This window comes from Hemitrygon akajei, chromosome 7 (genome assembly GCF_048418815.1).
Source record: "Hemitrygon akajei chromosome 7, sHemAka1.3, whole genome shotgun sequence".
Lineage (NCBI taxonomy): Eukaryota > Metazoa > Chordata > Chondrichthyes > Myliobatiformes > Dasyatidae > Hemitrygon > Hemitrygon akajei.
In genome coordinates, this window is record NC_133130.1 from 8,408,000 (window position 1) to 8,552,178 (window position 144,179).

A 144,179-nucleotide genomic window follows, 5' to 3' on the forward strand; every position below is an offset into this window, starting at 1 on the left:
CACCCCCACCCCTGGCAGTGAAATCCAGACTCTCCCCCCTCTCTGTTTCAGAAACTTGCCCTTCATATCTGCTTTGAAATTACCCTCTTTCATTTCCAATGCCTACCCTCTGGGACAAGACATTTCACCGGTGGGGAAAAGACACTGGTATCTATCTGTGCCCCACATGATATTTAATATATTAATATATTTGGGCACCACGGTTGGGTAGTGGTTAGCCTGATGCTATTTCAGCTCGGGAGATTGGAGTTCAGAGTTCAATCCCAGCATTCTCTCTGAGGATATTGTACGTCCACCCTGTGGAACATGTGGGTTTTCCCTGGGTGCCTCGGTTTTCTCCCACAGTTCAAAGACGTATCAGACAGGCTGATTGGTCATTGGAAATTGTTCTGTGATTGGGTTCAGGTTAAATCAGGGTTGTTGGGGGTTGCTGGTCGGCATGGGTCAATGGGTCAGATGGGCTGACTCCACACTGTATCTGTAAACAAACAAACAAACCTCCAACAGTTCTCCCCTCAGCCTTCACCACTCCAGAGGAAACAACCCTCATCTGTCCAACATCTTCCTACAGAACGTGGCCTCTAATCCAGGCAGTGTCCTGGTGAAACTCTTCTTCACCCTCTCCAAAGCCTCCACACCCTTCCTCTAACGGGGCAACCAGAACTCAGTGCAATACCCCAAATGGGACCTAACCTGAGTTTTATATGAATATAACCCACATGAATTTCTGACTCTTGAACTCAAACCCTTGACTAATAAAGGTAAGCATGTCATTTGACAATCTAAAAGCCAAATGGTATGGACTATCTAAAAGTCTCTTAAACTCCACCAAACTGCCTGCTTCCACAAGCACCTCTCCTAAACCCTGTCCACATACCTACTGTATATTACACTGTATATAAATAAATACATTGCCCTTCCCAACACATTATGGTTCTGGAAATGTAACTTCCCTCTCCAAGCAGGGAGGGAGGCAGAATCAAGGGAATTCTAGGCCAATTACTCTGATTTCGGTGGTTGGGAAGATGTTGGAGTTGATTGTTCAGGATGTGGTTTTGGGCTACTTTGGGGTATATGATAAAATAGGCCACAGTCTGCATGGTTTCATTGAGAAAATCTTGCCTGACAATCTGTTGGTATTATTTGAATAAATAACAAACAGGATTCAGAAAGAGGAATTGGCTAATGTTGTGCATTAAGTCTGTGGTGAATGTGATGTTAGCTTTGATTTCTAGAATGTAAAAGCAACAATGTGATGTTGAGGCTCTATAAAACACTGGTGAGACCTCACTTGGAGTATTCTGAGCAATTTTGGGCCCCTTATTGAAGAAAGGGTGTGCTGACATTGGAAAGTTTCAAAGGAGGTTCACGGAAATCATTCCAGGTTTAAACCACTTGTAATATGAAGTGCGTTTCATGGCTCTGGGTCTGATTTTAGAAGAATGAGAGTAGACCTAATTAATACTTATTGTGACGAGCATTCTGTCCATGATGACAGATGAGAAGAGCTCGTTTATCTCAAATGCTGGTTTTTATTGTGACAAGCACGCCAACACTCAGTTAGAAGCCACTCAGTCACAGAGACTGGGGAAGTGATTATCACAGACCCCGGTTACAGTCAGGGTGACCCGCTAACACGCATGAGCTAAAATGTAACCATGAATGAACTTGAACTTCCCACCATAATCCAACAAACGCATTTTAAAACAAGGATAATAGGTTGTGCTGGTCATCAGATACATCACAACAGGCTGTGAGATGTGTCTATTGTGTGAGAACAAATCGGCAAGGATTATGCTGAGCAGCCCGAAGTGTCACCACACAAACGTTAGCATGCCAATGGTTTTCTAACACTAACCCGTACATCCTTTTCGGGATGTGGGAGGAAACTGGAACACTCGGGGAGACCCACACGGACACGGGTAGAACGTACAAACTCCTTACAGACAGCAGCAGGATTGAATCCCAATCTTACAGTGACACTGTAAAGCATTACACTAAAGGATACACTGACTGATATAATCCAACACTCTAGGGGGTATAACACAAATTTGTCCCATCTTTTGTCAGGCTGATGTGGTCACACAAAGACCAGTGGGAGTGTGGACCACTCCCCGACAGTGGATGGTCCTTGCTTCGTAAACCACAGTATGGTTCTCCTTTCATGTGGTTCATCAGACATAAGACTGGTGTGAGGACGACAACCTGTGATCCTTGCACACCTCCTGGCCATGAGGCTGTGCTTTATTAACCTCCTGGTCCCAGGCTGTGGTGGTCTCTCCAAGGTGGGCTATTCATTGCTGTTGGTTGGACTCACCCTCCCCAGCCCACCCATCTCTGGATCTGCACTCCGATTGCCCATTCCACTCCTAACCCGTCTCCACAACACTCCCATTCATAAAGTGTTCAGGACAAGTGACATCACAGGGAAGCTGGCTGCTGATTGGCTCACACAACACCCACTGACGAGAGGAGGAAAAGTTGGAGTATCTGCTGGATTGTGGCTTTCTGATGTAAGATGAGAATTTAAAGATAATAAAATCTTTCGAGACTGTGGAATAATTGCATAAAGACCCTCACTTTCATTTTCTCTGCTTGATTATATTACATTGACTGCTTAAACCATTCAACTGCTGTACAGTAAAAATCGGGAACTTCTAACAAGGTTGCAGCTTAACCTGTGAGGGCAAGTGTGGAAGATCAGGAGAGGGCTGCTGGAGGCAGCAAATTCTTCAAAAGCGATCTGAAACAGACACAGAATCTGTCTCGGCCCCGGGTCATCGGTAGAGTATTCTGAGAGCTGTGAGTATTTTTGTAGTTGGGTTTTCATATTCTGCCTTTTATTCATTATAATTATCTGCATTGCGTTTTGGATTTTTATGGGTTAATTTTAGGTTTTCTCTGCTTAACATTGACATTGCAATTGTGATTGAATATTTCCAGTTAATTCTCTGAGACTCCGCAGGTGTCCAATTACGTATGCTTGGACTTTTGTCTCTTATTAGAATGGTCACTTAAAAACTTGTTATTCGTCTGGGCAGACATTCTTCCATGCCCTAGAGTGTATTTAAAGGGACAATGTTAACCTCTCATTGGCTTCGTTGTTCTGATCCTTGCCGAGTGAAGTTGTGGCTGAGTTATCCAAGACTTTGTAAGTTCTACTGTTCATCTTGTCTCTTTTGTTAATAAAATTCCTAGATTTGTTTAACCGTTCCGAGACTCTTTGTGATCCTGTGCTTGTGTCCGAATGTGCAGCCTGCCAGGAAGCGATGGAGGATTTCAGCTGAGATCCATTGCCTGAGGTTCCATGCTGGGTGGGAATGCCGGGAGGTGATGTTTGTCTCTCTGAAAGACCAGGATTTGGAACATACCTCTCTCAAGCCAGGACACGGCTGTAGAGGAGCGACTGTAGTTCACACCAAGATTCTGGTTCAAGGACACAGGAATGCAGTGGCCCTCAGGGATCCCACGGTGAGGAAGACAGGCATTCCTGGAGTCTGCAGAGTGTCTGCACCCTACGTGTCACTGTGGTGTGTACCTGATCAAATGTCAGGCATTCCTGGAGTCTGCAGAGTGTCTGCACCCTACGTGTCACTGTGGTGTGTACCTGATCAAATGTCAGGCATTCCTGGAGTCTGCAGAGTGTCTGCACCCTACGTGTCACTGTGGTGTGTACCTGATCAAATGTCAGGCATTCCTGGAGTCTGCAGAGTGTCTGCACCCTACGTGTCACTGTGGTGTGTACCTGATCAAATGTCAGGCATTCCTGGAGTCTGCAGAGTGTCTGCACCCTACGTGTCACTGTGGTGTGTACCTGATCAAATGTCAGGCATTCCTGGAGTCTGCAGAGTGTCTGCACCCTACGTGTCACTGTGGTGTGTACCTGATCAAATGTCAGGCATTCCTGGAGTCTGCAGAGTGTCTGCACCCTACGTGTCACTGTGGTGTGTACCTGATCAAATGTCAGGCATTCCTGGAGTCTGCAGAGTGTCTGCACCCTACGTGTCACTGTGGTGTGTACCTGATCAAATGTCAGGCATTCCTGGAGTCTGCAGAGTGTCTGCACCCTACGTGTCACTGTGGTGTGTACCTGATCAAATGTCAGGCGTTCCTGGAGTCTGCAGAGTGTCTGCACCCTACGTGTCACTGTGGTGTGTACCTGATCAAATGTCAGGCATTCCTGGAGTCTGCAGAGTGTCTGCACCCTACGTGTCACTGTGGTGTGTACCTGATCAAATGTCAGGCATTCCTGGAGTCTGCAGAGTGTCTGCACCCTACGTGTCACTGTGGTGTGTACCTGATCAAATGTCAGGCATGCCTGGAGTCTGCAGAGTGTCTGAGACCCACATGTCATATCAGAAATGGAGTTGCTGTTGAAAAATGAGAACGGGGGCAGAACGTTAATTAAACCTCCAACAGCAGGGGTGTGTATTCAGGTGGCAACAGATGTGGTTATAAACATGGATACAGAAAATGTCCAGCCTTTGGTAAGACATGCAAATTATGCAGAAAGAACAATCACTTTGCAAAGATGTGCAAATCGCAGGAGCAAGCAAGGAAAATGCATGCTGTGGAACAGAGTGAGGGCACCAGTGACATGTTCATTGGAACAATTGAAGTGGAACAGGAGGTCAGTGCTCCACTTCGAAAGCTACTGGATGGCATTGGGAAGATGAAGAAAAGTTTTGACACATTGAAGCAGTTGGTTACCAATGCACCAGCACTCAAGTTCTATGATGTCAATAAACCGGTGACAATGTCTGTGGATGCCAGTTCGGAAGGAATAGGAGCTGTTATACTGCAGGATGGGAGGCCTGTGGCGTACGGATCACGAGCACTTACAGACTGTCAACGCCGATATGCTCAAATCGAGAAGGAATTACTCGCCATAGTTTATGGGTGTGAGAAGTTCCACCAGTATGTATATGGCAAAGAAATCCAGGTTGAGAGTGATCACAAACCACTTGAGAGCATCTTCAAAAAGCCACTTCACCAAGCTCCTATGAGGCTGCAAAGGATGCTTCTCAGGCTACAGAGGTACTCTCACAGTCACCTATAAGCCAGGAAAAGAACTGCACCTCGCTGATGCCTTGAGCCGTGCTTACCTCAAAGAGCAAAAGGAAGAGTTGCTAGGAAGAGAGCTGGAGGTCAACTGGGTTACACCTCAGCTACCTATTTCTGAGGAGAAGTTGAACATGTTCAGGAAAGCGACTGCAGAAGATCCTGAAATGCAAATGCTAAGAGACATTACAATGAATGGATGGCCAACAGAAAGAAAAGATGTTCCAAAAGAAATACAGAAATACTGGACATTTAAAGAGGAAATTAGCTATGCATCAGGACTAATGTTCAAAGCGGCAAAACTCATCGTACCAAATCAAATGAGACAGGAAATGCTCAGCAGAATTCATGAGTCACACCTGGGGATAGTGAAATGTAAAGAAAGAGCAAGGGACATTCTCTATTGGCCAGGTATGTCAACTCAGATAGAGGACATTATGTCTCAGTGTGCTGTCTGTAATGAAAACAAAAACAGCAATCCAAGAGAGCCTTTGCTTCCCCACTCACTACCAGGAAGACCATGGGAGAAGCTTGGCACAGATCTCTTTCACTACAATGGTGCATAATATCTGCTTTGTGTGGACTACTATTCAAAATATCCGGAGATCACCAAGTTAAGTGACATGTCCAGTCAAGGTGTCATTACCGCAATGAAGTCGACATTTGCAAGACATGGTATTCCAGAAACTGTCGTCAGTGACAATGGTCCACAATATGCCAGAGGTTAGTTTAGAGAGTTTTCAGAAAGCTGGGAATTTCAACATGTTACTTCCAGTCCTGGGCACGCTCAGTCTAATGGACAAGCAGAGAGAACTGTACAAACTGTGAAGAACATGCTCAAGAAGACACCCAGCAGCAACAGTGACCCGTACATTGCTCTGCTTGAATACCGCAACACACCGATTGAGGGTGTGGGGTTCTCTCCTGCACAGCTGTTGATGGGACGTCGTCTGAAGTCCAAGCTGCCAACATCCACAGCTCTACTGACTCCTGAAGGTAATGCTCAAGTATATGACAAGCAAATAAAGCAAAAGAGCTACTATGACAGACATACAAGACAGTTACCAGATCTGCATATAGGTGAAAATGTCAGAATACAGAGAGGAGACACTTGGCAGCCAGCTGTGGTTGTGAACAGGCATCAGCAACCAAGATCCTTCATAGTTCGCACGCCGGATGAAAGAGTCTACAGGAGGAACAGGAAGCATCTGCTGAAGACAGGTGAGTGGGTGTTTCCACGTACAGATACACAGGACATTTCCACAGATACAGACATGGAAACAAACGACACCAAGAGTGAGGGGCGTGACGAAACCCCACGACACAATAACGGTGAAAGTTCGGCGCAGACAGACCGAGGTGGAAATGCAGACACAGAGGTTACTCGAGAGACTGACTCTGAAGGACAAGCACAGTCACAGTTCTATCGCACAAGGTCTGGGAGACAAGTCAAACTTCCAGCTAGATACAGAGACTAGATCTACCTACAGTCTCGCACAGTTTGAGACAAAATCACACATGTTATAAGTTCCAAGGTGTGAAATAAAAGGTTTATTAGTCTATGTCAGTAAAAGAAAATATACTGCTGTTAGTATTGTAAGATACAATGTAGAATACAGAATAAGAAGTTAAGATTTTTATTAGTTTATGTCATGGCTGTTGTAATGTTATAAAGTCATACCTAGAGGCATTGTTTTGGTAATTCACAGTATTGTAAAAAAAAACTTGAGAAGGGGGATGTAATGTATTATGTGAGCATTCGTAGGTCAGAGTGCGTATGACGTCAGAACGCGGGTGTAAAATGGAAGTCTGGTGAATAAACGTGTGTGTTTAATACTGCGATGTCCGAGTCACATTAACGCTACAAGGTAGACAAGGTGTTGAAGAAGGCTTTTGACCCACCGACCCAGTGCAATCTGCTCAAAGTAGAGAAGGAATATTAATGGCGGCACTGAGAGCTGTGAGTCTGTTCACGAGGAGCACACACCACGTATCTGTGTTGAAGGAGTGACCCCACTTCATAAACTACCCATCCACATCAGCATGAAGCACCTCCTACCACAGCTGTGGCAGAGTCTGCACATCATTCCCCTCGGAACGCAAAGCTGGAGTGAAGACAAGTTATCCTCGAGCTTGGGCCATTCCTGAGAAAAGGCAGGTTCCGTCTCGGCTTGTTCCAACTTGTAACAACTAGTTTGAGTTTCACTCCTGACTCTGATTCTGAGCTGATGTGCTGTTTGAACACGTTCCCTTCTGTTCGGGTAACGTGTAGGACCCAGTGTCAGTCCAGGTTGTGCATTAGACTGTGGGAGAATGGGGATAGGCCATTCAGCCCCTCAGACTGTCCCACTCCTCAGTATGACCACGGATGGTCTACCCCAGGCCTTATCTCCCCTTTTATCCACAGCTCTCAATTCTCTGATCTTTCATCAATCTGATTACTTTCTCTTTAACTACTCAGTGATTCAGCATTGAGAAGAACAGCTTTGTTTGTACCTGTGGCTGTTAAATCCCACCTCAGGCCAATGTTAATCAGGCTTTAGATGATCTGAGCAATGAGATCAACGTGCACGAAACGGCACACCCTAATGCCTTCACCATTGTTTTGGGAGATGTTAACCAGGCCCGTCTGGAAAAATCACAAAGTAACTACCATCAACAGATCACTTGCAATACCAAAGGAAACAACGCACTGGACTATTGCTACACCAACATGAAGAATGCCTACCCTACTATTCCCCACGCCCTCACTTCAGGAAGCCTGATCACTTGGCTGTACTTCTGCTCCCTGAGTATAGGCAGAGGCTGAAGCCTGTAGTGAGGGCCAAGAAGGTTTGGACAAGGGAAGCACAGGAGCACTTACAGGACAGCTTTGAATCGGCGGACTGGACTGTATTCAGGGATTCATCTTCAAACCTGGATGAGTATGTTGCAGTTGTTACCGACTTCATTAAAACCTGTGTGGATGAGTGTGTGCCTACAAAGACTTACTGTACATTCCCAAACCAAAAGCTGTGGATGAACCAGGAGGTACGTCATCTGCTGAAGGCTAGATCTGTGGCATTCAAGTTAGAATGAAGTAGTGATTAGGATTAAAGTGGTTGCCCACCAGGGTTTCCACCATGCAAAGTAGCCTTTCCACATCTACTCTGTCTAGGCCTTTTAACATCTGAAAGATTTCAATGAGATTCGCCGCTCATCCTTCTAAAGTCCAGCAAGTACAGACCCAGAGCCATCACCGTTCCTCGTACGATAACCCTTTCATTCCCGGAATTATCTTTGTGAACCTTGTCTGAACCCCTGCCAAGATTAGCACGTCTTTTCAGAGATGAGGGACCCAAAACTGTTCACAATACTCAAGGTGAGGCTTCACCAGCGTCTTATAAAGCCTCAGCATCACCACCCTGCTCTTGTATTCTAGATCACTTGAAATGCATTGTGTTGCCCTTAAGGCATTTGTTTAGTTTATTGTATTTTCGCTTTAGTAATTTGTTTGTAATTATTTTCTAGTTAAAGTTAAGGTTGTTGAAAGTAAATTTGTTGTCTGTGATGTATCGCGGCATGCTATGACGTCACACCCGGTTTCGCTGCGTCTTGCGGGAAAAAGACCAGTTTGGAGAAACGGGAAGGAGGGGGCTTGTGTGTGCAGGATCAGCACGAGAAAAGTTTCTTTCCACGCACTAGAAACATCATAGAAGCAACACCATAAATTCATAAGATAATCGATATGTTGAAGTAAAAATGTTAACGCTGATTCTGTTAAAAGTAATGACAGTTGATAAAGTTTATGTTCTTTGTTATTTAAAGAGTTGCCGATAGTTTGTGTTGAAGTATTTAAAGCAGTTGATGGCGTAGGTAGATTCTGACTGTATGTCGTATTTTAATGTAATATAGTTTGTTGTAGTTTTATTTTTCCAAGTATTTATGATGTAAATGTGATGCCAAGAAGGAAACAAATACTGTATATATTTTGTATTGTTTTATCAACAGTTTTTACCATACGTTAATGTGGAAGAGTGAACAGTAAACGGTTAATCTTACTGGGATCGCACCTCATTGACTCCGGTTTATACTGAGTGTTTAGTTCAGAGTTTCTACACCTGTGCGAGAACACCACATGCATATTAACATTGCATTTGCCTTCTTCACCACTGACTCCAACTGCAAGTTAACCTCCCACCTCTAGAATAAGAGGGTCCAGCTTCAGATAGAGGGGCATGTATTTAAAACAGAGTTGCAGAGAAATTTCTTTAGCCACAGGGAGGTACATTTGTGGAATTTATTACCACAGGCAGCTCTGGAGGGCAGGTCATTGTATGCATTTAACTTGATCAGATCTTGTTATGTGGCATCAAATGTTATGAGGAGAAGGCTGGGGAGTTTGAGAAAAGGATCAAATATGACTGAATGGCAGAGCAGACTCAATGGGCCAAATGGCCTAATTCTGTCCTATGGCTTATGGTCTTATGGTCCTGACACTTCAGACTGCAGATATCGCCCATGACAGAGTGAGATACAACCAGTTTACCATAGTTCCATACATTGCACGGTTCCATATTCAAAGTACTTTTAGAATCTTTTCGTTGCATCTTCCTCTCAAACCATGTTTGTGAACGTTGTGTAGGTCGGGGGATTTGTTTAGTTGGCTATTTGATTACTAATTTATTTGGTTCAGCACAACATTAAGGGCCGAAGAGCCTGTTCCTGTACTATGTTTTATGTTCCATTCTCCCATTCAGACTCTCCATTAATATTGTATTCTCTATTCTCACACCGTGAACTGCCCATATATTGAAACCAATCTGCTCTGTGAGGAAAGATCTCGACCTGAAACGTCGTCTGTCCATTTCCCTCCCCCGATGCTGCCTGACCCGCTGAGTTCCTGCAGCACTTTGTGTGTGGCTGTGGTGAAGGGAAGTGTTTGTCATGTAGCATCACAACCACCAGAGGTCGCTGCTGGTCCATCATCCCACTGAAACTGGGCGGGAGGATGCATTTCTGCCCCGACAATGGTGGGACCCCTAGACACACTGACCCACAGAAAGCCTCAACAGACCAATAGGACAAAGCAGCAGGATCAGAATCTGCTTTAACATCACTGGCTTAGGTTGGGAAACCTGTTGTTATGTGGCAAGCCATAATAATAAAAGTTGTGATTTATAGTTAAATAAGTAGTGTAAGAAGTCAAAAATAGTGAGGTAGTGTTTATGGGTTCCATGTCCATTCAGAAATCTGAAGACCGAGGGGAAGAATCTGTTCTTGAATAATTGAGTCGGTGCCTTCAGGCTCCTGGTAGCAACGTGAAGATGGCACGTCCTGGGTGAGGGTTCTCTTAATAATGTACACCATCTTTTTGAGGCATCGCTCCTTGACGATATCCTGGATGCTGGGGAGGCTAGTGAACATGATGGATATTGCTGACATTACAACTTTCTGCAGCTTATTTTGACCCTGTTCATCCAGGATCAATAAATCAGTTATTGAGTAGAAGAGATGGGATGTTATGTTGAAGTTGTACAAGATGTTGTGAGGCCTAATTTGTAATATTGTGTGCAGTTTTGGTCAGCCATCTACAGGAAAGATGTAAACGAGTTTGAAGGAGTACAGAGAAAATTTACAAGTCTGTTGCCAGGTCTGGAGGTCCTGAGTTACAAGGAAAGACTGGATGGGTTTGGACTGTATTCTTTAGAACGTGGAAGACTGAGAGGAGATTTGATAGATGTATACAGTTATAAGCGTTGTAAGTAGGGTAAATGCAAGCAGGCTTTTTCACTGAGGTTGAGTGGAATTACAATTAGAGGTCATGGGTTAAGGCTGAAAGGTGAAAAGTTTAAGGGGAACACGAGGGTAACCTTCTTCACTCAGAGGGTTCTGAAAGTGTGGAATGAGCTGCCAGCACAAGCATTGTATGGGAGCTGAATTTTAACATTTAAGAGAAGTTTGGATATCTTCTCGGACAGTAGGGGTATGGATGGGCAGAGCTCAATGGACTCAGCAATTTTGATTGGTTGGCCCAACGAACCTGTTTCCAGGATGCTGTTTTGTGACTCAATGATAGCTCAATGGCTACCAGTGGGGTTTTCCAACAGTCCAGTGTTTGTATGGTTACCAACTCTTATACCAGCTTTTACATTTAAACCCAACTCTTTAAGAAAGGAGGAAGGCAGCAGAAAGGAAATTATGGACCAGTTAGCCTGACCTCAGTGGTTGGGAAGATATTGGAGTCAGTTAATGAGGATGAGGTTATGGAGCACTTGGTGACACAGGACAAGATAGTACCATGTCAGCATGGTTTACTTAAGGGAAAATCTTGCCTGACGAACCTGTTGGAATTCTTTGAAGAGATTACCAGCAGGATAGATAAAGGGGATACAGCAGATGAACTGAATAAGTATTTTGCATCATTCTCCATTGTGGAAGACACTAGCTGTATGGTGGAAGCGTCAGATGTCAAGGGGTACGAAGTGTGTGAAGTTACCATTACCAGGGAGAAAGTTCTTAAGGAAACTGAAAGGTCTGAAGGTAGATAAGTCACCTGGACCAGATGGTCTACACCCAGGGTTCTAGAGGAGGTGGCTGGAGACATTGTGAAGGCATTAGAAATGATTTCAAGAAACAATTGCAAATGTCACTCCATTCTTCAAAGAGGGAGATAGGCAGCAGAAAGGAAATTATAGGCCAGTTAGTCTGACCTCAGTGGTTCAGAAGATGTTGGAGTCAGTTATTAAAAATGAGGTCTCAGGGTACTTGGAGGCACGTGATAAAATATCCTGCAGTTAGCATGGTTTCCTGAAGGGAAAATCTTGCCAGACAAATCTGTTGAAGAAATAACAAGCAGGATAGACAAAGAAGAATTGGTTGATGTTGTGTGCTTGACATTTCAGATGGCGTGTGACAAGTTGTCACACATGAGGCTGCCCATGGTATTGCTGGAAAGTTACTAACATGGTTAGAGCATTGGCTGATTGGTAGGAGGAACGATTGAGAATAAAAAGATCTTTTTTTGGTTGGTGGCCAGTGACTGTTGGTGTTCCACAGGGGTCAGTGTTGGAACCACTTCTTTTAGTGCTGTATATAAATGATTTAGATGTTGGAATAGATGACTTTGTTGCCAAATTTGCAGATGATGTGAAGAATGGTGCAGGGGCAGGTAGTGTTGAGGAAACAGGTAGGATCAGACAGATTAGGAGAATGGGCAAGAAAGTGGCAAATGAAATACAGTGTTAGAAAATGCATGGTCATGCACTTTGATAGTAGAAATAAATGTGCAGAATATTTTCTAAACAGAGAGAAAATCCAAAAATCTGAGATGCAGAGGGACTTGGGAGTCATTGTGCACAACACCCTAGAAGTTAACTTGCAGGAAGAGTCGGTGGTGAGGAAGGCAATTGCCATGTTAGCATTCATTTCAAGAGGTCTAGAATACAAGAGCAAGGATGTGATGCTGAGGCTTTATAGGGCATTGGTGAGGCCTCACCTTGAGTATTGTGAACATTTTTGGATTCCTCATCTGAGAAAAGATGTGCTTGCTTAGGAGAGGGTCCAGAGGAGGTTCACAAGGCTGATTCCGAAATGAAAGGTATCATATGAGGAATGTTTAATAGCTCTGGATCTGTAATCACTGGAATTTAGAAGAATGAGGGGGGGATCTCACTTGAAACCTGAAAGGCCTAGACAGAGTAGATGTGAAAAGAGTATTTCCCATAGTGGGTAAGTCTAGAAGAGGGCAAAGCCTCGGGATAGAGGGACATCCATTTAAAACAGAGATACGGAGAAATTTCTTTAATCAGAGGGTGGTAAATTGGTGGAATTTATTACCACAGGCAGATGTGGAGACCAGGTCATTGGGTGTATTTAAGGCAGAGATTGATAGGTGTTTAGTTGGACATGGCATCAAAGGTTATGGGGAGAAGGCCGGGTACTGTAGCTGAGGAGGAGAAAAAAAGGATCAACCATGAACGAATGGTGGAGCAGACTAGATGGGCCAAATGGCCTAATTCTGCTCCTATGTCCATGGTCTTATGGCCTTAAAACACTGAGAACTACAGTGAAATACTTTGTTTGTATTAATAATCACCGTGCGAGGATGTGCTGGGTCACTGTGCTTCCCAGTATATCATGTACACAACTCACCAAACCTCAGTTCTTGGAACTGTGGGAGGAAACCAGAACATCCGAAGGAAACCCAAACGGTCACGGACAGAATTGACAAACTCCTCACAGGCAGTGGCTAGAAGTAGCTGCAGGATTTTCCGGGAGATCATAATTCCCATGTTCCTGGAAATGGACCAGCTCTCTGGATACCAGTCCAGTGACAACCACAATGGTACTGCAGCTGGAAGTGGTGCAGAATAAGGCTGAATGAGGACAGAGATAAGGGTAATTACTGTGGAGGGAGATTCTCCAGGAGACTGTGGGAGTGAGAGGAACCTACTGGGACAGTGTGAGACCAGATAACCACATTCTCCAGCAGACAGGGTGAGTGTACTGTGGACAGTAGCAGTCTGGTCCAGGACACTGAGTACGGTGATGTCCTGACATCAGTGTAAATGGCCCCTGACCATTCTCCATTCAACAGAACTTCTCAATTTTGGTTTAGGGGAACTGCAGGCTGTAGACTGCAAGAACTTGCCTTGAGGAAGGAAGAGAGTGGTTGGTAAAAGTGTGCAGATATTGCACACTGGAGGAGCAGAAGGGAGTTTGTCAGATTGTAAATGCAGAGATGTGGTCAAGCAAGAGGAAAGCAAATGAGAACATAGTGACTCCACATGTTGGTTTGCGGTAAAATTGGGAAATAGAAGGAAAGGCAAGAGAGCTTTGCAGATATACAGTAAGGAACATACTGATGGCCTTCTGTGTGAGTCATGGACTCACAGTAAAGCACAGTGTTACAGAACTGGCCCTTCAGCCCATCTTGTACATCCTGGCCACGATGCCAATCTACACCAATCACATTTCCATTCACTGGCTCCCTATCCCTCAGCACCTTTCCTGTCCAAGCTCCTGTCCAAATGTCTTAAATGTTGTAATTGTACCTGACCCAACCACCTCCGGTAGTGGCTCATTCAAGGTCAAGTTTATTGTCATCTGACTGTACGTATATACAACCAAATGAAACAACGTGCCTCCGGACCACGGTGCACCCGGAATACATATATCACACAGCACATAAACCAAATTATTACCATCAATACATGAATAAAATATCATTGAGAATGCATGTGGAGTACAGCACAGGTAAACAATAAACAGCTCATTGTCTTGGTGACGAGACCTCAGTGGTGTCAGGGTATTAATTAGTCTCACAGCCTGAGGGAAGAAGCTATTACCCAGTCTGACAGTCCCAGTCCTGATGCTCCTGTACCTCCATCCTGATGGTGGTGGGTCAGAGAGATTGTGGGAGGGGTGGTGGGTCAGAGAGATTGTGGGATGGGTGGTGGGTCAGAGAGATTGTGGGATGGGTGGTGGGGATCCTCAACGATGTTTCAGGCCCTTCATTTGCAACACTCCCGGTAAATGTCACAAATAGAGGAGATGGAAACCTCAATGATCCTCATCACTCTGTGTGGGAAGCCTCAGATCTTCTTCAAATCTCCCCACTCTGGGGCAACCTGTACATGTAGCAGACATTTAGGAAGGCAAATGACATGTTGGCCTTTATTGCAAGCAATCTGAGATCGAGATACCTTCCCACGATACACAGCCGTGGTGTGATCAGACCTGTGGGGTCCTTACCTAACAAAGGAGATAGTTGCTATGGAAACGGTGCAGTGACGTTTCACAGAACTGGTTCCCCGATGGCGGCTCTGTGAGGAGAGGAGGAGGTGAACATTCTGATTAAAATTATTCACTATATTTGTCACATGTTAATAGAAACACACAGTGCAAGGGCGTACAGAAGTGAGATACACCAGTTAGTTGAGTGGTGGCCTAGCAACATCCTGGCAGTAAAATCAAAGAGCTTATGTAGACTTCAGAAAGGGTAAGATGACGGAATATACTCCAGTCCTCATAAGGGGTCAGAAGTGGAGAGAGTTAGCAATTTCAAATTCCTGGGTGTTAATATATCTAAGGACCCAAACTGGTTGCAACATATTGTTGATGTTATAAAGAAAGAAAAGCAGTGATTATACTTCATTAGGAGTCTGAGGAGATTTGCTTTGTCACCTAAAACATTCAAACTTCTACATATGTACAGTGGAGAGCATTCTGACTAGCTGCCTCACCGTCTGGCAAGGCGAGAGGCTACATCATAAGATGAAAGTAAGTTCAGAAACTTGTAAAATTAATCCCGGGCATTAGCCTCCATAGCATCCAAGACACCTCAAGGAGCAGCGCCTCAGGAAGGTGGCATCACCAATAAAGATTTCCCCACCCAGGACATGCCCTCTTCTCATTGTTACGCTTGGGAGGGAGGTACAGAAACCTGAAGACACACTCAGTAATTCAGGAACAGGTTCTTCCTGTCTGACATCCAATTTCTGAAAGGACATTGAACCCATGGACACTACCTCACTACTTTTTTGCACTTCTGTTGTTTTGCTCTACTGATTTTAATTTAACATTTAATAGACAAATTCAATATCATGCCATATTATACAGATTTATTAATACATGCCTACTGTCATTTGTTTCTTCTCCATGTATTGCATTGTACTGCTGCTGTGAAGTGAATCTCACTCTCTAAAGTCACTAAACACCCTCCACATTTCACATGTGGACTTGCCCAAAAACAGCTATTCCCAATGAACTCTCCCTTGCTCCTGAGGAATGCTCTTGTAATTTGCCCTTCTGCAGTTTACTACTTTCCCACAAGGTCCGTGCTAGCACTTAAACCTGCTCACCCACCACCTGGCCAGACCCATTACCCAACACCAGGTCCTGTACAGCCCCTCCTCTTGATGGATTTTCTACACCCTCTTGCAGACAGCTAATAAATTCTTCCCCATGTAAAACCTCTTGCAGAAAGGAGCTCCCAGTCCAAATTGGGGAATCTGAAGTCTCCCAAGGCAACAACCATGTTGTTTTTAAACATTTCTCTAATCTGTCTGTACACTTGTTCCTTCGTGTCTGTTGGGGATGTGGGTGTGTAATATGATCCTATCACAGTGATTGGATTTTTCACATTTTTCACTCCTACACATACAGACTCAGTGGGTGAACTCTCCATTCTGCCCCCTGGGAGTGTAGTTGTGATTTTGTTACTACTGAGCCAGTAGTACAGGCAGGTCCTGGGCCTCTCTGAAGCAGGCAGTCTGACAAGGTAGTTACAATAAATGTTATTAACAAAAAGAAGCTTAGTTTAAAAATACTGATAGAGATAGTTACCTGCCATACGTAATTCTGGCCTACAGGGAGCTTCGAGACCCACCACACTCTCAGGATGTCTCCTCTCTGTTGCTCTCTGGCTCAGTAGCAACCCGCTCAGGAGCAAGATCCTCTGGTTGCCCCTTGTCCTTAACCCCAGGGCCGCATGGTCGAAGTTCAGGGCGGTGGAGTTTTCTAGGGGTCCGTAAGGAATCCACTGGTACGACTGTATACACTGGCTTACCAGTGTTCAACTGTGTATTTACACAGCGGGGAATGGAATGCCAGAGATTCTGAATCTTATGGCAGCCTGTGTGTTGCCAATTCCACACTAACACTAACTGTCATGGGTGCAGCTCTACATCGGTGTGGGCTGCCCGGAGCACTGACAACGCAACTCTGCTGCCTTTTCCAGCTGCTGGGCCTCCGTCCAAACAGCGGAAAATATGGAGAATACCCAGTGCTTTGATGTTCCATGGTGTTACAGGAAAAGACAACCTCAGACACGTACTCCACCCCTTTCTTCTTCTTCTGAGGGGAAAGGGTGTGAATGATGTCGTGAAGTGTCTTGTTAAACTGTTCAAATTGCCCGTTGCCCTGGGGGTGATATGGAGTGTTAATGATGTTGTGAAGTGTCCCGTTAAACCGTTCACATTGCCCGTTGCCCTGCGGGTGATATGGAGTTGTTCTCTCCAGCCACTATAGAGTTTACACAGGGACTGTTCCAGCTCAGTTTTGAAACACCTCCCTCGGTCCGAGTGTATCTGAGCTGGCTCCCCATGTGGCTGAGTCCAGGGCCTCACCAAGCAGGCAGCTACAGTGGCAGCCCGCTGGTCACGTGTTGGCACAGTGACAGGAAACTTGGAGAATGCATCTGTAAAAACCAGCACATTCTCCTGCCCTTCAAGCACTGTGAAGTCCATTGCCATCACGTCCAATGGCCTGGATGCCAATGAACCGCCCATTGCTGTTACTACTTTGGGTTGCAGGGCTTTAGACACAGTGCATCTCTCACAGGACCAGCAGAACTCCTCAACATCACGATTCGTGTCCGACCAGTAACATCTCCCACTCACCGACTTCAATGTCCTCTTCATCTCCTGGTGTACATGGTACCCGTGCCTTTGGGTCCTCACTTGTTCCCGTAGGGAGGCTGAAACGATGAGTTGGCTCTGGCTGCACTCTCTTTTGGCCTCTCGTTGACGATACAAAACCCGTTCAGAGTGCACCACCCGATGCCACGGCCTCAGTAGGTCCAGCGTTCACGGCCCCTCCACCAGCCGCTCCTGCTGGCCCAGCGTATCCAGAGATACCGGCCATGTGACAGATGCACTGCCACCTGGCTGGTCGGAGGACACACCACATGCCAATCAACACTTGGTGCACTGCCACCTGGCTGGTCCGAGGACACACCACATGCCAATCAACACTTGGTGCACTGCCACCTGGCTGGTCGGAGGACACACCACATGCCAATCAACACTTGGTGCACTGCCACCTGGCTGGTCCGAGGACACACCACATGCCAATCAACACTTGGTGCACTGCCACCTGGCTGGTCGGAGGACACACCACATGCCAATCAACACTTGGTGCACTGCCACCTGGCTGGTCGGAGGACACACCACATGCCAATCAACACTTGGTGCACTGCCACCTGGCTGGTCGGAGGACACACCACATGCCAATCAACATTTGGTCCCTCCCAACTGATCAATGCACACCTAAATTATTGGTCACCTTAATTGGATTATCTCACCCTGCCCCATGTTATAAAAGGTGAGACTTGTCCCTGGCTCGGTCTCTCTTACAGACCACCTCATTGGAGGTAAGTGCATTGATTTATGTTTGGGAAGGTCTATCGTTTGTCTATAGTTATACATGCTCTATAGTTAGGGTGTCAGACATGCGATTCTGTGGATGCAGGAAAGAAACACAGATGGTAGTTTGCCTCCCAGGTGCCAGGGTTTGGGATGTTTCTGATCGCATACATGATATCCTGAAGTGGGAGGGAGAACAGCCAGAGGTCATGGTACATATTGGTACCAACAACATAGGCAGGAATAGGGAGGGGTCCTGAAAGCAGACTACAGGGAGTTAGGAGGGCAGTTGAGAAGCAGGACCACAAAGGTAGTAATCTCAGGATTACTGCCTGTGCTATGTTACAGTGAGTATAGGAATGGAGTGTGTCTAAGGGATTGGAGCAGGGGGCAGGGATTCAGATTTCTGGATCATTGGGACCTCTTTTAGGGCAGGTGTGACCTGTACAAAAAGGACCAATATCCTGGCAGAGAGGTTTGCAACGGCTACTGGGGAGAGTTTAAACTAGAATTGCTGGGGAGTGGGAACCAAACTGAAGAGACGGATGAAGAAATGGATGGCTCACAAATATTGAAAGCTGGGAGACCGTGCGAGAGGGAGGATAGGCAGGTGATCGAGAAGGGACATGCTCAGAGCGATGGTTTGAAGTGTGTTTATTTTAATGCAAGGAGTATTATTAACCAAGTGGGTGAGGTTAGAGTGCAGATCAGTACTTGGAGCTTTGATGTTGTGGCCATTACAGAGACTTGGATGGCTCAGGGGCAGAAATGGTTACTTCGAATGCCAGGCTTTAGATATTTCAGAGGAGGGAGGGAGGGAGGCAAAGGAGGTGGGTGTGTGACACTGTTGATCAGAGATATTGGCACAGCAGCAGAAAAGGAGGAAGACATGGGGGGATTGTCTACTGAGTCTCTGTGGGTGGAAGTTAAGACCAGGAAGGGGTCAAGAGCTCTACTGGGTGTTTCTTATAGACCACCCAATAGAAACCGGGACATCGAGGAGCAGATAGTGAGACAGATTCTGGAAAGGTGTAATAATAACAAGGTTGTCGTGGTGGGAGATTTTAATTTCCCAAATATCGATTGGCATGTCCCTAGAGAAAGGGGTTTAGATGTGGTGGAGTTTGTTAGGTGTGTTCAGGAAGGTTTCCTGACAAAATATGTAGATAAGCCTAGAAGAAGACAGTCTGCACTTGATCTTGTATTGGGAAATGAAGCTGGTCAGGTATCAGATCGATCAGTGGGAAAGTGGTTTTGGACAGGATCTTTCCTATGGTGGGGTCGCTAAGACCAGAGGACATGCCTCAGAATAGAGCGGCGTCCTTTTAGAACAGAGGTGAGGAGGAATTTCTCTAGCCAGAGAGAGGCGATTCAGTGGAATTCTTTTCCACAGGCAGCTTTGGAGGCCAAGAAATTGTGTATATTTAAGAGAGAGCACAATAGATTCTTGATTAGTCAGGGCATGAAGGGATATCGGGTGAAGGGAGGAGATTGAGGATGAGGGGACCCATGGCTCAGCCTATATCCGCTGCTGAACTTTGAGCAGGTTTTTACCTGAGCAATCAATGCACTCATTCCCCTCAACACTTCTATGTGCAGGGTCCCTTAAGAAACAAACAGATAAACCAATACTTTGTACATGAGATAATGTCTGATGAGTTTCCGATAGTAAATCTGACCTACTGCTGGAATGACCTGTTTTAATTCTATCAAAACTAAAAAGGATTCTGAACAAATTATAGCTTTACATGCACCAATTTCTCGAGCTACTGTAAGCCCAAAATGATGGCAGCCAATCCTGTTGTATATATTCTGATAAATGGTTAGAAGATCATTCCTTTATCGTTACCTATAATGCAGGCACAAAAACAGCCAAAGCAACATTCCCAGTTAAATTATCTTTTAATCCATCTGTAAAAATGGTTAACATATCATTATAAATTTCCTTAATATATTGATGAACCAACAGACTTTCAGGCAAAAACGGAATCCTTTGACTTTATTAAATTGTGTACGTCACGGTGCCGATCATTAATTCTCCATTTTCTCCTCATTTCCTTTGATTGTGCCATGATTCTGACCGTTAATTTCTCATTTGCTCCTACTTCTCTATTGATGACGGCACAACTCATTTCCATCAAGAATTCCAGCATAAGTACCTCGGCATTACAACCACTTGTTGCCAGATCGTTGGTTTTACCTGTGTGGAAATTAACGTTTTCTGGCCGCTTAGGATCATGTGTTCTAAGTTTTGCTCCAGTTTCGAGGTTTACCTGTGAAAATCCGCTTCTCCGTGTCAAGATCTCTCCTGTTTGCTGTTCAATATTCACACCCGCGTAAGCATCCTAACTCAATTTCTTTGCCTGTGTCCTGTGTTTGGGTTCGCCCCGTTCCATAGCAACAGCGTAACCTAAAATCAACTAAAGTCATTGTGGAAAAAGCCTTCTTGTGAAGCTACAGGAGGACATGATGTGTAATCCCCACTTTGCTGTCAGTGGATGGCACCAGGGTGAAGCCACTGATTGGTCACGTGTGCAATGGGTGGGGCTGGCATTTGGGTGTGTGGAGTGGGGCTTCATTTTAAATACCGTCCCGAAGCTTCACACTGATAGTACTGGGTGACTTAGAGGGGGGCAAAATCAATAAGTAGACACAGGTCTGTCAGGGGGCAGGTATGGTATTCACGGTGTTTCATTGGTCAGAATGGTGCCCTGGGCCCAGTCAGCGATGGTAGGTGAGAGTAAGTGTTCGGCACGGGCTAGAATGGCCGAGATGAGGTTCAACCCAGATAAGTGTGAGGTGGTTCATTCTGGTTGGTCAAATTTGATGGCAGAATATAGTATTACTGGTAAGACTCTTGGCAGTGTGGATGATCAGAGGGATCTTGGGGTCCGAGTCCATAGGAAACTCAACTCTGCTACACAGGTTGACTCTGTGGTTAAGAAGGCATACTGTACATTAGCCTTCATCAATCATGGGATTGAGTTTAAGAGCCGAGAGGGATTTTGCAACTATATAGGATCCTGGTCAGACCCCACTTGGAGTACTGTGCTCAATTTTGGTCGCCTCACTACAGGAAGGATGTAGAAACCATAGAGAGGTTTCAAAGGAGATTTACAAAGATGTTGCCTGGATTGGAGAGCATGTCTTATGAGAACAGGTTGAGCGAACTTGGCCTTTTTTCCTTGGAGCAACGGAGGATGAGAGGTGACCTGATAGAGGTGTATAAGGTAATGAGAGGCATTGATCATGTGGAGGCTTTACCCCAGGGCTGAAATGGTTAGCACGAGAGGGCATAGTTTTAAGGTGCTTGAAGAAGGTATAGAGGAGATGTCAGGGTTAAGTTTTTTATGCAGAGAGTGGTGTGTGCATGGAATGGGCTGCTGGTGGCGGTGGTGGAGGCGGAAATGATAGGGTCTTTTGAAAGTCTCCTGGATGGCTACATGGAGCTTAGAAAAATAGAGGGCTAGGGGTAAAGCTTAGGTTGTTCTAAGGTAGGGACATATTTGGCACAGCTTTGTGGAACAAAGGGCCTGTATTATGCTGTAGGGTTTCTATGTTCTATGATTATGTTTGATGGCTATCTGGAGAAGACGGATTTCAGAGTTGTATACGGATACATGCTTTGATAATAAGTGAATATCTGAACCTTTGTATTTTCCATTGCTGACCATTCCTTCATGTAAAAGCTGGCTGTGAAACCTTGTATCAGTATGATTCCTTTAAGTTTACTCTGGTATTCAACCCCAGTTGTTCTCTGAGCCATCAGGATGACTGCAGAAACACAAGAGTTCTAGTCACCACCACCTTTTCACAGACAATTGAACACTGATGAACACAGCACAGGGACAAGCCATGCTGATCACTGTGATACCAAATTGAACAACTCTCATTCTGCTGAACTGCTTCTCAACCCTTTCCAAACCTCCACCTCCTTCCCGTAATGTGGTCTCCAGAAATCCAACTGGCCATCAGCAGGGGAATGGAGGGTCACTGAGCCTGGGCAGAACAGCAGTTCATCATGGACTAGATGGGCCAAAGGGCCAGAATGCTCTACGACTCCCTGGGGTCCTGCTATTGACTGTAAATGGCAGAGTTGCACAACTGAGCATTCCAGTATCAAAATCCCATTGTTTAATTCATAAATACACACAGAACTTTATTTCATTAAGGTAAGACACTGACAGTAATATCAATATTTGCAGGCAATTTGTACACAGCTTTTCTTGCCAAAATTAATACGTTGCATTTTTATGGAATATAAATTGGGGGAGTAAACTCGTTATCTAAGAGCAGAATACATGCCTCATATTACAGCACTAACTGAGCTGATGAAGTCTCACCCACGTTCTTGTAGCATTGACAAGGTTTTACATCAAAGGAAATTGCAATATGTTCTGTCTTCTGTGAATGCAACTTCCCAACTGCCCGTACCCCCAAAATATGGGGTTTGTCTGTAATTAATTAACAAAATGTTCTGCAAAATTTGAAAATGATATCCATTTTCCTAGGTTCCTTTAAGGTTGTCACAGCCGCCTTGGTGGGGGTGGCAGTGTGGATAAGATCCCACTAGCAATTAAATTCTCACAATGTCATACATTTCAAATAGCCTTTGATAACCAAGTCCAGCTTCTCATCTTCACCTGTGGCTTAGCTACTGAGCTCAGTGAAACCATTTCTACTGATAGGAGAAGGGGAAAGGGCAGTTTACTGCCTCCTTAACACCAATTGCTTCAGGAAGATGTCAGTGAGAAGGAAGACTCTGATCTCAAATCTCTGCTGGCTCATGGGGAAGGCATCGGGTGTAACCCTGATGAAAATCCAGAGCTGGGGTCCCTAAGGCCACTATATTGAGCTCAACATGGGAAGTGAAACTAGGTTAAATGGGAATCTTGGTCAGCATGGATTGGATAGGCCGAATAATCTCTTTCCTTGCTGTTTGACTGTGAATTTGTGAAGGGGTTTAATCTCCTGCAGCTGCAGGGGAAAGCCCCTGGGGATGGGAAGAAATGGGTGGGGAGAGATGGACAGACCAGGAAGTTGTAGACCCTGTGGAAAGCAGAAAGGGGTGGTGAGGGGAGGACGTGGTGATTGTAGGATCACATTGTAGTTGGTGGAAGTAGAGAGGTGTGGCGTTCCGGAGTCCCGTGTGCTGATTTTTACCAGCAAGAAGCACGCACTTATTTAATGACCTGCTGCTGAAGAATTATTTTTAGTCACTGGGCGCGTTTGATGACGGCATATTCGGTTGCTTCCTCGGTGACTTGTATTCTTGGAGCTGTCTTCTGCCGTTGGAACTGAATATCAGCATAAAACATCTCTGATTGCTCTGACTGGAACAGAAGAACACAGACGTTTACAGTACTGAAACAAACCACTCACCCCCTGGTTTATATCTGACCCATCCCCACAGGACATCGCTACATTTGGCTACTAAAGACACGGTCTCTGTTGTAACCTCAGGGATCTTAGACACCAGAGATACTGACGATGCAATTAGTTTGAAGCAACACACAGAAAATGCAGACAAAGTTGAGGATCCCTACCACCATCCCATAATCACTATATCCCACTATCATCAGGAAGGAGGATATTTTATTCATGTATTGTTGATAATATTTGGTTTTATGTGATAGATGTATTGTGGGTGTACCGTGGTCTGTTGGAACACTGTTTTGTCTGTTGTATCCATGTACAGTCAGATGACCATAAACTTGAACTTGAACTGAGTTCTGTTGAACGTTGTGGGCTGGTCAGGTTGGTGCCGAATATGTTGTGACACTTGCAGGCTGCCCCAGCACATCCTTGGGTGTGTTGGATGTTAATGTATGTTTTGATATACATTGATAAATAAATCTGAATGACATTTGCTAAATGTTTCCCTGCAAGGTTATGCCTCAGAATCGTTTGGCTCAGAACAGTTTACATGTGGAGTTTTTACAAAATTGAAATACAGTGCAGAATAGGCCCCTCGACCGTGACACTCAGCAACCCACCTACTTAACTCCAGCCTATCACAGGACAGGAGGAAATCAGAGTACCCAGAGGAAACCCACAAGGTCACAGGCAGAACATTCAGACTCCTGAAGTGGTAGGAATTGAACCCATGTTTCTTGTACTGTAAGACATTTTGTTAACCACAGAAAGAGATGGACTCTTGATAAGCAAAGGGAAGAAAAGTTATGGGAGGAGATGGGATCATGGAGTTGCAGTTACAATTGAACCACCGTGACCTTAATAAACAACAGGGCAGGTCTGAGGGTAAATTGTTAAACTGGTTTATCATTGCCACATGTACTGAGGTAGAGTGAAGAACATACACATTGTCCACACAGATCAAATCATTACCATAGTGCACTGAGGTAGGACAAAATAAACCAATAACAGAGTGCAGAATAAAGTGTGACGGTCACAGAGAGAGTGCAGTGCAGACAGACAATAGGGTAGAAGGTCATAACGAGGTAGATTGTGAGTCAAGGGTCTTATCCTACAGGGGATCCTTTCAAGATTCAAAATTGTTCAACATCATATGATAAAGTAGTGGTTGGGAGTGTGGAGGGGTGGGTTAGTGGGTGAACGATCAGTCTTTCTGCTTGGGGAAAGTAACTGTTTTTGAGTCTAGTGGTCCTGGTGTGGATGCTACAGGAACAAACAGTCCATAAACAGGGTGGGTGGGATCTTTCATGATGTCCCTGGCCCTGTTCCAGCACTTTTCTGTGTCTATGCCCTTGATGGAGGGTAGATGATGCTGGTGATGTGTTGGACAGTTTGGACTGCCTGTTGTAGATCTTTCCTGTCCACAGCAGTGCAGTTTCTGTACCGTGCAGTGATGCAGTTTGTTAGGATGCCCCCTACTGTACATCTGTAGAATGACATGAGTATGGATGTGCAAAGTCCAGCTCTCTTCAGCCTCCTCAGAAAGTAGAGGCGAAATAGACGAGTAGAGGAGAGTAGAAATAGTCTTATAACAGCGGGGCAGAAGGGCCTGTTCCTACTGCTAATTCATATTAGTGTCTAAATAAAAGGTTAAAGAGGAAGTAATGGTGTTTATTTAACAGACTTTCACTACTTGATTTATTAGGAAGTAAAAGTGTTCTTGGAAAACGTTTGTCAATGTTATATTGAAGTATGTTACTTACCACAGTAACATTTGTGGCTGCCTGGGTATTCACCTCGGTTTCAGCTGAAATAAAATGAGAATTTGTTTGAGAGTTATGACACATGAGTGATAATTGAACTGAAATCACATTGTGATGAAAAATCTTCTATTCACCCTTATCAAGAGCATTCACTGTGATTCAACGTTGTGAAACAATAAAGCATGAAAACTTCCGGGGGGGGGGGGTGAATACTTTTTATAGACACTGTAATAGAGCAAAAATTAGTGGGAAGTTGGAGGATTGGGAAGCTTTTAAATACCAGCAGAAGGCAACTAAAACAATCAGTAAGAAGGTAAAGATGGAATATGAAAATAAGCTAGCCAATAATATTAAAGAGGATACTAAAAGTTTGTTTAGACACATAAAGTGTAAAAATAAAGATGTTTAAGTGGATGTCTGATGCTGGAAATGATGCTGCAGAGGTGGTAATGGGGGACAAGGAAATGACAGATGAACTGAATAAATATGTAATGCCCTTGGAAGGGGTTCACTGCGAATGTAAAGTTTGTTCTGCGGCAGCAGTGTTTGAGTTGTGACGAGAGATAACGGGGGCATTGGAATGTGCGCCGTTCAATGAAGCGAGTGTTTCTCTCATTGTGTGCCTAAGAGCAAGTGATTCGAGATCTTTTGTTCGGCAGAAGATGAAGAGGGAAGATGCCTGAAAGGGGTGGACGGAGTGGGGCTGGGATTCGACGAAATCCGGGGGAAATCAATGAAGGGCCACCGGAAGGGAAGCTGTGAGTTCCAATGTGCACACTAGACTGTTTCACTAAAATGGGCCCTTTTTTGTTTATCTTTACTAACTCTCTGGTCAGATGAAGAATTATAAAGCTAAATTGTTTAATTACATATAGTGTACTGTCTGTTATTTCTTGGTACTGATTTGTAACAGGATAACACATCACACAGCATCCACACAAACAAGAGGTTTTACACCTCAGACTTCACACGTTTGGCGGGGCCAGAGACTGTCTTCCCTAGATTCCCGTTATCTTCAGTCATAACCCAAACACTGCTGCTACAGAACAACCATTACGTTAGCAGTGAAACCTTTCCCAGTGCATTACAAGTATTTTGCATCAGCCTTCACTGTGGAAGGCACCAGCAGTATGGTGGGTGTTCCAGGTGTCAGGAGGCATTAAGTGTCAGAAGTTAACAGAACTAGAAGGAATGTTCTTGGGAAATTGAACGGTCTGAAGGTAGATAAGTCACCTGGACCTGATAGTCTACACCCTTGCGTTCTGAAAAATGTGGCTGAAAAGATCATGGAGGCATCAGTGATATTCTTTCAAGAATCATTTAATTCTGGAATGGTTCCAGGAGACTGGAAAATTGAAAAAGTCACTCCAATCTTCACGAAGAGAGAAATGTAGAAGAAAGGGAGCTATAGGCCAATTAGTCTGACATCAGTGGTTGTAAAGGATTGTTGAAGATGTGGTTTTGGTGTACTTGGAGGCAGATGATAAAAATAGGCCATAGTCAAGTCAGGTGAAGTGAAGTTTATTGTCATTTCGACCATAAACTGCTGGTACAGTACACAGTAAAAATGAAACAATGTTCCTCCAGGACCATGGTGCTACATGAAACAGCACAAAAACTACACTAGACTATATGAAACAGCACAAGGCTACACTAGACTACATAAAATAACATAAAAACTGCACTAGACTACAGACATGCTTAGGACTACATAAAGTGCACAAAACAGTGCAGGGCAGTACAATAATTAATAAACAAGACAATAGGCACAGTAGAGGACAAATTACAATATAATAAATGATGTAGATGTCAGTCTAGACTCTGGGTATTGAGGAGTCTGATGGCTTCGGGGAAGAAAGTGTAGCATAGTCTGGTCGTGAGAGCCTAAATACTTCAGTACCTTTTGCCAGATGGCAGGAGGGAAAAGAGTTTGTGTGAGGGGTACGTGGGGTCCTTCACAAGACTGTTAGCTTTGCGGGTGCAGCGTGTGGTATAAATGACTGAAATAGCAGGAAGAGAGACACACATGGTTTCCTCAAGGGAAAATCTTACCTGACAAATCTGTTGAAATACTTTGAAGAAATAGCAAGTAGGATAGAAAAATATGTGGTAAATGCTGTGTACTTTGATTTTCAGAAGGCCTTTGACAAAGTGCCACAAATGAGGGAGCTTAACAAGCTGTGAGCCCATGGAATTACAGAAAAGGTTCTTGCATGGATAAAACAGTGGCTGATTAGCAGAGGTAAAGAGTGGGAATAAAGGGAGCCTTTTCTGGTTGGCTGCTGATAACTCATGGTGTTCCACACAGGTCTGTGTTGGGACCGATTCTTTTTATGTTACATATCAATGATTTGGATGATGGAATTGATGGCTTCTTTGCAACATTAGCAGTTGAAACAATGATAGGTGGAAAGGTAGGTTGTTTTGAGGAAGTAGAGAGAATACAGTAGGACTTTGACAGATTGGGAAAATGGGCAAAGAAATGGCAGATGGAATAAAGTGCTGGGAGTGTATGGTCATGCACTTTGGTAGAAGGAATTAAAGGGTTGAGTAGTTTCTAAATGGAGAGAAAATACAAAAATCTGAGGTGTAAAAGGATTTGGGAGTCCTTGTGCAGGATTCCCTAAAGGTTAATTTGTCTGTGGTGAGGAAGGCAAATGTGATGTTAGCATTCATTTCAAAAAGAGTAGAATATAAAAGTAAGGATGCAGAGTTGAAACTTTATAAAACACTTGAGAGTATTGTGAGCAGGTTTGGGCACGTCGTCTTAGAAAGAATGTTCTGAAACTGGAAAGGGTTCAAAGGTGATTCACAAAAATGATTCCAGGATTAAACAGCTTGTTATATGAAGACTGTTTGATGGTTTTAGGCCTGTATTCACTGGAATTCAGAAGAGTGAGGGGTAACTTAAATGAAACCAATTGAATTGCGAAAGGCCTTGATAGAGTGGATGTAGAGAGGATATTTCCTATGGTAGGAATGTCTAAGACAAGAGGGCACAGCCTCAGAATAACAGAGAGGAGGAGGAATTTCTTCAGCTCGAGAGTTTTTAATCTGTGGAATTCATTGCCACAGGCAGTTGTAGAGGCCAAATCTTTATGTATGTTTGAGGCAGAGGATGATAAATTCTTGATTGGCCAGGGTGTCAAGGGACACCTGGAGAAGGTAGGAGATTGGGGTTGAGAGGAAAAATGAATCAGCCGTGATGAAATGATGGAGCAAACTAAATGGACCAAATGGCCTAATTCTTTTCCAATGTCTTAGAGTCTTTTGTTCTTATGGACTCTTTTCTTGTTTAGCTTGTGTGCAGCATCTTCTAGGCTAATGCTTCAGTACAAAGCTGCTTTCAGTTGGTTTTTCCATAAGCTTTTCAATTGGGAGTAAAGGATTAATCAAAGAACTAAATGTATGTCCTTTAGTTTGCCATGATTACAGGTGTGAGTTCAACCGAGGTGAAATTGATGAGAATTTGAAAATCTTTACTCATGCATCCTTTTAGATTGGAGATGAGGAGATATTTCTTTAGCCAGAGAGTGGTGAATCCGTGGAATTTGTTGCTACACATGGCTGTGGATGCCAAGTTTTATGTATATTTATGGCAGAGATTGATAAGTTCTTGATTATTCAGTATATGCCAAAGAGTGCTGAATGGGTGGAATTTTTTTGCCACATGCTATGATGGAGGCCAAGTCAGGAGACTAGGGCTGAGAGGAAAATTAGATCAGCTATGATGAAGTGGCAGAGCAGACAGGACAGTGAATGGACAAGTAATCTTGTTCTATGTCCATTGGGCGCCTGAGACACCAAAACCACAAACTGTTCCAGCTGCTACCATCTGGGAAATAACACTGCAGAATAAAAGCCAGGACCAACAGGCTCTGGGACAGTTTTTCCTGCCAGGCCATCAGACTGATTAATTCATGCTGATACAACTGTATTTCTATGCTATATTGACTGTCCTGTTGTACATACTATTTATTACAAATGGCTATAAATTGCACATTGCACATTTAGACGGAGACGTAACATAAGATTTTTACTTCTCACGTATATGAAAGATGGAAGAAATAAAATCAAATCATTAATAATGTAACTGACAGTAAAAAAGCTAACAGTATTGTAAAGGACCCCACGCACCCCTCATGCAAACTCTTCTACCTCCTGCCATCTGGCAAAAGGTACCGAAGCATTTGGGCTCTCATGACCAGACAGTCCCGACTGTGCAACAGTTTCTTCCCACAAGCTATCAGACTCCTCAATACTCAGAGTCTAGACTGACATCTACATCATTTATTATTATATTGTAATTTGTTCTCTACTGTGTCTATTGTCTTGTTTATTAATTATTGTACTGTCCTGCACTGTTTTGTGCACTTTATGTGGTCCTGTGCAGGTCTGCAGTCTAGTGCAGTTTTTTATGTTGTTTTTACATAGTCTAGTGTAATTTTGTGTTATTTTATGTAGCACCAGGGTCCTGGAGGAAAGTTGTTTCATTTTTACTGTGTACTGTACCAGCAGTTTATGGTCGAAATGACAATAAACTTGACTAATCTTGTTTCAACTAATTTTAATCTATTTTTCTCTCACTATCATAGAGGGATGTCCCTTTAGAACAGAGATGAGGAGGTGTTTCTCAAATCAGAGAGTGGTGAATCTGTGAAATTCTTTGCCACAGGCAGCTGTGGAAGCCAAGTCTTTACTACACTTAAGGAAAAGGTTAATAGATTCTTGATTAGTCAAGGCATGTCTGCTCCTGTATCTTATGATCTTATGTTGTTAGTCTTGGTAAAATTCTGCTGTTAATTTTGCACTAACGTTAACCAACTTTAGAGAATGTGCATGAATGAGATTTTTTAAAGTTAGCTCAAGACTGATGTTATGCCAGTCAGTGTCAGTGCCCTGTAGCAAGCTGTCCTCTGATTTGATGCAGATATTGATTGCTTACATTTGGATTGTTTGGATACAGAATCTGAGTGGAATTGAGACCCTAACAGAGTAGAGATTTTCACTCCATTTCTATCTCTTGGTATGGTCTGCGTGCATGGGTATCAGTAATTTAGGACAAAGTTATGCTGAAATTTCTTTAATCTGGCTTGTGAATCTTTATCCTTCTCTATTTCAGAGGATGAGGAATGCTTATTTGTCTGCATATATTAAAGAGAAGTGAAAAGGCAGGACTGGAGTTGCCGTTGAGGATGATGAAACAATTGACTACTCCCTTGTCCTGAATTGGGAAAAATTGTTGAACATAACTATCACGTGAAGTAATTCCCGATATGAGCACTGAAATGAACTTTTTACCTGTAACTGTTTCATACACTGTGTCCCCATCTTCAGTAGAGCATCTGGAGAAATGGAGAAGATAATGTTAGTGAATTAGTTATATGATAGATATTAATGTCTTAAAAACAATTTAACAACGATGAGAAATTAAAGTAGTCAGATTATCTTTTCCGGTATAATGAAGTTTTGTGAAGGTAACAGTTGACTGTTTCATATCGGTTTCAGTACTCCTGATGGAATTGGATTAATTTCATCCTCAATACATGACACAGCAGGGTTGCTAGGATTAAGATAGGAAAGGACTAGATGATTTCAATAACACAGAATACTGCAGATGCTGGAAATCCAAGGTAATGCACACAATGCTGGAGGAACTCAGAAGGTCAGGAAGCATCCATGGAGAGGAATAAACCATTGACATTTCAGGATGAGACTCTTCATCAGGACTGGAAAGGAAGGAGGAAGATGCCAGAATAAGAAGGTGGAGAGCGGGGAAGGAGGACAAAGCAGAAAGTGGTTTCCATGCCCAGTTTCACTTTTGCAGATGAAAGTATCCTGGATCTGCTAATGTATAAACAGATGGCTTCCATCAATAAGGACCCTCACCACTCAAATATCTCTCTGCTTGTTCCAGCTTCCAGGGAGAATCAGACTTGGGTATAACAGCACTGGCATATGTCATGAAATTTGATGTTTCATGGCAGCAGCACATTACAATACATAATAATAAACTATAAATTTCAATAAGTGTGTATATATACATATGTGTGTGTAAAATTAAATAAATAGTGCAAAAAGAGAAGCTAAAAAATAGTGAGGTAGTGTTCATGGGTTCACTGTCCATTCAGAGATCTGCTGGAGGAGCAGAAGAAACTTGACGATTCACTTACTTATCCAAACTTCTCTTAAACATTGAAATTGAGTGTACATGTACCACTTGTTTTCGCTGATCATTCCACACTCTCACCACCCTTTCAGTGAAGAAGTTACCCCTCATGTTCCCCTTAAACATCACACCTTTCACACTAAACCCATGGCCTCTGGTTGTAGTCCCACCCAAACTCAATGGAAAAGGGTAAATGCAAGCTGGCTTATCGATACCCTTCATAATTTTGTATTGTTACGTACCCCATAACTGGGTTGTCAAACCAGCAGGAATGGAACACTCGTTGGAGTCTGTGATTACTAGAAACTAATAATGTTTATTAGGAGGGAGGGGGAGATCTCTCTCTCTCTCCCCTCTCCCCTCTCCCCTCTCCCCTCTCCCCTCTCCCCTCTCCCCTCTCCCCTCTCCCCTCTCCCCTCTCCCCTCCCCTCTCCCCCCTCTCCCCCCCTCTCCCCCCCTCTCCCCCCTCTCTCTCTTATATCCGTGTCCAACCCTGGATCTCTTAGCTGCCCCATCTGTTTCTCATCTTGGCTCTGTGCCTCCATAAGCTCCTTCCTCACTCCAAAATGTCCACCTAAGGGTGGTTTATGGGCAAGTCTCAAAATCTCGTTCCTTGACAACCCTAAATTAGCCTCATCTCTGTTACTTCCTTAGCTCCACTATTCTCCATTTTACCACCCTCTAACCCCTCTTGGTACGGGGCTGATAAAAATGTCTTAGCTAAATCAACGCTGGACTCCTTAAAACTGGTGCCTGTCTCTGCTGCTTTTCTGGCCATGCGTCGAGTTACTGCGCAGGCGGGATTAACTTCAGAAACTATGGGCGGGTCCTCTGTCCTGGCAGGCTTGCTAGTCAGCTTCACTGCTGGGTACACGTCCCCACCTGCCAGGTCATTCCCAAGCAAGACATCTACCTCGGGTATCAGGAGTGCAGACCGTACCCCTATCGTGACTGGTCCGGAAACCAAATCACACGTCAAAAATACTTTATGTAGCTGTATGGCCTTGGTCCCTTTTCCAACCCCTTCTATCATGTTCACGTCACCAGTACCTGTCTCACTATTGAATTACAACACTCTGCTTAGGATTAAGGACTGAAAAGCCCCAGTTTCTCTCCAGATTCTTACTGGCACTGGGGTTGACCCCTTCCTCACAGATACCAACCCGGTTGAAAGGAATTTCTCACATCCCTCCTGAACTTGGTTTAGCTCCTCTGCTTTTAATGGCATTTCAACCAGCTTAACACAGCCCGTTGGCGCGGTCGCCTTTCCTTTCCCTGTCTCCTTCTTTGGAGCAAAGCACCTAGACACAATATGACCAGCTTTCTCACAATTAAAGCACACAAAACTAGGAGACCTCCTGCCAGGCTGTTTCCCGTCCTCTTTACCCTTCTCACTAGTCCCCGGCTTACTCTCTGGCTCAGCTGGTGGACTTTCTCTGCCCTCTCTACTACCCTTCTGGTAGCCCTTACTCGGGGTAAACTTTGCTTTGTGTGTTAACGCGTACTCATCCGCTAACTTAGCAGTCATGGCTAAAGTTTCTGCCTCTTTCTCATCTGGATAGGTCCGCATACCTTCAGGGACACAACCTTTGAACTGCTCAATCAGCAGTAGCTGTAGCAGTTTGTTATAATCCCCAGTGACCCCTTCTGAGGTGCATCAACACTCACAATACATTTGCATCTCACGGGCAAACTCTAAATACGTGCAGTCCCACTGCTTCCTCACATTCCGGAACCTTTGCTGGTATGCCTCCGGGACCAACTCATAGATCCTTAGTATAGCCTCTTTTACCACATCATACTGCTTTGCATCTTCTGCTGACAACGCCGAGTAAGCTTGCTGGTCCTTCCCCTTAAGCACACTCTGGAGTAAAAGAGCCCATTTATCCCTGGGCCAGTCCTGACTTACAGTGACCTTTTAGAAATGTAGAAAGTACCGATCAACATCGGTCTCCTCAAATGGGGGGACCAACTTAATCTCCTGGGTCGTCTTGAACCCTCCACCTAGGTCCGGCATTCGGCTCGCCTCTTGCATTATCTTTAACTTCTCCAGCTCAAGCTCCCTTTCTCACGCCTTCTCTCCTTCCTCCCTTTTGCGCTCCTTTTCTCTCTCCTCCTTTTCTAGCTGCTTTACTCACAACTCCTGCTCGAGCCTTAATTTTTCCATCTGCAGCTGAACCGCAGCCCCACCAGGTTTGCCCTCAGACACCACCTCCAGGTCCCCTTCGGGAAACACATTCTTAGACACATAATGCTCAATGATGGTTCTTTGTATCTCTGATCTCCTCATTGACTGCTTCCCCTTCAAAAGATTCAACCGTTTTGCAACACTCTCCAAGTCTGATTTCTTAACCTCCTCTAATGCCTCCAAAGTTGGCGCCTGGAGAAATTTCTCAATCTCCATTTCTGCTGTTTGCCCTTTTTGTTTTTTTGTTTTCAGATAGGGGAATTTAACCCAATCAATTCAACCAGTCCCTATTTGGACTTTCAAAATCCCGGATGAGCCCCCACTTATGTTACATACCCTGTAACTGGGTTGTCAAACCAGCAGGAATGAAACACTCGTTGGAGTCTGTAGTTACTAGAAACTAATAACGTTTATTAGTAAATTAAGTAATACAGTACACTAAAGGCAAGGATATAAATGTAACAGGTTAACAATGATAATATACACATATACACAGAAATATGGGAATAGGAATCCGCCAACTTCTATCGAAGTCTGGGGGAAATGATCAGTCATCAAGTGAAGCAGTGTTCAGTTCAGTTTAGAGTAGTTTGAGGTAGTTGTTTGATACCATTGGGGAGAGAGAGAGAGAGAGAGAGAGAGAGAGAGAGAGAGAGAGAGAGAGAGAGAGAGAGAGAGAGAGAGAGAGATACAGCTGAGATTTCAGACAAATGTCCCATTGTGGTCACCGACTGTGACCCCTCCATTCCAGATGCGATCGTTGTCCCGTTGTAGTCACCAACTGTGACCCCTCTGTTCTGGATGCGACCATTCTTCCATGGTGAACCCGTCACCCAGCCAAGGGTGGACACACAACAGGTCCCCACCGGTCATATCTTTACACCCTGTGAGCCTCTAACCAATTCCTGTGAATCGGTCCTCCAAACTCCCACCGACTTGTGGGGGCACAATGCTCTTTTCAGGGTCTCTTGGCATATCTGCGGTGTCTTAGCAAACCCGTTATTTTATCCCCCCCCCCGATGGGGTATCACCTGTCCATCAAACTTCTCCGCTTCCTTTTCTCTCAGCAGAAGTGTTAATGAGCAATTCATGTTCAAAGCAAAGTGTCCGTGGTGGTATCACTGCAGACGCCAAAATATTGAATTATGTGTCTCTCTCTCGTTATCTCATTAGCATTTTGAATAGCTCTCCCTTATCTCTCTCTTTTTAGCAGCATCCGTTCTGCACCTCTGCTTGGCTTCACACATAACAGTATACCTTTATCAAATTTCTTCTCAGTCTTCTACATTCTAAAGAATATATCCTAACCTATTCAATCTTATAACTCAGGTTATCCAGACCTGGCAACATCCTTGTAAATTTCTCTGCATTCCTTCAACCTTGTTTACATCCTTCCATCCTTACGTAGCTAATTAAAACTGCACACAATACTTCAAATTATGTCTCGCCAACATCTTAACTAACCTCAAGACAACATCCAGTCTGCTGTACTCAATACATTGATTTATGAAGTTCAATATACCAGAAGCCCTCTTTACGATCCTATCCACCTGTGACGCCACTTTGAATAAATAATGGCCCTGTATTCCCAGGTCTTGTTGCTCTACCACACTCCTCAGTGCTAGCTGGAATAGCAGGATAGCTAGAATGAATATGTGGCTTGAGCAGTGGTGCAGGAGGGAGGGTTTCAGATTCTTGGGGCATTGGAACCACTTCTGGGGCAGGGGGGACCAGTACTGTCCGGATGGTCTACATCTGGGCAGGGCCGGGATCAATGCCCTCGGGAGGTTGTTTGCAAGTGCTGTTGAGGAGGTTTTAAACTAATATGGCAGGGTGGTGGGAACCCACACAGAAAAGAAGAGGGAAGTGATGCAGAGACCAAAGCTAGAGTTAGTGAAGAAAAAAATAAGAGTAGAGTGCATAAAAGTAAAAAGCAAAAATTGCATAGGTCACTAGATTCTAAAAGGACAATGAGTAGATGGGCACTTTATCTAAATGCCCGTAGTATTGGAAACAAGGTTAGTGAACTTGCGGCACAGATCAGTACCAAGGCTTATGATTCATTGGCCATTACAGAAACCTGGTTGCAAGGTGGAGATGATTGGGAATTAAATATCCAAGGGTATCAGGTAATACAGAGAGATAGGCAGGAAGGCAGAAAAGGTGGGGTGGCACTCTTAATTAAGAATGAAATCAGGGCGATTGTGAGAGACGGTGTAAGATCTATGGAGCAGAATGTTAAGTCCATCTTGGTAGAGATTAAGAATAGTAAAAGGATAAAATCACTGGTGGGAGTTGTCTGTAAACCACCTAATAAAAATATTGCTGTGGCAGAGGCAATTAACCAAGAAATAACTGAGTCTTGTAAGAACGGAACAGCAGTTGTCAAGTGGGATTTTAACTTCCACATAAATTGGGTGAATCAGGTTGGTCAAGGAAGCCTTGAGGAGGACTTCATAGAATGCATCCATGATGGCTTTCTTGAGCAGCATGTTAGTGAACCTACAAGGGAAAATGCCACCTTAGATCTAGTCCTGTGCAATGAGACAGGTAAGATTAACAATCTTGTAGTCAGGGATCCTCTTGGAAAGAGTGATCATAGTAAGAATTGAATTGAAAATACACGTGGACTAAGATGTTAACTGTCCTGTGCTATCATCAGTGGGATCATCAGTTGATCAGCCACCTGTCTTCAGGAGTTTCGGCCTGCTTATGATCAAGACTCCCTCGAGGTGGTGGGCCAGCAGTGCTAAAGCACCACCTCCCACTGATGAGCTTAATAATTTGACATCTGCTTCTATCAGAGTTGTTGGTTGCTTCCATCCAACAGATAGTCTACTCTTCAGGTATCTATGCAGCTACTGAAGAGTTTACAAAAGATGGATACACTGTCCGACTATCTGCCCCTCTGGACGTACTTAGTCCACACCCATGATGATCCTGCCTCTGCTGCCTCAGCTGCAGCCCTGCTGGTTGACTTGATCTCTCTTCTAGTAAAGCCAAGGTCACGCAGCCACTTCTGGAAAGTGAACGCAATAAAGTCACGGCACCCTTCTTCGAATAGATAGCATGAGACCTTCCACCCTCTGTCTCTGCACTCTGATCTTAATTCTGCATACTTGTTTAACTTGCGCTCATGGGCTTCATCAATGTTGTCTTCCCAGGGGACTGTGAGTTCACCAATAACCACTTCTCTACTAGTGTCAGACCAGACAATTATATCTGGACGCAATGTGGTGAAAACTATTTGCTCCAGGAAACTGCCTTTCCCATCCAGGTTGGCTTTGACACACCAATCATTGGCTGAAGAAAGTATGTTTGATCATGGGCCTGCGCTGCCACCTCAACGATCTTTGCTCTCTCCTCAACCTACTAATCTCGTTCTGGCACCTGCTTGGTTGCTGTGTAGGCTTTGCTTTCTTCAACTCAACTAAACCAAACCTGTACTTTCCAACATTATAGATCATATCGCCCATCACTTCCAACTTTCTCTTTGATGTTCCCCTGAGAGTGTTCTCCAACATCATACTGATATCCTCATCAAACATACACCAAGCCTTCTCATCTGCCATTGCTGGCCACTTGACCTTCCTCTTCTTCTCTACCACCTCACCACCACCATCATGCGAAGGATCTACCTGGGTACTGTGGTCTGCAACCTGACCTGGGTTATCTCTCGTCTGACTAGGAGTATGATGACTCTCTCCAGAGTGAATCACTGTGGCTTGTGTATCAGTGGTTGAAAAGACCTCATCTTCTGTGCTTGGTGAAGTAATTTCATCTTCATTCACTGGGATGGAATAGCACTTCAACTTTGCTTGGTGGACTCGTAAACCTTTAATGCTGGAAAACGCTCTGCCACTCCAGCACATTGGACACTCAGAGTCTCTTATCCTAGCTCTGATAAGCTTGGTCGTAGTCGTTCCCTGTAATTAACTGTGTCCGTCCAGTTGGGTCCATCATTCTCCCTCCCTCTTGGAGGACCGCGAGGGTATGTTTCTCCATGTAAACTAGAAGCTTCAAGAAATGGGTGCTCTTCTGAGCTGGTGCCTGGACTGCCAATCCCGACACCCCCAGTGCCAGTCTTTCCTGGCTGTCCGCTGTCTCTCCACACTACCACCGGACTATTCCCGGTTGCCAACCAGACTATTCCTGGTAGTCATTGGTGTCCAGAACAAATGAATTGAAAATACACGTGTATTAAATACACGTGTGATTGAATTTCACATACAGATGGAGGACAAAATAGTTAGATCTAAAACTAGTGTATTATGCTTGAATAAGGGAGACTACAATGGGATGAGAGAGGAGTTGGCTAATGTGGATTGGGAGCACAGGCTATTTGGTAGGATAGTTGAGGAACAGTGGAATACTTTCAAAGAGATTTTTCACAGTGCTCAACAAAAGTATATTCCAGTCAAAAGTAAGGACAGTAAGTGTGGGGAGAGCCAGCCTTGGATAACTAGGAAAATAAAAGATAGTATTAAATTAAAAGCTCATAATTACAAAGTTGCAAAGAGTAGTGGAAGACTGGAGGATTGGGAAAACTTTAAAAAGCAAGAAAGAACAACTAAACAAGATATAAGGGAAGGGAAGGTAGAATATGAAAGTAAATTAACACAAAATAAAAAACTGAGAGCAAAAGTTTTTATAAATATATAAAGCAGAAGAGGGTGGCTAAAGTCAACACAGGTTCCTTAGAAGACAAGAAGGGGTAATTGGTATTCAGTGATAAGGAAATGGCTGAGGCATTGAATGACTGTTTTGTGTCAGTCTTCACGGTGGAGGACATGTTGAATATGCCAAAGTAAGATGTTCTGGATGAAATGGAAGGTGAGGACCTCAATAAAATCATTGTCACTAAAGAGACAGTGATAAGAAAACTAGAGGTCCTGAAGGTAGATAAGTCCCCTGATCCTGATGGGATACATCCCATCATTGTGCTGAAGGAATTGGTGAAAGTTATAGTAGACACGTTGCTAATCATTTATCAAAACTATCTACACTCTGGGCAGGTCCCGGTGGATTGGAACACAGCAAATGTAACGCCACTTTTTTAAAAAGGATGTAAGCAAAAGACGGGCAACTATAGGCCAGTTAGCTTAATATCTGTAGTCTGGAAAATGCTTGAAGCTGTCATTAAGGAAGAAATGGTGAAACATTTAGAAAGGAGTGGTTCCATTAGACAGACACAGCATGGATTCAGAAAGGGCACTTCCAGTTTAACAAACTTACTGGAGTTCTTTGAGGACATAATGAGTGCAGTGGTTAGTGGGGAACAGGTGGATACCGTATACTTGGATTTCCAGAAGGCGTTCAATAAGGTGCCGTACAAGGGAATTATAAGATATGGATGCATGGAGTTGGAGGAAGTGTATTGGCATGGATAGTGGATTGTTTAACCAATAGAAGGCAGAGAGTTGGTATATATGGGTGTTTCTCCGGTTGGCAGTCAGCAGTGAGTGGGGTGCCACAGGGATCGGTGCTAGGCCCACAGCTGTTTACCATTTACATTGATGATTTGGAAGAGGAGACTGAGTGTAGCATATCAAAATTTGCTGATGAGACTAAACTGAGTGGAAAAACAAATTGTACAGAGGATGTGGAAAGTCAGCACAGGGATATACATAGGTTAAGTGAGTGGGTCAAGGTCTGGCAGATGGAATACAACATTATTAAATGTGAGATCATCCACTTTGGAAGGAATAATAGAAGAGCAGATTATTATTTAAATGGTGAAAGTTTGCAGCATGCTGTTGTGCAGGCGGACTTGGCAGGGCTTGTTCATGAATCGCAAAAAAATGGCTTTCAGGTGCAACAGGTTATTAAGAAGGCAAATGGAATTTTGGTCTTCATTGCTAGAGGGATTGAATTTAAGAGCAGAGAGGTCATGCTGCCACTATACAGGATACAGGTGAGGCCACACCTGGAGTACTGTTTGCAGTCTGGTCTCCATACTTGAGGAAGGATATACTGGCTTTGGAGGCAGTTCAGAGGCCTACTCCTGCTCCTATTTCTTAAGTTCTTATGTTTTCTTAACCACAGAGTCTCACCTGCACAACAGCCAGATACTTGCCAGATAGTTTTTTTTCTTTTTTTTCACAGAGCACAAGAAAGTGTATATAAATGGTCACACAAGATTTTTAAAAACTACCAATTACATTATATCTGTTCATAATAACAATCTCATTACCCTATATTCATATAAGTTAATCAATAGTGATATTGAAATATACTACTTTATTGTATAAAAAAATAATCTAACCCCTACCAAGTTCGAAGCTGTTTATTAAGGAGAAAAGAAGGCAAAATACCTTCTCATGTAATAAAAATTGGTAATAGCCAACATCTGAGTTTAAACAGCAAATTGAAGGTTTTGAAAATAATTCAGAAAAGTTCTCAACAATGTTTGAAAGTCTTGACAAGATTCAGAGATTGAACAACGAATCTTCTCTAAATCTAAACATGACATAATGTTGCATATCCATTGAGCATGAGTAGGAGGAAGAACATCTTTCCACTTAAACAAAAGTGTCCTCCTAGCTATAAGAGATCTAATGGCTAAAATATGCAAATCAGGTGCCTTATAAAATTCTCCAGAAAATCTTTTTGGACCCGGAGCCTTCCCCGGGTGTAACGAACGTGTAGCCTTGGCGATTTCCTCATAAGAAATGGGTTGATCCATCTGTTTACAATTATCTGCAGAAAGTGCAGGGATATTTAACTGATCTAGAAAATAATTCATTACAGTATTATCTTTAGAGAAATCAGAACTATAAAGTTTAGAATAGAATTCTCTGAAGGTATCATTTATTTCAGAGTGATCAGTTGTCCTATCACCATTAGTTTTGCAAATTTCTTTAATTCATTGTTTAACTAAAGAAGTTTTTAATTGGTTGGCCAATACTTTGCCTCATTTATCTCTGTGAATGTAAAATTGAGTTTTATCTTCAAGAAGTTGAGTTTCAATTGGATATGTTAACAGAAGATCATATTTAGTTTTAACTGCAACACATCTTTGATATAAAACAGGATCTGGAGCTATAGCACATTTTTGATCTAATTGTTTCAATTGATTGGCTAATTCAGTTCTTTCTTTATTAGCTTTATTCTTAACATTCGCAGTCTAACAAATAAATTTTCCTCTAATATAGGCCTTTAAAGTATCCCATACAATAAGATTAGAAGTCTCTTAAGTCTCTTCCTTGTTTATTCTCTTCAAAAAACAAAATAATATGCCTCTCTAGATATCTTAAAAATTCCTTATCAGATAACAAAGTTGTATTAAAATGCCAAATTCTGTGTGTTTGAGGAAGACCAGGGAGATTTAAAGATAGAAATACAAGAGCATGATCTGAAACATCAACCTGTTTATATTCACTGGAATGAACTGATGAAATCATTTGACTATCAATAAAAAAAGAATCAGTCCTGGAATATGTATGATGAACATGGGGAAAAAAAACAAGTATCCCCTATCTAAAGGATTTAAGAAATGCCAAACATCAATTATACCACATTTCAATAAAAAGGATTGAATAAACAAAGCTGATTTATTAAGAGACACTGGTTTAGAAGGATAATCGGTCTAAAATTGGGTCTAGCCAGCAGTTAAAATCTCCTCCCATCACCAAAGAATAAAGATTCAGATCTGGTAAAAGAACAAAAAAAAAATTGCTCAAAGAATCCTGGATCATCTACATTTGGAGCATACACATTGGCAAATACTATTAATTTATTATCTAGTTTTCCTGAAACTATAACAAAATGTCCATTAGTACCAGACACTACTTTATGTTAGACAAAGGAAAGTGTATTATCTATAAGAATCAAAACTCCTCTAGATTTGGCCTGAAAAGATGAATGAAAACAAAGTCTGTTCCAATGGCTAAAAAAAACATAGATAACATTTGTGTATGTGAGTTTCTTGTAAAAAAAAGTAATAGGGACCGTAAATGTCCTAATATAAGCAAAAATCTTATGACGTTTGACAGGGTGATTTAACCTTTTCATGTTAAAACTGAGAAAATTAAGAGTTTGGTCCATTTTTAGTATTATTTAAAGGAAAGGCTAAAATGTAAGTTAAAATCAATCCATAAATATTGAGAAATGGTAACCAAACAACAAGTTGGCTAAAAAACATTTGAAAACAGCTTCTGAGCAAAGAAATGCATCCCCCTGGCCACATTCCAAAAGAAGAAAACCGACCATTAGAAAGCTAATGGTTTCAACTATGGACAACCCCCCAAAAAACCTAGTGATTGCTCCAATTAGCTTCAAGGTTGTTTATATTCCAACTTAGACTAAACAATATCCAAACAAGAAATTCAATTCTCGTAAATCAAAAATACAGTATTAAAAACATACAAAAGGAAATTAGTTACAAAGGTTTACCAAAAGTAAAAGATACTAAGTTCAAAGAAGTTATGTCTGAGTTTTTTAACATGGGTTTTAAACCCTCCCTTCACAATCCAGCTCATCTCAGAATCACACTTAAAAATGGTTTTTTCGAATGGTTTCATTTGACTGTTGAAACACAAAGGTTTTTAAAATCTGAAGGCTAGCTGTTTAGTTTGTCGTGACATGAAGATACAAGATTAAATGAGAAACTTTTAATTTGCAAATCCCGTTGAAGGGGCATGATTCGTTATAGGGTGGAATATTAAGATTCTCGACGACTATTCGCTTGAGGTTATGCAGGAATGTGCTAAGTTTAAAACTTTGTTGGAATTTTTTTAACAAGGGATTTAACCCGTCCCTTGGCTACCCAGTTTAACTGAGAATCTCATTAAAGATGGACTCTTCAAATGGCTTCATTTAAATGCTGAAGCATAAAGATTTTTTTTTTAATTTGAAAGCTAACTGCTAACTGCTTAGCCTGTTTTTTTCATGAAGATATAAGATTAACTGTTCAATGTCTTTCTGTATGAACAATGGCCCGGTAGTTTCTGATGCCATCAAAGTTGGCCTTTCTCCAATTTAGAATCTCAACTCATGGACCAGACCTTATTTTGAAACTAAAGACATTGTGAACACTAGATGCAAAGTGTTCCCCTACACAAACTTCTGACACCTGTCCTGTCTCATTCTGATAGCAGATCCAGTGTCGTACACTCTTTCATTGGGATTTCTTCGTATGAATGAAGGAAACTTTCCTGAACGTTTTTGACAAACTATCCCACCTATTCCTTTTACAGTGTAGGGTTCCCAGTAAATATGTGGAAAGTTAAAACAACCTTATGTTTCTTTCAACAGTCTGCGATCTCTTCTCTGTTCCTTTAAATCCCAAGTACTGTTGGGTTGTCTGTAATGCAGCCTCATTAACATGGTCATATCTTTCTTTTTCTTCAGTTCCACCCATAGCGCCTCACTGGACAAGTTCTGCAGTCTGACCTGACAAAGTACAGCCATTAAAGCCACCCATCCTCCTTTAATTCCTCCTGCTTTGTCACATCTAAAACAACAGAACCCTGGAATACTGAGCTGCTAATCCTGCCCCTCCTGCAAACAAGTCTAACTAATGGCTACAGTATCATAATTCTATGTGTTGATCCATGTCCTGAGCTCATCTGCCTTTCCTACGATACTTCTTGCATTGAAATAAATAGAGTCAGGACACTAGCCACAGAATGCTCAACCATTTGATTCCTGACTTTGTCTAATGTCTTAGCAACAACTGTCTCCACAAACCTCTCCATTAACTGTTCTGGCACCCCAGTTCCCATCCCCCTACAACTCTAGTTTAAACCCCACTGTGCAGCTTTAGCAAGCCTTCTATCAACACTGTTTTGTAATTCAATTTTTCACACTTTTTATTTTGAATTTACAGTAATTGTATGTATACGCACTGGATGCTGACCAATAGTAACCCCATCGCCTGGCACCTTGTGCCACCTCCTGTCTGCCATCAGATTTCTGAATGGTCTATGGACACTGTTTTGTTATTCATTGTTTCACACCTTTTGTTTTGAATTTACAGTAATTTCATGTGTTTGTACTGCATGACGACCAATATTGACCCTTCCATAGTAATCCCATCACCTGCTGTCAGTGACCCAGTTTCAGCCTCTCTCTCTGGCAATGTGTTGTGGTACTCCCACTCTCTGGTTGAAGAGGCCCTGGCATATCCCCTCTGAGTCTCTTCCCCCTCACCTTAATTACATTTTCTCAAATTTTATCTACCCCTGATATGGGGATGAGTTTTCTGCAGTCTATACCCTATCTATGTCCCTCATAACTCTGTACACCTCAATCACCCCCCTTGAGCTCCCCTGCCCTAGAGAGACCAGACTCAGCTTCTCCTGTCTCTCCTCATTCATCCCAGACAACATCCTGGTGGAGCTTCTGTGTTCTCTGACTGTTTCATTCAGATTCAATTCCTTTACCAAACATGTTTGATTCAATATTATTGAAATAATAAAATGTTATTTACCTTTCTGGCTTCAATCTCTGTTGAAAACATGCCCATTTTTTCACATAACATATTGCCATTACTAAGATGCAGAATAAGAGGATGAGTACGAGGATACTGGCGAGAATACTGGCCAAGACTTTCCAAGACCCACCTTCATCTGCTTCTGAAAAATAGCAACGATTGATGTACAGTTTAACACTGGTAATGTGAATTGTCCTTTGAATGACAGGTTTAATAGATAGATAGATAGATACTTTATTCATCCCCATGGGGAAATTCAACTGTTTTTCCAATGTCCCATACACTTGTTGTAGCAAAACTAATTACATACAATACTTAACTCAGTAAAAAAAAATATGATATGTATCTAAATCACCATCTCAAAAAGCATTAATAATAGCTTTTAAAAAGTTCTTAAGTCCTGGCGGTAGAATTGTAAAGCCTAATGGCATTGGGGAGTATTGACCTCTTCATCCTGTCTGAGGAGCATTGCATCGATAGTAACCTGTCGCTGAAACTGCTTCTCTGTCTCTGGATGGTGCTATGTAGAGGATGTTCAGAGTTATCCATAATTGACCGTAGCCTACTCAGCGCCCTTCGCTCAGCTACCGATGTTAAACTCTCCAGTACTTTGCCCACGACAGAGCCCGCCTTCCTTACCAGCTTATTAAGACGTGAGGCATCCCTCTTCTTAATGCTTCCTCCCCAACACGCCACCACAAAGAAGAGGGCGCTCTCCACAACTGACCTATAGAACATCTTCAGCATCTCACTACAGACATTGAATGACGCCAACCTTCTTAGGAAGTACAGTCGACTCTGTGCCTTCCTGCACAAGGCATCTGTGAACATTGTGAACATGTGAATATGTGAACATTGGAGGCTGATAGTTTTCCCTTAGATGCCTCATTTACAGTCAGTAAGGGAGGAGAGCACCGTGCTGAAGGATGAACTTGCTGTGCTGCTATTGTAGGGAAGGAAAGAAACATCAAGGTTATTAATAATAATAACTTATTTAGAGAGCAATTTTCATACAGACAATGTAGACAATGGGATAAAGAACAAGCATGAAAATAAATAAATAAATAGTCATGAAAATAGATGAGAAGCATGGTAAATAAATGGGTCTTGATCTGATGTTTAGAAGTGTCTGCATCCCTTATAGTTTTGTTAGTTAGCGTTTATGAGCATTGCTCTGCCAGTTATCCTTTGAGGGAGATTGTTTACATTTAACAGGCCGGCAGAAGAAGACCAGAGGGCTCGAGCAGGATTATAAAAGAAAAACGATACTGTTATGTACTCCGATCTCAGACCATTTAGAGCTTTAAAAGCAAGAAAAAAATCTTTGAAATCAATTCTAATAGATACAGGAAGCCGATGCTGAGTAGCTAGGATATCAGTGATATACTCTCCCATCCTGGTTTTTGGTTAAAAGTCCAGCAGTGGTGTTCTGAATGAGTTGAAATTTGAACATCAATAATACTGGATAGTTTCTGCAATGACCTCCATCTGCAACGTTAACTTATTGCTCTCATTTTAATCAGAGGTGCAGGTTGTGAAACTCCAAGGGCAGTGACGCTAATGTTTGTTCACCAATGAATTCCCCGGCGGCCTCCATCACTCACCAGTACAGAGTGGGATAAAAACAGAATACATTGAAAAAACTCAGTCATTCAGGCAGCCTGTGTGGAAAGGAAAACAGTCAATGTTTCTGGTTGAAGATTCTTCATCAGAAATGAAAAGGAGGAAGTCTAAATAGCAGAGAAGGCTGGGAGAGAGGGAATGTCTGTAATGAGTGGATCAACACAGCTGTAGTGTTCTCGCTCAGGTGTAAGGGAACGCTGAACTAAACACCGAGGTAAACAGTTGTCAATGAAAACAGGGCCACAGTAAGATTAACCGTTTACTGTTCACTCTTCCACATTAACGTATGGTGAAAACTGTTGATAAAACAATACAAGATTTGTACAGTATTTGTTTCCTTCTTGATATCACATTTACATCGTAAATACTTGCAAAGGTAAAACTACAACTACATTACATTAAAGTGCAGCATACAGTCAGAATCTACTTACGCCATTGACTGCTTTAAATACACTTCAACACAAACTATCCGCAACTCTTTAACTAATGAAAACATAAACCTTACCAACCATCATTACTTTTAACAATCAGCGTTAACATTTTAATTCAACATATCGATTATCTCATGAACTTACGGCGTTGCTTCACTATGTTTCTAATGCGTAGAAGACAACTTTTCTTGCGCTGATCTCGCACATGTGAGCCCCCTCCTTCCCGTTTCTCCAAACCCGTATTTTCCCACAAGACGCGGCGAAACCGGATGTGACGTCATCGCATGCCGTGGTATATCACAGACAACGAATTTACTTTAAACAATCCTAACTTTAACTAAAAAATACTACCAAACAAATTACTAAGCAAAAATATTATAAACTAAACAAATGCCATAAAGGCAACACAACAGCATTGATGGATAGTTAACTTTCCACCTATCACCTCCCAGCTTCTTACCTCATTCCTCCCTCCCCCACCCACCTGGCATCGTCTATCACCTTCCAGCTTGCCCTCCTTCCCCCACCACCCCAGCTTTTTACACTGCCATTTACCCCCTTCCTTTCCAGACCTGAAGAAGGGTCTTAGCCCAATAGGTTGACTGTTTATTCCTCTCCATAGGTGCTGTCTGACCTGCTGAGTTTCTCCACCATTTTGTATGTGTTGCTCTGAACTTCCAGCATCTGTAGAATCTCTTGTGTTTATTCATTTCCATAGATTCTGCCTCACTTGCTGAATTCCTCCAGCTTTTTTTTATGTGTGTGGCATTGAAGAGTTAAGCTACTTTGTGTAACATGTTGTTAATGGTGTAAAATCTGTTGGTGTTATACAGTCTGGTCTACTGGTTGGGTGCAGATGCCCAAAATATACAAAGGAAAGACGAGAGAGAAGAATGGTGACACAATACTAGACCTGACCTGATTCACACAGAAAAAAGAGCAAATTATCTGAAGTTGGTGAAGTTTATTCTGAGTCCAGCAGCTTGTAATGTGTCCAGACGATAAATCTGTTGTCCCTCAGCGTACATCACCCCAGTAACAATACAGGAGCCCAGCGCAATGCTGACTCACCTGATTTAATGCAAACGGTATATTTCAAAGTTCAAAATAAATTTAATATCGAAGTACATATTTGTCACCATATACAACCGAGAGATTCATTTTCTCATGGGCATACTCAATAAATCCACAATAGAATAATAACCATAATGGGTAATCATGACCAGAATCAGCTCCTTGCCCTTGCTGACAGTGAGTAAGAGATTGTCGTTATGACAGATTTTCAATCTATGTTGATTCATCTCCACCTTTGATTTGGCCTACGACTCATTCATTCATTGTATGTTCTGATGAACATGTGACAAATAAAGCTAATCTTTCTCTTTAGGAGGCCAAGACAGAGAGGTCAGAGTGGGAGTGAGATGGGGAATGAAGGTAGCACACAACTGGAAACTGGGGAGGTCAGAATGGTGGGGGGTGGGTTTCACCCCTGTGGACTCAGTGCAGGTCCATTACCAAATGATTATCTAGTCAGTGTTTGGTTTCTCCATGGGGGAAAAGGCCACATTGTGAATAGCAAGCATATTCACTAGATATGAGTGTCCTTGGGAATCACTGCCTTACCTGAAATGACTGTTTGAGTCCCTGAATCATTGGAAAGGGGCAGGGGTGCACAGAAAAGTGACAAACAAAGTGCAGTGGTAGGTGGCAGAGACGAGTGAACCAGGGTATCAGGAAGAGTGTGGAGGTAAGTATGCATTCAATGGTGGAATCTTGTTGGAGATAGTTCTCTCTGGATTCCATGTGATCCAACCTTCCAGAGCAGCCTACCATTTGGAACTTTATCAAAAGCTTATTGTAGTCCACAAGTGCCCTGGCTTTATCATCTTTCTTGGTCACCTGATCAAACAGCTCATTCAAGTCTGTAAGATATGATTTCTCATGCACAAAGCTATGCAGCTACTTCTGATCAACCCCCATCTATTCAGAAACGTATATGTGTTTTCTCTCAGGATCTTCTCTGGTAACTTTCCACTGATACTGGTCTATAATTTCTAGGGTTTGCTTTGCCACCCTTAAATACAAAAACAACATTTGCTACCCTCCAATATACCGGTGCCGCATTGGTGGAGGCTAACAATGATGCAAAAAGCAGCCACTCTCAGAGGACCCAGCTCTAACACCTAGGAGGCAACTCACCATCCTGGTGTCTGTTGTGGCCACAGGATCTCTTGTCTGTTCCCCTGTCTATTGAGGCTCCCATCACTAAAGCCCTGGCTGACTTCTCCCTTACCTGTTGTGCATCAGTTCCAATCCAGTATCACCAACCTGACTACAGCTGACATGGCCAGTAAAGCATTAGCACTTACAGTATTCCTCAAGCACTCACTTGGGAACTCAAACATCGCCACTTGTCATCTCTCACATGGTGGATTGGATAGTGGACTACTTGACAGATAGACCTCAGTATGTGCGGTTGGGAGACTGTAGGTCTGACACGGTGGTCAGCAGCACAGGGGCGCCGCAGGAACCGTACTCTCTCCGGTCCTGTTCACCCTGTACACATCAGACTTCCAATATAACTCAGAGTCCTGCCATGTGCAGAAGTTCGCTGATGACACGGTCATAGTGGGGTGTGTCAGGAATGGACAGGAGGAGGAGTATAGGAAACTGATACAGGACTTTGTGATATGGTGCAACTCAAACTACCTGCGTCTCAATATCACCAAGACCAAGGAGTTGGTGGTGGACTTTAGGAGATCTAGGCCTCATATGGAGCCAGTGATCATTAATGGAGAATGTGTGGAGCAGGTTAAGACCTACAAGTATCTGGGAGTACAGTTAGACGAGAAGCTAGACTGGACTGCCAACACAGATGCCTTGTGCAGGAAGGCACAGAGTCGACTGTACTTCCTAAGAAGGTTGGCGTCATTCAATGTCTGTAGTGAGATGCTGAAGATGTTCTATAGGTCAGTTGTGGAGAGCGCCCTCTTCTTTGTGCTGGCGTGTTGGGGAGGAAGCATTAAGAAGAGGGACGCCTCACGTCTTAATAAGCTGGTAAGGAAGGCGGGCTCTGTCGTGGGCAAAGTACTGGAGAGTTTAACATCGGTAGCTGAGCGAAGGGCGCTGAGTAGGCTACGGTCAATTATGGATAACTCTGAACATCCTCTACATAGCACCATCCAGAGACAGAGAAGCAGTTTCAGCGACAGGTTACTATCGATGCAATGCTCCTCAGACAGGATGAAGAGGTCAATACTCCCCAATGCCATTAGGCTTTACAATTCTACCGCCAGGACTTAAGAACTTTTTAAAAGCTATTATTAATGCTTTTTGAGATGGTGATTTAGATGCATATCATATTTTTTTACTGAGTTAAGTATTGTATGTAATTAGTTCTGCTACAACAAGTGTATGGGACATTGGAAAAAAAAAGTTGAATATCCCCATGGGGATGAATAAAGTATCTATCTATCTATCTATCTATCTATCTATCTATCTATCTATCTATCTATCTATCTATCTATCTATCTATCTATCTATATTAATGACCTGGATGATGATGTGGTTAACTGGATCATCAAATTTGCTGATGACACCAAGATTGGAGGTGTGGTGGACAGTGAGGACGGTTATCATGGCCTGCAGCAGGATCTGGACCAGCTGGGAATATGGCTGAAAAATGGCAGATGGAACTTAATGCAGACAAATGTGAGGTATTGCACTTCTGTAGGATCAGCCAAGGCAGGTCTTACGCAGTGAACGGTAGGGCTCTGAGGAGTGAGGGAGAACAAAGGGATCTGGCAATACAGTTCTATAATTCATTGAAAGTAATGTCACAGGTAGAGGGGGTCAACAAAAAAACCTTCAGTCACATTGCCCTTCATAAATTGATGTATTGAGTATGGGAGATGTACAGGAGATGGGATGTTATGTTGAAGTTGTATAAGACATTGGTGAAGCCTAACTTGGAATATTGTGTGCAGGTTTGGTCACCTATCTACAGGAAAGATTTAAGTAAAGTTGAAGGAGTACAGAAAGAAAATTACAAGGAAGTTGCTGAGTCTGGAGTTATAAAGAAAGACTGAATAGGTTAGGGCCTTATTCCTGACAGCATCGAATATTGAGAGGAGATTTGATAGAGGTATGTAAAGTTATGAGGGGTATAGTCAGGGTAAATGCAGGCAGGTTGGGTGCAACTACTACTAGAGTTCATGGGTTAATGGTGAAAGTGAAAAGTTGAAGGGGAGCTTGAGGAGAAACTTCTTTGCTCAGAGAGTCATGGAAGTGTGGAATGAGTTGTCAGTGCAAGTTCTGCATGCGAGCTCCAGTTCAATGTTTAACAACTTTGGAGAGGTACGTGGATGTTTAGGATATGGAGGGCAATGGTCTCAGTGCAAGTCAATGGGAGTAGTCAGTTTAAATGGTTCAGCATGGACTAGATGGGCCAAAGGGCCAGTTTCTACGCTGTACTTCCCTGTGATTCTATGACACTCTTGACAAGGTTGCTCCAAAAACTGAGTTGTTGATAGTGCTATTCAGAGCTGAGTTGCTATTGTTCCCCCAGCATCCAACCATGCTCCCTTCTCACTACCACTTTCTCACATCAGGAGCCTCAGGACTCTCAGCACCAGGTTCAGGAACAGATATTACCCCTCAACCATCAGGTGCTTGAACCAGAGGGGATAACTTCACTCAACTTCACCTGCCCAATCACTGAACCTATGGACTTACTTTCAAGGACTCTTCATCTCAGGTTCTCAATATTTCTTGTTTATTTACTTATTTTTTTGTTGGCTTGTGTATTTGCACATGTTCTGGTCTTTTGCACTTTGGTTGTTTGCCCATCCTGTTGGTTACGGTCTTTCATCGATCCTAAAGGTCCAAAGCTTCAAATGTTCATTTATTATTGAAACACACATTCAAATACAACTTGAAATTTGTATGCTCCAGATAGCCACAAAAACAAGAAAGAATATGAAAGTCATTCAGAAAGAAACATCAAACACCCTCTACTTGCTCAACAAAACAGAAAAGGAACGGGTGATAAAAAAACAGTATATCAAAACCATAAGTCTACAAACGTCCACAGTCCATAACACAATAGTCCAATCAATAAATGCAGAACCAGGATACCATCCTCTGATATCACCGATATTCAATTGAAAGAGAAGAGAGTGATACCACACGAGGCAGAGAAGCTTATCTGCCTCCACAGTGAGGCACACGGCGATAGTCAGATCACAGACTCCTTTTCCACAAGCGATCAAAAGGCAGGCAGTCAGCACTGAAAGTCTTGCTTGCCTTCTGCATTCGTCTCGATATCCCAGTCTTCCTTGACACTTTCATCAGTGATTAAGGATGATTTAATTAGCAAAATGGAATTGAACACTGGCTCATGCCCTGTCTCAAAGTTTCTTCAGATTGTGGCTGTTGGAGTAAGTGCTTACTTTCCAGAATCTTCTCAGAGACAGCAAAGCACTGGATCACACAAGCAATCTCCAAAATCACAGGCTCTAACTGTACCAGAAACACATTGAAGGTGAGAAACAGATGTAAAAGAAGTAAAAATGATACTTTTGTGAGCTGTCTGGAAGATGTTGACCAAGGAACCCCATAATGAGTAAAGCAGGAGGAAATTATAATTGGCAGATGGGTATAAAGGGTTCTGCCATGACATTACTGAGTGGTGTGGCTGGAAACGATGGGCTGAATGGCCTCCGGCACCACACTGAGCATATCATTTATCGGGCCTGAGGATCCCGTCCAACCAACGGGATACTGTGACTGTTGTCGACACCCCCGTCCGATCTGAATTTACTTATTTTATTCCCCTCTCTAAGTCACCTGGTGACATAGGCATGAAGTCCACAGGAGGGGATTTAAAACTAAGCCTCACACCATGCATCCAAACACCCAGAGCAAATTGTGCTCAATCAGCGGCTTCACCCTGGTGCCATCCACTGACAGCAAAGCGGGGATTACACATCATGTCCTCCTGTAGCTTTCTCGGTCGCGCTTTCCTCACAATGACTTTACGTGATTTTAGGTTACGCAATTCAATAAAGTCAAAGAATTCCGTTTTTGCCTGAAAGACTGTTGGTTCATCAATATATTAAGGAAATTTATGATGATATGTTAACCATTTTTACAGATGGATTAAAAGATAATTTAACTGGGAATGTTGCTTTGGCTGTTTTCGTGCCTGCATTATAGGTAACGATAAAGAAATGACCTTCTAACCATTTATCAGAATATATACAACAGGATTGGCTGCCATCAGTTTGGGCTTACAGTAGGTTGAGAAATTGGTCCACGTAAAGCTATAATTTGTTCAGATTCCTTTTCAGTTTTGATGAGAATTAAAACAGGTCATTCTAGCAGTTGGAAGCTCACCAAAGGTTATTTCATGTACAAAGTATTGGTTTATCTGTTTGTTTCTTATGGGTGCCTGCACAGGGAGGTGTTGAGGAGAATGAGCTGGTTGATTGTTTAGGTAAAACTGGTCAAAGTTCAGCAGTGGATATAGGCTGAGCCATGGGTCCCCTCAGCCTCAATCTCCTGCCTTTACCCGGTATCCCATCATGCCCTGACTAATCAACAACCTAACCTGGTTCTCAGCTTTCTACCTAGCTCTCTAAATTCTCTTTTCAGCACTTCATTGCTTTTCCTTCCTATGTCATTGGTACCAATATGTATGAAGACACCTGGCTAATCCCCTCACTCTCCAAAATGTTGCGGACGCAGTCTGAGACATCTCTGACCCTGGCACCTGGGAGACAACATACCATCTGAGTGTCCCATTCACATCCACAGAATCTTCTGTCTGTTCCTCTCACTACCACTATCGCTCCCTTCTTCTCTCTCTTTCCCTTCTGCACCACGGACCCATGCTCAGTGCCTGGAACCCGGTCGCCACAGCATTCTCCCGGGAGGTCATCCCCCACAAAAGTATCCAAAGCAGTATATGGGTTTTTGAGGGGAATGGCCAGAGGGGTGCTCTGCTCATACTGCCTATTCCCATTTCTCCCGATAGTTACCCAGCTACTCATCACCTGTCACTTCGGGGTGACCGTAGCTTTGAACAATTGTATCATCGCTCTCCTGTACAACCGAAGATCATCCAGCTGCTGCTCCAGATCCCTAACATGGTCTTCGAGGAGCTGCAGCCGGATGCATTTCACACTGATGTAGTTCCCCGCGAGACTCTGGGTCTCCCAGTTCTCCAGCTTCCCACACAAAGAGCACACCACAGCCATTGAAATGGTACAGTATGAGAGGAAAAGAAGCAAAAAGGAAACCTTAACTGACTGTTTACTCAGAGCCAATGCCTCTTCTGAGCCGAAGCCTGTCTCTTCGACTCTGACAATGGCCTGACGATGGCCGCTCCACTTATTCCTTCTATACTCTTATTTAGTTCATAGATCTCTGTTGATACCGCTGAGAGTCCACGTTCAATGGACAAACACCCCTTTTAAATAACCGCCACCGATCTGTGAGAAATCCCTCTTGGTAGAGCCTGTAGATGCCACTGATAGGCCACATACAATGTTAGTACAACATGATCAAAGTGACCATTGTCTTGTTAAACTGTCATGAGTTGGGTTGTGCTGCTTGGTTCAGGAACTCAATGGCTGAAGGGAAATAGCTGTTCTTGAACGTGGTGGTGTGAGACTTCAGGCTTCTGTATCTCCTGCCCGATGGTAACAGTGAGGAAGTAGACTGGGAACAGCTGACAGAAGGGAAAACAACATTTGATGGGAGAGGCATTTAAAAGTGAGGTGCTGGGACTTGAGGGTCAACATGCTCCTGTTCAAGGAAGAGTGGTGGGAACTGATGGAAGCTCAATACTGGCTTCAATTAGCTGTCTGGTTGTATCATTGTGTGGTATGGAAGCTGCAAGGCATCGGACCGCAAACCCTACAGAGGATAGTGAAAACTGACAAAGATCACCCGGGTCTTCCTCCCCCCATTTGTGACATTTACCGGGAGTGTTGCAGATGAAGGGTGGAAACATTGTTGAGGATCCCCACCACCCCTCCCACAATCTCTCTGACCCACCACCCATCCCACAATCTCTCTGACTCACCACCCATCCCACAATCTCTTTGTCTCTCTACTGTCAGGATGGAGGTACAGGAGCATGAGGACTGGGACTGTCAGACTGGGTAACAGCTTCTTCCCTCAGTCTGTGATACCCTGTCACCACTGAGGTCTCGTCACCAGCACAGTGAGCTGTTTATTGTTTACCTGCTCTGTGCACTGCATGCATTTTGAATTGTATTTTATTTATGTATTTCTGGTAATATTTTGTTTCATGTGCTGTGTATGATAAATGTTTTGTGGGTGCACTGTGATCTGGTGAAATGTTGTTTCATTTGGTTGTTTATATATAATAAAGTTAAACTTGATCTATTACTAAGGAGAAGTTGTCTGGGAAACTGAAAGGTCTGAAAGTAGATATGTCATCTGGACCAGATGATGTACACTCCAGGTTCTGAAAGTGTTGGCTAAAGAGATAGCAGAAGCATTAGTAATGATCTCCACTTTTTGCCTCCTGCCAATATCCATGTTAGCAGCTTTCCTGTAATACCATGGGCTCTTTTAGACCATAAGATATAGGAGCAGAATTAGACCATTTGCTCCATCAAGTCTGCTCCGCCATTTCACCATTGCTGATCCATACAACCATATAACAATTACAGCACGGAAACAGGTCATCTTGGCCCTTCTAGTCCATGCCGAACGCTTACACTCACCTAGTCCCACCTACCTGCACTCAGCCCATAACCCTCCATTCCTTTCCTGTCCATATACCTATCCAATTTTTTTTTAATTACATAATTGAACCTGCCTCTACCACTTCTACTGGAAACTCATTCCACACAGCTACCACTCTCTGCGTAAAGAAGTTCCCCCTCGTGTTACCTCTAAACTTTTGCCCCTTAAATCTCAATTCATGTCCTCTTGTTTGAATCTCCCCTACTCTTAATGGAAAAAAGCCTATCCACGTCAACTCTATCCCCCTCATAACTTTAAATACCTCTATCAAGTCCCCCCTCAACCTTCTACGCTCCAAAGAATAAAGACCTAACTTGTTCAACCTTTCTCTGTAATTTATGTGCTGAAACCCAGGTAACATTCTAGTACATCTCCTCTGTGCTCTTTCTATTTTGTTGACATCTTTCCTATAATTCGGTTCCCAGAACTGTACACAATCCAGATTTGGCCTTGTACAATTTGTACAATTTTAACATTACATCCCAACTCCTATACTCAATGCTCTGATTTATTAAGGCCAGCATACCAAAAGCTTTCTTCACCACCCTATCCACATGAGATTCCACCATCAGGGAGCTATGCACCATTATTCCTAGATCACTCTGTTCTACTGCATTCCTCAATGCCCTACCATTTACCATGTATGTCCTGTTTTGATTAGCCCTACCAGAATGTAGCACCTCACACTTATCAGCATTAAACTCCATCTGCATCCATTAAACTCCATCCATTTTCCCTCTCAGCCCCAATCTTCTGCCTTCTCTTTGTATCCTTCATGTTTTAACCAATAAGAATCGATCTACCTCTGCCTTAAATATACATAAAGACTATGGCAAAGAATTCCATGGATTTACCACTCTCTGGCTCAAGAAATTTCTCCTCATTTCTGTTCTAAAAGGACACGTTTCTCTCCTGTGGCTGTGTCCTCTGATCTTAGAGTCTCCCACCCACTGGAAACATCCTCACCACATCCACTCTATTAAGAACTTCCACTATTCAATAGGTTTCAATTAGGCCACCCCCCATTCTTCTGAATTCCAGTGAATACTGACCCAGAGCTATCAAATGGTCTTTATATAACAAGCTGTTTAATTCAGGAATCATTTTCATTAATCTCCTTTGAACCTTCTGAAGTTTCAACACATCTGTTTGTCTTGCAAAACAGCCTCATGTGCACCACCTTGTCAAAGGCTTTCTGAAAATCAAAGAAGATAATATCCCCCAATTCTCCTTTCTCTATCCTGCCTATTATTTCCTCAAAGACTTCCATAGATTTGTCAAGAAGGATGTCACGCTAAGGAAATATGCAGACTTTGGCCTGTTTTTTCATGTGCCTCCAAGTACCCTGAAACCTCATCCTTAATAATGGACTCCAACATCTTCCCAACCACTGAAGTCAGGCTAACTGGTCTATAATTTCCTTTCTTTTGCTTCCCTCCCTTCTGAAAGAGAGGAGTGACATTTTTGGGCCACTTATCCAAGAAAGAATGTCCTGTCATTGGAGAGGGTCAAGAGGAGATTCCTGTGAGGAGTTGCACACAGGTTGTTAAATAAACTACAGTGCCCATTCTGAGAGGTAATATACTAATGTGGACTGTGGATTGGTTATGAGCAGAAAACAATTTGTTCAGAACCAGTTTCTGAAACAGAAATGGCCATTTTAAGATTGTGTGACTCTGACTGTTGGGGTATCACAGTGAATTGATCGGTGATGTCAGTGAGGGGACTGTGTGATGGATTAAGTTACTGATTGGCAGTGTGGCTTTAAGGAGAATGTGGAGAGATTTCAGACAGACAGAACAGGTGAGTGAATTGTGAGATGGGAAGAATGAGATTGAAAAGTGTTGGTGTCCAGAGGAACCTGGATGTCCTACTTGTGTAATGAAGGTGATATGTAGGTATGGTGAGTAAATATGTGATGATCTTCATGTCAAAAGGTTTCAACTACATATTTCTGTAGTGATGTGATAGCCTGGTGACTGTGGATCTAGAATATTCTGTAATGGTTTATAACCTCATGCTTCTTCAGCAGTGTTTCAGTATGCTCCCAATGCATGGTCTCAAAGCTCTCAATACAATCCTGAATATTGCTTCCTGGGTCATGGGCCAGTGATTCCCAGGAGTCAGTGGGAAGCTGCATTTCTTCACAGAAACTTGCATCCTATATCCTTCTCAAGCAAAAACACTGCCGTTAATATCTATTTAATATTTGGCCACATCCCATGAAATCACTCTCTCTCTCCTGTGCTTATGTAAAGAATTAATTCATTCCCAATTTAAAATATGGATTCCCTAACATCCGGACTGTGCTCAAAAAGCAAATAACCGATCTTGGTGGGAAAGAGACTGTGGATGTTGGAATCTGTTACAAAAAGTGAACTTGGAAGAAGGAATCACACTGAAGTTTGGTCTAGAACGTCTGAGGGGAGGGAAGGAATCGGTGACAGCTCAATATAGGATCCTGTATCAGGTCTGAGAGTGCAGAGGGAAGACGGCCAAAATAAAGAGATGGGGGGTGGGCGGATGATATGGAGCCTAGAAGGTGATAGGAGTCACTACTGGAAATCTAAATCAAAAGCTACATTCACTAGTGCTGCACCAGCATGGGCGGGGGGAGGTGTTAAACTCGAGCTGCAGTGTCAAACAGATAGTGTAGATATTGTGGAGACAGATGTTGTTAAGACGTAAGATGAGGGTTTCTCAACCCGGGTTCTGTAAGAGATCACGATTATAAAAGAACAAACATCATTTATTGAACTTCTTGCAATGCGCAATGTTAGCACTCGTAGTGATGGGCGGTGACCGAGCAGCCCAGTTAGAAATCTCGCTAGAGGTCTCTCAGCCCAGTATGGCAGTGCACAGCAGGACCATGTTTATTTGCTTGACTCAATTCTCAGTTTTTAATGTGAGATAGGGGAGGATGGTAGGCTGATAATTGGTGAGTGCTGTATTGCACGGAGGGGAGGATGGTAGGCTGATAATTGGTGAGTGTTGTATTGCACGGAGGGGAGGACGGTAGGCTGATAATTGGTGATTGCTGTATTTCACGGAGGGGAGGACGGTAGGCTGATAATTGGTGAGCGCTTTATTGCACAGGGGGAAGACGATAGGCTGATGAGGAGCATGAAATTTGTTTTCTGAGGATTGAATAGACTCAGCCTCTGACGTCAGCCTCTCCCTTCTGAATTACCTCCCCAACTTCCCCTTACGCACTACCGACTGACTTACTGAAGCCAACAAACTCTATCGGTGTAGTAGAAAATTGGATGGAAATTTTCAGTCTAAAGATGGCAAATTTTGAAGAGATGGTGTGATGGAAGAGGAGGATTCTAGCCTAGGCCTAAGGACAATCCTGACAAGGTTAATGATGGAAGAATTACAATCTTCCGAGTCATTTCGCTACATTAGTGCAAAAAAGTCCGTCTTTTTTTCTATAAAACTATGGAAGTTTATTTACACAACAAATACAGAAAGTGCAAACATTAAGTATTTACAAGACAGAGAATGAATTTAAATTAAAATGTGATTATTATTGTCTATAAAACAATCATTCCCTAAGGGTCCAAGGGTCCTGAAAGAGCTAGATAGAGCTCTTAAAGACAGCGGAGTCAAGGGATATGGGGAGAAGGCAGGAACGGGGTACTGATTGTGGATGATCAGCCATGATCACATTGAATGGCCTACTCCTGCACCTATTGTCTATTGTCCACTGCTGCTGGAAATTCCCCACTTTACCCATTGTGACCAGATACTCCCTCTCCATGAACAGCCGGGCACAAACAGAAGAGGGGCAGGCAGTTGGCCCTGGCAGAGTGCTCAACTTTCCACCACCTATACCCGTGAATGGCCATCGTGGCCAAGCCCCAGAGCAAGCCCACCAGTTCATCCTCCTCGTGACGCTCCCCTTTCCTTACTGGGTGGCCGTATTTAAGGAATGCGGGGCTGAAGTGCAGCCAGAGCCTGAGGAGCAGCCCCTTCAGATACTCGAGAGTCATAAGATGATGAGAGGCATTGATCGTGTGGATAGCTAGAGGCTTTTCCCCAGGGCTGAAATGGCTAACGCCAGGGGCAATGTTTTAAGGTGCTTGGAAGTAGGTACAAGGGAATGTCAGGGGCAGGTTTCTCACACAGAGAGTGGGGGATGCGTGGAATGCACTGATAGAGGCAGATACAATAGGGTGATAGAGGCAGATACAATAGGGTGATAGAGGCAGATACAATAGAGTGATGGAGGCAGATACAATAGGGTGATAGAGGCAGATACAATGGGGTGATGGAGGCAGATACAATAGGGTGATAGAGGCAGATACAATAGGGTGATGGATGCAGATACAATGGGGTGATGGAGGCAGATACAATGGGGTGATGGAGGCAGATGCAATGGGGTGATAGAGGCAGATACAATGGGGTGATGGAGGCAGATACAATAGGGTGATGGAGGCAGATACAATAGGGTGATGGAGGCAGATACAATAGGGTGATAGAGACAGATACAATAGGGTGATAGAGGCAGATACAATAGGGTCTTTTAAGAGATTCTTAGATAGGTACATGGAGCTTAGAAAAATAGACAGCTATGGGCTAGGGAAATTCTGGGCAGTTTCTAGAGTAGGTTACATGGTCGGCACAACATTGTGGGCCGAAGGGCCTGTAATCACTGTAGATTTCTATGTTCAAAGACAGACTGCAACCTCTCACACTCCATATATGTGTGATACACTGACTCCTCACGCTCACAGAATGGACAGGTGTGCGGGGTGTCATTGACCCTGCTCAGAAACCTGTTGTACTGGACTGCCCTATGCAACACCCTCCACCCCACATCCCCTATGTACAGGGAGGGACCCCTGCGTAAAGGGACTTCCCCTGGGGACGTCCTCCGCTGCCAGATGGTAATACCGACCGGCAAAGCGAGTCCAGTTGGCAGATGAAGGCAAGGAAGAGGAAGGTGTGGTGGAGCAGCCTGTACAAGAAACACTTTGGAACATCACAGAACGGCACAAGATGGCCAATGTTATGTGGGACCTTCTCCCACGTGGTATCCAAAGGCCTGGGTCTGACCAGCATTTCCAGCGCATCAGTAGTGCTGCCAGATCGCCTCCATTTCCCCAAACCCCCTCTGTGATAGGATGGGGACCCAGCCCCTCGCAGCCTATCTGGAGGAGACCAGACATCATACCCTCGACAGCTCACGGTTCCCTCAAAGCAGTGGAGCCGATGCTGTCGGCCTGAAGTGCATACCCTCGTGCAGGCAGTATCCCTGGTGGAGAAATGGTGCCACCAGAACATGCCATCTGGAAGGGTGGTCACTATATAGGTATCTCTACAGGGTTCTGAGAAGGAGAGCCCCCAGCTGGGAGCGCACACACACCAGTAACTGACTACCCTCCAAGATCAGAAGGCTCAGAACCACAGATGAGTCCGAATGCCTCCTGTTGCCCCAGAAAAAGTAGAAACATAGAAAGCCCACAGCACAACACAGGCCCTTCGGCTCACAAGGCTGTGCTGAACATGACTTACCTTAGAAATTACCTGGGGTTACCCATAACCCTCTTTTTTTCTAAGCTCCATGAACCCACCTAAGGGTCTCTTAAAAGTCCCTAATGTATCCGCCTCCACCACCGTCACCGGCAGCCCATTCCACGCACTCACCACTCTCTACGTAAAAAGCTTACCTCTGACATCTCCTCTGTACCTACTTCCAAGCAACTTAAACTGTGCCCTCTTGTGTTAGCCATTTCAGCCCTTGGAAAAAGCCCCCGACTATCCTCAAGAGTCCTCAAAATGCCTCAAGAGTCCACCAGCCTCTCTGTGTCCTGGAGACAAAAGCAGTGGCAGGACTAAGTAATTAGCTGGCATTATATCTTTACAATGAAGGCTACTTCTCAATGGGCTTTCCATGGACTGGTGATCGAAGCTGTCCTGGTCCATTGTGCCTTGTCTGTAGCAAACAACCTACAACTGTAGGATGGGTGATGATACTAGTCAGGTGAAAAGTCACAGCTGTGCTCAGTCAGGACAGACTGGAAAACTTGACTCGTGAAGCGCTATGAGTAGAACTGAGGAATAAGAAAGGTATGACCACATTAATGAAGGTATACCACAGACCACCCAATTGTCCGAGGGATTTAGAGACACAAATTTGTAAAGAGATTGCAGACTGTTATAAGAAACATAAGGTTGCAATAGCAGGTGAATTTAACTTTCTAGAAATTGACTTTGACCCCCACACTGTAAAAGGACTAGGTGGGATAGAGATTGTCAAACGTGTTCAGGAAAGTTTCCTTCATCAGTATGACAGAGTATGCGATCTTGACCTGCTATTAGGGAATGAGACAGAAGTTTGTGTAGGGAAACACTTTACATCTAATGACCATAATGCCACAAGTTTCAAAGTAAATATGGAAAGGATTAGACCTGTTCCAGGGATTGAGATTCTAAATCGGAGAAAGGCCAGTTTTGGTGGTGTCAGAAAGGATCTGGCAGGTGCGAGTTACCAGCACAAATGGTTCAGTGGGAAGTTAAGAAAGGTACATGGATGGTAAGGGAATGGAGGTTGATGAATAAAGGCAGTTTAAATGGTTTAGCACAGGCTAGATGGGCTGAAGGGCCTGCTTCTCAGCTGTACTTTTCTAGGACCCTATGACTCTAATAATGTTGCTTCTGCCATTAATTGTATTCTCTTACTTACTTTGGATTTAATGGCCAGTCTATTTCTTTTACACACATCATTTTATCCTCTTCTCCTGTCCACTTGTTCTGACTGTTTTTCCGATTGGTAACGTCGTCCAGTTCTGACAACTCACACTGACAGCTCACAGTAAATTGGTTTATTATTGTCACACGTGCTCAGGTACAGAGAAAATCCTGTTCCTGGACAAAATGATTTGTCACGATTTTCTATATTATTCCAGAGTACTTTTCCTTTCCCACTTTTACATTTCCCAACTGTTAGCAGTTTACACTCCAGGGAAAGCCATCCAACTTGCCCTTGTTCCCAGGCCGCTGGTGGTGCCAGTGGACATTGGTGACATTCACACTGGCATTATACAAGGCACAGTGGAGCTGGACAGTTACACCCTCTGGCACCTTGCTGACTGGTGGATACTGCACAAGGACGGGATCATCTGCAGGATCTGTGTGTTGGATATGGATACATTAATGTGTATTTATGGAGATCAATACAAGGCAGTATATTTCCCCAGCATTTTACAATTTATAATATTTAAATACATTTTAGTCCCAAGAATAATTTACAACTCTTTACTGAAGTCAGTGATAGCTGGCTGGCTCTGAAAGTGTGACTGTCCTACAGTCATAATGATGTCACAGTTTGGAGAGAGTTCTGAAGACCATGTGGCATCTGTTGATAATATTTCCCCCTTTATCCCTGAACAAGTTGGTGCAGTCGTTTATTGATTCTATTGTGGTTATTTTCTATTATGTCTGCAAGAAAATAAATCCATCAGAAAGGTGGCATTCATGATTAAGGACCCCCCCCCCCCCCATCACACAGGACATGCTCTCTTCTCATTGTTACTGTCAGGAAGGAGGTACAGAAGCCCGAAGACACACACTCAGTTATTCAGGAACAGCTTCTTCCACTCTGCCACATGTTTTCAAATGGATATTGAACCCATGAATATCAGCTCAATTCTTTTAAGATATTATTTCTGTTATTGCATTATTTTTAATTTAGCTATTTAATATACGTATATATACTTACTGAAATTAATTTGCTTATTTTTTTCTGTTTTAACATGTACAGCATTGTACTGCTGCTGCTAAGTTAGCAAATTTCACAACATATCCTAATTAATTAAACCTAATTCTGAATTAAGCAACCCTGATCTATGACTCCGAACACTGAAGAATTTCTCCTTTTCTCTCCTGTGATAACACACTCCACATTGACATTTATTTTCAAATATCCAACTGGACACACAGAGCAGACGGTCAGTCACCATGTTGGTGCTCCCCACCCATGAGTTAGGGGCCACAGTGCTCTGGATCGTGTCCCAGTGATGGGGCTCCAGTATTACACTGTGTGTTCTTCAGTACAATGTGCCCAGCCACGGGAAGTGAGTGGTGGTGGAATAACTCCCAATGCAGGGACACACTGCTAAATAAATAGAACTTGTACTCACTGGTTACGATGAGCTGAGTGCCGTTCCCATCGATGTCTCCCCACACTCTGCAGTAATAGACGGCAGAATCATTGTGCACCACGTCTGTGACTGTCAGGGTGAAGCTGCTGTTGGACGTGTCTCTGTAGGGCAGGAATCTCTCAGTGAAACCCCGTCCCCACTCTGGGCTGCCTCCTGCCCTGTGTGTTAAAACCCACTCCATGTCCTGCCCAGGTAGTTTCCGATACCAGTGGACGTCGGTGTCTTCCAGCCTGGCTTTGCTCATGGTACACCATAACCACGCCGTGTGACCCTCAGTGACACGCTGTATGCTCGAGGACTGGATAAGGACAGGAACGTCTGCACCTGTAAGGGAGAATATCGTCACTTCAACCCCAGCTTGAAGCAGACATCTTTTGTCACATGACCTCTGTGAAAGTACAAACACTTTATTGCTTCTGATATTAATATAATGTTCCAGCTGTTCCCGAGTTTACAGAGTTCAGGCGAGACCAGTGATGGGTGATAAATATGTGCTTCAAATAATCACCACCCACTTTGAATTGAACGTGGAACAGTACAGAACTGGACAGGACATCTGACCTTGATGTTGTGCCGACCTTGATGCTCATTTATGCTAAATATCCTCCTCCTATGTATCATTCATATCCCTCCATTCCCTTTGTATTCACGTGTCTATCTAAAATCCTCTTAAAGTCTAACAAACTCCCTGCTTCACTACTACCCAGTAACCTATTCCAGGCAGATACAGTAGATTCTGGTTCACTGGGCTGTCGGTTAATCAGGGAGCTGCTTATTTGGGACATTTCTTAAATAACAAAAACTAATTGATAAAATAGGCAGGATTCACTTTGTTTATTTGGGACACTAAGTCGTTTAATTGGGACAGGAGGTTGTTGCTGAACAGTTTCTAACGAGAGTCATTAGTATGCACTTGTAAGGCCGTTACACAACACTGCTTTGAACAAATAGATTTTAAATAACATCAAAGCATGTGTTGTTGTTCAAAAAGCAGTGATTAAGTCCTGGTTCAATGGTTCATTTATTGTCAAAGTATGCATGTGCAATACAACTCTGATATTTGTCTTGGCAACATCTGTGTAAATTTTCTCTGCAGGTAGATGACCAGAACTGCACACAATACTTGGTCAAAGGATTCAATACTGAGGGTGGACAGGACATTGGTCAAACTGCTCTCAGAATATGGTGAGCAGTTTTGGGCCCTTATTTATGAAAGAGTGTGCTGGCATTGGAGAGGAGATTCATGAAAATTATCCCAACAATGAAAGGATCAACATATGTGGAGAATTTGATGGTTCTGGGCCTGTATTCACAGGAATTTAGAAGGATGAAGGGGAATCTCATTGTAACTTATCAAATACTAGATAGGGTGGACATAGAAAAGGTGTCTTCTGTAGTGGGGAGAGTCAAGGACCAGAGGGCACAGGCTCAAAATTGAAGGACATTGCTTTAGAACAGAGATGAAGAGGAATTTCTTCAGCCAGAGTGTGGTGAATCAGGGGAGTTCATTATCACTGGCAGCTATGAGGCCTGCAGTGGACTGATAGAAGCTACAGAATGTTATAAAATTAGTCAGCTCCATCTTGGTACTAGCCTCCGGAATATCCAAGGCGTCTTCAAGGAGTGGTGTCTCAGAAAGGCGACATCCATTATTAAGGACCCCCATCACTCAGGACATGCCTTCTTCTCATTGTCACCATCAGGAAGGAGGTACAGAAGCCTGAAGGCACACTCTCAGTGATTCAGGAACAACTTCTTCTCCCCTGCCATCCAATTCCAAAATGGGCATTGAACCCATGAAACCACCTCACTTTTTTATATATTATTTCTGTTTTTGCACTATTTTAACCTAACTATTTAATATACACACATATATAGTTAATGTAATTGATTTATATTTTTCCTTTCTATATTATCATGTATTTCATTGAAATGTTGTGTCGTTAACAAATTTCACAACACATGCCAGTGATAATAAACCTGATTCTGATTCTGATTGCCATGATTCAATGTGCTGATCCATGCTCTGAGCTCATCTGCCTTTCCTACAAAACTTCTTACATTGAAATATGTACAGATCTGAATATTCATCCCTCCATGCTTGAAAATTTGATTCCTTTCTTTGCATGTACCTTCACAACATTATCCCCACAATCACTCCACCAGCTCCCTGGTGGTCTTGTTCCCATCCCCCTGCAACTCTAGATTGCGTTCAAAACTGGGTTGGCCATAGAAGACAAAGGAGTGGGAAGGGCTGTTACTCTGCTAGTTACTGTGACTAGTTGTGTTCTGAAATGAACTACATCAGGTCCTCTGTTTTTGTGATATTAGCCAAAGATGATATGAAGATTGGTGGAGGGGCAGGTAGTGTTGAGGAAACAGGTAGGATGCAGAAGAACTTAGACAGATTAGGAGAATGGGCAAGAAAGTGGCAAATGGAATACACTGTTGAAAAATGTATGGTCATGCATTTTGGTAGTAGAAATAAATGTGTGGTCTATTTTCTAAATGGGGAGAAAATCCAAAAATCTGAAATGCAAGGGGACTTGGGAGTCCTTGTGCAGAACACCGTAAAGGTTAACTTGCAGGTTGTTGGTGAGAAAGGCAAATGCAATGTTAGCATTCATTTCAAGAGCAAGGATGTGATGCTGAGGCTTTATAAAGCACTGATGAGGCCTCAGCTTTAGTATTGTGTGCAGTTTTGGGCTCTTTATTTTAGAAGAGATGTGCTGGCATTGGAGAGGGTCCAGAGGAGGTTCACAAGGATGATTCCAGGAATGAAAGGGCTCTCATATGAGGAATGTTTGATGGCTCTGGGCCTGGACTCGCTGGAATTTAGAAGGATGATGGGGATCTCATTGAAACCTTTCAAATGTTGAAAGACCTAGACAGAGTAGATGTGGAAAGGATGTTGCCCATGGCAGGAGAGTCTAGGACAAGAGGGTATAAGGGGCACCCATTCAAAACAGAGATGCGGAGAAATTTCTTTAGCCAGAGGGTGGTGAATTTGTGAAATTTGTTGCCACATGCAGCTGTGGAGGCCAGATCATTGGGTGTATCTAAGGCAGAGATTGACAGGTTCTTGATTGCACATTATAGGGAAAAGGGGAGAAGGCTGGGAAATGAGGTCGAGGAGGAGAAAAAAAAATCAGCCATAATTAAATGGTGGAGCCAACTCACTGGGCCAAATGGCATAATTCTGCTTCTATGTCGTGTGGTCGAAGATGTAGTTTGGTTGATATATTAGTTTGCAGATGACACAAAAATTGGAAATATGTGGCATTGTGGGTCATGAAAAGAGCGTCAGAGTATCACAGACTATAGATCTGTTGCAGACTTTGAGCTGAGAAATGGGGAAGAGAAAACAACCTGGACAAGTGTGAGGTGATATACTTTGGGAGGTCAAATAATCGTGACAGTATAGAGTAACTGAATAGACCGTTTGGAGTATTGGTGTACAAAGGGATCTTATGATACAAATCCATTGTTAACTGAAAGTGGCAATGCAGCCCTGAAGAAGGGTCTCGGCTGAAACATTGACTCTTTCTTCCTCTCTATAGATGCTGCCTGACCTGCTGAGTCCCTCTAGCATTGTGTGTGTGTGTTGCCCTGGATTTCCATTATCTGCAGAATCTCTTGTGTTTATGATTGCAAGTAAAGAATGCATAAGGCTTGTTTGCCTCATTGTCAGGGTGCTGATCATGGAGTCATGCAGCAGCTGGGTAAAGTTCTGCTTTGGGAACATTTCCTGTTCAGTTCTGGTTACCCCATTACAGGGAGGATGTGGAGCCTTTGGAGAGGAGGCAGAAGAGGTTCACCAGGATGTGGCCTGGATTGCAGAGCTTTAGTTATATAGGAGTTTAGACTGACTTGAATTGTTTACTCAGGATAATTGGAGACTGAGCTGTGACCATAAATTTATGTGAAACATAGAAAAAGTCGATAGAGACACAAGGGATGCTGCAAAAACGTTGGTGTCCTGATTAATCAAGAACCCATCAACCTTCGCTGTAAAAAATACTCAATGACTTGGCCTCCACAGTAGTCTATGGCAATGAATTCCACAGATTCACTACCCTCTGACTAAAGGAGTTTCTCCTCATCTCTGTTATAAATGGGCATCCCCCTAATCTGAGGCTGTGCCCTCTGGTCCTAGACTTGCCTATTATAGGAAACATTCTCTCCACATCCACTCTATCTGGGCCTATCAATATTTGATAGTTTTCATTAAGATCACCCTTTATTCTTCTAAATTCCAGTGAGTACAGGCCTAGGGCCATCAAATGCTCCTTGTACATCAATCTTTTCATTCTTGTAAACATCCTCTGGACTCTCTTCAATTTCATCACATATTTTCTGAGGTAACTGTGCAAAATCTCATTATTATCCTCATTGTTTTAATCATGCCTGTAGTCCAGTCAATGTCCTGTTTTATTCAGATGGTATCTGCAATTCCTCTGGGTGCTTTTGTCTTTCAGCACCTGAGTCGGTGCAATGGTTGTCCCAAACCTTGCATTCGTCTATTCACAGACACAATGTCACTGGCAATACCAGTATTTATCCTCTTTCCCTGATTACTCAGGAGCCAGTGAAGAGTCAAGCAGATTGTTCACTTGTAAAAAATCAGTTTGTCCCATTCTTTATTCTGAGCAGAAATTTTTAATAACAGGTGTTTCTATAAAACTGAGAACATGATGTCATCGTTATTTGTAGATGTTGGTACAGAGACGTGACTAGAAATACAAGCAACATGAAGTACTCACTGGTCACATTCAGCTGGGTTCCCTTTCCAAAGACTGAGTCCCAAATGCCACAGATGTAAAGTTTAGAGTCGGTGATCCTCACGTTGCTGATGGTCAGTGAGTAGCTGTTGGTGGTGACATTCCTGGAAAGCTGAAATCGACCAGAGAAGCCCCGTGATCTGTAAGCTCGGCCAGTACTGTAAAGACTAAGGATGATTCCTTTTTGTGTCAGTTCATTGTGTGAGTTGTACCAGTGTACATGGTATTTATCCACAGTGACATCCACATTGTCACTCTCCAGGTCACACTGTATCTGCACCATTCCACCTTCACGCACCTTCACAACTCCTGGTGATTGGATCAGGACTGTCTCTGCATTTACACCTGTGGGCAGTAAACAACTGAAGGTCAGGGCAGATGAAGAACCACAAAAACAATCATAATGATTTGAAATATATGAAAGATATTTATGAATATTTTGCGCATTGAATATCAATTTGCAGTGTAACTATTTCCATCCTGAGCTCAGTTCTTTCACTTTGTACTGAACCAACCTACAATCTCCTGGTTGCTGCAGCCAGCACCAAAGTAGAAATATTGAACGTAAATGCACAAATCTTGACCAATGTAAGATTTTATAGACTGCACGCAGAATTACAAATGTCACTCCACTTTTCACGAAGGGAAAGAAGCAGAAGAAAGGAAATTATAGGCAAGTTAGATTGACCTCAGTGGTTGGGAAGATGTTGGACACAATTGATAAGGATGTGGTTTTGATGTACTTGGGGGCACATGATAAAATAAGCCAAAGTCAGCATGGTTTCCTCAAAGGAAAATCTTGCCCGAGAAATCTGTTGGAATTCTTTGAAGAAATGACAAGCAGGATGGACAGAGGAGAATCAGTGGATGATGTCTATTTGGATATTCAGACAAGGTGCCACACATGAGGACGCTTGACAAGACAAGAGCCCAATGGCATTAGAGGAAAGATTTTAGCAGAGTAGAGCATTGGCTGTTTGGCAGGCGGCAAAGAGTGGGAATAAAGTGAGTAGCTGTGTTCCACAAGGGTCTGTGTTGACTCTGATTATTTTTAACTTCAAGGTTCAAGGTTCAATGTATTTTTATTTTCGAAGTATTTATGCACTGTACAATTCTGAGATTCATCTTCTCCAGACAGCCACAAAACAAATAAAACCATGGATGGCATTTAAAGAAAAAGATCAACACCCTCATGAAAAAAAAATCTGCCCAAAAGGTAACACGGACATCTACCCCACCATGCATAAAGAAACACATTGTGCAAACAGCAGCAAGAACATCAAGCCCCCCTATGTACAAAAATGATCACGCAAATGGCAACAAGAACCCCACACACAAAAATCACATTGTGCAAACTGTAACAAGAACATCAACCCCCCCCATGCATGAAAACAAATTGTGCAAATGGTAATAGGGATATCAAGCCCCCCCCAAGTGTAAAAAACAAATCATGCAAACGGCAACAAAAACATCAAACAAATCTTGCAAATACAGCAAGAAAGAATGGGTGAAATCACAGAATGTAAAAAACTGAAAGAGTCTAAGTGAAATACAATACAATCACTGGCATATCTCTTTACTTTGTGGAAGCAGTGCAATGCAATAAATGATCATGTAGAGAAAAAATCTGTGAATTACAATCAGTATATATTTATTAAATACTTAAATAAAATAAGTAGTGTAAAAATTTAGGAAGTTTTAAAAAGTGCTGAGGTAGTGCTCATGCCATTCAGAAATCAGACAACAGAGGGGATTTGAAGCAAGAAGCTGTGAGTGGAACGGCTGACAGGATTTTCAGAGAGAAGGCATTTTACTCCTCGGGGTAAAGAGAAACAAGACTGTGCAGGTGCATGATGTCAGCCAGTAGAGAGCGGGAAGATTTTAAAAAGAAGACCGCCATATACAGCCAGCAGTGGTCGGAGCGGGCAGCAGAGTGAGAGGGCTTCGGCTCAAACGGGGCTATGGCGAGGAAAGGCCAAGGTGAAGAACTGATTCATAGATAACGGCCTTCGACTTCCCTAGCAGACTTTTCCCTTTCTCCCGTGGTCCTCTTCCGCTAACCTCTGTTGCTCTGTCATGGCAGGTGAGCTCAGACCCGTGCCATGCTTCTCCTGTGACGTGGGAACTCAGGGAGGCTGACAGTGTCCCTGAAGGCTTTGTGTGCAGGAAGTGTGTCCAGCTGCAGTTTCTGATAGACCGCATGGTGGCACTGGAGCTGAGCATGGACTCTCTTTGGAGCATCCAAGATGCAAAGAATGTTGTGGATAGCACATTTAGTGAGTTGGTCACACGGCAGTTTAAGGATCTAAGGAAAGATAAGGAATGGTGACCAACAGGAAGAGTAGTACCATAGAACCATAGAACTCTACAGCACAGTACAGGCCCTTCAGCCCTCCATGTTGTGCCAACCCATATAATCCTGAAAAAAAGTACTAAAAGTACTTAAAAAAAGTTACCCCATAACCCTCCATTTTTCTTTCATCCATGTGCCTGTCCAAGAGGCTCTTAAATACCCCTAATGTTTTAGCCTCCACCACCATCCCTGGCAAGTCATTCCAGGCACTCACAACCCTCTGTGTAAAAAACATACCCCTGATGTCTCCCCTAAACTTCCCTCCCTTAATTTTGTACATATGCCCTCTGGTGTTTGTTATTGGTGCCCCGGGAAACAGGTACTGGCTATCCACCCTATCTATGCCTCTCATAATCTTGTAGACCTCTATCAAGTCCCCTCTCATTCTTCTACACTCCAAAGAGAAAAGTCCCAGCTCTGCTAACCTTGCTTCATATGACTTGTTCTCCAAACCAGGCAACATCCTGGTAAACCTCCTCTGCACCCTCTCCATAGCTTCCACATCCTTCCTATAATGAGGTGACCAGAATTGAACACAATACTCTAAGTGCAGTCTCACCAGAGATTTGTAGAGTTGCAACATGACCTCTCTACTCTTGATCTCAATCCCCCTGTTAATGAAACCTAGCATCCCATCGGCCTTCTTAACTACCCTATCAACCTGTGCAGCGACCTTGAGGGATGTATGGATTTGAAACCCAAGGTTCCTTTGTTCATCCACACTTTTAAGTAACTGACCATTAATCCTGTACTCAGTCTTCTGGTTTGTCCTTCCAAAATGCATCACCTCACACTTGTCCGGATTGAACTCCATCTGCCATTTTTCTGCCCAACTCTGCAGCCTGTCTATATCCTCTTGTAACCTTTGACAACCTACAGCTCCATCCACAACTCCTCCAATCTTGGTGTCATCCACAAACTTACTCACCTATCCTTCCACCTCTACATCCAGGTCATTTATAAAAATCACAAATAGCAGGGGTCTCAGGACACATCCCTGCGGCACTCCACTAGTCACTGACCTCCAGGCAGAATACTCTCCTTCCACAACTACCCTCTGCTTTCCTCCTTTAAGCCAATTTTTTATCCAAACAGCCAGGGTTCCACTTACTCATGCCTCATGACTTTCTGGATGAGTCTCTCATGAGGGACCTTGTCAAATGCTTTGCTAAAGTCCATGTAGACCACATCCACTGCCCTACCTTTATTAATTTCTTTCGTTACCTCTTCAAAAAGCTCAATCAGGCTTATGAGGCACGATCTTCCCTTCACAAAGCCATGTTGACTATCCATGAGTAGACTGTACTTCTCCAAATGCTCATAGGTCCTATCCTTAAGAATCCTTTCCAGTAGTTTGCATACCACTGACGTAAGACTCACCAGCCTATAGTTCCTAGGTTTCTCCCTGTTACCTTTTTTAAACAAGGGAACTACATTTGCCATTCTCCAGTCCTCTGGCACTTCCCCTGCAGCCAAAGAGGATTCAAAGATCATAGCTAATGCTCCAGCGATCTCTTCTCTCAATTCCCACAACAACCTGGGGTGTATCATATCCGGCCCTGGGGATTTATCAATCTTAATGTTTTTAAGAAGGTCCAGCACTTCGTCGTCCTTAATCTCCATGTTGTCCAGCACACAGGCCCGCTCTACTTTGACCTCATCCTGATCGAGATCCTTTTCACTTGTGAATACTGAAGCAAAGTATTCATTTATGACTGCCCCAACCTCCTCCGCCTCCAGGCACATGTTGCCCTCTTTATCCTTTAGCCATCCCACCTTCGTTCTTGTCATCCTCCTATTCTTTACATACGTATAGAACGCCTTGGGGTTCTCCTTAATCCTTGTGTTGCCTTTATGGCAGTTATTTAGTTTATAATATTTTCGCTTAGTAATTCGTGTGTTAGCATTTTTTAGTTAAAGTTAGGATTGTTTAAGTAAATTCGTTGTCTGTAATATATTGCGGCATGCGATGACGTCACATCTGGTTTCACCGCGTCTCGTGGGAAAATACCGGTTTGGGATAAACGCAAGGGTGGGGGTGCTCACACGTGTGAGATCAGCGCAAGAAAATTGTCTCTGTATGCATTAGAAATCACAGTGAAAGCAACGCTGTAAGTCATGAGATAATCGATATGTTGAATTAAAATGTTAACACCGATCCTGTTAAAAGTAACGATGGTCAATAAGGTTTATGTTTTCGTTAGCTAAAGAGTCGGGATAGTTTGTGTTGAAGTGTATTTAAAGCAGTCAATGGCGTAGGTAGATTCTGACTGTATGCTGCACTTTAATGTAATGTAGTTGTTGTAGTTTTACCTTTGCAAGTATTCACGATGTAAATGTGATATCTAGAAGGAAACAAATACTGTACCAATCTTGTATTGTTTTATCAACAGTTTTCACCATACATTAATGTGAAGAGTGAACAGTAAATGGTTAATCTTACTGCGACCTTGTTTTCATTGACTATGGTTTACCTCGATGTTTAGTTTGGCGTTCCGTTACACGCGAGCGAGAACATTACAATCCTACATGCCAAGATCTTCTCATGCCCCTTCAAGCTCTCCTAAATCCTTTCTTTAGCTCCTTCCTGGCTACCCTATGTTGCTCATAAGCCCCTCCTACTTCCTGCTTCTTATATCTAACATATGCTTCCTTTTTCCTCTTGACGAGTTGCCTCCCATGTTTCATCAGCCACGGTTCCATTTTCCTTCCATTTTTTCCTTGCCTCAGTGGACAAACCTATCCTGAACCCAGCTCAAGTGGTCCCTAAACTTCTCTGACATTACTTCTGTGCTTTCCCCTTTGAACATCTGTTTCCAATTTACTCTCGCTAGTTCCTGCCTCATCCCTTCAAAGTTAGCCCTTCCCCAGTTAAGCACTTTACCATTTCATCTGATTTTATCCCTTTCCATAGCTATGCTGAAGCTAAGGGAGTTGTGGTCACTCTCACCAAAATGCTCCCCCCACCAAGAGGTTGCTCAGGTTTATTACCCAGAACTAGATCCAGTATCGCTCTCCTCTCATCGGCCTGTCAACATATTGTGTCAGGAATCCTTCTTGAACACACCTGATAAATTCAGCCCCATCTATGCCCCTTGCATTCAGGTGGTGCCAGTCAATATGAGGGAAGTTGAAATCACCCATAACTACTACCCTGTATTTCCTGCACCATTCTAAAATCCGCCTGCTTATCTGCTCCTCGGTGTCCCGAGGGCTATTTGGGGGCCTATAGACTACTCCCAGCACAGTGATTGATCCCTTCCTATTTCTGACTTCCACCCAGACTGACTCCGTAGACACTCCTTCTGAAGTGTCCTCCCTTTCTATAGCCGTGATACTATCCCTGACCAGCAATGCTACTCCCCCCGCCTTTTCTACCTCCCATACTGTTCCTTTTAAAACACCTGAACCCCAGGACCTGCATCATCCAATCCTTCCCTTCCTCCAACCAAGTTTCAGTAATGTCCACAACATCATAGTTCCACGTACTAATCCATGCTCTAAGTTCATCCTCCTTGTTCCTAAAACTCCTAGCACTGAAATAGACACATTTCAACCCCTTTAACTGGCTACAATTATGTTCTGTCCCCTGCTTGTCCTTCCTCATCAACTCAGAACTCTTAGCATCATGCCCTTGTCCTTCTACCTTAATCCCTGCACTCACATTCTGATTCCCACCCCCCTGCCAAACTAGTTTAAACCCTCCCCAACAGCTCTAGCAAATCTGCCCGCCAGGATATTGGTCCCCCTGAGATTCAAGCGCAACCCACCCTTTTTGTACACTTCACACCCACCCCAAAAGAGGTCCCAATGATCCAGAAATCTGAATCTCTGCCCCCTGCTCCAATCCCTCAGCCACGCATTTATCCTCCACCTCATTCTATTCCTATTCTCACTGTCGTGTGGCACAGGCAGTAATCCCGAGATTACTACCTTTGAGGTCCTGCTTTTCAACTTCCTTCCTAACTCCCTGTAGTCTTCTTTCAGGACCTTTTCCCTTTTCCTCCCTATGTCATTGGTTACCAATATGTACCACGACCTCTGGCTGTTCTCGCTCCCTTTGCAGGATATCTTGTACACGATCAGAAACATCCCGGACCCTGGCAGCTGGGAGGCAAACTACCATCTGAGTTTCTTTCCTGTGTCCACAGAATCGCCTGTCTGAACCCCTGATTATAGAGTCCCCTATCACTACTGCCTTCCTCTTCCTTTCCCTACCCTTCTGAGCCACAGGGCCAGACTCTGTGGCAGAGGCACGGCCACTGTCGCTTCCCCCAGGTAGGCTGTCCCCCAGCCCAACAGTACTCAAACAGGAGTAGTTATTGTCAAGAGGTACAGCCACAGGGGTACTTTCTAGTACCTGACTCTTCCCCTTCCCTCTCCTGACTGTGACCCATTTCTCTGTCCCCCGTGGCCCCAGAGTGACCACCTGTCTGTAACTCCTCTCTATTACCTCCTCACTCTCCCTGACCAGATGAAGGTCATCGAGCTGCAGCTCCAGTTCCCTAACACGGTCCCTTAGGAGTTGCATCTCGATGCACCGGATGCAGATGTGGCCGTCCGGGATGCCAGGAGACTCCAGGACCTCCCACATCTGACACCGACCATAGAAAACTGACCTCTCACACATACTACCTCCTTTTGCAATCAACAACTGCCTCACCTCATCCCATTACTGCCGAAGCCCATTGATCCAAAGCCCTTTCACTCCACTGCCCACTCTCAATGTTGCCCACTAGATATGTCTGCCTTCTTTTTAAACTGTTCACGCTCAACTGGCTGACGTCATGCGTCTGCGCAGTCTGGCCTCTCTCTTCCCCTGAGAACTCAAAATGTCTTCCTGCTGGAAATCCTTAGGTGCTCTCCCGCTGCCTTCTTGTTCCAAATCAGGAACAGGAATTAGTAGCAGCAAGGTAGTCCAGGAGTCTCCTGCAGTCATCTCCCTCCAAAACAGACACACCGCTTTGGAGTCTGTTGGGGGAGATGGCTCATCAGGTGAAGGCAGCAGTAGCCAGGATCGTGGCACCATGGATGGCCCTGCTGCTCATGAGGGCAAGAAAAAGAGTGGTGGAGAAGTTGTGGTAGGAGATTCCATGGTAAGGGGAATAGAGAGGAGCTTCTGTGGCTGCAAACGGGACTCCCGTATGGTGTGTTGCCTCCCGGGTGCAAGGGTCAGAGATGTCTCGGAGAGGCTGCAGGGCATTCTGAGAGGGGAGGGTGAGCAGCCAGCTGTCGTGGTGCATGTAGGTACTAACAATATAGGAAGAAAGCGGGATGAGGTCTTACAAGCTGAATTTAGGGAGCTAGGAGATAAATTAAAGAGTAGGATCTCAAAGGTAATAATCTCAGGATTATTACCGGTGCCACGTGCTAGCCAGAGTTGGAATAGCAGGATAGCGGGAATGAACATGTGGCTTGATCGGTGGTGCAGGAGGGAGGGTTTCAGATTCTTGGGGCATTGGAACCACTTCTGGGAGAGGTGGGACCAGTACCGTCTAGATGGTCTACATCTGGGAAGGGCCAGGATCAATGTCCTTCAGAGATTGTTTGCTAGTGCTGTTGGGGAGGCTTTAAACTAATATGGCAGGGAGATGGCAACCCACACAGAAAAGAAGAGGGAAGTGATGCAGAGACCAAAGCAAGACTTAGTGAAGAAAAAAGTAAGAGTAGAGTGCATAAAAGTTAAAAGCAAAAATTGCATAGGTCACTAGATTTCAAAAGGGCAATGAGTATAAGGGCACTTTAATTAAATGCACGTAGTATTGGAAACAAGGACAATGAGTAGATGGGCACTTTATCTAAATGCCCATAGTATTGGAAACAAGGTTAGTGAACTTGTGGCACAGATCAGTACCAAGGCTTATGATTCATTGGCCATTACAGAAACCTGGTTGCAAGGTCGAGATGATTGGGAATTACATTTCCAAGGTTATCAGGTGACACGGAAAGATAGACAAGGAAGGCAAAGGAGGTGGGGTGGCACTCTTAATTAAGAATGAGATCAGGACAGTTGTGAGAGATGATATAAGATGTACGGAGCAGAATGTTGAGTCCATCTGGGTAGAGATTAAGAACAGTAAAGGGATAAAATCACTGGTGGGAGTTGTCTGTAGACCACCTAATAAAAGTATTGCAGTGGCAGAAGTGATTAACCAAGAAATAACTGAGTCTTGTAAGAATGGAATGGCAGTTGTCATGGGGGATTTTAACTTTCATATAAATTGGGTGAATCAGGTTGGTCAAGGAAGTCTTGCGCAAAAACCTCCTAGAATGCATCCATGATGGCTTTCTTGAGCAGCATGTTAGTGAACCTACAAGGGAAAATACTGTCTCAGATCTAGTCCTGAGCAATGAGACAGGTAAGATTAACAATCTTGTGGTCAGGGATTCTTTTGGAAAGAGTGATCATAGTGTAATTGAATTTTGCATACAGATGGAGGACGACTAGTGTATTATGCTTGAGCAAGGGACACTACAATGGGATGAGGGAGGAGTTGGCTAATGTGGACACATCTAATGTGCAAAGATTGATGTTATGGATGAAATGGGAGGTGAGGACCAAGATAACATGACTGTCACTAAAGAGATAGTGATGAGAAAACTAGAGGGCCTGAAGGTAGATAAGTCCCCTGGTCCTGATGGGATGCATCCCAGGGTGCTGAAGGAATTAGCGGAGGTTATGGAAGACACATTGGTAGTCATTTATCAAAACTCTCTAGAGTCTGTACAGGTCTCGGCGGATTGGAAGACAGCAAATGTCACGCCACTTTTTTAAAAAGGATGCAGGCAAAAGACGGGCAACTATAGGCCGGTTATCTTAACATCTGTAGTTGGGAAAATGCTTGAAGCTGTCATTAAGGAAGAAATAGCAAAACATTTAGAAAGGAGTAGTTCCATTAGACAGATGCAGCATGTATTCAGGAGGGGCAGGTCTTATTTGACAACCTCACTGGAGTTCTTTGAGGACATAATGAGTACAGTGGATAGAGGGGAACTGGCGGATGTCGTATACTTGGATTTCCAGAAGGCATTCGATAAGGTACCGCACAGGAGACTTATAAATAAGATATGGATGCATGGAGTCGGAGGAAGTGTATTGGCATGGATAGTGGATTGGTTAACCGATAGAAGGCAGAGAGTTGGTATAAATGGTGTTTCTCCGGTTGGCAGTCAGTGGTGAGTGGGGTGCCACAGGGGTCAGTGCTGGGCTCGCAGCTGTTTACCATTTACATTGATGATTTGGAAGAGGGGACTGAGTGTAGCTTAGCAAAATTTGCTGATGACACTAAACTGAGTGGAAAAGCAAATTGTACAGAGGATGCGGAGAATCTGCAGAGGGATATAGATAGATTAAGTGAGTGGGCCAAGGTCTGGCAGATGGAATACAACGTTGGTAAATGTGAGATCATCCACTTTGAAGGGGAATAATGGAAGAGCAGGTTATTATTTAAATGGTGAAAGATTGCAGCATGCTGCTGTGCAGAGGGACTTGGGAGTGCTTGTTCTTGAATCGCAAAAAGATGGCTTGCAGTTATAACAGGCTATTAAGAAAGCAAACAGAATGTCGGCCTTCATTGCTAGAGGGTTTGAATTTGAGAGCAGTGAGGTCACGCTGCAACTATATAGGGTACTGGTGAGGCCACACCTGGAGTACCATGTGCAGTTTTGGTCTCCATGATTGAGGAAGGATATATGGGGTTTGGAGGCAGTGCAGAGGAGGTTCACCAGGTTGATTCCAGGGATGAAGGAGTTAACCTATGAGGAGAGATTGAGTTGCCTGGGACTATACTCTCTGGAGTTCAGAAGAATGAGAGGGGATCTTATAGAAACATTCAAAATTTTGAAAGGGATAGATAAGATAGAAGTAGGAAAGTTGTTTCTATTGGTAGGTGAGACTAGAACTAGGGGACATTGCCTCAAGATTCAGGGGAGGAGATTTAGGATGGAGATGAGGATAAACTGTTTTTCCCAGAGAGTGGTGAATCTGTGGAATTCTCTGCCCAGGGAAGCAGTTGAGGCTTCTTCACTAAATATATTTAAGATACAGTTAGATAGGTTTTTACATAGTAAAGGAATTAAGGGTTATGGGGAAAAGGCAGGTAGATAGATCTGAGTTTACAGACAGATCAGCCATTGAATGGCGGAGCAGGCTCAATGGGCTGGATGGCCTACTCCTGCTCCTATTTCTTATGTTCTTGTGTGATAAGCTGTCCCCAAATCAGGCTTCTATACCTTCCTCCTGATGATTGCTATAAGAAGGCGGCATGTCATGGGCGGTAGAGGGCTTTAATGATGGACACTGCCATTCTGAAGCACCACTCCTTGATGATAACCTGCATGCTATGGAGGCTAGTGACCATGATGGAGCAGGCTAATTTTACAACACAGCCTCAGAATAGAAGGATGTTTATTTAGAAAGGAGATGAAAAAGAAATTTCTTTAGCCAGAGGGTGGTGAATTTTTGGGATTCATTGCCACAAGCAGCTGTGGAAGCCAAGTATTCATGTATATTTAAGGCAGAGATTAGCAGATTCTTGATAAGTCAGGGCATGAAGGGATGTGGGGAGAAGTGTCGGAGATGGTGGCTGAGGGAAATGGATGAGCCATGATGAAATAGCAGAGCAGACTGGATGGGCCACATGGCCTAATTCTGCTCCTATAGCTTATGGTTATATGTTCTAATTAAACTGAACAAAACATCATCGATGTTTTTCCATTGTTATGTGCACCAAAGTACAGTGAATCAGAATTTCATGATATTCGTCGTAACATGGCAGCAGTATATTTCAATAGATAATAACAAAAACTGGAAATTATATATAGAAATTAAAAGAGCTAATTTGAATAAGTAGTACAGAAAGAAGCTGCAAAAAGTTGTAAATTCAGTCGACTCCATCTTGGGTACTAGTCTATATCTTCAAGGAGCGGTGTCTCAGAAAGGCAGCATCCATTATTAAGGACCTCCAGCACCCAGGGCATGCCCTTTTCTTACTGTTACCATCAGGTAGGAGGTACAGAAGCCTGAAGGCACGCACTCAGTGATTCAGGAACAGCTTCTTCCCCTCCGCCATCCGCTTCCTAAATGGACATTGAAATCTTGGACACTACCTCACTTTTTAAAATATATAGTATTTCTGTTTTTACATGATTTTTAAATCTATTCAATGTATGTGCAGTAATTGATTTATTTAATTATTTTTGATTTTACGTTTTTTTTTCTCTTCTTGTATATTATGTATTGCATTGAACTGCTGTTGCTAAGTTAACAAATTTCACGTCACATGCCAGTGATAATAAACCTGATTCTGATTCTGAAGAGAAATAAAAGTACAGAGCTAATGTTCATGAGTAAATGTCCATTCATAAATTGGATGGCAGAGGGAAAGAAGCTATTCCTGAATTGCTGAGTGTGCTTCAGACTTCTGTACATCCTTCATGACGGTCGCTACGAGAAGAGGGCATATCCTGGGTGGTGGGGGTCCTTAATTTTGGATGCCACCTTTTAGAGGCATCACTCCCTGAAGATATCCTGGATGTTGGGGAGGCTAGTGTCCAGCATTCAGGACAAAACATGATTTTGGATGTCCTCCAGACAGATCATTCAAACACGAGCACATCAACATGGTGCAAAGGAAAACACAACTGATTGCAGAAAATAGAGTGTCAAAGTAACAGAGAAAGTGCAATGTACGTAACAATACGGTGCAAGTACGTGAAGAATAGGTTGAGAGATCAAGAGTTTATCTTTAATATACAAGAGGTCTGAAGAATTTTATAATTCTGTTGAAAAATTCCCCTTTATCACACTATAATTTATTTTCTGTTTGTTGATATCCCAGATATTTATATTCATCCATCGGTTGTATTATATCCTGCAGCAAAGTTTTATATTCTATCAGCTCAATTACACCATTCTTTATGTTTAATGTCCCGTACTTATCTAGTCCAAAGTTCATGTTTATATCTTTAGAAATTATTATGATTATTTCTTTTTTTTCTGTATTGTTTGTTATCTCATACACACTGGTTGTCCACCCTGTTGGTGTGGTCATTCATTGATCCTATTATGGTTATTGGATTTATTGAGTATGGCCATGAGAAGATGAATCTCAGGGCTGAATATGGTGACATATATGTACTTTGATAATAAATTTACTTTGATCTCTGAATGGTGAACTTTGGGATTATGGTATTGAAGCTGCATCTGTAGTCAAGAAATAGATGTAGGTGTCTTTATTACCCTGGTATTCCAGAGATTGTATCTGCTGTGAACTTGGCTTGGCTATAGGTGAATTGCAGTGGTTGAGTTTGTCTGGGAGGCTGGAGTTGATGTGGACCAACACCCTCCTCCATCTGGCAGAACTGGTCCTCACCCTAAATAATTTCTCCTTCGGCGGCTCACACATTCTTCATACTTGAGGGGTGGCCATGGACACCAGTGTGGGCCCCAGGTATGTTTACCTCTTCATTGGCTATGTAGAACAGTCCATGCTCCGAGCCTTCAATGATAATACTCCCCAACTCTTCATGCACTACATTGACAACTGCATTGGTGCTGTTTCTTGCATCCATACCGAGCTCATCAATTTCATCAACTTTGCCTCCTACTTCCTCCCTGCCCTTGAGTTTACTTGGTCCACCTCTGACACCCTCCCTCCCCTTTCTCAATTCCTGTCTCTGTCTCTGGATTCAAACTATCAACTGAGATATTTTAAACTTACCAATTCCCATGATTATCTTGGCTGTGCTATTCCCCTTCCTCAGTTCCTTTGCCTCCATCACATCTGTTCTCAGGGCACAGCTTTCCATTCCAGACAATCAGACATGTCCTCCTTCTTCAAAGAATAGTGCTTCCCTCCTTCCACAAATGATGCTACCCTCAGCCGCATCTCCTCCATTTTCCGAACATCCACGCTCACCCCATCTTCCCACCACTTTAACTGTGATAGAGTTCCTCAAGTCCCTACCTACCACCCCACCAGTCTCTTCATCCAGCATATTATCCTCTGAAACTTCATCTCTAAGTAGATTCTACCACCAAACATATCTTTACCTCTCTCCCCTCCGCTTTCCACAAGGATCACTCCCTCCATACTTGAACTAATGGCACTTTGTGCATTACTGTGATGTTCTGGTGCTACGGATGATGCTGAGGATGCTCTATGAGGCTGTGGTGGCCAGTGCTATCATGTTGGCTGTTGTGTGCTGGGGCAGCAGGCTGAGGGTAGCAGACACAAACAGAATCAATCAACTCATTCGTAAGGCCAGTGATGTTGTGGGGGCGGAACTGGACTCTCTGATGGTGGTGTCTGAAAAGAGGATGCTGTCCAAGTTGCATGCCATCTTGGACAATGACTCCCATCCACTCCATAATGTACTGGTTAGGCACAGGAGTACATTCAGCCAGAGACTCATTCCACCGAAATGTAACACTGAGCGTCATAGGAAGTCATTCCTGCCTGTGGACATCAAACTTTACAACTCCTCTCTCAGAGTGTCAGACACCCTGAGTCAATAGGCTGGTCCTGGACTTATTTCCATTGGGCATGATTAGCTTATTATTATTTAATTATTTATGGTTTTATATTGCTATATTTCTACACTATTCTTGGTTGGTGCGACTGTAACAAAACCCAATTTCCCTCAGGATCAATAAGCATGTCTGTCTGTCTGTCACTTATTTTCTGCTACTTAATAACATTTTTCTATTACTGTCTTGTTTTTATCTACCACTTTGTTTGATTGCCTGAGAGGAAGCCAAACACAGTTTCATTGTACCTAAGTATAATGACAATAAAGATCATTCAATTCAATTCAATAATTCCCTTGTCCATTCACCCCTCCCTACTAATTTCCCTTCCAGCACCTATCCCTGCAAGAGGCCCAAGTGGCACACCTGCCCATTCACCTCCATTCAGGGCCCCAAACAGTCCTTCCAGGTGGGGCAACACTTCACCTGCAAATCTGATGGGTTCATCTGTTGTGTCCAGTGCTCCTGATGTGGCCTCCTCTACATTGGTGACACCCATTATAAAACTGGGAGACCGCTTTGTCGATACCTCTGCTCCATCCACCAAAAGTGAGCTTCACATTGGTGAAACACTTAAATTCAGATTCTCACTCCCATTCCAACATATCAGTCCATGGCCTCCTCTTATGCCAAGATGAGGCCAGCCTCAAGGGGGAGAGCAGCACGTTATGTTCCAAAACGTACAAACAAGCTGGATGAACTCAGCAGGTCGGGCAGCATCTGTTGAAAGGATCAGTCAACGTTTCGGGCCGAGACCCTTCGTCAGGACTGTTGAAGGGTCTCGGCCCGAAACATTGACTGCTCCTTTCAATGGATGCTGCCCGACCTGCTGAGTTCATCCAGCTTTTTCGTACGTTTTGATTTGACCACAGCATCTGAAGCGTATTTTGTGTTTACATAATGTTCCACCTGGGTTTCCTCCAACCTGATGGCATGAATATCAATTTCTCCTTCTGACAAAAGATTTTCCCTTACACGTCCCTTCTTTTTCTATTCCCGTTCTGACCTCTTGCCTCTGCTCAACTGCCTATCACATCCCTTGGATCACTTCCTCCTCCCCTTTCTCCTGTGGCCTACTCTCTTCTCCAATCAGATACCTTCTTCTCCAGCTCTTTATCTTTCCCACCTACCTGACTTCTCCTATCACCTTCCAGCTATCCTCCTTCTCCTCCCCCCCACCTTTTCTGTCCTGAAGAAGAGTATCAGCCCGAAATGTTGACTGTTTATTCATTTCCATAGTTACTGCATGACCTGTTTGCTGAGTTCTTCCAGCTTTTTGTGTGTGTTGCTTAGTTAAAGATGTCTGTAAATGGACCCACCAGCTAATCTAAGTACATGACCTGGCCAGTCACTTCCATGGGTTCACTCCCGTGAGGGCTGATCTCATGCCTGTGATGGTGACGGGTACTTTGGAGGCTGTTGGGGAGGTGGTTGTCATTTCATTTCTGTTCCATTGAAAATGTGTATAGAATGATTTGAGCTCATTATGGAGGGATGTTTCGTTGCCAGGAATGTTGCATTGTATTTGGTTGCGGCACAGAAGTTCAAATTCAAGTTTATTGTCCGATGATTGTACATATGTAAGACCATTGCACCATAAGATATAGGAGTGGAATTTGGCCATTCGACCCATTGTGTCTGCTCTGCCATTTCCTCATGGTTGATTCATTTTCCCTCTGAGCCCAATCACCCGCCTTCTCCCTATATCCCCAAGAGTCTATCAACTTCTGCCTTAAATATACCCAATTACTTGGCGTCCACAGCTGCCTGTGGCAACAAATTCCACAGATTCACCACTCTGTGCCTAAAGAAATTCCTCCTCATCGCTGCTCTAAAAGGACCCCTCTATTATGAGGCTGTGTCCGCTGGTTTTAGACTCCCCACCATAGGATGCACCCCAGAGTCAACAGAACTGAGTCTGGATGCAGAGTTTCAACCTGAAGTGTAGACAATTTTGCCACAGATGCTGCTTCATCACTGAGTTCCTCCAGAAAATTGTTTTGTCACTGCAGATTAGCAGCACCTGCAGTCTGTCCTTCCTTAATGAAACCTATCGACTATTGAAAGGCCTACAAAGAGCCTAAGGATGACTCCTACCGTGAGAAAATCTCAGACCAGCTGTCCATTTAGAACAGAGATGAAGGGGAATTTCTTTACCCAAAGAGTGCTAAATCTGTTGAATTCATTGCCGCAGACAGCTGTGGAGGTTGATAGGTTATTGATTAGTCAGTGCATCAAAGGTTACAGAGAGAAAGCAGGAGAATTAGGTTGAGAGGGATAATAAATCAGCCGGAAGGGAATGACAGAGCAGACTTGATGGGCCAAATGGTCTAATTCAGCTCTTATGTCAAGTGGTCTTCTTCAGAGCCATATGACAAGTGGCTTTGATCAACTATACAGTACATTTAAGTGAATCGTGATTTGTAAGGGTGGCAAAGATTATGGGGAGAAGGCAGGAGATTGGGGTTGAGAAGGATAATACATCAGGCATGAAGGAATGGCAGAGTAGACTCAATGGGCTGAATGGCCTCATTCTGCTCCTATGTTTTATGGTCTTATGGAGCTCCTCCAGCAGATTGTTTGTCGATAAAAATACAGGCATTTGCTGCTCTAATGACAATCGGGTCCATTAAATACTTGCTAACTGCTGAGAGATTTAGGCAGCTCTAATTTATTAGCTCACATTTACTAATGAGTAATAGGAAAAGGTTTCATCTACATTCATCCGTATCCACCTCTCCCAATTTGTCGGGTTACAAAGGTAATACTTATACCCAAAAGCAGGGTACTACATTCGCAAATATGGTTACTGATTCAAATCCATCAATCGATTGGCTATTGCATAGCTAAGCACGCAAAATACTCAGAATAAGCATAGACGCAAGCGTAATACTTGGAATGGGTATGGACACAAGCAAAACACTCGAAATAGGTATATAGCTCAAAACACTTTGCCGAACACATTGTCTTGTGGTCGCAAGGTTCCTGTTCTTTGTGGTTGCCACATGCTGTTTGGCATCTTATTTTAGCTACCTCTTCCCTGTCCTCCTACACTTCCACAATGACGTATCCTCTCCCTGGTCCTGTCTACATATTTTGCTACACTTGCCCCTCGCCCACCCCTTCTACACGTACCCCTTACCGAAAAGAGACTCATTGGGTATAAATGGAGTTGAAAAAGTAACACAATTTGGTCTCGGCAGAACATGGCAGGTCTCATTACACTTGTCAACAAGGTTCTCTCAGGCCTGTTACTCATACACATCCATTACTGACGGTTTATTCAAGCCATCAGGAACACCATTTTAATCCGGTTTGAAAATGAGAGAGAGAGAGAGAGAGAGAAGCCCTCGCTGTCAGGGACGACCATGGATGCTGTGTACTAGTGTCAAAGTCAATACACAAGCCAAGGCAGTATAATTTGGAGAGCAAGCTGTTGTTCATGCAGCAGGCTTCCCCTCTCCATTCATCTGATGAACTCAAAGGAACGGGAAAGACTCATACTGTTTTGCACAAGCAGAGTTGCAGGAGTTGCCAGTTAGCATTGAACTCAACATAGGACTGCCTTAGAGACTCCAGATCTGAATTTTATTCCTGAAGCCTTCCTCATGAGTAGGTATAACTGCAAGGCAGCGGAGGTTTGAGGTCAGAGTTTTTCTTCTCCTACATGAGCTACTAACCATGGCTGATGAGCCCCATTTGCCCAAATCGACTGGTTTAAGGTGCAAGTAGCCTATCTTTGCCTCTTCTCCTGTCAATAGAAAAGGCTCTGCAGAGCTTAGCAGCTAAGCCATTAAGAAGACCTGTTACAACCACAGATTTGGCAGAGCAGTAAATACAGCAACTGCGCTCGTGAACATGCACATGTCAGCAAATTATTATTTCATTGCGATAGTATTTAACTCCATTCCGACTTGCCTGAGAAATTGGACTGTCGAGTCAACTGACTCTGAAGACTAGCGGTATTCGTTTTATTCTCAGTTGGTCAGCCAGTTGTAGGCTTTGTTCCCCATTTGAAATTTTAGTTAACCGCCCTGTTTGGCCTGGCATTTGTTGAATTCTTTTCCTTTTAACACTGTTCACATTAAAGACTGCGATCTGTCGACCTACTTCAGTGTCTCTCACTCCACACTTAGGCCATATCCGGACCAGATGACAGCAAGCCTTGACCACACAAAGATGGACCCAGTAGAGAGAGGACAGCTGACCTTGGCCATGAGATTCATTGGTTAGTGATTTATCGAAGCAACAATGTTCTGTTGGAATTCCTATGTATAAACTCTTGTTTCTCTCTCCATCGGAACAAAGGTAATGGACCCAGCAAAGTTTGAGCAGTGACGTTTTGACTTTGGTGGCGTGAGGAGAGGCTGCTTTTATTCTGAGTACATGTCCTGACTCTACATTCCGAGATTCCCGAGTCTACATTCCGAGCTTCTCTAGTCTACATTGAGTTTCTCCGGTATCCATTCCAAGCTTTTCAAGTCACAAGTACCCAGGTTCCCAGCTTTGTGGTCCCGTGACTCAGGTCTGCATAGCAAATGAGCGCTTCAAGCAAGCTTATCAATTGATTCAACAAATCATCACTCAAGTCAATAGTGTAAATTCTGGAAGAGCCCTACTCCAAAAGCTGATCCCTGGTTGGGTTGTAAAAATACGCAAAATAGCCCTATCAAGAGTATTTTTAACCTCTTCATGAAAGTCATGGTACAGACTGGGAAGATTGAATTTTCATGTAGCAAATTAAACAGATCTATAGAGAACCAGCTAGCTTAGCAATGAAAGAAACCTGTCTAAGTTGTCTTGATCTGTAAATTGAGAGTATATCCCAACCACCTCCGGAAAATACTGTGAGCAAGATTTGAAAAGGTTCCTTCTCTAGGTTTCAGGTTTCAAGTTTCATGTTGTCAAGGTTTCCCAAGGACTTTTCTCTATGTTCCCAAGGTTTTTATTTTTCCGATTGTTTCCAAGGCTCATTCATTGTGTTTACAGTTTTATAATGTCCTCCCTCTCAAGTTCCCCAGGTGTCTCGAGTCATTCCTGGATCTTGCGTTTTCAGGTCTTCCAGGGCCATCAAGTTCCAGCTATAGGGAGGGGGGATCCTCTAGTGACTTCTTCAGGCCTGTGCAGAGCATCAGAGAGCATTTAGGCTTTGAGGTTTTTAGAGCACCTGGATTGGGTAATTGTTGCTTAGCTGTTATTAATGGTTTTACAGTTTCTTGTGTTTTCCTCGAGCAACTAGCTCTTTGTAATATGGTTTCCTGGTGTTTTCTGTTTAAGTTTAAATTTATTTTAATATGTTCAGATTCTGTGTTAGTTTGATTCTTGAAGCAGATGCTGGATTAGCTCCAGTTGGAGGGTCCTCATTTTGAGAATGATTTGTCTCACAGTGTCCCTTGGTCAAGCTACCTCTGTATAATCTCTTGTTTCTGTCTCTACGTGGAAGTCTTTGGCTCTGATATTGGCAGTGCACACCATAGCACTCAACTACCAGCATCACTGAAGGACATCTTGGACAAGTCCGTCATTTGTGACATCCAGCGGTAACAGGTCTGTGGCACCTCAGGGGCTGTGTCTAGGGAGGGGAGCCCTGTCACAATCACAGATTCAGCAGTGCAGTAGATAAGGCAATTGTGCTCGTGATTATGTACATGTCAATTGACTATTATTTCATTGTGATAGTATTTAACTCCATTCAATCCTTCGTATTATTTTTCAAGATTTAGACACAGCAATGTTTTGCTGCCTGAATTCCACCTTGCCTGAGAAATTGGACTGTTGAGTCAACTGACTCTGAAGTCTAGCGATATTCGTTTTATTCTTAGTTGTTCAGCTGCAGTGTAGGCTTCATTTTCCATTTGAGAGTTTTAGTTACCAATCTGTTTGGCCTGACGTTTATCATTTTATTTTCCCTTTAACACTGTTTGCATGAAAGTTTGTGGACTATTGACCTGCTTCAGTGTCTGTCACTCCGCACTTGGGCCATATCTGCACCAGATGACAAAGCCAGAAGGTTGACTTGGTTGTCAGTGGCTATTTGAGGCACCTACCATTGGGAGCATTTAATAGCTAGTGGGAGCTTGTCCCCATTTTCACCCTTGGCTATCACAACCTTGAAGAAATATATGAAACACCTTTTCACTGGGAATCTCCAGAGATGTGGCTTGTTAGCCCTGCACTAACAGCACTGGACTCAGTGGGGAGTAAACCACCTTTCTCAAACTCCACACATCTAGGGTCGGTACCACTTGGGTCCTACCAAAACAGGGCATTTGGTATGCCTTAACCTCCTGAACCTCATATTGTGTGAATACTGAGTAAATACTGTCCCCATGCAATTATCCATTAGAAAGAAATAACAGATCGTACATTGCAACAATTATGAAGATGGTGTACTTACAAATTTCAGCTTTATTGAACAGTTAGCAGGAAAAAGAAAAGAGAAAAAAAAAATAAAAAGAGCCGATTACATTTAACCCAGTCTAAATATCCACATAAGTTGGACTTCATCTTGAAGTTGTCTTTAACTCAAGCACTGGTGTTATGTACCCATAGGGTTCATTTTTCCTGTGGACTGTCACGTTAAAATACCAAGAGAATGATGAGAGTGACTTTTAAACACTGTTTGAGCTGTTCCAGAGAGGAAGAGAGAGGGAGAGGGAGGGAGGGAGAGAGAGCTGGAGTTATTTGATGGACAATCAATGTAATGGTTTTTCTGCAGCTTGTTTTGAATATACAAGGACACACAGACACACACAGTTAGAGTCAAGATGGATTTGGTCAATGGAAGACACCAGTGAGTCGGTCGCTGGTGTAAACTTTCAGTTGCCCAAAAGGGGAGTCTAAGGGTATGATTCTCGCTTCAGGTGCAAGAGACCCCGGTTCAAATCCCGGACGAGCCCCCAGTTTAATGTTACGTACACGCAACCCAGTAAAAGTATCAGCAGCAATAGAACACACCTGAAGTCTGGTTTTGCTGTTAACAAAACAATATTTTATTTGTAACTACATCACATAGTACCTTAAACCAGGCAAATCAAAAGTTAACGGTGTTATGCATTTATAGGTGTAAAAGAAAAATAAGTTTCCAAACTTATTCAAGCTCAGGTGGCAAGTGATCCAGTCTTACGATGGTATGTAAGAAAAGTTCAGTTCAAATGCACAGGTTAATTAATGCGAGATGTTTGTAATCCAAAGGCGAATGTTATGAGAAGGCAATTACGTTGATATTCAAACAGATTCCACGACGGCAATACAAAATAACAACAGCAGGTTTTATCTCCAAAATTGTTCCACTCCACACATGAAGTATCACCGACAGTGATCTTCAGCGAATATCCTTTCAACACAAGTGGTACCACACCTGAATTCAGCTACGGGACATCTCAAAGTGGTGGCCACAGGATATTCAAACAGAATCCACGTATGGATTATCACCAACAGTAGCTTAATACAAAGGGGACCATCTTCAAGGGAACCACCACCCAGGCAAGGGTCGACACACCAGTAGATACCACAAGGTTACCCCAATCACACACAATGTGATAGCCACTTATCCAGTTCCATGACATACGAAATAACTTCAACAGTGATTTGCCACAGGGGTGCCTGTCTTCAGTGAACTACCACACCCAGAAAAAGGGTAAACACACAAGTGGTATTCACAAAGTTTTTCCCCTCACTAGAGAACCCACAGACAATCACACTTACGTATTCAAATAGAAACAAACTCTCCCTCATGGGCTACTTAGAAGACAGAGTCCAAACAGTGCTCTCTCTGTCACTATGTTTCTTTTGTTTCAAACCATCCTCTCCCCTCTTCTCTTCTCTGCAAACTTGTTCTAGTTGCAGCAAACTTGTGAGAGTCATTTATCAATACACTGGATCAATCTCCACTCACCCCTTTTGGGCTACTGAAAGCTTAAAACAGCGACTGACTTACTGGTGTCTTCCATTGACCGAATCCATCTTGAATCTAACTGTGTGTGTCTGTGTATGCTTGTATATTCAAAACAAGCTGCAGAGAAACCATAACATCGATTGTCCATCAAATAACTCTCTCTCTCTCTCTCTCTCTCTCTCTCTCTCTCTCTCTCTCTCTCTCTCTCTCTCTCTCTCTCTCTCTCTCTCTCTCTCTCTCTCCCTCTCCCTCCCTCTCCCTCTCCCTCTCCCTCTTCCTCTTCCTCTTCCTCTCCCTCTCCCTCCCTCCCTCTGGAGCAGCTCAATCAGTGTTTAAAAGTCACTCTCATTCTCTCAGTGTTTTAAAGTGACAGTCCACAGGAAAAATGAACCCTAGGGGTACATAACACTAGACTCTCGGTCTGTGTGAAAGCCAAATGTTGCTCAAAGTCCATCTTGAACAAACAGACTCCCCCACCATTGTATTAGTCCTTCCTCCTTGAAGCCATTCACAGAACATGATCAGCCATGGTCTTTTTGAATGACGGGGCAGGCTCGATGGGCCGGATGGCCTACTCCTGTTCCTATTTCTTATGTTCTTATGTTCTTATTCTTAAATCTCTTTCCTGACTACCCTGTAATTTTCTAGACCTCTATCAGTACCTAGTTTCTTAAACCTTTTCTTTTCAACTAGATTTTCCACATCTTTTCTACACCATGGTTCTTTAACCCTACCATCCTTTCCCTGCCTCAATGGAACATACTGATGCAGAACATCATGAAAATGTTCCTTGAACATTTGCCACATTTCTGTCGTGCATTTCCCTGAGAACATCTGCTCCCAAGTTCCCACCTAATGGCGTCATATTTCTCCCTACCTCAATTAAATGTTTTCTCAAATTGTCTGCTCCTGTCCCAATCCAGCACTATGGTAAAGGAGACAGAGTTGTGATCACTACCTCCAAAATGTTCTCCCACCAAGAGATCTGACACCTGACCAGGTTAATTTCCCAATACCAGATCAAGTTGGTTGACCCACATATTGCTTCAGGAAACCTTCCTGAACACATCTAACAAACTACAACCCATCTAAACCCCTTGCTCCAAGGAGGTGCTAGTCAATACTAGGGAAGTTAAAATCTCCCATCACAACAACCCTATTATTATGCATCATTCCAGAATCTGCCTCCCTATCTGCTCCTCGATGTTCCAGTTACTACTGGGGGAGGGTCTATAAAAAACACCCAGCAGATATTGCCTCCTCCTGTTTCAGGCTTCCACCCACACTGACTCAGTAGGTAATCCCTCCATGACTTCCTCCTTTTCTGCAGCCATAACACTATCCTGGATTAGCAATGCCACGCCCCCACCTCTTTTGCCTCCCTCTCTGTCCTTCAGAAACATCTAAAGCCCGGCACACTTAGCAGCTATTATTACCCCTGGGACATCTAAGTCTCTGTAATGGCCACAATGTCACCGTTCTGTGTTCTATGTTCATCCACCTTATTTATGACACTCCTTGCATTAAAATAGATGCATCTCAGACATCAGGCTGAATGTATCTTTGCTCTATCATTTGCTATACTTCCTCACAAACTCCCTGCATGCTGATTCTACTTATGCACCATCTGTCCCATCCTCTGCCTCTTCACTTTGGTTCCCACCCCCCTGCAAATTTAATTTAACCTCCCCCCAATAGCATTCCCCACCAGAATATTGGTCCCCCTCAGAATCAGTGCAAGCCATCCTTTTTGTTCAGGTCACGCCAGCTCCAGAAGAGGTCCCAATGTTCCAGCAATCTGAATCCCTATCCTCTGCTCCACATTTATCAGGCACCTCATTCTATTCCTATACTCACTGTCGCATGGCACAGGCAGCAATCCTGAGATTACTACCCTTGATGTAGTAGGGCCTATAATGTACTGATAGAATATTGACCATCACACACTAAATGCTGGAGGAATTCAGCAAGTTAGGCTGCATCTACGAATGGGAATAAACAGTTAATATTTCAAACAGAGACTGTTCATCAGGTCTGGAAATAGGCCAGAATTAAATGATGGAGAGGGAGGAAGAAGTTTCAGTTGACAGGTGATAGGTGTGACCAGGTGAGGGGGAAGGTGGGTGAGTGAGCAAATGGGATGAGGTATGAAGCTGGAAAGGGATAGGTGTCAATGTAAAGGGTTGAATAAGTAGGGGCCTGATAGGAAAGTAGGGACCATGCATGAAAGGGAAGAAGGAGGGGCATCGGTGGGAGGTGATGGGCAGGTAAGGAGAAGAGGAAGGATGAGAGTCATCAGAATGAGGAATGGAAAAAGAAAGAAGGGTAAGGGATGAGAAATTACCAAAAGTTGGGGGAATCAATGTTTATGCCATCAATCCATGGAAATGGTCAATGTGGGTTCAGTTGTAACATTCAAGCAAACTTTGAATTTGTACATGATGAGAAGGTTACGGAGGGATATGGTCCTGGTGCAGGTAAATGGGATGAGGTGGAAGATCAGTTTGGCTCAGACTAGATGGGCAGAACAGCCTGGTTCTCTGCTGTAGTACTCTGTGATTCTATGACCATTTTTTATGACCCATTTTATTTGCACATAAAATGCAAGAAGAGAATGTGGTCATTTGTGAGGAAGTATAGGCAAATGATAGAGCAAAGGTACGCGCAGCCTGATGTCTGAAATGCGTCTATTTTAATGCAAGGAGTATCATAAACAAGGTGGATGAACTCAGGGCACAGAACAATGATATTGTGGCCATTACAGAGACTTAAATGTTTAGATATTTTGAGATTTTTCCTCAATCATTTCCATCTTCCGTAGTTTTGGCCACTTGATTGATCATTGTAACTTGCACTGCCAATGTTCCCTCCTTACTCAGTAGTATCTGCAAACCTGGGTGAGCATCATCAGGTTTTCTGTGTGAACCATGAACTCATTTTCTCTCCGCTCTGTTGCTCTCTGACCTGCTGAATGCTTGGAGTGTTGTAGGTTTTCTTTCAGGTTTCCAGCAACTGCAGTATTTTACTTTTATATGCAACTCCTCGTTCCTGCATCTGGTCATTAAAATACAAGTGAGAAATTAGTCCCTGAGGTTTACTTCCTGACACACATTGCTGATCACAGACCCTCTCTGTCTCTTGGTTCTTAACCCATCTTTCAAAGATACCTCAGATTTTGTATGCTCATATCTGTGGTTCCTGGTGAAATAAGACCATAAGATCATAAGACATAGGGGCAGAGTTAGGCCATATGGCCCATTGAGTCTCTCCACCATTCCATCATGGCTAATCATTTTTATTTCTCCTCCTCTACCTCAGTTCCCAGCCTTCTCTCCGTAACATTTGATGCCATGTCCAAACAAGAATTCTGCCTTAAAAACACCCAACAACCTGGCTTCCACAGCTGCATGTGGCCACAAATTCCACAAATTCACCACCCTTTGGCTAAAGAAATTTCTCCATATCTCTGCTTTGAAAAGGTGCCCCTCTATCCTGAGGCTGTGTCCTCTTGTCCTAGACTCCACCACCATGGGAAACATCCTTTCCACATCTACTCTGTTTAGGTCTTTCAACATTCCAAAGGTTTCAATGAGATCTCCCCTCATCCTTCTGAATTCCAGCAAGTACAGACCCAGAGCCATCAAACGTCCCTCATATGATAACCCTTTCATTCCTGGAATCATCTTTGTGAACCTTGTCTGAACCCTCACCAATGCCAGCACATCTTTTCTAAGCTGAGGGGCACAAAACTGTTCACAATACTCAAGTGAAGTCTCACCAGTGCCTTATAAAGCCTCAGCATCATATCCTTGTTCTTGTATTCTAGACCTCTTGAAATGAATGCTAACATGGCATTTGCCTTCTTTATCACCAACTCAACCTGCAAGTTAACCTTCAGGGTGTTCTGAACAAGGACTCCAAAGTCCCTCTGCAGCTCAGATTCTTGGATTTTCTCCCTGTTTAAAAAATAGTCCGCACATTTATTTGTACTACCAAAATGCATGACCATGCATTTTTCAACATAATATTTCATTTGCCACTTTCTTGCCCATTCGCCAAATCTGTCTAAGTCCTTCTGCAGCTTTCCTGTTTCCTCCTGCCCCTCCACCAGTCTTTGTATCATTTGCAAACCCGGTAACAAAGCCTATCATTTAAATCATTTATATACAACATAAAAAGAAGTGGTCCCAACACCGACCCCTGCAGAACACCACTAGTCACTGGCAGCCAACCAGAAAAGGATCCTTCTATTCCCACTTGCTGCCTCCTAATGATCAGCCAATACTCTAACCGTGTTAGTAATTTTCCTGTAATACCATGGGCTCTTAATTTTGTAAGCAGCCTTATGTGTGGCCCCTTGTCAAAGACCTTCTGAAAGTCCAAATATACAACATCCACTGCATCCCCTTTATCTATCCTACTTATAATCTCCTCAAAGAATTCCAACAGGTTCATCAGGCAGGAATTTCCCTGAAGGAAACCATGCTGACTTTGTACTATCTTGTCCTGTGTCACCAAGTACTCCATCACCTCATCCTTAACAATTGAGTCCAACATCATCCCAACCACTGAGGTCAGGTTAACTGGTCTGTAATTTCCTTTCTGCTGCCTTCCTCCTTTCTTAAAGAGTGGAGTGCCATTTGCAATTTTCCAGTCCTTTAACACCATGCCAGAGCCCAAATATCTTTGGAAGACCATTTCTAATGCCACCACAATTCTAACGCTACCTCTTTCAGAACTCTAGGGGGCAGTTCCTCTGATCCGAGTGACTTATGTACCTTTATATCTTTCAGCTTTTTGAGCCCCTTCTCTCTTCTAACAGTAACTGCACCCAATTCTCTTCCTTCACACACTACAACATTAAGCACACTGCTAGTGTCTTCCAGAGTGAAGACTGATGCAAAATGTTCATTTAGTTCATCAGCCATCTCCTTGTCGCCCATAATTATTTCTCCTGCCTCATGTTCTAGCAGTCCTATATCCTCTCTCATTTCTCTTTTATTTAGAACATACTTGAAAAAACTTTTACTATTCACTTTAATATTATTTGCTACCTTGATTTCATATTTCATCTTTTCCTTCTGATTTTTTTAGTTGCTCTCTGTAGGTTTTTAAAAAATTCTCAATCATCTATCTTCCCACTAATTTTTGTTCTGTTGTATGCCCTTTCTTCTACTTTTACAATAGCTTTGACTTCCCTTGTCAGCCACAATTGTACTATTTTACCATTTGAGTATTTCTTCATTTTTGGAATACACATGTCCTGCACCTTCCTCATTTTCCCCAGAAACACACGCCATTGCTGCTCTGCTGACATCCTTGCCAGTAGCTCCTTCCAATTTACTCTGGCCAACTCCTCTCTCATACCACTGTAATTTCCCTTACTCCACTGAAATACTGCTACATCAGACTTTACTTTCTCCCTATCAAATTTCAAGTTGAACTCAATCATATTGTGATCATTGGTTCCTAAGGGCTGTTTTACCTTAAGCTCCCTAATCACTTCCGGTTAATTATATTAAACCCAATCCAGTACAGCTGATCCCCAAGTAGGCTTAATGACAAACTGCTCCAAAAAGCCAGATCTTAGGCATTCAACAAAATCAGTCTCATGAGATCCATTACCAAACTGATTTTCCCAATCGACCTGCACGTTAAAATCTCCCATAATTACCATAACATTGCCCTTTGACTCGCCTTTTCTATTTATGTTGTAACCTGTGGTCCACCTCCCAGCCGCTGTTGGGAGGCCTGCATATAACTGCCATCAATGTCCTTTTACCCTTGCAGTTTCTTAACTTAACCTACAAGGATTCAACATCTTCTGATCCTATGTCACATCTTTCTACTGATTTGATGCCATTCTTTACCAATACAACTATTCCACCCCCTCTGCCTATGTCCAATATAACATGTAACCTTGGACATTCAGCTCCCAAGTACAACCAGTCATGATTCAGCAATGCCACAATATCGTACCAGGTAAACTGTAATATTGCAGCAAGATCATCCACCTTATTGCTTATACTATGCACATTTTGATACAAAACCTTGAGTACCTGCAAAAATCTTTCCTAAAAGTTCCTGGCAATATCAGCAAAGATTTCATTAACTTTACTGTCAATTTCAATCCTGCTTCTATGTTCACTTTGTCTATTACTAACACAAAAATCACTCTCTCAATTCCCCTGTACACATTTCAAGGAGAGGGTCAGCAGTTCTACAAGAAGCCCACAGACTCCCACAGCTAACCTGACCACTCTTCATCCCATTCTGATTCCTCTGGGGACACCATTCCCTTCTCCCAGTCTCTCTGTCTCTATCACATCAGCCCTGAAAATGCCATCTTCCATATCAGTGCTTCTTTATTTTCCAGTCCCTCCAATGTGGTTTTCCACTACGACTGCTAACAAGGCTCTTAACTGTATCTGTTCCAAGTCCCACACTTCTCTTCTCATCCCCTCTCCTTCCACCCAGAACAAGAACAGGGTTTCCCTGGTCCCCAGCTTCCACCTCTTTGGCAAGGATCTACAACTGTGGGCCGAAGGGCCTGTACTGTGCTGTAGTGTTCTATGTTCTATGGTCACTTTGCTAAAGAGAGCTTTCTCACAGAAGTTATGGGAAAGGATGTTGGTTTAAGATCAAAGTGTAGAATGAAGAAACAGAGGGAACATTGAAAATTCCTGGCAATGTTGGTGGAGGTCATCTTTAGGCCTCCAATCAATAGTGATATGGTCAGGAAGAGCAACTACAGGAAACTACAGCATGTGAAAGGATTCTACAGTGATAATGGGTGACTTCAATCCACATACAGACTGTTCAAAACACATTGTCAATTTATTCTGTGGAGAATGATTTCCTGAGTCAGTATCAGATGGTTTTATGGACCTGTACATTGAACAGTTAACCCCAAATTGCTTATAGGTTTGAATACAGAACATCAAAATTTACAGCATAATACAGGCCCTTCAGCCCACAATGTTGCACAGACCATGACATCTACTCTAGAAACTGGCTAGTTTTTCCCTAGCACATAGCCCACTATTTTTCTAAGTTCCATGTACCTACCTAAGACACTCTTAGAAACATAGAAACATAGAAAACCTACAGCACAATACAGGCCCTTTGGCTCACAAAGTTGTGCCAAAACTATCCCTACCTTAGAAATTACTGGGCTTACCCATAGCCTTCTATTTTTCTAAGCTCCGTGTAACTAACCGAAAGTCTCTTAAAAGACCTTATCGTACTTGCCTCCACCACCATTGCCGGCAGCCCATTCCATGCACTTACCACTCTCTGAGTAAAAAACTTACTCCTAATATCTCCTCTGCACAATACTCCAAGTGGGGTCTGACCAGGGTCCTATATAGCTGCAACATTACCTCTTGGCTCCTAAATTCAATTCCACGATTGATGAAGGCCAATACACCATATGCCTTCTTAAACACAGAGTCAACCTGTGCAGCTGCTTTGAGCATCCTATGGACTCGGACCCCAAGATCCCTCTGATCCTCCACACTGCCAAGAGTCTTACCATTAATACCATATCTGCCATCATATTTGACCTACCAAAATGAACCACTTCACACTTATCTGGGCTGAACTCCATCTGCCACTTCTCAGCCCAGTTTTGCATCCTATCAATGTCCCGCTGTAACCTCTGACAGCCCTCCACACTATCCACAACACACTCAACCTTTGTGTCATCAGCAAACTTACTAACTCATTCCTCCACTTCCTCATCCAGGTCATTTATAAAAAGCACAAAGAGTGAAGGTCCCAGAACTGATCCCTGTGGCATGCCACTGGTCACCGACATCCATACAGAATATGACCCGTCTACAACCACTCCTTGGCTTCTGTGAGCAAGCCAGTTCTGGATCCACAAAGCAAGGTCTCCTTGGATCACATGCCTTATTACTTTCTGAATGAGCCTCGCATGGAGAACTTTATTAAATGCCTTACTGAAATCGATATACAGTACAGTCGCTGCTTTACTTTTATCAATCTGTTTTATCACATCCTCAAAGAATTCAATCAAGCTCATATGGCATGACCTGCTCTTGACAAAGCCATGCTGACTATCCCTAATCATATTATGTCTCACCAAATGCTCATAAATCCTGTCACTCAGGATCTTCTCCAACAACTTGCCCACCACTGAAGTCAGACTCACCGGTCTATAATTTCCTGGGTTATCTCTACTCCCTTTCTTGAATAAGGGAACAACATTTGCAACCCTCCAATCCTCCAGTACTTCTCCCATCCCTAATGACGATGCAAAGATCATCGCAAGAGGCTCAGCAATCTCTTATCTCACTTCCCACAGTTGCTTGGGGTTTATCTCATTTGGTCCCAGTGACTTATCTAACTTAATGCTTTTCAAAAGCTCCAACGCATCCTCTATCTTAATATCTATATGCTCAAACATTTCAGTCCACTGTAAGTCATCTCCACAATTGCCAAAGACGTTTTTCCTGGTGAATACCGAAACAAAATATTCATTGATTACCACTGCACACCGCTCCGACCCCATGCACATGTCTGCACTATCGCACCTGAATGCTCCTATTCCCTCATTGTTCATCCTGTTGCTTTTCACGTACTTGTAGAATGCCTTGAGGTTTACCTTAATCCTGTTCCCCAAGGCCTTATCATGGACCCTTCTAGCTCTCTTAATTCCATTCTTAAACTCCTTCCTGGCAACCTTGTAATTTTCTAGAGTTCTAACAGTACCTGGTTACTTGAATCTTCCATAAGCTTTTCTTTTCTTCTTACCTAGATTTTCTACATCCTTTGTACACCGTGGTTCTTTAACTCTAGCATCCTTTCTTTGCTTCAATGGAACATACCTATGCAGAACTCCATTTGATCATTTGCCACATTTCTGCCGTGCATTTTCCTGAGAACATCTGCTCCCAATTTATAGAACATAGGACATAGAACAACACAGCACAGTGCAGGTCCTTCAGCCCACAATGCTGTACCGACCCTTAAACCCTGCCTCCCATATAATCCTCCACCTTAAATTCCTCCATATACCTGTCTAGTCGTCTCTTAAATTTCACTAGTGTATCTGCCTCCACCACTGACTCAGGCAATGCATTACACGCACCAACCACTCTCTGAGTGAAACACCTTCCTCTAATATCCCCCTTAAACTTCCCTCCCCTTACCTTAAAACCATGTGCTCTTGTATTGAGCAGTGGTGCCCTGGGGAAGAGGTGCTGGCTGTCCACTCTATCTATTCCTCTTAATATTTTGTATATCTCTATCATGTCTCCTCTCATCCTCCTTCTCTCCAGAGAGTAAAGTCCTAGCTCCCTTAATCTCTGATCATAATCCATACTCTCTAAACCAGGCAGCATCCTGGTAAATCTCCTCTGTACCCTTTCCAATGTTTCCACATCCTTCCTATAGTGAGGCGACCAGAACTGGACACAATACTCCAAGTGTGGCCCAACCAGAGTTTTATAGAGCTGCATCATTACCCCACGATTCTTAAACTCTATCCCTCGACCTATGAAAGCTAACACTCCATAAGTTTCTTAACTACCCTGTCTACCTGTGAGGCAACTTTCAGGGATCTGTGGACATGTACCCCCAGATCCCTCTGCTCCTCCACACTTCCTGCTATTTACTTTGTACTCTGTCTTGGAGTTTGTCCTTCCAAAGTGTACCACCTCACACTTCTCCGGGTTGAACTCCATCTGTGACTTCTCAGCCCACTTCTGCATCCTATCAATGTCTCTCTGCAATCTTAGACAATCCTCTACACTATCCATAACACCACCAACCTTTGTGTCGTCTGCAAACTTGCCAACCCACCCTTCCACACCCACATCCAGGTTGTTAAAAAAATTCATGAAAGGTAGAGGTCCCAGAACCGATCCTTGTGGGACACCACTAGTCACAACCCTCCAATCTGAATGTACTCCCTCCACCACGACCCTCTGCCTTCTGCAGGCAAGCCAATTCTGAATCCACCTGGCCAAACTTCCCTGGATCCCATGCCTTCTGACTTTCTGAATAAGCCTACTGTGTGGAACCTTGTCAAATGCCTTACTAAGATCCATGTAGACCACATCCACTGCACTACCCTCATCTATATGCCGGGTCACCTCCTCAAAGAACTCTAACAGACAAGACCTGCCCTTCACAAAGTCATGCTGACTGTCCCTGATCAGGCCATGATTCTCTAAATGCCCATAGATTCAGTCCTTAAGAATCTTTTCCAACAGATTTCTTACAACAGACGTAAGGCTCACTGGTCTATAATTACCTGACTATCCCTACTACCTTTTTAGAGCAAGGGGACAACATTCACCTCCCTCCAATCCTCCAGTATCATTCCCATGGACAACGAGGACATAAAGATCCTAGCCAAAGAATCAGCAATCTCTTCCCTCACCTCATGGAGCAGCCTGGAGAATATTCCATCAGGTCCCGGGGACTTATTCATCCTAATGTATTTTAACAACTCCAGCACCTCTTCTGCCTTAATATCAACATGCTCCAGAACATCAACCTCACTCATATTGTCCTCACCGTCATCAAGTTTCCTCACAGTGATGAATACCGAAGAGAAGTATTCATTGAGGATCTCGCTCACTTCCACAGCCTCCAGGCACATCTTCTCACCTTTATCTCTAATCGGTCCTATCTTCACTCCTGTGAACATTTTGTTCTTCACATAATTGAAGAATGCCTTGGGGTTTTCCTTTACCCTACTTGCCAAGGCCTTCTCATGCCCCCTTCTTGCTCTCCTCAGCCCCTTCTTAAGCTCCTTTCTTGCTACCCTATATTCCTCAATAGACCCATCTGATCTTTGCTTCCTAAACCTCACGTATGCTGCCTTCTTCCATCTGACTAGATTCTTCACCTCACTTGTCACCCATGGTTCCTTCACCCAAACATTCTTTATCTTCCTCACTGGGATAAACTTATCCCTAATATCCTGCAAGAGATCCCTAAACATCGACCACACGTCCATAGTACATTTCCCTGCAAAAACATCATCCCAATTCACAACCGCAAGTTCTAGTCTTATAGCCTCATAATTTGCCCTTCCCCAATTATGCTCCCAAGTTCCTGCCTAATAGCATCATATTTCGCCCTACCCCAATTAAATGTTTTCCCAAAATGTCTGCTCCTATCCCTCTCCAGTTGTGGTCACTACCTCCAAAATGCTCTCTCACCAACAGATCTGATACCCTACCAGGTTCATTTCCCAATACCTAATCAAGAACAGTTTCTCCTCTAGTTGGTTTATCTACATATTGCATCAGGAAACTTTGTAAGCACACCTAACAAACTCCAGGCCATCTAAACCCCTTGCTCTAAGGAGATGCCAGTCAATATTAGGAAAGTTAAAATCTCCCATCACTACAACCCTGTTATTATTGCAGTGTTCCAGAATCTGCCTCCGTATTTGCTCCTCAATGTTACTATTGGGGGGGGGGAGGGTCTATAAAAACACCCAGTAGAGTTATTGCCTTCTTCCTGTTTCTGACTTCCACCAACACTGACTCAGTAGACAATCCCTCCATGACTACCTCCTTTTTTGCAACCGTGACACTATCCCTAATTAGCATCTCAAACCATCAGGCTGAGTGCATCTTTGCTCTAACACCTGCCTGTCCTTCCTCACAAACTCCCTACAAGCTGACTCTACTTGTGCTCCAGCCTCCTCCTCTGCCTCTTCACTTCTGTTTCCACCCCTCCTGCAAATCTAGTTTAAAAACCTCTGCAATGGCATTTGCAAACCTCCTGGCCAGGATATTTGTTCCCCTCGGATTCTCTATGACCTGTGCAAAGTTCTCTCTCATAGAATAGGCCTTTCCAGCCCTTCGAGCCAGACCACTGAGTAACCCCTGATTAATCCCAGCCTCAATCAGGATGTCTTTGGACTGTGGGAGAAAATGGAGCACCCAGAGGTCACGGGGAGACCTTTGCAGGCAGTTGTGGGAATTGAACCCGGGTCGCTGGAACTGTAAAACGTTGTGCTATCTGCTACTCTACTGTCCCACCCCATATTCTTCAACGAAAACCCATGGGTACTGGGATGTGCCTCACAGAGTACGATAAAATTCTTCATTAAGATTGAAAATAAGGTCGTTCAATCAATAACACAGGCTCCAAATTTAGCCGAGGAAACTGTGAAGGCCTGAGGCATCAGTTGACTCTGACAGATTGGAAAATATGACAATGGGTAGAATACTCGGACATACAGTTTGACATCCCTTCCTGGACAAAAACAGGTAAGGGAGGTGACCCAACGAAGGAAGATAGGAATAGAGAAGTCACATAGATTGTCAGGACTGTGGCAGAAGTGAGGATGGAGAGCAACTCAAAATTCACCAAAAAAGAGAAGAAAAGCAGAGAATGAAATAGGTGAGAAACGTGAATGAGGATTGTAAAAGCTTCCAACAGTGTGGAAAACAGATGAGGAATTTGCTGCTCTCTGAGGAGGACAAACAGCTTGCCCCAGAAATGCTGTGACTCATTATTCTCATTCACAGAAAGTTCTGGATAGATTACTCAGCTTGAAATCTGACAAATCCCCTGGGCCCTGATAATCTGCATTCGGGAGTACTTAAAAAGTTGGAAATAATGCATAGTTCTATATCAAATTTTCAAAATACCAAATTTGTTACTTAGTTAAATGGTAGTTTTTCTTTTTTGTACATTTGTAACTATTTCCATGAAACTTTGGCTAATTGGGACAGCTGTTTAATTGGGCCAAAATGTACTGGTCCCATTGTGTCCCAGTGGACCAGAATCCACTGCATCTATTCCCGGTTAAGGAGGTGTTACGGATTCAAGCAACAATAAATATATGAGTTAGGCAGGGGTTTTTATAACAAATAACACGTTTATTAAACACTGAAAACAAACCCCCCAAAAGTAAACAAATCACTAACGTAACCGGAAATCAGCTGCTGTGCGGCAACTTAAACAGTTCTTAAAGCGATGTTGCAAAAACAGTTCTTCAAAGTAGTATTGCAAAAGTACAAAATGCTCACAGTCCATTTAAGGGAGAGACTTTTTAAGACGGGTTAAATTCTCTTTCACGTCGTGTTGCTTCGGTTCCCAAATCGAACTTTTCCCACGAAGAATTTTACGAAGATGGACAAATGAAACGGCTTAAAGGCACTGACCTTTCCTTTACAGAACTGTTCCCAATCCTTTCTGCTATTTCACAGGGAATAACATGAGAACAGCCAACAAATTCCTTCCGAATAAGGATCAAACAAGATCGAACCTGTTGCACCGTCAAAATCGATTCTCCTCGATCTTTAACTCCCGAACTCCGATCTTCACTCTCCACTGATTCTCAACTAGCAGTATTGTAAAGAAACTGCTGGCAATGACCTTTTAAACTTTAGGCATTAGATAAAACTTCATCTTTCAACTAAACTGCATCATAACATTAAATCACGCAGTGGCATGAAGTCAACATGGCAAATCCAGCCACGAACTGCCCCTCCTCACAGGGAGGGGTCATCCTTTTATACCCTGTAAAAAAAAACTGTCACATGACCTCTACTGACGGGAAAATGACATCACTCCACCAACACAAGACCATTACCTCAAGTCCAGTATAGCTTCAACCCCAGTCACGTGACAAGTACACCACTGTCACGTGTCACGGGTACGTAACACCTCCCTCCAAAAAAAACATTTTTGTCTGTCAAGAACAAAAATTTTAACAATTATTTACAAGAAAAACAAATGTATAAATTTTATAACATACACAATATACAATAGAGTATCATCATATGACATCTTACAATACAGTAGGACTGTTACAATTATAAAAAAACCACTCCATAAAAAAATTACATTGTACATTCAACATCGAGATAGACAATCAGCAACCACATTATCTTTACTTTTAATATGAGTTATCACAATATTGTACTTTTGTAACATCAAACTCCAATTTAATAACCTTCTGTTTTTGTTACAGCATTCACCTTCCTATAGTCCGTACAAAACCTAATATGACCATCTGGTTTTGGCACCATAACACAGGGTGAACTCCAATTCGAGTTAGAAGGTCTAATAATATTATTCTCTAACATATATTCAATTTCTTTCTCAGCAAGTTCACATTTTTCTATGTTCATCCTATATGGGTGTTGTTTAATAGGTTTGGCATCTCCAACATCTACATCATGTGAAGCTATAGTAGTCCTTCTCGGAACATCTGGAAACAAATCCTTATATTTAAAAATTAATTCCTTCATCTGTTGTTTCTGCTCTAGCTATAAATGTGCTAATTTCTCATCAATATTTTCCAGAATGGTTGAATTTGGTAACCTAACAGAAACAATGTTGGATTTAGAATGAAATTCAGATGAATCATCTATCATGTTCCTCGTTAAATCAAACTCATTTTTACTAACCATAACAGTCACAGTATCAGATTGCTTCCCAAAATATGGTTTTATCATATTTATATGGCAAAGTTGTGTTGACCTTCTACGATCCGAAGTTTTTATCACGTAATCCACATCATTGATTTTAGACACAATTTCATAAGGACCATGAAATCTAGCTTGTAAAGGATTTGTTTGTACTGGGAAAAGAACCAACACCTTATCTCCAGGCTTAAACATCCTCATCCCAGCTTCTTTATCATACCAAGTTTTCATTTTCTCCTGAGCCAATTTTAAATTTTCCTTGGCTAAGATACAAGCTTTATGTAACCTGTCCTTAAATTTCAAAACATAGTCCAACAAATTAGTGTGTATTTCCTTACTAATCCACTGTTCTTTTAATAAAGCTAAAGGTCCTCTAACTCTATGCCCAAACACAAGTTCAAATGGACTGAAACCTAAAGATCCTTGTACCGATTCTCTTACTGCAAATAAAAGTAAGTTTATACCCTCATCCCAATCACTTTCATTTTCCACACAATATGTCCTAATCATATTCTTGAGGGTAGAATGAAACCTCTCCAAGGCACCTTGCATCTCTGGATGGTATGCCGATGAAGTGATTTGTTTAGCTCCCAATTTATAAACTATCTGTTGAAACAATCCAGACATAAAATTACTGCCTTGATCAGTTTGTATTTCCTTAGGTAATCCAAAATAAGTAAAGAATTTTATAAGAGCCTTTGTCACAGTTTTAGCTTTTATATTCCTAAGTGGTACTGCCTCTGGAAACCTAGACGAAGTACACACGATAGTCAACAAATACTGATAACCAGTTTTTGTCTTTGTTAATGGACCAACACAATCTACAATAACTTTAGAAAACGGTTCACCAAATGCTGGAATAAGTTGTAATGGAGCCACTAGTGTAATTTGATTTGGTTTACCCACAATTTGACAAGTATGGCACGTTTTACAAAACATTGCCACATCTTTTCTTAGACCAGGCCAGTAAAAATTTTTTAAAATCTTGTCCACAGTTTTCCTTACCCCTTGATGTCCACCTAAAGGCACACTATGAGCTAAAGTCAAAATCTCATTTTGATAAACTTTAGGGACAACTACCTGGTAAACAATATTCCATTCCTCACTTGCAGGAATTGTAGGTGACCTCCACTTCCTCATCAACACTCCTTTTTCCAAGTAATATCCTACTGACACCTTCTCAATTTCACTATCTAGTAGAGCTTGTTCTCTTAGTTTTATAATCTCAGGGTCTCTATTCTGCTCTGCTATCATCTCCTTCCGAGACAGAGATAAATCTTCATAGTCAGACTTACTCCAAGAATCTTGTTCAAACAACGAAGGTTAGAAAGTCTCTGACACATCCTCAAAACTCGAATCCTGAGTTGAACAGTCATGAGTAACAACCTCATTCTGCGCATCAATCTTTTTAGCCATAGCTCTAATCACGACACAGGAAGAATCTGTGTTAGAATTCATCTCTGGTTCCTCTGACTCCATTGTCAAATGCCCTTCAGGAAAAACTTGTCCACCTGCCAAGTCATTACGTAACAATAAAGAAATATCCTTCACAGGTAAGCTATGCTGTAATCCTACTTTAGCAAATCCTGTAACTAACCCTGACTTTAAATTTACTTTATGCAAATGTACAGGCTTAAAATCACTCCCAACACCTCATATAATTTACCTCACCAGTATCAGACTCTTCATTAAACTTCAATACACTGTCTAACATCAGTGATTGAGAAGCTCCAGTATCTCTAAGGATTTTTATTGGCACCAGAGTAGATCCTTCTTTCAAGGATACAAACCCTTCAGTTATAAAATGATCATATCCTTTTCTAACTTGGTCAGACTCTAATAAAACCTCATTTGTGTTTATCGAACCCTGTAATTTTACAGGTGCTTCAGTATGTTGCACACAAGCATCTGGAACTGCTTCCTTCTCTTTCTTTTTCAATCTGAAACAGTTAGCTATTACATGGCCAAGTTTCTTACAATAGTTACAAATAAGACCAAACTGTCTTTCCTTCACAGGTTTTCCTTCCTCCTTAACTTTCTCATTAACTTCTGATTTAATTTCTGATTTACCTTGAGTCTCCATGTTATTTTTCCTCTTAAAAATTCTGCCCTGAGGAAATTTATTCTTATGGATTAAAACATACTCATCAGCTAGCACAGTTCTGCAAATTTATTATTATCCCTCTCATTTAAGTAGGTCCTTACTTCAACAGGGATGCTTCTTTTAACTTCCTCCTTTAAAATCAGCTCTTTCAATGTATCGTAGTCCTTATTTACATTTTTAGAACAAACCCATCTCTCAAAACACACAGCTTTATCAGAGGCAAACTCCACATAAGTTTTTTCCACAGACTTCTTCAAACTTCTGAATCTTTCTCTATATGCTTCTGGGACTAATTCATATGCTTTTAAAATATGCATTTTCACAATATCATAATCAAGTGCTTGCGCAGCAGTTAAAGCTGTATAAACTTGTTGTGCTTTGCCTTTAATTACACTTTGTAACAACACTGACCATTTATCTTTCGGCCACTCTGAAATCTGAGCAATTGTTTCAAAATGTTGGAAATATCTTTCCACTTCTGTTTCACTAAATGGTGGGACCAATTTAATTTCTTGACTAGCAACAAAAGGTTTTCTAGAACGAGAAGACTGATTCCCAGACCTTAATTCCATCATTGCATATTCAAAATCCCTTTTTTCTGAGCAGCTTCTAACCTACAATGCTCCAGTTCTGCTTTACTTTGTTCCAACTTCATTTGTTCGATTTGCAACTTCATCTCTATATTACCTATTGGAAACAACTCTAAAATCGATTCATCAAAATCACCCAAATCCACATAGTGTGACGCAATTTTTCTCTGTATTACAGCCTTTGATGCAGTCTTCAAAATACCTTTAAGTTGCAATCTACTAGCTATCTCAGATACCTCAGTTTTCTTTGCCTTCGCTAACAACTCCACACCTGGCGAAACCAGAAGCCTATCAATATTCATTGTTGCTGAATACCACTCACAAGCCAATCAAACAAAAGAATTGAGTATTCCCCTTTTCCAAAACACCGATTCAAAAGTTAACAAGCATTTAAACACAAATGATCCAATCCCGGATGAGCCCCCATATTTATGTTATGGATTCAAGCAACAATAAATATATGAGTTAGGCAGGGGTTTTTATAACAAATAACACGTTTATTAAACAATGAAAACAAAGCCCCCCAAAAGTAAACAAATCACTAATGTAACTGGAAATCAGCTGCTGTGCAGCAGCTTAAACAGTTCTTAAAGCGATGTTGCAAAAACCGTTCTTCAAAGTAGTATTGCAAAAGTTCAAAATGCTCACAGTCCATTTAAGGGAGAGACTTTTTAAGATGGGTTAAATTCTCTTTCACGTCGTGTTGCTTCGGTTCCCAAATCGAACATTTCCCACGAAGAATTTTATGAAGATGGACAAATGAAACGGCTTAAAGGCACTGACCTTTCCTTTACAGAACTGTTCCCAATCCTTTCTGCTATTTCACAGGGATTAACATGAGAACAGCCAACAAATTCCTTCCGAATAAGGATCAAACAAGGTCGAACCTGTTGCACCATCGAAATCGATTCTCCTCGACCTTTAAACTCCCGAACTCTGATTTTCACTCTCCACTGATTCTCAACTAGCAGTGTTATAAAGAAACTGCTGGCAATGACCTTTTAAACTTTAGGCATTAGATAAAACTTCATCTTTCAACTAAACTGCATCATAACATTAAATCACGCAGTGGCATGAAGTCAACATGGCAAATCCAGCCACGAACTGCCCCTCCTCACAGGGAGGGGTCCTCCTTGTATACCCTGTAAAAAAAAACTGTCACATGACTTCTACTGGCGGGAAAATGACGTCACTCCACCATCACAAGGCCATTACTTCAAGTCCAGTATAGCTTCAACCCCAGTCACGTGACAAGTACACCACTGTCACGTGTCACGGGTACGTAACAGAGGCAAATACATTGCTGGTCTCATTGCAACAGATTTTAATTTCAGGAGCAAGGATGTCTTGCAACAATTCTACCTGGCCATTTTTGTTTTTCCAACTACAGATATAATTACTGAAAGCAGAGAAGGCTGAAAAAAATAAACTGCATCTACAGTTCACTTACCTTTTCTCTGTTATAATCTTGGATTCGAAAGAATCCTGTTTTGGTTAATTATCATATTCAAAATGTTCATTTCTAATGCATTAATTTGCATATGTTAAATTCTGTAAGTTATTAAGAATAATAATGGACATGGAGATGGTGTTTCCTCTCATGGGTGAGTCAAGAACAGAGGGACAACCCTTTAGAACAGAGGTGTGCAGGAATTTCTTTAGCTAAGGGTGGTGAATCTGTGGAATTTATTGGCTGTGGAAGCCAAGTCATTGAGTATATTTAAAGTGGAGGTCAATAGGTGGTTGAGAGGGAAAATAAATCATGCATGATTAAATGGCAGAGCAGACTTGATGAGCTGAATGGCCTAATCCTGCTCCTATGCTTTATGATAGCAGGAGATAGCAGGAGCTCTGATGGAGATCTTTCAGATGTCATTGGAAACGGGGATTGTGCCGGAGGATTGGCGTATTGCTCATGTGGTTCCATTGTTTAAAAAGGGTTCTAGAAGTAAGCCTGGCAATTATAGACCTGTCAGTTTGACATCAGTGGTGGGTAAATTAATGGAAAGTATTCTTAGAGATAGTATTTATAATTATCTGGATAGGCAGGATCTGATTAGGAGTAGCCAGCATGGATTTGTGCATGGAAGGTCATGTTTGACAAACCTTATTGAATTTTTTGAAGTAGTTATGAGGAATGTTGACAAGGGTAAGGCAGTGGATGTAGTCTATATGGACTTCAGCAAGGCCTTTGACAAAGTTCCACATGGAAGGTTAGTTAAGAAGGTTCAGTCGTTAGGTATTAATGCTGGAGTAATAAGATGGATTCAACAGTGGCTAGATGGGAGATGCCAGAGAGTAGTGGTGGATAATTGTTTATTGGGATGGAGGCCCGTGACTAGCAGGGTGCCTCAGGGATCTGTTTTGGGCCCAATGTTGTTTGTAATATACATAAATGATCTGGATGATGGGGTGGTAAATTGGATTAGTAAGTATGCCGATGATACTAAGGTAGGAGGTGTTGTGGATAATGAGGTGGGTTTTCAAAGCTTGCAGGGAGATTTATGCCGGTTAGAAGAATGGGCTGAATGTTGGCAGATAGAGTTTAATGCTGAGAAGTGTGAGGTTCTACATTTTGGCAGGAATAATCCAAATAGAACATACAGGGTAAATGGTAGGGCATTGAGGAATGCAATGGAACAGAGAGATCTGGGAATAACAGTGCTTAGTTCCCTGAAGGTGGAGTCTCAGGTAGATAGGGTGGTGAAGAAGGCTTTTGGAATGCTGGCCTTTATAAATCAGAGCATTGAGTACAGAAGTTGGGATGTAATGTTAAAATTGTACAAGGCATTGGTAAGGCCAAATTTGGAATATTGTGTACAGTTCTGGTCACCGAATTATAGGAAAGATATCAATAAATTAGAGAGAGTGCAGAGACAATTTACTAGGATGTTACCTGGGTTTCAGCACTTAAGTTACAGAGAAAGGGTGAACAAGTTAGGTCTCTATTCATTGGAGCATAGAAGGTTGAGGGGGGATTTGATCGAGGTATTTAAAATGTTGAGAGGGATGGATAGAGTTGACGTGAATAGGCTGTTTCCATTGAGAGTAGGGGAGATTCAAATGAGAGGACATGATTTGAGAGTTAGGGGGCAAAAGTTTAAGGGAAACACGAGGGGGTATTTCTTTACTCAGAGAGTGATAGCTGTGTGGAATGAGCTTCTTGTAGAAGTAGTAGAGGCCAGTTCAGTTGTGTCATTTAAGGTAAAATTGGATAGGTATATGGACAGGAAAGGAGTGGAGGGTTATGGGCCGAGTGCGGGTAGGTGGGACTAGGTGAGATTAAGAGTTCGGCATGGACTAGGAGGGCTGGAATGGCTGTTTCCGTGCTGTGATTGTTATATGGTTATATGGTTATATGATCTTATGGTGTGAGAATCCAGATTTTTCACCTGTGGTCTGTCATTTCCTTAATAAACTTTATAATCTTCACTGCAATTGGCCTTGCTGATCTGTGATGAAAGTTCATCAGCCTGAAAAGCTGCTTCTCTCTCCACATGGTGCTCTGACTTGTTGAGAATTTCCAGATTTTGGGTTCTTTTCCTTTCTGCCTCTCTAATACTTTGTCTGAGTTTCTTCACTGTGCCCACATTGCCCCGTTCCATTCTCTTTCTGTAAATTCTTCAGTCATTAGTGTTAGCTCTCTTCACACTAATTTTTAAATTTCTTTCACCTCATTTCTTTTCTTCCCTCCATTGCTTCTGCCTGTCTTAATCAGTAATTATTGTGCATTTTTATGAGCCACTTCTTTTGGATTTGTGTTGTGAATGCCCAGGTGCTTCCTATCTTCAGAAAGTTCACCCAATTAACTTGTACAGAATGTCTCAAATCACTTCTGAACCTTGTTCGGCAAAGAGTAAAACTTTTGGTTTTCATGCTGAATAGGAACTGTAGAAGATTACACTTCAGAGTCTCAGCTCAGTGTGAACCAAGGAAAGCCCAACATTTCTGAATGTTTAAACCGCAAACTCAGATTCACACGACTCATAAAATCGTTCAGCCCAGAAACAAGACCTTTGGTTCAACTTGTTCACACAGACTGTGTTACCCAGCATGCATTTGCCCCACAGACCACTCACCCTCCCCTATCCATGTACTTCTCTAGATGGCTTTTACATGTTGCTAATGTGACACCACACCATTACTTCTGTCAGCTCATTCCAAATATGCACCACCCTTTGTGTGAAGAAGCTGCTCTGATGTCCCATTTCAATCTCTCGACTCTGATCTTTAACCTGTCCTCTTGTTTTTATCACCCCCTTCCTGGGGAATAGAATGTGTGCTTTCACCCTGTCTATGCGCCTCATGATCAAACACCCTCTATCAGGTCTCTCTCCCCCCAGTCTCCTCAATTCCAGGGAATAAAGTCCTAGTGGACACAATCTGTCCTTGTGACACAGACCCCCCAGGTCCAGACAACACCCTGGTGGATCGTTTCTGCACTCTTTCTAGTTTAATAACATCCTTCCTATCACAGGATGATCAAAACTGTACACAGTACCACTGCCCACAACTGGTCAATTAAACTCAAAGGCAGATGAAACCAATCTCAGACTGGGTGATCCCACTCTGGGAATTTACTCACCCACTGCAGAGACGGACAGAGTCAAGGTTGTGATTATCGCTGCAAACATTTCTTCTCACTTGATTTTCAAAAACTAAATTTCTGCTCATTCGGACCCGATGTTCCCCGTTGGTATTTCACAAGTGACTGACTTCCCCACATACTTATTTCAGCACAAAGGCACGGGGTGTGAGAGGAAGTGATGGGGGTAAGTGGGCAGCCCTGTGGAAACTGCTGAAAAAATACCAACAATCTGTAGAGTAGCTGAATGTTTTCATTCACATTTACATGTCTGTTACTGAAACTCACTCCTTATGCCCACACACCATTATCAGATTGAAATGTGAGAAACAAGCCAAGTACACTGTTTCCCCTTCCTGACAGTAGGGCTGCTCGTGGTGAGGCTGCAAACACCGGCCCAACACCAGGTACACTAGACTTTTATCTGTATGACAGCATGACATTTATTGTACAGTTCAAAGTAAATTTCTTTACTTTCCCTAAATTTCTTTAGGGAGAAGGTAATTCTGGATCTAGTGTTGTGTAATGAAGCAGATTTGATAAGGGAACTCGAAGTAAAGGAGCCATTAGGAGGTAGTGACCATAATATGAGAAGTTTTAATCTAAAATTTGAGAGGGAGAAGGGAAAATCCGAAGTGTCATCATTACAGTTGAACAAAGGGGACTATGGAGCCATAAGGGAGGAACTAGACAAAATTGACTGGAAGGATATCCTAACAGTGGAACAATGATGGCAGGTATTTCTGGGAACAATACAGAATGTGCAGGATCAGTTCATTCAAAAGAGGAAGGAAGACTCTAAGGGGAATACAGACAGACAGACAGACATGCTTTATTGATCCCGAGGGAAACTGGGTTTTGTTACAGTCACACCAACCAAGAATAGTGTAGAAATATAGCAATATAAAACCATAAATAATGAAATAATAATAGATAAATTATGCCAAGTGGAAATAAGTCCAGGACCAGCCTATTGGCTCAGGGTGTCTGACACTCCAAGGGAGGAGTTGTAAGTTAGATGGCCACAAGCAGGAATGACTTCCTATGACGCTCAGTGTTACATCTTGGTGGAATGATGTAACCGAGGAATGAGGGGGTGTCTGTGGCTAACAAAGGAAGTTAAGGACAGTATAAAAATAAGAGAGAAGTATAACATAGCAAAGATGAGTGGGAAGCCAGAGGATTGGGAAACTTTTAAACAGCAACAGAAGATAACAAAAAAAGCAATACGGGGAGAAAAGATGAGGTACGAAGTTAATTTAGCCAAGAATATAAAGGAGGATAGTAAAAGCTTCTTTAGGTATGTGAAGAGGAAAAAAATTAGTCAAGACCAAAATTGGGCCCTTGAAGGCAGAAACAGATGAATTTATTATGGGGAACAAAGGAAATGGCAGACGAGTTGAACAGGTACTTTGGAGGTCCTTCTACAGTTGTACAGGGCCCTGGTGAGACCACACCTGGAGTATTGTGTTCAGTTTTGGTCTCCAAATTTGAGGAAGGACATTCTTGCTATTGAGGGAGTGCAGCGTAGGTTCACGAGGTTAAAAGATTGGAGCGACTGGGCTTGTATACACTGGAATTTAGAAGGATGAGAGGGAATCTGATTGAAACATCTAAGATTATTAAGGGATTGGACACGCTAGAGGCAGGAAAGATGTTCCCAATGTTGGGGGAGTCCAGAACTAGAGACCACAGTCTAAGAATAAAGGGTAGGCCATTTGGAACGGAGTTGAGGAAAATCTTTTCCACCCAGAGAATTGTGGATCTATGGAATGCTCTGCCTCAGAAGGCAGTGGAGGCCAATTCTCAGAATGCTTTCAAGAAAGAGTTAGATAGAGCTCTTAAAGATAGCGGAGTCAAGGGATATGGGGAGAAGGCAGGAACGGGGTACTGATTGTGGATGATCAGCCATGATCCCATCGAATGGCAGTGCTGGCTTGATGGGCCAAATGGCCTACTCCTGCACCTATTGTCTATTGTCTATTTATTACCAAAGTATATGAATGTCTGGTGCTCCTTCCCTTGCTAGCCTGCCGCTGACCCTTGGGCAAGGTGTAGTACCTGCTCAGTCCCCCGATCAGAGTCATCTGAAGCCTAGGGAGCCGTTGTTGGATGGTCGTTTGAGCAACTGATGTATATCATGGGTCCTGGTTATGTGACTACTAACACCAGGCAAACAATCTCTGAAAGAGTATTGGTCATGGCTGGGCTCACAAAGACACTACCCAGAGGGCAGCAATGGCATACTGCTTCTCTGGAAAAATGTGTCAAGAACAATCACGGTCATGAGACCATGATCACCTGCGTCCTACATCACGGCACATAATGAACGAACAAATGATAAATATGTCACCATACACCACCCAGAGTTTCATTTGCTTGTGGGCATTCATTATAAATAGACATAAACACAATAGAGTCAATGAAAAACTGCACACTACAGAGACACAGAACACAGCTCACAATGGTGTGCTGAATGAATTTAATTAGTTTATTATTGTCATAAGTACTAAGGTACAATGAAAATTGTGTCTTGCAAACTGTTCATACAGATCAATTCATTACACGTCGCATTGAATTACTTAGAGTCCCAAGCAGGAGTCCCTAAGGCAGTCCAACGTTGAGTTCAACGCTGACTGGTAACTCTCGTGATACTTCTGGTGTCAAACTGATTCGGTCTGTACCGTTTCTTTGAGTTCATCAGATGCTTGGAGAGGGGGAGCTTGCTACATGGGCAACAGCTTGCTCTCCATATTGTACTGCCCAGGCTCAAATATCCAGACAGCTAGGACGCAATATCCATGGTCAACCCTGACTGACGGGGCCTCATAAAATTGTACAGCGCAGTACAGGCCCTTCAGCCCATAATGTTATGCCAACCTTTTAATCTACTCCAAGACCCATGTATCCCTTCCGTCCGACACAAACCATAAAACTTCATTTTTTCTTTCATTCATCTGTTTATCTAATGTATCAGTTTCTAAAATGTCCCCAATGTATTAGCCTCTACCACCACCCCTGGAAGCACAGTTCAGGCACTTTCTGTGTGGGAAAGAGGTACCTCTAATACATATCTCCCCTTACATTTCTACACTCACATTCAGAGCACATCTTCTCCTATTGACCATTGCTGTCCTGAGAAAAGTCTTTAGCTGTCTACTCCTCTATGCTTGCTATAAACTTATACACCTCTATCAAATCACTTCCCATCCTTCAAAGTTCAAAATAAAATTATTATCAAAGTAGAACTATTTCACAATATCCAACCAGGAGATTTGTTTCCTTGTGGGCAGACCTAGTAAATCCAAGAAATGTAGAATCAATGAAAGACCACACCCAACAGGACGGACAAACAGCCAAGGTGCAAAAGACAACAAACTGTGCAAATACAGAAGAAAAGAAAAGAAATACTCCTAATAAATAAATAAGCGATAAATATTGAGAAGATGAGATGAAGAATCCTTGATAGTAAGTCCATAGTTTGTAGGAACATTTCAATGATGCGTCAAGTGCAGTTATCCCCTCTGATTCAGGAGCCTGACGGTTGTGGGGTAATAAGTGTTCCTGAACCCTGGTGGTGTGGGTCCCAAAGCTCCTATACCTTCTTACTGACTGTAGCAGTGAGAAGAGTGCCTGGCCTGGGTGGTGGGGGTCCTTGATGATGGATGCTGTTTATCTGCGACGGAGATCCGTGTAGATTTGCTGAATGGTGGGGAGGGCTTTACCTGTGATGCACTGGGCCATATCCATCACTTTTTGTAGGATTTTCCATTCATAAGCATTGGTGTTTCCATTCCAGGCTGTGATATAACCAGTCAATATACTCTCCACCACACAGCTTTAGAAGTTTGTCAAGGTTTTAGTCATGCTAAATCTTCACAAACTTCTAAGGAAGTAGAGGCATTGTCCTGCTTTCTTTATAACTGCACTTATAAAGTTCCCCTGAAGTAACAACACTGAGGAATTTAAAGTTGCTGACCCTCGCCACCTCTGATCCCCTGATGAGGACTGACTTATGGAGCTCCTCCTGAGGTCTTCTCTTCAAAGGGAAAATTTGCCTAACCTTTCCTCATTTGTTGTTAGTCTATTGATATGCACACTGTAGGGAATATTTAATAGATAGTGGGAGATCATCCCCACTACCTCCTCCAGCTCTAACATCCTTAAGCAACCAATATCACCTTCCCGTTTTAGAAAAGATGATGTTGGCTGCACTTGGAGCATAGTGTGCATATCTGGTCCCCCAGTATTTTGTGTGCGTCATACTATAGGAAGGGTGTGGTTCCGCTAGGGTGGGTGCAGAAACGATTTAGAAGGATGTTGTCTGGGCAGGAGGGTCTGAATTATCAGGAGACCTTTGGACAGGATGTGTCTGTTTTGTCTGGAGAGAGTGAGGGTTCAAGGTGAGATGATAGAAGTATATAAAATTATGAGAGGTGGAGATAGGATACATCACCAGAGTCAGTTTTCCATGGTAGGGATGCCTAAAACAAGAAAGTGAGGGTGAGGGTGAACTGAGCTGGAGGAGGTTTAAAGGGGATCTGAAGGATAAATCTTCCCAACAAAGAGTAGACTGAATCTGAAGCAAGCTGCCAGAGGTGGTAGCATTGCCAACTTGAACAGCTATCTCGATTGAGTAGGCTACTGAACATAGGACATAGAAATCTACAGCACATTTTCGGCCCTTAGGCCCACAATGTTGTGCCGACTATGTAACTTACTCTAGAAACTGCCTAGTATTACCCGCAGAAGGATATGGAATTAGTGTGGACAAGTGGGGTTAGTATAGAAACACATTGTTGTGGGCCAAAGGGCCTGTTTCTCTGCTGTAAAACTATATAACCATGAGCAAGACCTAACTGGTCCTGTGGGGCAAGAAGGGGAGCTGTGTGACCTTGTGGTCAGTACATTCTCACTCACGGATCTCCAAAGACAACTCTTCCTTAGGACTGTATCTGCAGCCTCATGTTACCATAGGAAACTCAGTTCCAAAATCTAAAATAACCACCTACAAATGAAGAATTTTGTAAGAATAGTGAGAATGTGGGAGATAAAGGGTGGAGTGGTTGCTGTAGGAGGCGAGAGAAGGGACATGGAATGAGAGGGACTTCCTGTGGAATATAATGTCACTGGTTTGTTAGTTTTGGAATCTATTTTTATGGTATAGCTTCTGTTTCTCTCAGGGCTTGTTTCTGTATCTTATCGTTTGGTACATTATATGAGTTTCTTATTGTGGAACTAATTCTAAAGGTAACCAGACCAAACTTTGCAGAACAATGTTGTAATAAACTAAGGAGTTGGCTCAGATTCAGCAGGTCATCTAAAACTGACAAACTGCTATAGATAGGCACAGTGCACCACATCCTGGTATGGGAACACCAATGTTCGGGAACAGAAAGCCTACAACAGTAGTGGGTTCAGCCCAATCCATCGCAGGAAAAGTCCACCCCCCCACCCCACTGAGCACATCTACAAAGAGCACTGCCACAAGAAAGCAGCATATATCATCAAAAACCACCACCAGCAGGCCTTGCTCACTTCTGATTGCTGCCAATTGTTACGTACCCCGTAACTGGGTGTCAGACCAGCAGAGAAAGAAGAATCCGTTGGAGTCTGGTGGTACCAAACTAAAGGTGTTTATTAGTAAACTACACAATACAGTATCAAAAATGCAAATATACATATAAAACAAGTTAGCTGTAATAAACCTAAAAGTGTAGGAACAATAATAAGCGATAATAAACAAGCTCTATGGATGTCTAGGGGTAAATGAATTGTCATAGAAAAGTATAAAGTTCAGTTCAGTTCATGCGTGCTGAGATAGTTATGGTTGTTGGGTTGTAATTGTTGGAGAGAGTGAGAGAGAGAGCGAGCGAGATGTAACAGCTACAACAAGCAAACCTTCTATTGCTTCCTGATTCTGTCGGGTCACAGTGGCCATTCAGTTATGACCCCTCTGTTCTTCAGCCAGACCATTCTTCTGTGGTGGACTCGTCACTCTGGCATGAGTGGACACACACACAAGTCCCCACCGGCCCTGCTGTAACACTGTGAGCTTTACTGACCGATCTCCTGATTCGGTCTCCGAAACCCCCACCTTTCTGTGGGTTCACAACACTCAGTCAGTGTCCACTGGTGTGTCTGAAGGGTGTCTCTCCAGCCCTGTCTTTTATCCCTACTAACGGGGTCTCAGCTATCCATCAACTCTGAATGACTGTGTCCATCAAATCAGGCCACTCCTGCTGTCTCCTGAGGAATGTTAACGAGCAAAGTAAAGTCCTTGGAGTGAAAGGTAAATAATTCAGAAAGAGTCAAAATACAATAAATCAACAGTCTCTCTTTCCCTCTTATCTGCAGCAGGTGTTCTTGCCTGGGCGTCATCTCTCTCTCTCAGTAGCAGCATAGCAACAGCAATAGTTCATAGTTCTGGGGGGGGAATGGTTATCTCTGCACCCCCATTTTCCATCAGGTCTGTTCATCACTCATAACACAATATAAAGGAGATGCAAGAGCATTAGGTCCCACACCACCAGGTTCAGGAATGGTTATTACACTTCAACAATCAGGCACCTGAACCATCGTGGATAACTTTACTCACCTCAAAACTGAACTGATTCCACAAACCATGGGCTCCCTTTCAAGGAGTCTACAACTCATGGTACATGGTAGAGTAGTGGTTAGCACAACGAGTAACAGTGCAGATGACCCGAGTTCAATTCCTGCCCCTACCTGTAAGGAGTTGGTATGTTCTCCTCGTGAAGTCTCGTTAATTGCTCATTGTAAATTGTCCCATGATTAGGCTAGGATTAAATTGGGTACCGCACTGTGTCTCAATCAATAAATAAATGTCATAACAAAAGCAGAATCTATTCATATTGTGAAATCAATATAGAAGCAGAGAAAGTGGAAATCAGCCCCAAATCAAACCACATCTGCTTACTTTGCAGATGCAATTTTTAAATATTGGCTTTGAGGCTTTTATGATGAGTGTGACAAGTACACTCGATAAAATAGCAGGTTAATGTTTTCTAACCCCAACCGCACTATGCATGAAAAAGATTCAGTAAGTCCCTCCAGCATGCAATTGTGTCATCAGTCCAGTAATATATATCAGAACTGAGAAGTAGAATTTTGTTGAAAGAGTTCCAGTTTTATTCTAAATGTTTTAGCAATTTAACTTAAAAGGAAGTAATGAGTTTATAAGTTGGCACACCCATTACTTCAACATTACAAAGATGCTGGTCTCTCCCTCGGCCCGGCTGCTGAACTATTCAGGTGCCTGTCCAGTCAGTCTCCCACCCTCCATCAACTTCAAACAAACTGACCGTCACGATGTGCGCTGGCAATGTTGGAACCCAAGTGTGCAGGAAAGACAAACTCTGATTAGAGACGATAACAACAGTATATTCATAATAATTCAAAAAGAATATCAGTGGCTCGGCCGAGTGACACCATGAGAAGTAACAGTCCCAAAACCAGGACTCTGTGATGAGTGCTAATCGGGAACCCCTGAGCCCATCAAAATAAACTGAGCGAGTTTAAACAGAAAGCATCAGGAGAATGCATTACAAAGAGTGAGTCACAGAGAAAAACACAAGGAATTCTAAATGATTAATGACTATTGTTAAACTACAATTAACCAATTCAGGACATCCAAATTCTTTGACTCAGAGACCTATGTTCCCCAGTGCCCTGAACAGGCCTGAAGAACTCAGTGCAGTCTTCTCCCTCCCTATGGCCAGCACCTGATGTCCCAGGGAGACCTGAAAACTCAAAATCCAGGGATAACTGGGAGATCTGGAAAGCATGGAGAAATTGAGAGGGAGGCAGGGAGAATTTGAGAATGAGACCATAAGACCAAAAGGTTGAAATATATAGGAACAGAATTAGGCCATTTGGCCCATCTGTTCTGCTCTGTTATCTCATGATGGCTGATCCAATTTTCCTCTCAGCCCCAATCTCCTGCATTCTCTCCATATTCCTTCATGCCCCAACCAGTCAATAATCTATCACTCTCTTCCTGAAATATACCTAAAGACTTGGCCTCCACAGCTGCCTGGGGCAAAGACCTGGGAAAATCGAAAGGACTGCAGGCTCGGGACATTGGAACATAGACTCGGGATATGTACTGAGAATAGAAGGCACCCTCGCTTCTAACCACTGATGCCAAAACCTGGCAGCTCATCCTACACTCGTCCATTACCTTGCAGGATCTTTCTGTCACAATGTGCACTGGCATTATCAGAACCCAACTACAGAGGAAAGACAGATATTAATATAGAGACCGTGACCAAAGATTATTTTTAATAATTCCAAAAGAACTAAACTAGGATCCTGCAATCAGCACTAATCAGGCATCAACTTAAATAATATAAGTAACATGGTATCCCCAAACAGATCAAAATAAGCTTAACAAGCTTAGACAGACAGTACTAGGAGAATGCATTACAAAGAGTGAGTCACTCGAGAAAAACACAAGCGACTCTAAATGATTTATAATTATCATTAAGCAACAATGAACCAATTCAAGAGCTTAAAAACCTCGGAGCCCAACACTCTCCGATGCCCTGCACAGTGCGTAGACCCCGAGAACTCATTACAGCAGACCACGTTGGAGCTTAAATCCAATCACATTCACCCTGTCCTCTTTGGCCTACATTGGCTCCCACACCCAACCAATTTAAAATTGTTAATGTTGTGCTGACCATCCTTACAACTGTCTGAAGAATAGTTTCATATTCTCATAAGACCATAAGACCAAGGAATAGAATTGCACAAATTGACCCATCCAGTTTACTCCACCATTCCATCATGGCTGATTTATTATTCTGACCAAACCCTTTCTCCTGACTTCTCTCTGTCGCCTTTGATGCCCTGACTAATCAAGAACCTCTTAACCTCCACTTTAAATATCTCCAATGGCTTGGTCTCCACATCTGCCTGTGGCAATAAATTCCATAGATTCACTACACTCTGGCTGAAGAAATTCCTTCTCATCTCTATTCAAAAAGGATGTCCCTCTAGTCTGAGTTTGCGCCCTCTGGTCCTAGACATCCCCACTTTGAGACATCTTCTCCATCCAGACCTTGATAAATTCTATAAGTTTCAATAAGATCCTCCTCAATCTTCTAAGCTCCAGCTAGTGTTGGCCCAGAGCAGTCAAACGATCCTCATATGTGAATCCTTTTATTCTTGGGATAATTCCCCTGAACCACCTCTGGATTCTCTTCAATTCCAGCACATCCTTTCTTAGATAGTGTGCCCAAAACCACTCACAATTTTTCAAGTGCGGTCTGACTAATGGTTTTAAGCCTTGGCATTACATCCTTGCTCTTGTATTCTAGCCCTCTTGAAATGAATGCCAATATTCCATTTGCCTTCCTCACCACTGATTCAACCTGCAAGGTAACCTTTTGGGAACCCTACACAAGGACTCCCAAGTCCCTCTACACCTCTGACTTTTGAATTTTCTCCTAGTTTACAAAACAGTCCATGTTTTTATTCCTTCTACCAAAGTATATGATCATGCATTTCCCAAAAATGGATTCCATCTGCCACTTCTTTCCCCATTTCCCCAGCTATCTAAGGCCTCCTGCAGACAACCTGCTTTCTCAACTCTATCTGCCCCTCCACATATCTTCACATTGTCCCAAAACCTGGCAACAAAGCCATCAATTTTAACATCCACATCACGGATACATAATATAAAAAAAATTGGTCTCAACATAGACCCCTGTGGAACCACTTGTCATCAGCAGCCAACTATTAAAGGCTCCTTTTCTTCCTACACTTTCCCTCCTGATAATCAGCCAATGCTTTATCCATGTTGATATTTTCCCTGTAATACCATGGGCTCTTAATATGTTGAGCAGCCTCATCTGCGGCACCTTGTCAAAGGACCTCAGAAAATTCAAGTACACGACATCAACTGATTCTCCTTTGTTTATCCTGAATGTAATTTCCTCATATAATTCTAACAGATTTATTAGGAATTACTTCTACTTTTGAAAACCATGCTGACATTTCCCTATTTTATCCTTGCCTATTATTAAGGATGAGGTTAACCATTAAGGATTATAAACCTCATCCTTAATGATAGACTCCAGCACCTGTCCAACCACCGAAGTGAGCCAAAATGACTTACAATTTGCAATCATCTGCCTCCTTCCCATCTGAAAGACTGGAGTGACATCTGCAATTTTCCAATCCTCAGCAACCATTCCAGAATCTAGAGATTCTTGAAAGATCTTTACTAATATTGTCACAATCTCTTCAGCTACTTCTTTCAGAAGCCTGGAGTATAGCCCATCTGGTCATGTGACTTGTCAACCATCAGGCTCTTCAGCTTCCCAAGCATCTTCTCCTTTTCTTATTTATTGCCCATCCATAGTTGCTCTTGAGAAGGTGGTGATGAGCTGCTTTCTTGAACCACTGCAATCCCTGAGGTGTAGGTACATATACAATGCTGTTAGGGAGGGAATTCCATGATTTTGACTCAGTGACAATGAAGGAATGGTGATATATTTCCAAGTCAGGATGGTGAGTGACTTGGAGGGGGATTTCCAAGTATCTGCTGTTCTTGTCCTTCTCGATGGTAGTGATCATGGGTCTGGAAGATGCTGCCTTAGGAACTTTGGTGTGTTGTCGCAGTGTAACTTATAGATAGCACACACTGCTGTAATTGTTTGACAATGATACTTACTTCTGCCCCTGACACTCTTGCATTTCTGGCATTCTGCTGGTGTCTTTCACAATGAAGTCTGATGCAAACTACTTCATAAGTTTGTCTGCCATTTCTTTGTCCCCCATTACTACCTCTGCACTACCATTTTCCCTTTACTGCTTATATATCTGAAAAGAATGTTTTGTATTCTCTATATTATTAGCTAGCTTACCTTCATATTTAGTCTTTTCTCTCTTTGTGGATTTTTAGTTGCCTTCTGTTGGTTTTTAAAGTTTCCCAATCATTACTTTCCCACCAATTTTTGCTCTACTATATGCTTTCTCTTTTGCTTTTATGCTGTCATTGACTTCCCTTGTCAGCCATTGTTGCCTCCTCCTCCCTTTTTCATCTTTGGAATGTATCTCTCCAGCACCTTCCGAATTTCCCACAGAAATACCAGCCATTGCTGTGCTGCTGTCATCCCTTCTGGTGTCCCCTTCGAATCAACTTCAGCTAAACCACAATCTCCCCAGCTACTTCCTTCAGAACCCAAGGGTGAATTTCATCAGGTCCAGGAGATTTATCTACCCTCAGACCATTAAGCTTCCCGAGCACCTTCTCAGTCGTAATTTTCATTGCACAAATTTCACGTCCCTGACACTCTTGAATGTCCGGTATACTGCAGACGTTGTCCACTGTGAGGGAGCATCTCATAGAAACATTCCGAATGTTAAAAGGCCTGAACAGATTAGATATGGCAATGTTATTTCCCATGGTAGGGGATTCTAGGACAAGATGGCATGACTTCAGGATTTAAGGATGTCGTTTTAGAACTGAGATACAGAGAAAATACTTTAGTCAGAGGGTGGTAAATATGTGGAATTTGTTGCCATAAGCAGCTGTGTAGGCCAAGTTATTGGGTATAAGGCAGAGATAGGAAGGTTCTTGATTAGTCAGGGCATCAAAAGGTATGAGGTGAAAGCAGGGGAGTGGGTTTGACTGGATGAAGTGAATCAGCCCATGATTGAATGGCGGAGCAGACTTGATGGGCCAAATGGCCTACTTCTGCTCCTAAGTCTTATGGTCTTACGGCCTCGGTAATTGCCTTTACAATACTGTAATACTGATACATCCAGCTTCAGCTTCTCTACTTCTCAAACTGCAGGGTAAATTCTATCACACTGTGATCACAGCCTCTGAAGGGTTGCTTTCACCCTAATCAAATCTGGGTCATTAAATAACACCCAATCCAGAATTGCCATTCCCCTAGTGGCTTCAACCACAAGCTGCTCTGAACAGCCAGCTCATCTTTTTTCCCCAATCAGTTAAAAAAAGGCTTCTCTCTGAGATGCCTTTACTCTTCCCTCTTCGCCTCTTGCTTCGATTTAAAAGACCATTGAAAAATTCCTCTCCTTTTTAAACCTTTGACACACTAGGTCATGTGCCTGCACAATCTGGCCTCTTTTCCCCATCAGATAAATAAAACGGCTTCTCTCTGAGATGCCTTTACTTCTTCCCTCTCTGCCTCTTGCTTCGATTTAAAAGCAAATTTACATGGGTTCTTCCTGTGTGCGTCCTGGTGAGCAGTAACTTTGAATGGGTTTCTTCCTGGTGTGCGTCCTGGTGAACTGTAAATTTGCATGGGTTTTTACTCTGTGTGTCCTGGTGAGCAGTAACTTTGCATGCGTTTTTACTGGTGTGTGTCCTGGTGAACAGTACATTTGTATGGTTTCTTCCTGGTGTGCGTTCTGGTGAACTGTAAATTTGGATGGGTTTTTTCAGCTGTGCTTCCTGGTGAATGGTAAATATGGTTACCGTTTTTGGTTTTTCATACAAGTAACAGTCCTACATTTCCTTAAAGGGACATTGAAACTTGTAAATTTGTGCTTACTCAAATCATATTTACCCTAGACATGTTTATTAATTAGAAATGTCCTCATCATTATACCTATTCATTGCCATTATAACCCCATAAGATGCAGGTGCACAATTAGGCCATTTGGCCCATCGATTCTGCTCTGTCATTCAATTATGGCTGATCCTTTTTTCCCCTCCTCAGCCCCATTCTCAGACCTTCCCCCTTTAATCTTTGATGCTATGACCAATCAAGAACCTATAAATTTCCACCTTAAATACATCCAATGACCTTGCCTCCACAGCTGCCTGCAGTAACAAATACCACAAATTCAGCATCCTCTGGGTAAAGAAATTTCTCTACATCTCTGTTTTAAATGGATGACTCTCTATCCTGAGGCTGTGCCCTCTTGTCCTAGACTCTCCCACCATGGGAAACATCCTTTCCACATCTACTCTGTCTAGGCTTTTCAACATTCAAAAGGATTCAATGAGATCTCCCCCATACTTCAAAATCCCAGCAAATATAGGCCCAGAGCCATCAAACATTCCTCGTTAGATAACCCTTACATGGGGGGACGTCACGTGATGACGTAGGATCAAGACGCTGGAACCCAGCTCTCCTGTAAAACATCAGTAAATTAATGTTTAAGTGAAGAAAAGTTAGTCAATATTTTCTAAAAGTTACTTATAAACTACTCCGGATTGTTTCAAGTTATGCCTCACAAACAGAAGATGAAGAAAACTACTACCGTGAAGACAACGCAAGTTGGAACAGAATCAAGGCCCACCTCTGCCAAAGAACCGCGGGCTCAGGTACATTTCACCACCGGCGATACAGAACAGGAAACTGCGGCAACATCGACCATTTCTAAAGAAAAAGACCAATGAGAACTGCACAAACGTGAAGGAAGGAGCATGCGCAAATGAGAGCAACCAGAACTACAAATCTCAGTTACGATTGAAACCGAAAGTGAAAGTGAATCTGAGGTAGATTCAGATTCTCTGGAAAAATCAGATGAAGATGGAGGTAAAAGTTATTCTGGAAATATAGAAAAGACTTTGATGCAATTAATGCATAAATTAGATGCATTAAAAGTAATCCAAAAAAAGATAAATATGGAGATTATGCTTCAGAAAATGACAAAAAGACAGGAAAAAATGGGAAGGAGAATTATAGATTTGGAAACTACAACGGAAGACACGGTTGAAAGAATGAATAAAATGGAAGATGATATTACTGCCTGGACATCAGAAAGAAAACAAATGTTGGAAAAAATTGATAAGCTTGAAAATTTTAGTAGATGAAATAATATTAAAATTGTTGGACTTAAAGAAGATATAGAAGGAGAAGATCCAATAAATTTTTTTCAAAAATGGATTCCTGAAAAATTGGAAATGGAAGGAAAAACTCTAATTGAAATTGAAAGGGCTCACAAAGCCTTAAGGTCAAGACCTCAAGCTGACCAAAATCCACGATTAATTTTGATAAAATGCTTAAGATACCAAGATAAAGAAAAGATCCTGAAGGCGGCTGCCCAATGTGCCAAAAAGAGAAACGGGCCATTGATGATAGCAGGGAAGGCAGTTCTTTTCTATCCTGATATAAGTTATAACCTTTTGAAGAGAAAGAAGGAATTTAACCCAGCGAAAAAAGTTGTATGGGAAAAGGGTTATAAATTTATAATGCGTCACCCAGCAACACTGATAATTTTTTTGGAGGAGGGAAAAAGAAGATTTTTTACCGATTATCAAGAAGTGGAGGAGTTTGCACAAAAACTTCCAAATACTCCCTAATTACACATAGAGATTTCCAAGTGTAATGGATTAAAGATGAAGTCAGAGACAGTGAATGGAAGTGATGGACATTTAAGGATGACATAGGGGAGAAAAGCAAAATTTCAGAAATACTAATTGAGAATAGTATTTTTTTTCTTATATATATACTTTTTATGTTGTGGGGGGGCTGGGGAGCTTTGGATCGATTACTATGGGATTCACATGTGTAATCATGGCGATTGCCATGACCTGTACAACAGAGGGGGGTAATGTTGTGTTCTTTTTTTTCACAACATTAATAGGGGGGTATTTTGTTTTTTTCTTTATACTCTATTTTTCTTCTATCTTTCTGCCTGGATGATTGGTGGGGACACACATAGCAACATGGAGAATTTTAGAAAGATTTCCCAAGATACCACGAAAGTTGAAAGATTAGGTATTATTATAGACTGGAGTAACATAATTGAAAATAATAACTAATTTACTGAATTTTTAAAGTTTTAATGTTAATGGGCTTAATGGACCGGTGAAAAGAAAAAGAATCTTAACATACATTAAAAAAATGAAAATAGATATAGCTTTTTTACAAGAAACACATTTAACAGAGATAGAACATCAAAAATTAAAAAGAGACTGGGTTGGAAATGTTATTGCAGCTTCATTTAATTCAAAGGTGAGAGGAGTTGCAATTTTGGTTAATAAAAATTTACCAATTAAAATACAAAACGTATTAATTGATTTGGCAGGGAGATATGTAATTATACATTGTCAATTTTTTTCAGAACTATGGACTCTTATGAATATTTATGCACCAAATGAAAATGATGTAAAATTTATACAAGAGGTCTTTTTGAATTTGGCTAACGCACATGACAAAATATTAATAGGTGGAGATTTTAACTTTTGTCTAGATCCAGTTTTAGATAGATCAACAAAGGTTGTCACAAAATCAAAAGTAGCAAAATTAACTCTATCATTGATGAAAGACTTAAATTTGATTGATATATGGAGAAGAATTAACCCAAAAGAAAGAGATTATTCATTTTATTCAAATAGACATAAAACATATTCAAGGATAGATTTTTTCTTATTATCGACGAATATGCAAGGTAGAGTGAAAAATATGGAATATAAAGTGAGAATATTGTCAGATCATTCTCCTTTGATAATGACAATGATAACGATAGATAAAGAGGAATCAATTTATAGATGGAGATTTAATTCAATATTACTAAAACGTCAAGATTTTTGTGATTTTATGAAAAAGCAGATTCAGTTTTTTTTAGATACAAATTCACATTCAGTTGATGATAAATTTATATTGTGGGAAGCAATGAAGGCATATTTGAGAGGTCAGATAATAAATTATACTTCTAAAATGAAGAAGGAATATATGATAGAAATAGATCAATTGGAAAAAGAGATTACAAAATTAGAAAAAGAATCTCAAAGATATATGACAGAAGAAAAACGAAGACAACTTATTAATAAGAAGTTACAATATAATACACTTCAGACATATCGAACAGAAAAAGCAATTATGAGAACTGAACAGAGATATTATGAACTAGGTGAAAGATCACATAAGGTCCTTGCATGGCAGTTAAAAACAGACTAGACTTCTAAAACGATAAATGCAATTCAAACAAGAGTAAATAAAATTACTTATAAACCTTTAGAAATTAATGAAACTTTCAAGAATTTTTATTCTGAATTGTATAAATCAGAATCACAAAATGATGTCAAGATAGAAAGGTTTTTATCACAAATAACTCTTCCAAAATTAAATATGGAAGAACAGAAGGGATTAGATATGCCTTTTACATTAAAAGAGGTTGAAGAAGCTCTAGGATCATTTCAAAGTAATAAATCTCCAGGAGAAGATGGTTTTCCACCTGAATTTTATAAAAAGTTTAAAGATTTATTAATTCCTCCTTTTATGGAGTTAATACATCAAGCAGAAAGAACGCATAAACTTCCAGAATCTTTTTCAACAGCTATTTTAATAGTATTGCCAAAAAAAGATAGAGATCTTTTAAAGCCAACATCATATAGACTTATTTCTTTGTTAAACACTGATTATAAAATAATAGCAAAAATCTTATCTAACAGACTATCTAAATACTTACCAAAATAAATACATATGGATCAAACAGGATTGATTAAAAATAGACAATCGGCAGATAATGTAACTCGGTTATTTAGTATAATTCATTTGGCTCAAAAGAGGGAGGAAATGAGTGTGGCAGTTGCTTTAGATGCAGAAAAAGCATTTGATAGATTGGAATGGGATTTTTTATTTAAGGTATTGGAAAAATATGGATTAGGGGTATCTTTTATAAAATGGATTAAAACCTTAAATATTAATCCCAAAGCTGAAGTAGTGACAAATGGTCAAATTTCAACACCATTTCAGTTAACAAGGTCAACTAGGCAAGGTTGTCCATTATCACCTGCTTTATTTGTGTTGGCGATAGAACCATTAGCTGAATTAATTAGAATGGACCCAGATATTAAGGGTTTTAGAGTTAATCAGGAAGAATACAAGATTAACTTATTTGCTGATGATGTTCTGCTTTATTTAACAAACCCATTGCACTCATTGTGTAAATTATCCTATAGATTAGAAGAATATGGGAAAATATCAGGTTGCAAAATAAATTGGGATAAAAGTGAAATTTTACCTCTTACTAAAGGAGATTATAGTCAATGTCAATTAATGACTCAATTTAGATGGCCAGCAAATGGTATAAAATATTTAGGTATAAGAGTTGATAATGATATAAAGAACTTATACAAATTAAATTACTTACCATTATTGAAAAAAATTCAAGAAGATCTTGATAAATGGATGATATTACCAATAACATTAGTAGGTAGAGTAAATACCGTAATAATGAATATATTCCCTAGACTACAATACTTATTTCAATCATTACCAATACAATTACCCCAGAAGTTTTTTCAAGAGTTAAATAAATATGTGAGGAAGTTTCTTTGGAAAGGTAAGATATCAAGACTATCGTTGGAAAAATTGACATGGAAATTTGATCTAGGAGGGTTACAACTTCCAAATTTTAAGAATTATTATAAAGCAAATCAACTTAGATTTATTGCATCTTTTTTTGAGAAAGATAGACCGGCATGGATTAGAATAGAACTAGATAAAATAGGAGAAAATACACCAGAAGATTTTATATATAAATGGGAATCTAAATGGATACGGGAAAAGAAAGAATCTCCTATATTAAAACAATTGATTGACTTATGGAATAAGATAAATGTTGATGATGAGACAAAGAAATCTTTATTAGCAAAGAGATCTTTAATTCAAAATAGACTTATTCCTTTTACAATCGATAATCAACTTTTATATAATTGGTTTCAAAAAGGGATTCAATATATAGGAGATTGTTTTGAAGGAGGTATATTAATGTCATTTGATCAATTAAAGAATAAATATAAAGTATCAAACAACACTCTTTATTGTTACTTCCAATTAAGGGCTTATTTAAGAGAAAAATTAGGTCGAACAATGTTATTGCTGAAATCTAATGAAATAGAAACTTTAATTCAAAAAGGAAAAACTAAAAAAATTATTTCTTGTATGTATAGCTTGATTCAAAAACAGGCAATTAAACAAGGAGTCCATAAGTCAAGCCAAAAATGGGAAAGTGACTTGAATATTAAAATTGAAGAAACAAATTGGTCAAGACTATGTCTTGATAGTATGACAAATACAATAAATGTCTGGTTAAGATTAGTGTAATATAATTTTTACATCAATTATATATTACACCACAAAAAATAAATAAATTAAATCCAAATTTATCTGATCAGTGTTTCCAATGTAACCAAGAAATTGGTACTTTTTTACATTCTACTTGGTCCTGTTCTAAAATTCAACCTTTTTGGACAAATTTAAGAGTTTTATTGGAACAATTATTGGAACACAATTTCCAAATAATCCAATATTATTTTTATTAGGCGATATTGAAGGGATAAAATCAAAACCCAAATTGAATAAATATCAGAAAGAATTTATAAAAATTGCACTGGCAGTAGCCAAAAAGGCAATTGCAGTTACTTGGAAATCGGATGCATACTTAAGTATAGATCGTTGGAAGAATGAAATTTCCAGCTGTATTCCACTTGAAAAAATTACTTATAATTTAAGAGATCAATATGAAACATTTTTGAAAATTTGGCGCCTTTATTTACAAAAGACAGGATTAAATATATAGATGCTCTGAAGATAAAATAATTGATTATTTGGGGAAAGAAATAAATATATATACTAAAGTTATTACAAACTCCGTGGAGCATGTGGGGATCTTCCGATATCCAGGCACTCTTTCTTTCTTTCTTTCTTTGTTTTTCTATAGGGATGTTAGGGGGAGGGGCTAAGGGGAGGGGGAAGGGTATTTTTTTTCTTCTTTCTGTAATTATCTGAAAACTCAGTAAAAAAAGTTTTAAAAAAAAGATAACCCTTACATTCCTAAATTGATCCTTGTGAACCGCCTCATCTTATGTTGCTGTTAGCTTGTATTCATAGGCTTCCACGGTGAAAGGCTTTAGTCTGAGAAAGCAAAAGAAAAGAAAATACTCTTTTAATTTTTTTTCCTTCCCTTCTTTTTAACTGCTCAGTTAGGACTGCAGAGGTGCCAGGCGGGATATTTGAATGATCCTCTTGTGGGATGTGGGAGGGCAGGGAGACCTCCAGTGCCCCTGAAGATTACAACTGCAAGATGTGCATCCAGCTGCAGCTTCTAACAATCCATGATAAGGAGGTGGAGTTGAACTCTAGCTCTTTTGGGAGGCTGAAGGGTTGATAGATAGGACATTTAGAGAGGTAGTTACACCCAAGGTGCAGGAGACAGGAGACTGGATGACAGTTTGAAAGGGGAAAGGGGTTAAGGAGCCAATGCAGAGAACCGTCATGGCCATCCCCCTCAATAGCAGGTATATCACTTTGGATACTGATGGTGGGGTATGATGACCTAGCAGAGGAAAGTCACAGAAGTTTAGTCTCTGACACTGAACCTATCTCTGTGATTCAAAAAGGAAGAGGGCTGGGAAGAAAAGGTACACTGTGATGATAGGGGATTTGTTAGTTAGTTAATACGTGGCTAAAATAATTGCTGTAGGAGGCAGGGCATAACATTTTTGGATCACTGGGCTCTCTTCCAGGGAAGTTGGGACCTGAGAAGGGATAGTTTACACCTGAACTGGAGGGGGACTAATATCCTAGTGGGAAGGTTTGTTAATTTTTTATGGTGGGGTTTAAGCTCGAGTTGCAGGGCGATGGGAGCCAGACTGCCAGAATAGTTAGTGGAAAGGTTGTGGAGGCAGGTATTGGTAAGACTTCAGACAAAGGCCAGAATCAAAAGGTTGAGCATGGTGTGACTAGTGTCCTGAGTTGTGTGTACTTCATAACAAGAAGTATTGTAGGAAATGCAGATGATTGTGCTGAAGATGAGGGAGCTGGTTTACAAACAGAAGCAATGTGTAGTGAGGAAAGGCTGTTGAAAGGGCAAAATTGCAGTTGTTGAGTTGCAACGTTAAAGGCAGGCTAAGTCACAAAGGGTGACTACAGGACTGAAGGTGTTGTAACTGAATGCACACAGTAGACAGAATAAGGTAGATTAATTTGCACACAATTGCAGATTGTCGGGTATGATGTTGTAGGCATCATGGAATCATGGTAGAAAATCTATAGCTGGGAGCTTAATGTCCAAGGATACACATTGTACTGAAAGGATTGGCAGGAAGGCGGGGGGCACTTTGCTCTTTTGGTAAAAAAATGATAACAAATCATTAGAAAGGGTCAAAAGAATTGAATCATTGTGGATAGAGCTAAGGAACTGCAAAAGGACCCTGATGGTGTTGTATACAGAGAACCAAACAATAGTAAGGTTGTGCCCTACGAATTGCAACGGAGGTAGAAAATGCATGCATAAAGAGCAATTCACAACAGTCATGGGCAATTTCAATATGCAGGTAAATTGGGAAAACCAGGTTGGCGCTGGATTCCAAGAGGGGGATCTTCTACAATGCTATGAGACGGCTTTTTAGAGCAGCTTGTGGTTGAGCCCACAAGGGGATCAGCTATTCTGCACTGGGTGTTATGCAATGAACTGGAATTGATGAGAGAACTTAAGGTAAAGGAACCCTTAGGGACAAGTAATCATAATATTCCATCTGAGGAGCCTCCAACCTGATGGCATGAACATCAATTTCTTGAAACTTCTAGCAAAGCTTCCCTCCTTCACACTCCCCATTCTCATTGCCCCCTCTCACCTTATCTCCTTGCTTGCCTATTATCCCCTCTGGTTCTCATCTCACTTTTCTATTTTCCACGGCCATCTGTCCTCTCCTATCAAATGTCCACTTCTCCAGCCCTGTACCTCTTTCACTAATCAACCTCCCAGCTCTTTACTTCTCCCTTCTCCTGGTTGATGAACTGAATAAGTATTTTGCATCAGTCATCACTGTGGAAGACTGTATTAGTATGATGTCATGGGGCATGAACTGTGTGAAGTTACCAGAACCAGAGAAAGATCTGAAGGTAGATAAATCACCTGGATCGGATTGTGTGAACTGTAGGACTCTGAACGAGGCAGCTGAAGGGATTGTGGAGGCATTAGTAATGATCTATCAAGAATCACTAGAATCTGGAATGGTTCCAGAAGACTGGAAAATTGCAAATGTCACTCCACACTTCAAGTAGGGAGAGAGGCAGAAGAAAGGAAATTAGAGGCCAGTTAGTCTGATCTTTGTGGTTAGGAAGATGTTGGAGTTCATTGGTGAGGGTATGGTTTTGGGGTACTTGGAGGCACATGATAAAACAGACCATAGTCAGCACAGTTTCCTCAAGCAAAATTCTCACCAGAGAAATCTGTTGGAATTCTTTAAAGAAGCAACAAGCAGGATAGACAAAGAAAAATCAGTTGATGTTGTGTATTTCAATTTTCAGAAGGCCTTTAACAAGGTGCCACACATGAGGCTGTTTAACAAACTATGACCCCATGTATTACAGGACATATTCTAGCAGGGTTAAAGCAGTGGCTGATTGGCAGGAGGAAAAAAGTGGGAATAAAGGGAGCCTTTTCTGGTTGGCTGCTGGTGACCAGTGGTGTTCCACAAGGTCTGTGTTAGGACCGATTCTTTTTATGTTTTATGTCTGTGATTTTGATGATGGAATTGATGGCTTTGTTGAAAAGTTTGCAGACGATATGAAGATAGCTGGAGGGGCAGGTAGTTCTGGGGAAGAAGAGAGACTACAGAAGGACTCAAACAGATTAGGAGATTGGGCAAAGAAATGGCAGATGGAACATAGTGTTAGAAAGCATATGGTCATGCATTTTGTTAGAAAAAGTTGACTATTTTCTAAGTGGAGAGAAAATAGAAAAAAAAAAATGAGGAGCAAAAGGACTTGGGAGTGCTTGTGCAGGATTCCCTAAAGGTTAATTTGTAGATTGGGTCTGTGGTGAGGAAGGCAAATGTGATGTTAGCATTCATTTCAAGAGGACTAGAATATAAAATCAAGGATGTAATGTTGAGACTTTATAAAGCACTGGTGACACCTCACTTGGAGTATTGTGAGCCCTTTATTTTAGAACAGATTTGCTGATATCGGTAAGGATTCAAAAGAGGTTCACAAAAATAATTCCACATTTGAACATCTTGTCATATGAAGACCATTTGATAGCTCTGGGCCAATATTCACTAAAATTCAGAAAAATGAGGGATGACCTCATTGAAACCTATTGAATGGTGAAAGGCTTAGAGTGAGAGTGGAGAGAATGTTTCCTACAGTAGGAGAGTCTAAGACCAAACGACACAGCCTCAGAATAGAGAGGCGTCCTTTTAGAATGGAGATAATGAGGAATTTTTCCAGCCAGAAAATGGTGAATCTGCGAACTTGTTGCCACAGCCAGCTGTGCAGGCTGAGTATTTATGTATATTTAAGTCAGAGGTTGATAGATTCTTAACTGTTCAGGGCATGAAGGGATATTGGGAGAAAGCAGGAGATTGGGGCTGAAAGGAAAAAATAGATCAGCCATGATGAAATGGCAAAGCAAACTCAATGTGTCAAAAGGCCTAATTTTGTTCCTGTCTCCTTCATGTTGATGGAAACGTGCTGATCATGGGCAACAAAAAGAATCCTTCATAGGTGATCTGAATCGTACTTCAATTATAAATGATGAAGCCAGCGATTACCTGCCCTAAGTACCTGTTAATGAAGCACTGGATGTTCCTCTGGCCTTAGATGAGACCCAGAAAGTTATACCTCTGTTGTCTAGCAGTAAAGCTCTGGGATCAGATGCAATAACAGCAGAATCCAGCAAGGAAGGTGTTACATCAGTTTCTTCCAACTCACGTGGCAGCAAGAGATGATTGCTCAGGAATTGAAAGATACATCCAACAGCCACCTGTATAAGTGAAAGGGAAACCTGGATAACTATCGCAGTATATCCTTGCTGTCTATTGCAGGCACGATCTTTGCCACGCTTCTCAAATGTCTCACATCGCACCTTGACAGGGGATCCTATGAGAGAGCCAGTATGGAACCAGAAAGAGTGTGGGACTATCAGTTTGCTGCAAGAGAAATGTCAGGAGCAAAACGCTGACCTGTTCTCCAGCTATGTCAACCTGACGAAGGCCTTCGACACTGTTTGCAGAGAGGGTCTGTGGAAGACAATGGTGAAGTACGGATTCCCACGGAAGTTCATCACCATGGCGCCACAGTTCCATGATGGCATGCAGGCTAGAGTTCAGGGCAATGGTGAGACATCTGAGCCTTTCACTGTCTCAGACGGGGTCAAGCAGAGCTGCGTCTTGGTGCCAAAGCTATTCACTCTGGTGCTTTCCGTTATGTGGAATGATCCATTCAGAGAAGGTGATGTACGCTTCAGCATCAGGATCTGTACGAAGCAAAAACTAAGGTTATGACAGACATCAGCAGTAACTTCCTTTTTGCTGATGACTGTGCCCTCAATGCTGGTTCAATAGGTGATTTGCAGTGATGTGTTGACACGTTTTCTGATGGGTCTACCAACTTTGACTTACCAAGAAGACTGAACTAATGCATCAGCCAGTTCCGGTGAAATCATACACTGAGCGAAACATCACAATCAATGGTCAAAGACTCAACACAGTGAACAGGTTCACATATCTTGGCAGCACACTGTCCCAGAATATCGTCGTTGATGATGAAGTAATCGCCTGGATCACCAAAGCAAGTGAAGCCTCCGGCGGACTTTATACTGTTACGTACCCCATAAAGGGTTAAAAAGAACCAGCAGAAATGGACACGTCTGGAGTCTGAATCTTCCGTTATAAACTCTATTTTATTAGAAATTACGTGAATAAAGTAATATAAAACAAGATAAGGTAAACAGGTTAGCAAAGTGTATGCATATATATAGGTGAGTAGATAAGTTTCCCAAGCTTCCCAGCTCAGGTGATTAGGTGATACAGTCTTACGATGATATGGTAAGTAGTCAGTTCAGTTCTGGAATTTGGTTTGAGTAGAGTTGGAGACAGAGGGATAGAGAGTTGGTTTGTCTTCTGATGCCGATGCCGATCCTCCACATCGTCCTCCTGCTCCTGAAGCTTACAGTCACCGACTGTGACCACAGGAAAGGGGACCGTTTCCACAGTAACACTATCAACCCAGGCCAGGGTTAAACACACCGATAGCGTTCCACCGGTCACTCCTTTGTCCACACTGTGAGCAAAAGCCCCACCTTTGTCACGGGCACCCAGAGCTCAGCAGTGTCCTCCTTGCCTCTGGTGTCGTGTGTCTCAGTTTGAATGCTGAGTGACTGAACTCTCTGGGCCAACCTGTCATGTGGGATTTTGTCAAAGGCCTTTCAAAATCCAAGTAGACAACATCCACTGCCTTACCTTTCTCAACTTTCCTGGTAACTTCCGCAAAAACTCTGTGAGATTAGTTAGACACAATCATAAAACCATATTGTCTATCCCTAGGCAACACGAGTGAATCTGCAGATGCTGGAAATAAATAACAAACACAAAATGCTGGCAGAACTCAGCAGGTCAGACAGCATCTATGGGAGGAGGTAATAACAAAGTTTTGGGCCGAAACCCTTCATCAGGAGTGAAGTAACATGGGATGGTCAAGGGGGGATAAGAAGTGGGGGGAGGGATAAAGTAGAGAGCTGGGAAGTGATAGGCTGGAGGGAAATGGGCTGGGGGAAGGTGGGGATTATGGGAAATAAAAGAGAAAGAAAGATAGGGCTGGGGGGAGAGATTATAGTGAGGGGGGAAAAAGAGAGAGAAAGAGAACCAGACTAAAATAATAGATAGGGATGGGGGTAAGGGTGGGGGGCAGGGGTGTCAACGGAGGTCTGTGAGTTGGATGTTCATGCCGGCAGGTAGGAGGCTACCTAGGCGGGAGATAAGGTATTGCTCCATCAACCTGTGTGTGGCCTCATCTTGACGGTAGAGGAGGCCATGGACAGACATGTTGGAGTGGGAGTGGTCTGTGGAATTGAAGTGTGTGGCCACAGGGAGATCCCGCCACTGCTAGAGGACTGAGCGCCGGTGTTCGGCAAAACGGTCTCCCAGTCTGCGGCGGGTCTCCCCAATGTATAAATGGCCACATCGGGAGCACCGAATACAGTATATCACCCCAGTTGACTCACAGGTGAAGTGGTGCCTCACCTGAAAGGACTGTCTGGGGCCTGGGATGGTGGTGAGGGAAGAAGTGTGGGGGCTGGTGTAGCACTTCTTCTGTTTGCAGGGATGAGTGCCCGGAGGGAGGTCGGTGGGGAGGGATGGGGGTGATGAATGGACAAGGGAGTCACGTAGGGAGCGATCCCTGGGGAAAGCCGAGAGTGGGGGGGAGGAGAAGATGTGGTTGGTGGTGGGATCACGTAGGAGGTGCCGGAAGTTACGGAGGATTATGCGTTGGATCTGTAGGCTGGTAGGGTGATAGTTGAGGACCAGGGGGACTCTATCCCTGGTGGGCTGGCGGGGGGATGGGGTAAGGGCAGAGGTGCATGAAATACGGGAGACGCGATGGAGGGCAGAGTTGATAGTGGATGAAGGGAAGCCCCTTTCTTTAAAAAAGGAAGACATCTCCTTTGTCCTAGAATGAAAGGCCTCATCCTGAGAGTAGATGCGGCGGAGGCGGAGGAATTGAGAGAAAGGGATAGCATTTTTGCAGGAGACAGGGTGGGAGGAGGAATAGTCTAGGTAGCTGTGGGAGTTAGTAGGTTTGTAGTAGACATCGGTGGATAGGCTGTCTCCAGAGATAGAAACAGAAAGATCTAGAAAGGGGAGGGAGGTGTCGGAAATAGACCAGGTGAATTTGAGGGCGGGGTGAAAGTTGGAGGCCAAGTTAATGAAGTCGACAAGCTCAGCATGTGTGCAGGAAGCAGCACCGAAGCAGTCGTCGATATAACGCAAGAAAAGAGGAGGACAGATACCGGTGTAGGCTTGGAACATAGATTGCTCCACATGATCCCTAATCAGTTCCTCTCAATCCAAACACTTGTATATCTAATCCCTCAGGATACCCTCCAATAACTTTTCCACTACTGATGTGATGCTCACTGGCCTATCATTTTATGCTTTATTCTGAGAAGCTTTCTTAAGCAATGGAACAGCATTAAAAGTTTAAAGTTCAATGTAAATTTATTATCGAAGTACACATGTCACCATATACAATCCTGAGATTCATCCTCAGGCACATAACCCATGACTAAGGATGATGTTAAGGAAGTGTGAGATGTGATGAGGATGTTAGGAGAATTCAGGGTGACTTGGATAGGCTGGGTGAGTGGGCAGATACTTGGCAGATGGCGTTTAATGTGAATAAGTGTGAGGTTATCCACTTTGGGAGTAAGAACAGGAAGGCAGATTATTATCTGAACGGTGTAGAGTTAGGTAAGGGAGAAATACAAAGAGATCTCGGAGTCCTTGTTCATCAGTCACTGAAGGTGAATGAGCAAGTGCAGCAGGCAGTGAAGAAGGCTAATGGAATGTTAGCCTTTATTACAAAGGGAATTGAGTACAAGAGCAAGGAAATCCTCTTGCATTTGTAAAGAGCCCTGGTGAGACCACACCTGGAGTATTGTGTACAGTTTTGTTCTCCAGGGTTAAGGAAAGACATCCTGATTGTAGAGGAAGTGCAGCGTAGATTCACAAGGTTAATTCCTGGGATGTCCGGACTGTCTTATGCAGAGAGGTTAGAGAGACTGGGCTTGTACACGCTGGAATTAAGGAGATTGAGAGGGGATCTGAATGCAACATATAAGATTATTAAGGGATTGGACAAGATAGAGACAGGAAATATGTTCCAGATGCTGGGAGAGTCCAGTACCAGAGGGCATGGTTTGAGAATAAGGGGTAGGTCATTTAGGACAGAGTTAAGGAAAAACTTCTTCTCCCAGAGAGTTGTGGGGTTCTGGAATGCACTGCCTCGGAAGTAGAGGCCAATTCTCTGGATGCTTTCAAAAAGGAGCTAGATAGGTATCTTATGGATAGGGGAATCAAGGGATATGGGGGCAAGGCAGGAACAGGGTATTGTTAGTAGATGATCAGCCATGATCTCAAAATGGTGGTGCAGGCTCGAAGGGCCGAATGGTCTACTTCTGCACCTATTGTCTATTGTCTATTGATGGATGCTGCTTGCCTGAAACAGAGTCTCATGTGGATATGATCAGTGGCTGGGAGGGGTTTCCCTGTGCTGTAGTGGGCCGATTCACGACATTTGATAAGGTTTTCCATTCTAAACCATTGGTGTTTCCACACCAGGCAATACATTCTCCACTACGCATTGATAGAAGCTTATCAAGGTTTTTGATGTCATGCCATATCTCTGCAGACTTCTGGGGAGGTAGAGGCACCATTGTACTTTCTTTGCAATTATCTCTTTCTGGGTCTTCTGAGATAGTAACACCCTGGAACTAAAAGCTACTGGCTCTCTGCACCTCTGATCCTCTGATGAGGTTTGGCTCATTGACCTCTGGTTTCCCTCTCCTGAAGCCTACAGTCAGGTCCTGGTTTTGCTGGCTCTGACTGAGAGGTCGTTGTTATTACACCACTCAGTGACATTTTCAATCTTCCTCCATTGTGCTGATTCATCAGCTGATACAGTCCACAACAGTGGTGTTGTCAGCTAACTTGAATATGGTATTGGAGCTGTGCTTAGCCACGCAGCTATAGGTGTAAAGCAAGAACAGCATAGGAGGGCATATTTCAAAAGTGGAAGTTAATAGTATCCTGATAGGTCGGGGCATCAAGGGATAAAGTGAGAGGGTAGGTGAATGAGTTTGAATGGGATCAGGGATCAACCATGATGAAAAGTTGGAGCAAACTCGATAGGGTGAATGGCCTAATTCTACTCCTATGTGTCATGGTCTTGTGGAGTAGAGCAGGGGACTAAGCACGCAGCCCTGTGCAGTGAGGAGTGGTCAGCCTGCACCTCCCTCAAGTCCACTTCCAACTCTTTGGTCATTTCCACATCGAAACTTACATTGTTGTGTTCCCTCCAGCCCCCAAGCTGCTTCCTTTCCGTGTGCTGACTCATCAACGTTGCGAAAGAGGCCAACCACTGTTGTGTCATCAGTGAAGTTAATGTTGTGGTTACAGCTGGATCTAGCAGTACAGTCATGTGTTAGCAGTGTGGAGAGTGAGCCAAACATGCAGCAGCCGGGGGTGGGGGTGGGGGGTGGTGGTGCTCTGTGTGATTGAAGTAGAGATGTTGCTGCCAACACAGACTACCTGAGGTCTCTCTTTTTATAGTCAGCAAGGGATTCCCTTGGCCCTGATCTCCTAAATCTTCTTAATGTTGTTGCTGAGTGTCGATGTCGACTAGGGCGACTGTATGGATAGTGTAGTTGTCCAGAGGTTTTTCGTGGCAAGATACAGTACAGAGGTTAATTTCCAGGCCTTTCATCCACACAGATACTGCTTCTGCCCATAGAACCATAGAACCATAGAACACTACAGCACAGTACAGGCCCTTCAGCCCTCCATGTTGTGCCGACCCATATAATCCTTAAAAAAGTACTGAACCCACACTACCCCATAACCCTCCATTTTTCTTTCATCCATGTTGGGTCCGGACCAGATTCAAATTCAGGACCTTCCACCTTGGTCCAGTGCTGATGCCACTACACCACCGGCCTGCTCACCAACCTCACTGTTTGCTTCCACTTTTGTGAGAAGATCCTCCATATGTCTAATCAGCCTGGTCCCCTAAACTTGCCATGTTTACCCTTTACTCTTTCCTGGACTCTGGATATCCCACTAAGGGTCACTAGAGTCAAAGTGCTCCATGGCATCCTCTTCAGTTACTCATTGAGGACACACCATGCCTCAACCCAAAGAGGAGGTCCCATTTGCATCCTCCTGAGTAGAGCTCTCTACATACCGACTTAAGAAACTCCCCTCTATACATTTAACAAATGCAACCCTGTGTTATCCCTTCAATCTCTGGGTTGCCCAGTCAACACTGGGGAAATTAGATCTCCTGATAATACAGCTCTATTGTTCTTGCAGCAGTGAGCAATATTTCTGCAGACCTGCTCTTCAAGCTCTGTAATTATAGGGAGGGGGGTCTAGAGTGAAGCCCCACTGGAGTGACTTTCCCCTTCTGGTTTCTAAGTTCTTCACGTAATGCCCTGGTTCGGATTTTTACTGCTATGCTGTAGGCATGCCATTTTAGCAGCTCTGTAAGAGTAGTCTGTTCTACTTTCATCCTGTAAAAGATAAGGGTTTTTAGGAATATGTGTCATCCAATCATGGAGATAGTGGAGGGGAGGAGCTGAACTGGAAATAAAAGGATGGAGTTAAAGGGAAAGAGAGAATAAGAAAAGTTAAGAAAGACAACAGAATTAATGGGGCAGAAAGCTTAGGAAGGGATCAGAGAGTATGGCCAAGTGCAATAGGAATCGGTGTGAGAGGTGAGGGGAGTAATGGATTAAAAGTATATATATGAATGCACAAAATATAAGAAATAAATTGGATGAGCTTGAGGCTCAGTTGGAAATTGGCAAGGTTGATGTTGTAGGAATAACAGAGACATGGCTTCAAGAGGACCAGGGCTGGGAAATGAATATTCAAGGATATACGTCCTATCGAAAAGATGGACAGGTGGACAGAGGGGGTGGGTGGCTCTGTTGGTGAGGAATGAAATTCAGTCCCTTGTGAGGGGTGACATAGAATCAGGAGATGTAGAGTCAATATGGATAGAACTGAGAAATTATGAGGCAAAAAGACCCTAATGGGAGTTATCAACAGGCCCCCAAACAGTAGCCTGGATACAGGGTGCAAGTTGAATCAAGAGTTAAAATTGGCATGTCTCAAAGGTAATGCTACGGTTGTTACGGGGGATTTCAACATTCAGGTAAGCTGGGAAAATCAGGTTGGTACTGGACCCCAAGAAAGGGAGCTTGTGGAGTGCCTCTGAGATGGATTCTAAGAGCAGCTTGTACTGGAGCTGACCAGGGATAGGCAATTCTGGATTTAGTGTTGTGTAATGAACGGATTTGATAAAGGAACTCGAGGTAAAGGAGCCATTAGGAGGTAGTGACCATAATATGACAAGTTTTAATCTATAATTTGAGAGGGAAAAGGGAAAATTGGAAGTGCCAGTATTACAGTTGAACAAAGGGCTCTATGGAGCCATGAGGGAGGAGCAGGCCAATGTTGACTGGAAAGATATGCTAGCAGAGATGACAGTGGAACAACAATGGCAGGTATTTCTGGCAATAATACAGAAGGTGCAGGATCAGTTCATTCCAAAGAGGAAGAAAGGGATGACCATGGCTGACAAGGGAAGTTAAGGACAGTATAAAAATAAAAGAGAGGTATAACATAGCAAAGATGAGCAGGAAGCCAGAGGATTGAGAAACTTTTAAAGAGCAACAGAACATGACTAAAAAGGCAATACAAGGAGAAAAGATGAGGTATGAAGGTAAGCTAGCCAAGAATATAAAGGAGGATAGTAAAAGCTTCTTTAGGTATGTGAAGAGGAAAAAAATATTTAAGACCAAAGCTGGGCCCTTGAAGACAGAAACAGGTGAATTTATTATGGGGAACAAGGAAATGGCAGACGAGTTGAACAGGTACTTTGGATTTCTCTTCACTAGGGAAGACACAAATAACCTTCCAGATGTAATAGTGGCCAGTGGACCTAGGGTAACGGAGGAACTAAAAGAAATTCACATTAGGCAGAAAATGGTGTTGGGTAGACTGATGGGACTGAAGGCTGATAAATCCCTAGGGCCTGATGGTCTGCATCCCAGGGTACTTAAGGAGGTGGCTCTAGAAATCATGGACGCATTGGTAATAATTTTCCAATGTTCCACAGATTCAGGATCAGTTCCTGTGGATTGGAGGGTAGCTAATGTTATCCCACTTTTTAAGAAAGCAGGGAGAGAGAAAACAGGGAATTATAGACCAGTTAGCCTGACAACAGTGGTGGGGAAGATGCTGGAGTCAATTATAAAAGATGAAATAGTGGCACATTTGGATAGCAATAACAGGATCGGTCCGAGTCAGCATGGATTTATGAAGGGGAAATCACGCTTGACTAATTTTCCGGAAATTTTTGAGGATGTAATGAGGAAAATGGACAAGGGAGAGCCAGTGGATGTAGTGTACCTGGACTTTCAGAAAGCCTTTGATAAGGTCCCACATAGGAGATTAGTGGACAAAATTAGAATACGTGGCATTTGGGGCAGGGTACTGACATGGATAGAAAATTGGTTGGCAGACAAGAAATAAAGAGTAGGGATTAACAGGTCACTTTCAGAATGGCAGGCAGTGACTAGTGGGGTAGTGCAAGGCTCGGTGCTGGGAGCGCAGCTATTTACAATATACATTAATTCTTTAGATGAAGGGATTAAAAGTAACTTTAGCAAATTTGCAGATGACATAAAGCTGAGTGGCAGTGTGAAATGTGAGGAGGATGTTATGATAATGCAGGGTGACTTGGACAGGTTGGGTGAGTGGGCAGACGCATGGCAGATGCAGTTTAATGTGGATAAATGTGAGGTTATCCACTTTGGTGGCAAGAACAGGAAGGCAGATTACAATCTGAATGGTGTCAAGTTAGGAAAAGGGGAAGTACAACGAGATCCAGGTGTCCTCTTTCATCAGTCACTGAAAGTAAGCATGTAGGTACAGCAGGCAGTGAGAAAGATAATGGCATGTTCGCCTTCATAACAAGGGGAGTTGAGCATAGGAGCAAAGAGGTCCTTTTGCAGTTGTACAGGGCCCTGGTGAGACCACACCCGGAGTATTGTGTGCGGTTTTGGTCTCCAAATTTGAGGAAGGACATTCTTGCTATTGAGGGAGTGCAGCATAGGTTCATGAGGTTAATTCTTGGGATGGCAGGACTGTCATATGTTGAAAGATTGGAGTGACTGGGCTTGTATACACTGGAATTTAGGAGGATGAGAGGGGATCTAATTGAAACACATAAGATTATTAAGGGATTGGACACATGTTCCTGATGTTGGGGGAGTCCAGAACCACAGGCTACATCTTAAGAATAAGGGGTAGGTCATTTAGAATGGTGTTGAGGAAATACTTTTTTATCCAGAGGGTTAGGATCTGTGGAATGCTGTACCTTAGAAGGCAGTGGAGGCCAATTCTCCGGACGCTTTCAAGAAAGAGTTAGATAGAGCTCTTAAAGATAGCGGAGTCAAGGGATATGGGGAGAAGGCAGGAGCAGGGTACTGATTGTGGATGATCAGCCATGATAATAGTGAATGGCGGTGCTGGCTTGAAGGGCCGAATGACTTACTCCTGCATCTATTGCTTATTGTCTAAGTTCTAGAGAATGCTGGGGGAGAGGTTTTATGATGGATGCTAAGGTGGGTCATGGTCTTTTCTGGTGGGAGATGGAGAGAGAAGGAGCTCAAGAGAACTGGCCATGGGATTCAATCCAGTGGGAATGTCCGATCCAAAGGAGCCCAAGAGGGGATTTTTTAGTGGAGAGTGGTGAAAAGGAGTTGGTGCGGTGAGAACATCGGAAATAATGGCTTCTTGAATATTTGAGCTCCACTGTGACTGTTTAATTATAATGGACCTATTTTCTCTTTCTGTCCTTTGCTAACTGCTTGCTTCAGGTAACATTCTGAAATACACTTCCTTAGAATTGGATGCCGTAGATGATCTGTTATTTCTTGCCAGGCAGTCAACCGCACAGCATTCACACAAACCGGAGTTTGTGTGGGTGAGACCTCCTAATCTCACAGGCTTGGCGGGAGCACACCCCAGACATATGGAGCCTGTAAAAGTTAGTCTCCTCACCGCAGAGTCTGTGATTATTAGTGAGGGACTAATGAGCTGCATTTCCAGAGACGCCCAATAAACAGAGTTGAATATGTATGTACTCGACAGTCGGCTGGATGAGTGCAGATCCATCAACTCTCAAGAAGCTTCACATCATTCAGTTCAAGGCAGCCCACTTGACTGATACCCCTTCCACAAGCACCCACTCCT

The 144,179-nt window shown here is 42.7% G+C and overlaps 1 protein-coding gene across 1 annotated transcript; it reads right to left on the reverse strand.

Annotated features, from left to right (window-relative positions):
• Nucleotides 1-20,179: 20,179 nt before the first annotated feature.
• On the reverse strand, nt 20,180-111,513 carry LOC140729945 (uncharacterized). Its single transcript, XM_073050119.1, has 7 exons — nt 111,392-111,513; nt 67,886-68,248; nt 63,102-63,446; nt 44,117-44,261; nt 30,629-30,672; nt 25,328-25,371; nt 20,180-23,521 (listed from the first exon to the last, which is right to left on the reverse strand). Exons 1-7 carry the CDS (start codon nt 111,438-111,440, stop codon nt 23,405-23,407), a joined length of 1,107 nt encoding a protein of 368 aa, XP_072906220.1. The 5' UTR covers nt 111,441-111,513; the 3' UTR covers nt 20,180-23,404.
• Between the last annotated feature and the right edge of the window lie 32,666 nt (nt 111,514-144,179).

Bases quoted from the DNA above. Each gene is read 5' to 3' on its own strand.
- LOC140729945 (XM_073050119.1), bottom strand. From the start codon at position 111,440: ATGTTTGCAGCGATAATCACAACCTTGACTCTGTCCGTCTCTGCAGTG. The intron at 68,249-111,391 runs GTGAGTAAATTC...TACTGCCCACAG, and splicing joins TCTGTCCGTCTCTGCAGTGG to GTGTAAATGCAGAGACAGTC. The intron at 23,522-25,327 runs GTAAGTAACATA...CTTCTGTTCCAG, and splicing joins CAGCCACAAATGTTACTGTG to TCAGAGCAATCAGAGATGTT.